Raw genomic sequence first — 144179 nt, forward strand, 5'->3', positions numbered from 1 at the left:
CTAAAGGACCAGGTCCCTGTGAGTGTTTTAATACTAGATCTAGCAGGCTAAAGGACCAGGTCCTTCTGCCAACTTGGATTTAGCCTGCTCTCTGTGAGAAAGCTAAATCCCGGTCGGCTAAAGGACCAGGTCCCTGTGAGTGTTTTAATACTAGATCTAGCAGGTTAAAGGACCATGTCCTTCTGCCAACTTGAATTTAGCCTGCTCTCTGTGAGAAAGCTAAATCCCGGTCGGCTAAAGGACCAGGTCCCTGTGAGTGTTTTAATACTAGACCTAGCAGGCTGAAGGACCAGGTCCTTCTTTCTACTTGGATTTATCCTGGTCTCTGTGAGAAAACTAAATCCCAGTTGGCTAAAGGACCAGGTCCCTGTGAGTGTTTTAATACTAGATCTAGCAGGTTAAAGGACCATGTCCTTCTGCCAACTTGAATTTAGCCTGCTCTCTGTGAGAAAGCTAAATCCCGGTCGGCTAAAGGACCAGGTCCCTGTGAGTGTTTTAATACTAGATCTAGCAGGTTAAAGGACCATGTCCTTCTGCCAACTTGAATTTAGCCTGCTCTCTGTGAGAAAGCTAAATCCCGGTCGGCTAAAGGACCAGGTCCCTGTGAGTGTTTTAATACTAGACCTAGCAGGCTGAAGGACCAGGTCCTTCTTTCAACTTGTGTTTAGCCTGCTGTCTGTGAGAAAGCTAAATCCCGGTCGGCTAAAGGACCAGGTCCCTGTGAGTGTTTTAATACTAGATCTAGCAGGCTAAAGGACCAGGTCCTTCTGCCAACTTGGATTTAGCCTGCTCTCTGTGAGAAAGCAAAATCCCGGTCGGCTAAAGGAACAGGTCCCTGTGAGTGTTTTAATACTAGATCTAGCAGGTTAAAGGACCAGGTCCTTCTGCCAACTTGAATTTAGCCTGCTCTCTGTGAGAAAGCTAAATCCCATTTGGCTAAGGCCTCTTTCACACTTCCTTTTCTTGCAATCCGTCGCAATCCGTCATTTTGGGCAAAAACGGATCCTGCAAATGTGCTCGCAGGATGCGTTTTTTTACCACACGTCGCGTCCGTCATGCTACGGATCCGTCGTGTTTTGGCGGACCGTCGTCACAAAAAAAGTTCAATGTATGTCGCGTCCGCCATTTTCGACCGCGCATGCGCGTCCAAAACTCCGCCCCCTCCTCCCCAGACTGCAGAATGGGCAGCGGATGCGTCGAAAAACTGCATCCGCTGCCCACGTCGTGCAAAACTTTCACAACGTCCGTCGGTACGTCAGCCCGACGCATTGCGAGGAAAGATGATCTACTAGATATAGCAGGCTAAAAGACCAGGTCCTTCTGCCAACTTGAATTTAGCCTGCTCACTGTGAGAAAGCTAAGTCCAAGTGGGATAAAGGACCAGGTCCCTTGAAGTGGTTTAATACCAGACTTAGGCTAGGGTCACATTGCGTTATGTTGTATTGTATATTGGGCGTGCGCTAGCGATGTGCCGTCATTTGAGTGACGGACCGCGAACACTGCTTGCAGCGTTCGCGGTCCGTTCCTCGCTAGCGCAGATCGGGGATCTGCGCTAGCGGGATCGGCTAATGCGATCCCTTTTGGGACATTGCATTAGCGCAGTCCATAGCGCTATGCGCTAAACAGACTGCCCTAACGCAATGTGACCCTAGCCTTAGTAAGCTAAAACACCAGGTCCTTCTGCCCACTTAGATTTAGCTTGCTGTATGTAACAAATTCTAGTGGGCAACGCAGTCCAACAGTGATTCACCATCTGATGCACTGTAATGATTCCACTGGTTCACTGTCGGACTTCCGTACTGTAGTGTCCCTGTGTCACGCAGGGGGCAGTCCGGCAATCCAACCTACTACAATGTTTCCGCCAGGTTATGCATATTGCCGGTCACTGTGCTCCTTGAGTTCACCTCAAGTGACAGTTGACAGCTCAGAGGGTTCTGTGATAACTGCAAACTGTAATCTCCAGTGACCTCACAGGTGGTGGCTTCCATGCCACCCTTAGGCCGGCATCACACTCGGTGTAAGACAATACGGTCCGTAATTTACGGCCGTAATACGCAGAAAAGTCCCCAAAATAGTGGTCCGTATCTCCTCCGTAGGCAGGGTGTGTCAGCGTATTTTGCGCATGGCATCCTCCGTATGTAATCCGTATGGCATCTGTACTGCGAGATTTTCTCGCAGGCTTGCAAAACCGACATATGGACATACAATGGTTCCATGTGCTCAAAAATTCGTAACAACATATATACTGTCTATCCATATATATATATATATATATATATATATATATATATATATATATTTCAATAATATAACGCTGGGAGCGTCACTCTGTCCGAAGCCTTTATAGACTGCGCAAGCGCAAGTGCCGGCGCAGTCTGGGCCTCACAGAGTGACGCTCCCGGGAGATCGCGGTATGCGTTAACACTGAACGCACATCGCGATCTCCACCGGAGAGTCAGGGACCACCAGGAGGGTGAGTATCGGCTATATTCACCAGTCCCGTTCCACCGCTGCGCGCCACCATCTTCCCGGTCCTCGGCCTGTGACCTTCAGTTCAGAGGGCATGATGACGCGCTTAATGCGCACCGGCGCTGCCCTCTGACTGAACAGTCACAGCCAGAGGACCGGGAAGATGGCGGCGCGCAGCGGTGGAACGGAGGACAGGTGAATATAGTAAGTGCTGGGGGGCCTGAGCTGGCGGCGATACCAGCACCTGACCCCCACAGCGCGCCGGTGTCCCCGCCTGCTCAGGCCCCCCAGCACTCGGCGCCGAGCGGGTCAGAGGCAGCGGGGCCGAGCGGGTCAGAGGCAGCGGGGCCGAGCGGGTCAGAGCAGAGTGTGGCAGATGTAGCAGGCAGGGTGTGGCAAACATAGCAGAGCAGAATGTGGCAGATGTAGCAGAGCTGAGTGTGGCAGATGTAGCAGAGCAGAGTGTGGCAGAAGTAGTAGAGCAGAGTGTGGCAGATGTAGCAGAGCTGAGTGTGGCAGGATGGGAGCAGCCCATGTCAGAATGGGGGCGCAGGATGGAGCAGCGCATGACAGGATGGGGACGCAGGATGGAGCAGCACATGACAGGATGGGGACGCAGGATGGGAGCAGCACATGACAGGATGGGGGCGCAGGATGGAGCAGCACATACCAGGATGGAGACCATATACCAATATAAATGCTCGCCACCCGAGCGTAGAACGGGTTCAATAGCTAGTATATATAGCGGCAGAGGGACGCCGAGGACTGCACCCGTGTGACTGACCTTCAGGTAATTTACCTATATCACAAGACATAGTGTTCATTGCTTATAACCATGTGCCACACTAGGAGATGAGCATAGCCCACCTCAGAACAGTACAGAAATTGAGCATACTCTATTAGATGTTTTTTCATCATATATAGCACACATATTGGCTATTTATGTGCATATGAGAGATACTATGTCGGAGTGTTTCTATACCAGCGTGCTGTGTCGGTCCACGTTTGGGATGTAGCCTATGGCATTTGTTTGTCCCTCATTTCTATGGTCCAGTACCCTTGTTTTCCTATTTATGTATCTTGTTTTTAAAGAATTATTTCTTAATAAACTGTTAGTTTTTATCAGTACCATGGTATAGGTCACTTTATTTTTTAATTTGTGTGATCAGAACCTTACGTGATACAGTTGTTGTTATGGTACTTAGTCCTCCATTTGGAGGGACATTAATAATAATATTGGGCACATTTTGTGAATATATATATATATATGTCAGTAGACACATATATGTATATATATATCAATATTTCATCCAGCGCGAGATAGCAAAAGCCTGCAATTGAATTACCGGCTTTAAAGCTATCTCCTTCCTAAACCCGACATGATGAGACATGGTTTACATACAGTAAACCATCTCATATCCCCATTTTTTTGCATATTCCACACTACTAATGCTAGTAGTGTTTATGTGCAAAATTTGGGCGCTCAAGCTATTAAAGGGTTAAATGGCGGAAAAAATTGGCGTGGGCTCTCGCGCAATTTTCTCCGCCAGAGTAGTGAAGCCAGTGACTGAGGGCAGATATTAATAGCCTGGAGAGGGTCCATGGTTATTGGCCCCCCTGGCTAAAAACATCCGCCCCCAGAAAAGGCACATCTGGAAGATGCGCCTATTCTGGCACTTGGCCACTCTCTTCCCATTCCCGTGTAGCAGTGGGATATGGGGTAATGAAGGGTTAATGTCACCTTGCTATTGTAAGGTGACATTAAGCCAGATTAATAATGGAGAGGCGTCAATTATGACACCTATCCATTATTAATCCAATTGTATGAAATGGTTAAAAAACACACACATTATTACAAAGTCTTTTAATGAAATACAAACACGGGTTGTTGGAATATTTTATTATCCTGGTAATCCACCTGAAGACCCTCGCTCTGTAACAAAGTAAAAATAAAAAAACAACAATATCTCATACCTTCCGATGATCTGTCACGTCCCACGATGTAAATCCATCTGAAGGGGTTAAAATATTTTACAGGCAGGAGCTCTGCTATAATGCAGCTGTGCTCCTGCCTGTAAAACCCCAGCGAATGAATGGAAAGAAGGTCAATGACCTGTAGTTACCTTCATTCGCGGTGATGCGTCCTCTGCTGGTTGTCCTCATAAGACCTCGAGGCTGGGAAAATATTCTGAAAAGTTCCCACGCTCGAGGTCATATGAGGACAACCAGCAGAAGTGTCTATCAGCCATATCCTCCTTCTTCACCTCTCGCTTCCTAAAACTCAATGTAGACAATACAGAACTCATCATCTTTCCTCCATCTCGCATATCCCCCCTACCTGATCTGTCAGTTATGGTAAGCGGCATCACGCTCTCTCCCACACCTGAAATCCGCTGCCTTGCGGATGGGAAAATATTCTGAAAAGTTCCCAGGCTCGAGTTCATATGAGGACATCCAGCAGAGGGCGCATCACCGCGACTCGAGGTAACTACAGGTCATTCCCCTACATTCCATTAATTCCCCGGGTTTTTACAGCCATTAGCACAGCTGCATTAGCAGAGCTCCTGGGTGTAAAATGATTTAACCCCTTCAGATGGATTTAAAGCGTGGGACAAAACTGAACGACGGAATATTGGAATATTGTTGTTTGTTTTGTTTAACTTTGTTTCAGGTGACAAGTGTCTTCAGGTGGATTAAGAGTATAATAAAATACTAAAACAACCTGTGTCTTTATTTCATTAAAATTCTTTGTAATAATATGTGTGTTTTATTAAACATTTCGTACTATTGGATTAATAATGGATAGGTGTCATAATTGACGCCTCTCCATTATTAATCTGGCTTAATGTCACCTTACAATAGCAAGGTGACATTAACCCTTCATTAACACATATCCCACCGCTACACGGGAGTGGGAAGAGAGAGGCTACATGCCAGAATAGGCGCATCTTCCAGATGTGCCTTTTCTGGGGTGGCTGGGGGCAGGTGTTTTTAGCTGGGGGGGGTGGGGGGCAATAACCATGGTCCCTCTCCAGGCTATTAATATCTGCCCTCAGTCACTGGCTTTCCCACTCTGGCGGAGAAAATTGCGTGGGAGCCCACGATAATGTTTTCCGCGATTTTACACTTTAATTTAATAGACAGAGCCCCCAAATTGTACACCAAGACACTTCTTACATTACTAAAGAGGAATATGTAATAAAAGAAGAGATATGAGATGGTTTACTGTATGTAACCATGTCTCATATCATGTCGGGTTGGGGAAGAAGATAGGAAAATCCGGCAATTGAATTACCGGCTTTTCTGCTATCTAGCGCTGCATGGAATATATATATATATATATATATATATATATATATATATATATGTGTTTGTGTCTCACTGACATATATATATATATATATATATCCCTATACTATGTATAGACATTTATTTTAGCTATTCTATTCTAACCTGTCAGTGTGATTTAACTGTACACCGCCCTGAATTGCCGGCCTTTCTATAGAACACCGCTGCGTATTTCTCGCAAGTCACACTGTTGGTCCGTGTGTAATCCGTATTTTTCTCGCCCCCATATACTTTCATTGGCGATTTTTTTTTTTGCGCAATACGCTGACAAACGCAGCATGCTGCGATCTTCTACGGCCGTAAAAGACCGTATAATACGGATCTATAAAATACGGCAGATAGGAGCTTGGCCATAGAGAATCATTGTACCGTGTGCAATCCGTATTTTCTACACCTCTCATACATCCGTAAAACTCGCTAGTGTGACGCCGGCCTAACTCTCGACTCTGCTCTGTCCATCAAACCGCATGTCCAAACTCTTGCCACCTCCTGTCGCCTCCAACTCAAACATATTGCCAGAATCCGTCCCTTCCTCTGCCCTCAATCTACTAAAACGCTTGTGCATGCCCTCATCATCTCTCGCCTCGACTACTGCAACACCCTCCTCTGTGGCCTCCCTGCTAACTCTCTTGCACCACTCCAGTCTGTCCTCAACTCTGCTGCCCGGCTAATCCACCTCTCTCCTCCCCTCTGCAAATCCCTCCACTGGCTCCCAATTCCCCAACGAATCCAGTTCAAACTACTAACACTGATCTACAAAGCCATCCACAACCTGTCCCCTCCCTATATGTCTGAACTATTCTCCCAATATCTTCCCTCACGTAATCTTCGATCCTCCCAAGACCTCCTACTCTCCTCCACACTTATTCATTCCTCACACAACCGCCTCCAAGATTTCTCCCCAATATCCCCCATCCTCTGGAATTCAACACCTCAACACGTCTGATTAGACACCAGTGCCACCACCCTCGGATCCTTCAGACAGAACCTGAAAACCCATCTCTTCAGGAAAGCCTACAGCCTGCAGCCACCACCAGAGCTGCTGCACCCCGACCTTCTGTCTCTTCCCCATTATCCCATAGAACATAAATCCGCAAGGACAGGGTCCTCTCCCCTCTGTACCCGTCGGTCATTGTAAATTTGTTCACTGTAAATGATATCTATAACCCTGTATGGTAACCCCTTTCTCATGTACAGCACCATGGAATTAATTATGCTATATAAATAATAATAATTCATGCCAGGCTGCCCAGAGGCAAAGACAAACTGTCCTCTGTGGGAGGTGTATGGTCTATGTCCTCCCTGCCATGCTCCAGTGATGCCCGTGAGCTACTTTGAGTGCCACCCTGTTGTGTTCACGACATGGTGAAGTGTTGTTCCACAGAGCTACTCGCCCGTGCGTGCTGCAGCTGGAACTCCAGTATTGCTTCTGCTTGCACAGCCTCTACAGCGTATTCAACTTTTGAGTTCCACCTTGTTGATATGTGGCATATGAGGCGCTGATCGAGAAGGTAGAAGTGAAGCTGCAGCGCAGACCGTCGAGCAGCTGCAGGGTGTGAACGCCATAATCGTGCACAAATGACCTCTCACATATGGGTAATTTTTAAGAAAGATTTGCACCACTAAACTTGACACATGTGCCAGGCAAGGGATGTGGTCAAACCAGCTAGGCCTAGAGCTGCTACCAGATTTCGCCCGTTATTGCACACCACCAGGTCTGGATTTAGGTCCAGCAGCACCAACCACTCATCAGTCTCGTTTATTCCTTGTCCACAGCTCTTGCGCAGTATGGAACTTGTCCCCCAAAATGATGAGTTTGAGAACAGCCTACTGTCTTTTCCCCCTGGCTGTGTTGAAGTTGCAGGTGCTAGTCTTACTGCTAGGTGATGGAGTAAGTGGAGTAGGCCACATGGGCAGAGCAATGTCAAACAATAGATGTAGGACATGCGCTAGAACGCCTTCCTCCTCTGTCCCAGCTGCCACATTTACCCAGTGTGCAGATAGGGAGATGTAACGTCCCTGCCCATACTTACTGGTCCACGTATCGGTAGTTATCTGGACCTTGCCACTGATGGCGTTGCACAGTGCACACCTGATTTTGGTTGCAACATGTGTGTGCTGGGCAGGGATGGCCAACTTGAAACATTAGCGGTGGATGAGAACCACGTACTTCGCAACAGCCACCACCATCATTTTTTTTTATGGTTTTTCTCCATCAGCTGGAATGGCAGTGTTTCAAAGGCCAGGAATTGGTAAATGCTGTTATTCAGGACCAGGGCCTGTGGGCGGGTAGTGGGGTATTTCCTCTTTATGGGGTTTGGGTGATGGAGAGATGAACACTTCCATGGGACAGGGTGGAGATGCTTGGTGACACTGCTGGTGGTGGTGCTGTCACATCCTGTCTTTGCGGGTAGGCTGTTGTTCGTGAGCTGGATGAAGAGGTCAAGACCGCAGCAGAAGAGGGAGCAGGAGGAAAGCTCACATCTGTCATGTTTTTTTAAGGTGTCTACTCTACTGCAGCTCGTACTTAGAACTCAGATGCAGGTGGTGCTCAGGTTAAGAAAATGTTAAAAAAAATCAGAAGAGACTGCTTCATGACTTTGGGCTGATACTGCTTGGCCGATTTGCAAGGGGGTGAGGTGGTAGAAAGATGCCCACGGTCCTCAGGTGAAAACTGCGCTTTCAGCAGTGGACCCATTGGAAAGAACTAGAGGTGCTCTCTCAGCCATCCAATCAAACACCGTCTGCACATGTTCTTGCCTCACTATCCATCCAGCGGTGCTCGTGCCTACGATATGGTGCACAACATCCCGTGGACTGCATGCACCAGAGGAACGTGTTTCATGTAGACACGTAATGGGCCAGATCAACTATGTCATCTCCACCACAACCTTCATTTGATGCTCTCCTCATGTCACTCCCCCAACAATAATTCCCAGTAGAGAAGAGGCTGAATTAGGGCACTCTGAACCGTGCTTCATTACTGGCAGCGTGCATCAGGTTGTTACAGCATGCTGCACAAGGGTGGTAAATAAACAGTATACGGTAATTGTCTAAATTTTTCTATTAAAAAAAAAAATTTAAATTTTAAAATTTGAGAATCATTAGTGGTTGATACCCTTTTAAAGGAGAAGTGTAACAATGATTGCAGCCAGCGTCTTGGGAGTCTCCTCCGGTCTTTATCAGGCTCAGTATAGGAGGAGGCTGACAGCAGTGGATACAGAAAGCGCTCCCACTCTCATCCAGAACGGATCCACGATTTGTTCCCACTTCTCAGTGGTGTACTAGCCCAGTTTTTATTAATCTTACAGGACCATTTCCAGTTTTCCATATTACAGAATTGTATCTTTATAAATGTTGCACTGATGGGCCGTATGGCATCCTATGTTTTCTGCTCACACCCATCTGATCTCAGTCACATTGCAGCTGAATACAGATCTGCCCGGCCTGATAGAAGAACATTGCTCCGAGGGCAGCCGACATTTACAGGATTGCCCTCATCTCATTTTTATGCTAACAAAAGCGAGATAAAATGTGAAGAGTCACATATTATACAGAACTGGCCATAAATAAGACAAGTGATGCAGAACTATCAATATGGGAGGGGGAAACAGTTGTGGCCAGAAATATTGCAGCAGTTCATAGATGAGGAGGGTGAGGTTTTATTGTCCTGTGATTTAGGTCTGATCCAGGGTTGTGAAGTCTCCAGGAGGTCTGAGGGAAACATTCCTTAATTGATAGAGCAAGACAAATACATGCGACACATTCATTCCAGCTGTGTCACAGGTCGTCAGAATTTTGTAAACCATTAGTACAAAAAAATTAAAATGTGAATATTGCCTAACATTCCAGAGATACATTATTCCTCTGGAAAATGTCACAGCCAGTCCCATCAGTGGTGGCAGCAGCAGTGAAACCCTCATAGAAAACCAGCTTATGTCTTTTAAAGAAAAAACAATTATGGACTTTAAAAAAAAAAAAAACACAACATACAGCTAGTCCGGCTGTATGGGCTACATGGAAGTGCGGGTCCGGTCTACTGGTGAGGACGTCCCTACAGATAGTTTCCCCAATAACCTGCAATGTGTGAACTCAGCCTGATACAGATCCAACTGCGTTACCCTCCACTAATATCACCCCGCGCTTAAGAATTATAGAAATGAAAACTCAACTCATAGCTGTCAAACAAGTTTATTACAAGTCAAATAGTTAGAAATAAAGAAGAGATATATAAATATATGCATACATACAAATGAATAATAAAGAGATTAAGAAATCAAAACAATAAATTAAACATTAAAGACAGATTAATAACAAAAAAGCAAAACACATTTTGTACCAAAATCCCCTGTGCTTTAGCTGCAAAAATTGTATTGTGGTGCTTAAAAGGGGCCGGGGAGGCGGAGGGACCCGACGGGGCCGGGGAGGCGGAGGGACCCGACGGGGCCGGGGAGGCGGAGGGACCCGACGGGGCCGGGGAGGCGGAGGGACCCGACGGGGCCGGGGAGGCGGAGGGACCCGACGGGGCCGGGGAGGCGGAGGGACCCGACGGGGCCGGGGAGGCGGAGGGACCCGACGGGGCCGGGGAGGCGGAGGGACCCGACGGGGCCGGGGAGGCGGAGGGACCCGACGGGGCCGGGGAGGCGGAGGGACCCGACGGGGCCGGGGAGGCGGAGGGACCCGACGGGGCCGGGGAGGCGGAGGGACCCGACGGGGCCGGGGAGGCGGAGGGACCCGACGGGGCCGGGGAGGCGGAGGGACCCGACGGGGCCGGGGAGGCGGAGGGACCCGACGGGGCCGGGGAGGCGGAGGGACCCGACGGGGCCGGGGAGGCGGAGGGACCCGACGGGGCCGGGGAGGCGGAGGGACCCGACGGGGCCGGGGAGGCGGAGGGACCCGACGGGGCCGGGGAGGCGGAGGGACCCGACGGGGCCGGGGAGGCGGAGGGACCCGACGGGGCCGGGGAGGCGGAGGGACCCGACGGGGCCGGGGAGGCGGAGGGACCCGACGGGGCCGGGGAGGCGGAGGGACCCGACGGGGCCGGGGAGGCGGAGGGACCCGACGGGGCCGGGGAGGCGGAGGGACCCGACGGGGCCGGGGAGGCGGAGGGACCCGACGGGGCCGGGGAGGCGGAGGGACCCGACGGGGCCGGGGAGGCGGAGGGACCCGACGGGGCCGGGGAGGCGGAGGGACCCGACGGGGCCGGGGAGGCGGAGGGACCCGACGGGGCCGGGGAGGCGGAGGGACCCGACGGGGCCGGGGAGGCGGAGGGACCCGACGGGGCCGGGGAGGCGGAGGGACCCGACGGGGCCGGGGAGGCGGAGGGACCCGACGGGGCCGGGGAGGCGGAGGGACCCGACGGGGCCGGGGAGGCGGAGGGACCCGACGGGGCCGGGGAGGCGGAGGGACCCGACGGGGCCGGGGAGGCGGAGGGACCCGACGGGGCCGGGGAGGCGGAGGGACCCGACGGGGCCGGGGAGGCGGAGGGACCCGACGGGGCCGGGGAGGCGGAGGGACCCGACGGGGCCGGGGAGGCGGAGGGACCCGACGGGGCCGGGGAGGCGGAGGGACCCGACGGGGCCGGGGAGGCGGAGGGACCCGACGGGGCCGGGGAGGCGGAGGGACCCGACGGGGCCGGGGAGGCGGAGGGACCCGACGGGGCCGGGGAGGCGGAGGGACCCGACGGGGCCGGGGAGGCGGAGGGACCCGACGGGGCCGGGGAGGCGGAGGGACCCGACGGGGCCGGGGAGGCGGAGGGACCCGACGGGGCCGGGGAGGCGGAGGGACCCGACGGGGCCGGGGAGGCGGAGGGACCCGACGGGGCCGGGGAGGCGGAGGGACCCGACGGGGCCGGGGAGGCGGAGGGACCCGACGGGGCCGGGGAGGCGGAGGGACCCGACGGGGCCGGGGAGGCGGAGGGACCCGACGGGGCCGGGGAGGCGGAGGGACCCGACGGGGCCGGGGAGGCGGAGGGACCCGACGGGGCCGGGGAGGCGGAGGGACCCGACGGGGCCGGGGAGGCGGAGGGACCCGACGGGGCCGGGGAGGCGGAGGGACCCGACGGGGCCGGGGAGGCGGAGGGACCCGACGGGGCCGGGGAGGCGGAGGGACCCGACGGGGCCGGGGAGGCGGAGGGACCCGACGGGGCCGGGGAGGCGGAGGGACCCGACGGGGCCGGGGAGGCGGAGGGACCCGACGGGGCCGGGGAGGCGGAGGGACCCGACGGGGCCGGGGAGGCGGAGGGACCCGACGGGGCCGGGGAGGCGGAGGGACCCGACGGGGCCGGGGAGGCGGAGGGACCCGACGGGGCCGGGGAGGCGGAGGGACCCGACGGGGCCGGGGAGGCGGAGGGACCCGACGGGGCCGGGGAGGCGGAGGGACCCGACGGGGCCGGGGAGGCGGAGGGACCCGACGGGGCCGGGGAGGCGGAGGGACCCGACGGGGCCGGGGAGGCGGAGGGACCCGACGGGGCCGGGGAGGCGGAGGGACCCGACGGGGCCGGGGAGGCGGAGGGACCCGACGGGGCCGGGGAGGCGGAGGGACCCGACGGGGCCGGGGAGGCGGAGGGACCCGACGGGGCCGGGGAGGCGGAGGGACCCGACGGGGCCGGGGAGGCGGAGGGACCCGACGGGGCCGGGGAGGCGGAGGGACCCGACGGGGCCGGGGAGGCGGAGGGACCCGACGGGGCCGGGGAGGCGGAGGGACCCGACGGGGCCGGGGAGGCGGAGGGACCCGACGGGGCCGGGGAGGCGGAGGGACCCGACGGGGCCGGGGAGGCGGAGGGACCCGACGGGGCCGGGGAGGCGGAGGGACCCGACGGGGCCGGGGAGGCGGAGGGACCCGACGGGGCCGGGGAGGCGGAGGGACCCGACGGGGCCGGGGAGGCGGAGGGACCCGACGGGGCCGGGGAGGCGGAGGGACCCGACGGGGCCGGGGAGGCGGAGGGACCCGACGGGGCCGGGGAGGCGGAGGGACCCGACGGGGCCGGGGAGGCGGAGGGACCCGACGGGGCCGGGGAGGCGGAGGGACCCGACGGGGCCGGGGAGGCGGAGGGACCCGACGGGGCCGGGGAGGCGGAGGGACCCGACGGGGCCGGGGAGGCGGAGGGACCCGACGGGGCCGGGGAGGCGGAGGGACCCGACGGGGCCGGGGAGGCGGAGGGACCCGACGGGGCCGGGGAGGCGGAGGGACCCGACGGGGCCGGGGAGGCGGAGGGACCCGACGGGGCCGGGGAGGCGGAGGGACCCGACGGGGCCGGGGAGGCGGAGGGACCCGACGGGGCCGGGGAGGCGGAGGGACCCGACGGGGCCGGGGAGGCGGAGGGACCCGACGGGGCCGGGGAGGCGGAGGGACCCGACGGGGCCGGGGAGGCGGAGGGACCCGACGGGGCCGGGGAGGCGGAGGGACCCGACGGGGCCGGGGAGGCGGAGGGACCCGACGGGGCCGGGGAGGCGGAGGGACCCGACGGGGCCGGGGAGGCGGAGGGACCCGACGGGGCCGGGGAGGCGGAGGGACCCGACGGGGCCGGGGAGGCGGAGGGACCCGACGGGGCCGGGGAGGCGGAGGGACCCGACGGGGCCGGGGAGGCGGAGGGACCCGACGGGGCCGGGGAGGCGGAGGGACCCGACGGGGCCGGGGAGGCGGAGGGACCCGACGGGGCCGGGGAGGCGGAGGGACCCGACGGGGCCGGGGAGGCGGAGGGACCCGACGGGGCCGGGGAGGCGGAGGGACCCGACGGGGCCGGGGAGGCGGAGGGACCCGACGGGGCCGGGGAGGCGGAGGGACCCGACGGGGCCGGGGAGGCGGAGGGACCCGACGGGGCCGGGGAGGCGGAGGGACCCGACGGGGCCGGGGAGGCGGAGGGACCCGACGGGGCCGGGGAGGCGGAGGGACCCGACATTATCAGACACCCACAGTGTCATCGCTTTGGGTCCTCACATGGATTGTGGGGGCACAAGCATTCCACTTGGTGAAGAGAAGTCCAGTGATGAAATGACATCTGTAGGGAGGTCACTGCTCTGAGGGACACAGGATGGGGTAAAGCCACAATACCTAGAATAAAACAGAAAAAATCATGTAGAAAACTCAAGTAGTGGCTGACACCAGTGGCCACCAGGCTAATACTGAACAGAATAGCGTGCGAGGAGAGAATAAAGCCCGGGATCTGGAGACATTATCACGCAGTTTTGCTCCCAGAGGTCATAGGTCAGTCATCAACCTGACGTCATGTGCGCCCAATAATATTAACCCCTTCCCGACCTTTGACGCATACGCTGCGTCATGAAAGTCGGTGCCATTCCGACCCATGACGCAGCATATGCGTCATGGAAAGATCGCGTCCCTGCAGGCCGGGTGAAAGGGTTAACTCCCATTTCACCCGATCTGCAGGGACAGGGGGAGTGGTAGTTTAGCCCAGGGGGGGTGGCTTCACCCCCTCGTGGCTACGATCGCTCTGATTGGCTGTTGAAAGTGAAACTGCCAATCAGAGCGATTTGTAATATTTCACCTAAAAAACTGGTGAAATATTACAATCCAGCCATGGCCGATGCTGCAATATCATCGGCCATGGCTGGAAACACTTATGTGCACCCACCCCACCCCTCCGATCGCCCCCCCAGCCCCCCGATCTGTGGTCCGCTCCCCTCCGTCCTGTGCTCCGCTCCCCCGTCCTCCTGTCCGCTTCCCCGTGCACCAATCACACCCCCTGTGCTGCAATCAAACCCCCCCGCACTCCGATCCCCCCCCCCGCACACAGCGACCCCCCCCCGTGCTCCGATCCACCCCCCCCGCACAGCGATCCCTCACCCCGTGCTCCAATCCTTCCCCGTGCTCCAATCCTCCCTCCCGTGTTCCGATCCACCCCCCCATGATCCGATCCACCCCCCCGTGCTCCGACGCCCCCCCCGTGCCCTGATCTCCCCCCCCTTATACTTACCTGGCCGCCCGAGGTCCGTCCGTCTTCTTTCCTGGGCGCCGCCATCTTCCAAAATGGCGGGCGCATGTGCAGTGCGCCCGCCGAATCTGCCGGCCGGCAGATTCGTTCCAGAGTGAATTTTGATCACTGAGATATATCCTATCTCAGTGATCAAAATAAAAAAAAATAGTAAATGACCCCCCCCTTTGTCACCCCCATAGATAGGGACAATAAAAAAAATAAAGAGTTTTTTTTTTTTCACTAAGGTTGGGGTAAGAACTAGGGTTAGGGTTAGGGGTAGGGTTAGGGGTAGGGTTAGGGTTAGGGGTAGGGTTAGGGGTAGGGTTAGGGTTAGGGTTTCGGTATGTGCACACGTATTCTGGTCCTATGCGGATTTTAAAAATCCACAGTGCTAAACCGCTGCCGATTTATCGTGGATTTACCGCGGTTTTTCTGCGCATTTCACTGCGGTTTTACAACTGCGATTTTCTATTGGAGCAGTTCTAAAACCGCTGCGGAATCCGCAGAAAGAAGTGACATGCTGCGGAATGTAAACCGCTGCGTTTCCGTGCAGTTTTTCCGCAGCATGTGTACAGCGATTTTTGGTTCCCATAGGTTCACATTGAACTGTACACTCATGGGAAACTGCTGCGGATCCGCAGCGTTTTCCGCAGCGTGTGCACATACCTTTAGAATTAGGCTATGTGCACACGGTGCGGATTGGCCGCTGCGGATTCGCAGCAGTGTTCCATCGGGTTTACAGTACCATGTAAACATATGGAAAACCAAATCCGCTGTGCCCATGGTGCAGAAAATACCGCGCGGGAACGCTGCGTTGTATTTTCCGCAGCATGCCAATTCTTTGTGCGGATTCCGCAGCGTTTTACACCTGTTCCTCAATAGGAATCCACAGGTGAAATCCGCACAAAAAACACTGGAAATCCACGGTAAATCCACAGGTAAAACGCAGTGCCTTTTACCCGCGGATTTTTCAAAAATGATGCTGAAAAATCTCATACGAATCCGCAACGTTGGCACATAGCCTTAGAGTTGGGTTGGAATTAGGGTTGTGGTTAGGGTTAGGGGTGTGTTGGGGTTAGGGTTGTGGTTAGGGGTGTGTTGGGGTTAGGGTTGTGATTAGGGTTACGGCTACAGTTGGGATAAGGGTTAGGGGTGTGTTGGAGGTAGAATTGAGGGGTTTCCACTGTTTAGGCACTTCAGGGGGTCTCCAAACGCAACATGGCGCCACCATTGATTCCAGCCAATCTTGTATTCAAAAATTCAAATGGTGCTCCCTCACTTCCGAACCCCGACGTGTGCCCAAACAGTGGTTTACCCCCACATATGGGGTACCAGCATACTCAGGACAAACTGCGCAACAATTACTGGGGTCCAATTTCTCCTGTTACCCTTGAGAAAATAAAAAATTGCTTGCTAAAACATCATTTTTGAGGAAAGAAAAATGATTTTTTATTTTCACGGCTCTGCGTTGTAAACGTCTGTGAAGCACTTGGGGGTTCAAAGTGCTCACCACATATCTAGATAAGTTCCTTGGGGGGTCTAGTTTCCAAAATGGGGTCACTTGTGGGGGGTTTCTACTGTTTAGGCACACCAGGGGCTCTGCAAACGCAACGTGACGCCCGCAGACCATTCCATCAAAGTCTGCATTTCAAAAGTCACTACTTCCCTTCTGAGCCCCCACGTGTGCCCAAACAGTGGTTTACCCCCACACATGGGGCATCAGCGTACTCAGGAGAAACTGGACAACAACTTTTGTGGTCCAATTTCTCCTGTAACCCTTGGGAAAATAAAAAATTCTGGGCTAAAAAATTATTTTTGAGGAAAGAAAACGTATTTATTATTTTCACTGCTCTGTGTTATGAACTTCTGTGAAGCACTTGGGGGTTCAAAGTGCTCACCACATATCTAGATAAGTTCCTTGGGGGGTCTAGTTTCCAAAATGGGGTCACTTGTGGGGGGTTTCTACTGTTTAGCCACATCAGGGGCTCTGCAAACGCAACGTGACGCCCGCAGAGCATTCCATCAAAGTCTGCATTTCAAAACGTCACTACTTCACTTCCGAGCCCCAGCATGTGCCTAAACAGTGGTTTACCCCCACATATGGGGTATCAGCGTACTCAGGAGAAACTGGACAACAACTTTTGGGGTCAAATTTCTCCTGTTACCCTTGGGAAAATAAAAAATTGCGGGCTAAAATTCATTTTTTGAGAAAATAATTTTTTTTTTTTTTTATTTTCATGGCTCTGCGTTATAAACTTCTGTGAAGCACTTGAGGGTTCAAAGTGCTCACTACACATCTAGATTAGTTCCTTTGGGGGTCTAGTTTCCAAAATGGGGTAATTTGTGGGGGATCTCCAATGTTTAGGCACACAGGGGCTCTCCAAACGCGACATGGTGTCCGCTAATGATTGGAGATAATTTTCCATTTAAAAAGCCAAATGGCGTGCCTTCCCTTCTGAGCCCTGCCGTGCGCCCAAACAGTGGTTTACCCCCACATATGGGGTATCTGCATACTCAGGACAAACTGGACAACAACATTTGTGGTCCAATTTCTCCTATTACCATTGGCAAAATAGGAAATTCCAGGCTAAAAAATCATTTTTGAGAAAAGAAAAATTATTTTTTATTTTCATGGCTCTGCATTATAAACTTCTGTGAAGCACCTGGGGGTTTAAAGTGCTCAGTATGCATCTAGATAAGTTCCTTGGGGGGTCTAGTTTCCAAAATGGGGTCACTTGTGGGGGAGCTCCATTGCATAGGCACACAGGGGCTCTCCAAATGCGACATGGTGTCCGCTAACAATTGGAGCTAATTTTCCATTCAAAAAGTTAAAAGGCGCGCCTTCCCTTCCGAGCCCTGCCGTGTGCCCAAACAGTGGTTTACCCCCACATATGAGGTATCGGCGTACTCGGGAGAAATTGCTCAACAAATTTTAGGATCCATTTTATCCTATTGCCCATGTGAAAATGAAAAAATTGAGGCAAAAATAAATTTTTTGTGAAAAAAAAGTACTTTTTCATTTTTACGGATCAATTTGTGAAGCACCTGAGGGTTTAAAGTGCTCACTAGGCATCTAGATAAGTTCCTTGGGGGGTCCAGTTTCCAAAATGGGGTCACTTGTGGGGGAGCTCCAATGTTTAAGCACACAGGGTCTCTCCAAACGCGACATGGTGTCCGCTATCGATGGAGATAATTTTTCATTCAAAAAGTCAAATGGCGCTCCTTCCCTTCCGAGCCTTACCATGTGCCCAAACAGTGGTTTACCCCCACATGTGAAGTATCGGTGTACTCAGGAGAAATTGCCAAACAAATTTTAGGATCCATTTTATCCTGTTGTCCATGTGAAAATGAAAAAATTGAGGCTAAAAGAATTTTTTTGTGAAAAAAAAGTACTTTTTCATTTTTACGGATCAATTTGTGAAGCACCTGGGGGTTTAAAGGGCTCACTATGCATCTAGATAAGTTCCTTGGGGCGTCTAGTTTCCAAAATGGGGTCACTTGTGGGGGAGCTCCAATTTTTAGGCACACGGGGGCTCTCCAAATGTGACATGGTGTCCGCTAAAGAGTGCAGCCAATTTTTCATTCAAAAAGTCAAATGGCGCTCCTTCCCTTCCAAGCCCTGCCGTGCGCCCAAACAGTGGTTTACCCCCACATATGAGGTATCAGCGTACTCAGGACAAATTGGACAACAACGTACGTGGTTCAGTTTCTCCTTTTACCATTGGGAAAATAAAAAAATTGTTGCTGAAAAATCATTTTTGTGACTAAAAAGTTAAATGTTCATTTTTTCCTTCCATGTTGCTTCTGCTGCTGTGAAGCACCTGAAGGGTTAATAAACTTCTTGAATGTGGTTTTGTGCACCTTGAGGGGTGCAGTTTTTAGAATGGTGTCACTTTTGGGTATTTTCAGCCATATAGACCCCTCAAACTGACTTCAAATGTGAGGTGATCCCTAAAAAAAATGGTTTTGTAAATTTCGTTGTAAAAATGAGAAATCGCTGGTCAAATTTTAACCCTTATAACTTCCTAGCAAAAAAAAATTTTGTTTCCAAAATTGTGCTGATGTAAAGTAGACGTGTGGGAAATGTTATTTATTAACTATTTTGTGTCACATAACTCTCTGGTTTAACAGAATAAAAATTCAAAATGTGAAAATTGCGAAATTTTCAAAATTTTCGCCAAATTTCCGTTTTTATCACAAATAAACACAGAATTTATTGACCTAAATTTACCACTAACATGAAGCCCAATATGTCACGAAAAAACAATCTCAGAACCGCTAGGATCCATTGAAGCGTTCCTGAGTTATTACCTCATGAAGGGACACTGGTCAGAATTGCAAAAAACGGCAAGGTCTTTAAGGTCAAAATAGGCTGGGTCATGAAGGGGTTAATAAGAAAGTTTTATGCAAAAAAAACAAAAAAACAAAACACACAACAGGACCGACTCGCCATCAGGCAGAGATTCTCATGTTAAGTAACATCAATCCCTCAGATCTCCATCATTCATCCCCTCCCCTGTTCGCCCCCTCACACTATTCTTCCCTACACACCCCCCACCGCAAGTGACATCACACATTGACCTGCACAGTAAGTGACAACAGCCCCCCACACCATGCAGACCCATGCAAATAATATCAGCCCCACTCTGCAGGTAGACCCCCCTGCACACAGATCCCCCACGCATGCAACATGACCCCCTTCCCAACAGAGACTCCAGCACACAGCCTCTCTTCCCCAGAGACCCCCAGCCCCCCTTCCCAACATACACACAGCCCCGCTCGCAAGGAACATGACCCCCTTCCAACAGAGACCCCCAGCATGCAGTCACCCTTCCCCAGGCAGGCCCCCCCAGCACACAGTCCCACGCAAGCATCACCCCCGTCCCCAGGCAGGCCCCTCCAGCGTGCAGTCCCACGCAAGCATCACCCCTTTCCCCAGGCAGACCCCCAGCACGCAGTCTCACGCAAGCATCACCCCTTTCCCCAGGCAGACCCCCAGCACGCAGTCTCACGCAAGCATCACCCCCTTCCCCAGGCAGGCCCCTCCAGCGTGCAGTCCCACGCAAGCATCACCCCTTTCCCCAGGCAGACCCCCAGCACGCAGTCTCACGCAAGCATCACCCCCCTTCCCCAGGCAGACCCCCAGCACGCAGTCCCACGCAAGCATCACCCCTTTCCCCAGGCAGACCCCCAGCACGCAGACTCACGCAAGCATCACCCCCTTCCCCAGGCAGACCCCCAGCACGCAGTCCCACGCAAGCAATGTCACCACCTTCCCTAGGTAGCGCCCCCAGCATGCAGTCCCACGCAAGCAATGTACCCCCTTCTCCAGGCAGACCATCAGCACGCAGTGCCATGCAAGCAACACCAGGTTCCACAGGCAGACCACCAGCACACAGTCCCATGCAAGCACAATCTCCCCTGGCAGACCCCCCCCCCCTTCCAGCATGCACATGCAGCCCCATGCAAACATCACCGCTTCCTCCCCAGACAGACCCCCTCCAGCATGCACATGCAGCCCCATGCAAGCCCCCTCCAGCATGCAGCCCCATGCAAGCCCCTCCAGCATGCACATGCAGCCCCATGCAAGCCCCCTCCAGCATGCACATGCAGTCCCATGCAAGCCCCCTCCAGCATGCACATGCAGCCCCATGCAAGTATCACCCCCTTCTCTCCAGGCAGACCCCCCCTCCACTATACACATGCAGCCCCATGCAAGCAACATTACCCCCTTCTCCCCAGGCAGACCCCTGTCCAGCATGCGCATGCAGTCCCACGCACATGCAGCCCCATGCAACATCACCCCTTTCTCCCCAGGCAGACCCCCCCGTCCAGCATGCACATGCAGCCCCATGCAAGCCCCCTCCAGCATGCACATGCAGCCCCATGCAAACATCACCCCCTCCTCCCCAGACAGACCCACCCAGCATGCACATGCAGCCCCATGCAAGCTCCAATCCAGCATGCACATGCAGCCCCATGCAAGCATCGCCACCCCTTCTCCCCAGGCAGACCCCCCCCTCCAGCATGCACATGCAGCCCCATGCAAACATCACCCCCTCCTCCCCAGACAGATCCCCTCCAGCATGCACATGCAGCCCCATGCAAGCTCCCCTCCAGCATGCACATGCAGCCCCATGCAAGCATCGCCACTCCTTCTCCCCTGGCAGATCCCCCCCCCCTCCAGCGTGCACATGCAGCCCCACGCAAGCATCACCCCCTTCTCTCCAGGCAGACCCGCCGTTCAGCATCCACATGCAGCCCCATGCACATGCAGCCCCATGCAAGCATCACCCCTTTCTCCCCAGGCAGACCCCCGTCCAGCATGCACATGCAGCCCCATGCAACATCACTCCTTTCTCCCCAGGCAGACTCCCACTTACCTGATCTGTGACTATGGAGAACGACCCCAAAACACTCCAAATCTTGTACAAAATCCTCGAAATCCCGCCATGACATCCACAGCTTCCTCATGTCTGCTCTGTCTGCTCTATGGAGGAAGAAGCTCCGCCCCTTCCGGTCACATGGGCACGACGTCAGCAGAGGTCCCTTAGCCGACTTGGATTTAGCCTCTACCATATATGTGGAGTGCGGCTCTGCAGGTGGAGGTATGTGGAGATTCCCCATTACTGAGCGCGGGGACATTAACCCCTTCTGCACGGAGACTCTTTATAAGAATCATAACGTTGTTGTTCTGTTTCCTGTAATAGATACATACGAGCCAACTATGGAGGACAGGAAGTGAGGGAGCGGATTGTTCTCCTAGTACAGGGCCCCATTCTTGGCCCCACACAGTGTAATGCCCCCATTATGCCCTGTAAGCAGGTTCTGCCCCACACCCAGCTGCCTCAGGCACTTTACCATGAGCTGGTACCTCAGATTCTTCCCCGCACCCCTTTCCTTTGTTGGCGCCAAATCTGTTCTGCCTTTGGGGCTCCGGCCTTTATAATATCAGTAACTGCGTCATCAAGGTCTCCTGACCAGGTGCACCCTCTAGACTCTTCCCTCCAGAAACCCTCCCTCTTCCCATTGATGTCACATGGTCCCGTCTGGACGGCAGATAGAAGTCTGTACAAATGCAGCACAGCCCTGAGGAGTCTTTTTTATGACTCTCCTTATTACACCCCTTATGTGATATATATGATGGCGCTCACACAGTATAATGTTTCCACGGAAAATACTAAAACCCTATGTGACATATTTGTCTATACTTATGCCTATGGTAGATTTTTTTAGTCATATTTGTCTGTATCTATGCCTATGTATTTGTCTATACCAATGGTAGATTTTTTACAGTGTGCGGGAAATCCGCGATTCCGCAAAATTAATGAACATGTTTTTTTTTGCGGAAAAAAATCGCAACATTTGCACAAGTTTTGCGGATTTACATTGAAATGATTGGGAACCATATGTAAGCGTTTTTTTCACGTTTTTACTGAACGTGTGCACATAGCCTTACAACTCCCTTCTCTGTGTACCTGAACTGAGAGAGGGAGGGGGATGTTTTGAATGAGATAATATTAAGGCTAGGTTCTCATTTCGTTTTCGGGTGAGCGCTAACAGACAGCGTTGCACGGCGAAATTAACGCCTTGCAACGCGTCCGTTAGCGCTCCCATTGCCAGCAATGTTAAAGCGCGTTGCTAGCGCATGCCATTTTCGGCACACGCTAGCGATGTGCTGTTCTTTTGTGGCGCGCCTCGGACGCTGCTTGCAGCTAGCGCTAGCGGGGACGTTTAATGCGACCCCTAAAAAGACATTGCATTAGCGCAATCCGCTAGCGCTTAGCGCTAAACGGATTGCCGTAACGCAATGAGAACCTATCCGCCTAATATTGTCTACCATGAGATAGTTTATAAACCCTCCTCTCACACATCCAGTACCCTAGCAACCACAGAATGCAGATAAGTGGACATGCTAGCTGGGGCATATCTGAAGTCAAGCTGCAACACCAGGCTCTCCCATCATCACTTTGGTAAGTATTACGAATAACGGTTTTGAGCTCCGTTTTTTTTTTATTGGAATATGTTCATATTAGTACAACAACGTTATCTTCCAAGTTTCATTAGGATCTTTTTAGGGATTCAGTCTTTATGCGCCATATTCTGCCATACCTATGCCTAGTGTGCTATCATGGTTGGAAACGGAATAACGGTTTTGAGCTCCGTTTTTTTTATTGGAATATGTTCATATTAGTACAACAACGTTATCTTCCAAGTTTCATTAGGATCTTTTTAGGGATTCAGTCTTTATGCGCCATATTCTGCCATACTTATGCCTAGTGTGTTATCACGGTTGGAAACGGAAAAACGGTTTTGAGCTCCGTTTTTTTTATTGGAATTAGTTCATATTAGTACAACAACGTTATCTTCCAAGTTTCATTAGGATCTTTTTAGGGATTCAGTCTTTATGCGCCATATTCCGCCATACCTATGCCTAGTGTGTTATCACGGTTGGAAACGGAATAACGGTTTTGAGCTCCGTTTTTTTATTGGAATATGTTCATATTAGTACAACAACGTTATCTTCCAAGTTTCATTAGGAAAACCAACAAAAGATGGACACAGGAGCTAAAATAAGCAATTTTATTGAAGACAAAATTCTAAAAAAGTATATAAATACATAAATACAAACAACAATAAGAACGATGCAAAGATAAAAGAAAGGCAACACTAGTGCCACGCACAAGAAAACTAAGCAGGTGAGCCGTACAACAGATACCTGTATATATAGATCTAAATATATTGATAAATGCTTTATAGGGAATCCAAGTAAGTGACCTAGTTACTCCATATACAATCAGATTATACTAGATAATAATATCAATAGTTACTAGAGCATAGAAACAGCCACACCACCAATGTGAGGCTCCAAAGCATCATATATCCATGAGGAGGTTCAAAGCCTGAGCGTACATACAAAAAGTATACCATACTATAAATACCATGAGGAACCCTATACAACTTGTACACAACCGTATATATACCGCTATTTTCGGGAAGTCCCATATATAGTGTATGAAGAATAAGGCCAGAATTATTTCTTACATGGTAGTAGAGAATAAGAATGAGAATAAGGAATAACACTAAAGGCAATGAACCAACCTGCTGCTCGTGCGTGGAGAAGGAAGGCCCCGACGCGCGTTTCGCACACGTTGCTTCCTCGGGGAGCGCCCCCCGAGGAAGCAACGTGTGCGAAACGCGCGTCGGGGCCTTCCTTCTCCACGCACGAGCAGCAGGTTGGTTCATTGCCTTTAGTGTTATTCCTTATTCTCATTCTTATTCTCTACTACCATGTAAGAAATAATTCTGGCCTTATTCTTCATACACTATATATGGGACTTCCCGAAAATAGCGGTATATATACGGTTGTGTACAAGTTGTATAGGGTTCCTCATGGTATTTATAGTATGGTATACTTTTTGTATGTACGCTCAGGCTTTGAACCTCCTCATGGATATATGATGCTTTGGAGCCTCACATTGGTGGTGTGGCTGTTTCTATGCTCTAGTAACTATTGATATTATTATCTAGTATAATCTGATTGTATATGGAGTAACTAGGTCACTTACTTGGATTCCCTATAAAGCATTTATCAATATATTTAGATCTATATATACAGGTATCTGTTGTACGGCTCACCTGCTTAGTTTTCTTGTGCGTGGCACTAGTGTTGCCTTTCTTTTATCTTTGCATCGTTCTTATTGTTGTTTGTATTTATGTATTTATATACTTTTCTTAGAATTTTGTCTTCAATAAAATTGCTTATTTTAGCTCCTGTGTCCATCGTTTGTTGGTTTTCTTATATACATATTATGGCGGAGTACTTTATATTGATTGCCCCCCTTGTAGGTTTATTGATCCAAGTTTCATTAGGATCTTTTTAGGGATTCAGTCTTTATGCGCCATATTCTTCCATACCTATGCCTAGTGTGTTATCACGGTTGGAAACGGAAAAACGGTTTTGAGCTCCGTTTTTTTTATTGGAATTAGTTCATATTAGTACAACAACGTTATCTTCCAAGTTTCATCAGGATCTTTTTAGGGATTCAGTCTTTATGCGCCATATTCCGCCATACCTATGCCTAGTGTGTTATCACGGTTGGAAACGGAAAAACGGTTTTGAGCTCCGTTTTTTTTATTGGAATAAGTTCAAATTAGTACAACAACGTTATGTTCCAAGTTTCATTAGGATCTTTTTAGGGATTCAGTCTTTATGCGCCATATTCTTCCATACCTATGCCTAGTGTGTTATCATGGTTGGAAACGGAAAAACAGTTTTGAGCTCCGTTTTTTTTATTGGAATTTGTTCATATTAGTACAACAACGTTATCTTCCAAGTTTCATTAGGATCTCTTTAGGGATTCAGTCTTTATACGCCATATTCTGCTATACCTATGCCTACAGTGTTATCATGGTTGGTAACGGAAAAACGGTTTTGAGCTCCGTTTTTTTTATTGGAATATCTTCATATTAGTACAACAACGTTATCTTCCAAGTTTCATTAAGATCTTTTTAGGGATTCAGTCTTTATGCGCCATATTCTTCCATACCTATGCCTAGTGTGTTATCATGGTTGGAAACGGAAAAACGGTTTTGAGCTCCTTTTTTTTATTGGAATTAGTTCATATTAGTACATCAACGTTATCTTCCAAGTTTCATTAGGATCTTTTTAGGGATTCAGTCTTTATGCGCCATATTCCGCCATACCTATGCCTAGTGTGTTATCACGGTTGGAAACGGAAAAACGGTTTTGAGCTCCGTTTTTTTTATTGGAATAAGTTCATATTAGTTCAACAACGTTATCTTCCAAGTTTCATTAGGATCTTTTTAGGGATTCAGTCTTTATGCGCCATATTCTGCCATACCTATGCCTAGTGTGTTATCACGGTTGGAAACGGAAAAACGGTTTTGAGCTCCGTTTTTTTATTGGAATTAGTTCATATTAGTACAACAACGTTATCTTCCAAGTTTCATCAGGATCTTTTTAGGGATTCAGTCTTTATGCGCCATATTCCGCCATACCTATGCCTAGTGTGTTATCACGGTTGGAAACGGAAAAACGGTTTTGAGCTCCGTTTTTTTATTGGAATAAGTTCATATTAGTACAACAACATTATCTTCCAAGTTTCATTAGGATCTTTTTAGGGATTCAGTCTTTATGCGCCATATTCTGCCATACCTATGCCTAGTGTGTTATCACAGTTGGAAACGGAAAAACGGTTTTGAGCTCCTTTTTTTTATTGGAATATGTTCATATTAGTACAACAACATTATCTTCCAAGTTTCATCAGGATCTTTTTAGGGATTCAGTCTTTATGCGCCATATTCTGCCATACCTATGCCTAGTGTGTTATCACAGTTGGAAACGGAAAAACGGTTTTGAGCTCCTTTTTTTTATTGGAATATGTTCATATTAGTACAACAACGTTATCTTCCAAGTTTCATTAGGATCTATTTAGGGATTCTGTCTTTATGCGCCATATTCTGCCATACCTATGCCTAGTGTGTTATCACAGTTGGAAACGGAAAAACGGTTTTGAGCTCCTTTTTTTTATTGGAATAAGTTCATATTAGTACAACAACATTATCTTCCAAGTTTCATCAGGATCTTTTTAGGGATTCAGTCTTTATGCGCCATATTCTGCCATACCTATGCCTAGTGTGTTATCACAGTTGGAAACGGAAAAACGGTTTTGAGCTCCTTTTTTTTATTGGAATATGTTCATATTAGTACAACAACGTTATCTTCCAAGTTTCATTAGGATCTATTTAGGGATTCTGTCTTTATGCGCCATATTCTTCCATACCTATGCCTAGTGTGTTATCACGGTTGGAAACGGAAAAACGGTTTTGAGCTCCGTTTTTTTATTGGAATAAGTTCATATTAGTATAACAACGTTATCTTCCAAGTTTCATTAGGATCTTTTTAGGGATTCAGTCTTTATGCGCCATATTCTTCCATACCTATGCCTAGTGTGTTATCATGGTTGGAAACGGAAAAACAGTTTTGAGCTCCGTTTTTTTTATTGGAATTAGTTCATATTAGTACAACAACGTTATCTTCCAAGTTTCATTAGGATCTTTTTAGGGATTCAGTCTTTATGCGCCATATTCCGCCATACCTATGCCTAGTGTGTTATCACGGTTGGAAACGGAAAAACGGTTTTGAGCTCCGTTTTTTTTATTGGAATAAGTTCATATTAGTTCAACAACGTTATCTTCCAAGTTTCATTAGGATCTTTTTAGGGATTCAGTCTTTATGCGCCATTTCTTCCATACCTATGCCTACAGTGTTATCACGGTTGGAAACGGAAAAACGGTTTTGAGCTCCGTTTTTTTTATTGGAATTAGTTCATATTAGTACAACAACATTATCTTCCAAGTTTCATTAGGATCTTTTTAGGGATTCAGTCTTTAGGCGCCATATTCTGCCATACCTATGCCTACAGTGTTATCACGGTTGGAAACGGAAAAACAGTTTTGAGCTCCGTTTTTTTTATTGGAATTAGTTCATATTAGTATAACAACATTATCTTTCAAGTTTCATTAAGATGTTTTTAGGGATTCAGTCTTTATGCGCCATATTCTTCCATACCTATGCCTAGTGTGTTATCATGGTTGGAAACGGAAAAACTGTTTTGAGCTCCGTTTTTTTTATTGGAATTAGTTCATATTAGTACAACAACGTTAGCTTCCAAGTTTCATCAGGATCTTTTTAGGGATTCAGTCTTTATGCGCCATATTCTGCCATACCTATGCCTAGTGTGTTATCACGGTTGGAAACGGAAAAACAGTTTTGAGCTCCGTTTTTTTTATTGGAATTAGTTCATATTAGTATAACAACATTATCTTTCAAGTTTCATTAAGATGTTTTTAGGGATTCAGTCTTTATGCGCCATATTCTTCCATACCTATGCCTAGTGTGTTATCATGGTTGGAAACGGAAAAACTGTTTTGAGCTCCGTTTTTTTTATTGGAATTAGTTCATATTAGTACAACAACGTTAGCTTCCAAGTTTCATCAGGATCTTTTTAGGGATTCAGTCTTTATGCGCCATATTCTGCCATACCTATGCCTAGTGTGTTATCACGGTTGGAAACGGAAAAACGGTTTTGAGCTCCTTTTTTTTATTGGAATAAGTTCATATTAGTATAACAACGTTATCTTCCAAGTTTCATTAGGATCTTTTTAGGGATTCAGTCTTTATGCGCCATATTCTTCCATACCTATGCCTAGTGTGTTATCATGGTTGGAAACGGAAAAACAGTTTTGAGCTCCGTTTTTTTTATTGGAATTAGTTCATATTAGTACAACAACGTTATCTTCCAAGTTTCATTAGGATCTTTTTAGGGATTCAGTCTTTATGCCCCATATTCTTCCATACCTATGCCTCCAGTGTTATCATGGTTGGAAGCGGAATAACGGTTTATAGCTCCGTTTTTTTATTGGAATAAGTTCATATTAGTACAACAACGTTATCTCCCAAGTTTCATTAGGATCTATTTAGGGATTCAGTCTTTATGCGCCATATTCTTCCATACCTATGCCTAGTGTGTTATCACGGTTGGAAACGGAAAAACGGTTTTGAGCTCCGTTTTTTTATTGGAATTAGTTCATATTAGTATAACAACGTTATCTTCCAAGTTTCATTAGGATCTTTTTAGGGATTCAGTCTTTATGCGCCATATTCTTCCATACCTATGCCTAGTGTGTTATCATGGTTGGAAACGGAAAAACAGTTTTGAGCTCCGTTTTTTTTTATTGGAATTAGTTCATATTAGTACAACAACTTTATATTCCAAGTTTCATTAGGATCTTTTTAGGGATTCAGTCTTTATGCGCCATATTCTGCCATACCTATGCATATGGTAGTTTTTTTTCTAAAGTTGAATTTTTTGAATCTATTTTTCCTTTCCACTTCACTCTATTTAAAAATAAATTAGCGGAGGTTAAACTTTAATTGCGTTTTCAACAAGGCAAACCCATACATTTCTATATATATACTGGACCCGTTGAAGCACATACCGTGCGAAACGGCCGTCGTCCACACTCCACCTCCGCACCCTTCTGCAGACCTGATGTCCTAACGGATGTTTTATATATTTTTCTCCAATAAAGAGCACGATTACACAGCTTCAAATGGGTGAGTGCCGCACTGTGTTCTTTTCTTGTTTCATTTAATTTACTGTGGATTGCTTATCAGTGCAGAGCACCGCACACTCAGAGCAGTCGTGCCACCTGTGTGTTTTTCGGATATCCTTCAAAGAGTCAAGGTCCATACTGATTTGTGCTTCTCTAGTGCCGTCCACTGTTCATTCTGTGTCTTGGTTGTAAAATTTCTATATAGTAACTTTAAATTTGAAATAAACACTGAATCCCTAAGAAGAACTTGATGCAACTCTGAAAATAAGTTTGTCATTAATATGAACTTTTTCCAGCAAGAAAAACAAAGCTTAAAAATGTAATTCTGTTTTCAACAATGTTAATTCATACATTCCTATATAATAACTTTACATTTCAAATAAACAGTGAATCCCTAAGTTTATCTTTCTCGAAAATTTTTGCCTTAGGCCGGCGTCACACTAGCGTGTTTTACGGACATATGAGCGGTGCAGAAAATACGGATTGCATACGGTACAATGATTCTCTATGGCCCAGCTCCTATCTGCCGTATTTTACTGATCCGTATTATACGGTCTTCTACGGCCGTAGAAAATCGCAGCATGCTGCGTTTGTCACCGTATTGCGCAAAAAATACGCCAATGAAAGTCTATGGGGGCCAGAAAAATACGGATTACACACGGACCAACAGTGTGACTTGCGAGAAATACGCAGCGGTGTAAGGCCAGCGTCACACTAGCGAGTTTTACGGACGTATGAGCACATAAAATACGTCCGTAAAACACGCCTAACAAACGTCCCAATTATTCTCTATGCCCCTGCTCCTATCTGCCGTATTTTACTGATCAGTATAAGGCTGCTTTCACACATCAGGTTTTTTGTTTCAGGCGAATTCCGGCTCTTCCGATAAAAAACGGAATAGAAAACCGGATCCGGCCAGCATTCCTTCCGGTCTGATGCCAGATCCGGCGTCAAGTCGATTCCGGCGTCTGGAAAAAACGTCTACTGTAACGCTTTTTGTCTCTGGCGAAAAAGCCGGAAAGGCCGGATCCGGCCTTTCCGGCATTTTACAACAATGCATGTCTATGGACGCCGGAAAGCGCCGGATCCGGAAAAAGTCGGATCCGGCGGCCGGATCCGGCTTTTTACACTGAGCATGCTCAAAAAACTTTGATCAGCCCCCTGGACTATATATAAAGCAGGGCCATGAGGCCTTCAGCCATTTCCAGCCCAAAAGCAGAAGAGCCAACACCCTGCCACGACGGAAGGAGCCAGAAACCTGCCAGAGAGCCTGCCACAGAGCCGAGAGCCTGCCACAGAGCCCAGAGCCTGCCACAGAGCCCAGAGCCTGCCACAGAGCCCAGAGCCTGCCACAGAGCCCAGAGCCTGCCACAGAGCCCAGAGCTTGCAGCCATGTCTTCGGGGAGCCCTCTTCCTCCTCGCCGTCCACGCCGTCAACGCACAGAGGTAAGTATGAACCTAAGGTGTGTGTGTGTGTGTGTGTGTGTATCATGTATTTTTTTTATCTTTCATCGTAGGAAGTTGATGAGGCTGACTCCCCAGGAGAAGAGGTGGTCCCCGAAGGTGAGGGAAGGGGTGGAGAAACACACGGAGAGGGCTCACAATTGGTATGTATCTGTGATGTATTGCGGAAACACACCCTACACTACACACAAAACATAACACTAGATTCTTACAACAAAATACATAGAAACTGATACTTTCAAACCTCACACAACACATACAAAACATATATATCACATGGCACACAACACATAGAATGGCTACCAACAAGCAGATAATTTTTTATTTTTCTCTTCTAGAGTTCTGAATCTGGTGCCCAAACAATAGGTCCGTACAGTGGCTCCCAGGGTTGTCGGCGACATTCACGTGGTGGCGGCCGCCGTCGTGTAGGTTTTTTGTTATTTTTTGGGTGGAGGTTAGCAATGTTTCAAATTTGTTGTTAATTTTTTTCCCCCTTTTCAAACAGGTTTCACAGCGTGCTCCAGATTCGGACGGTGAGGAGGTTGGCCTTGATATTGACCTCCTCATCGATCTTGTCAGAGACAGGGAGCCGTTGTGGAATATGGGTGACCGCCGCCATGCTGATCTCTCAGTGACCTGTCTACTCTGGGGGCAAATCTGCTGTGAACTGATACCGAGGTGGGAGGACCTAGATGTTCAAGCCCAGATTCAAGAACATAAGTATCCTCAGTTCAGTTTTGGTGATGCATTCTAAAATGCTGTTTCTTTTTTTAATCAGATAAATTTTTATTAAGGAAAATCAATGATAACAAATGACATCAAGCTGTTATTCACAGATAATCATATATTTTATGAACATAACTCCCCCCCTTTTCCCTCCCTTTCCCCCCCCTTCGAGACCCCTTTAATGCTTTCCCAAATTCCCATCCGATATTCCTTCCCCAATTCAAATACAATTGTATAGTATGAACATCATCTATAACATTATGCATCCTCCCCACAATTCTAATTCCATTTTATCCATGGCTGCCAAATCTTTTGAAATACATCTAGTTTATTTCTCTTAGTATAGATACTTTTTTCCAATAAAATTATATGGTCCGCCTGCGTAAGAAAGTCTCGTCTAGTCGGAGGGTCCTACCTGATCCAGAACCGAGCTATCAATTTCCTTGCTATGAATAACAGTCTAGCAATCACCAGTTTAACCATAGAGACCGCTGCTATTTCTTCCACATAACCTAATATACAGACCAAAGGGTCTCTGGGAATGACGCACCTATATATCAATTCAATCCGATTCAATACAACTGTCCAGAAGGCGGACAATCTAGGGCAGTGCCACAGCATGTGTAACATGTCTGCCCGTTCCTGCGAACATCGTGGACACGATCAGGAGTTCTGTAAGCTCTATGAATCACGTATAATTGAGACATCCACCCAGGTTCGCTCATACCGTGTTTCCCCGAAAGTAAGACAGTGTCTTACATTCTTTTACCACTCAAAAGTCCCACTATGTCTTACTTTTGGGGTATGTCTTACATTGGAGAAAAAAACGCTGCGTTTTTTTTCCAACGTCCAGTTTACTACCGTACTAGTGTTGAGAGATACCGTCCGATACTTGAAAGTATCGGTATCGGATAGTATCGGCCGATACCCGAAAAATATCGGATATCGCCGATACCGATACCAATACAAGTCAATGGGACACAAGTATCGGAAGGTATCCCTGGATGGTTCCCAGGATCTGAAGGAGAGGAAACTCTCCTTCAGGCCCTGCGATCCATATTTAAGTGTAAAATAAAGAATTAAAATAAAAAATATCGCTATACTTACCCTCTGACGCGCCCTGGTACTAACCGGGAACCTTCCTTCCTTCGAATCAGCGCTTCCAGGACCTTGCGGTGACGTCGCGGCTTGTGATTGGTCGTGCGACCGCCCATGTGACCGCTCGCGCGACCAATCACAAGCCGCGACGTCACCGCTAGGTCCTGGGAGCGCTGATTCGAAGGAAGGAAGGTTCCCGGTTAGTACCAGGGCGCGTCAGAGGGTAAGTATAGCGATATTTTTTATTTTAATTCTTTATTTTACACTTAAATATGGATCGCAGGGCCTGAAGGAGAGTTTCCTCTCTTTCAGACCCTGGGAACCATCGAGTTTCGGCCGACCCCGACACTACTCAGCACTACGGTATTTACTACGTCTTACTTTCGGGGTACGTCTTACATTAGCCGACCCCGCTAAAACCCCCACTACGTCTTACTTTCGGGGGTGTCTTACTATCGGGGAAACAGGGTAGAGATCTTAGTCACATATTCTAAAATAGATTCCCATCTATCATCATTTTTCTCTCCCAATTCAGCTTCCCATTTCACTCTAGACTTGATGGGATGTTTGGCTAGAAGGGTGAATAATAAATCTCTATACACTTCTGAAATTGCCCCCCTTGTCCCGCTGTTCTCCAAAATGGAAGCCAGCGTGATATCAATCTGGATCTCAATAAGTTTTTTCCGACATTGCGACCGATACGCATGCTGAATTCTTTTATAATGATATAAATTTAAATGTGATAACTGGAATTCTGTTTGTAACTCCACTAATGACCCATTAGCTGACCCATCCTTCTAATTCCTGCCTCTCTCCAGGGCACAAATCCTTCCATTTGCTTAAATTTTTGTAAGTTTATATTATCCCATATAGGTGAGTATTTGGTAAGGCCTGTGACACCCCTAATCTGTTTAACTTTTTACCATACCTTATGAATTAGGAGAACAGTAGGAAACCGAGAACCCAGTTTCAAAAATTGCCCCCCTTCCAAACTCTCACCCAGAGGCCATTTTCCCATCAAATAACTCAAACTACTGGGCAATTGCCCCTTTCCCATCTCCTCCCCCCATCCTCCAATATGCTGGCATTGTGCTGATAAAAATATACCCAAGGGTTAGGGAGCGCCAAGCCCCCTTCCGCCTTTGGCCTCTGCAAAGTTTCTTGTTTAAACCTTGGGTTTCCCCCCCCCCATATTAGTTCGTCAAACAGCGATTTCTAAAATGCTGTTTCTAACCAAGTTGTCTTTCTCCTTTTTTAACAGGTGAGCGGATTGTGAAAAGGTGGCGGTCGATCAGGGATCGCTTTAAGAAGGAGTTCAATAAAGAGATGCGGGCCCCCGAGTGGATCTGGAGGACGCAGTAGCACGTACAAATACGCAAGGGCCCTGTCGTTCCTCAGGTCAACGATGGTCACCCGAAGGTAAATATTACCCACCACATGCACTAATGTTTTACATGTCTAACCTCTTTTGCTCTTTCAGCCAGGGCCATGCAATGACAGTATATTAATTGTTTGTTTCTCTCTTTTTCCACAGTACCGTTGGGAGCACTCGGGAGCCTGCAGCACAATTGAACACTTCTGGGGCAATCCCTCAGGAGGCCGCCACCGAGGGACACTTTGACAGTGAGGAACCCTCTGCACCTTCCCACTCTGCACCTTCCCCCTCTGAACCTTCCCACTCTACTGATCCCTCTTTCCCATCCACGAGCGCTGGAGCATCCTGGCCGGTTCCATTGCATGTAGCTGCTGGTGAGAACATAGCGTTTCCTGTACCCCACCCCTCTGCTGCAGCCACCTCTAGTACACCTGTAGCATCGGGGCGGTTTCGCCAGAGGGGTCAGGTACATAGTTATGCTCCCGAGTTCTTGCACCTGAACGCATCGTTCCAGAACTGTCTGAAAGTTTTGTCTGAGCAAATGGCTGCAGGATTCAATTTCATAAATAATAGTACGCTCGAGATGCATACACTTCTGGTAACGATGCGTTCAGAGGCAAAACAGTCACCGAACAACACTTTTTTTCAGTCGGTGCTTGAGCAAATGGAGACGCTATCTACTTCTCAGCAGATGCAAGTAATGGAATCCTGCCAGTCTACTCTAGCGCTAATTGCCTCTAGAGCAGATAGTCTTTCCAACCATCCTCCAACTGGCCCCCCCCTTCCTCCACTGTCCACCACTACAGCCAGTACCATCCTCCTGACCCGTATCATCAAACTGACCGTGCCCCATCCCGCCCACCTCGCCATCATCCACATCGTGCCCCATCCCAACAGCCACAACACTTTCAGCGTTCCCGTGCCCCTTCCCACCAGCCACACCACCAGCCCCGTGCCCCTTCCCACCATCCACACTACCAGCCTCCCGCTCGTGCCACTTCCCACCCATATGATGATCCTGACCCATACAACTTCACATCTACTTCATCCTCGCCTCCTCTCCCTGCCCACTTCCAACAGACTCTATCACCCTCTTCCCAAACATCTTCTACACACATCACTCATTCTGCCACCCAATCCTCACAAAACATTTCCTACACCCCTCCATCCTACCAAATTTCTAACCCCAATCCCACTTTCTTGTCCACCCGCTCAATAGCTTTCTCCACTCCTTCACCCCTAACCGTTGAACATTCTCCACCACCATCACATTCCTCTCTCCACACTCCCACTGTCGAAGTGTCCCTATCAGACAGTGCCTCCGATAGTATCTCCACCCCGACGTATGAAAACATTTAGTTACCCCTTTTTTTAGCGTGTTGTTTAATTATGTTAATAAAACTTTTTGGTTGAAAACTCTCTTGTATTTATTCTTTAGGGACAAATAACACTTTTGTTAAACAAGGTTTATTGGTAACAGTAGTACTTTGGGTAAAACCCAAACAGATGCACATCTTGGTTTAAAAATAAACTCAAACAGGTACCCAACATTGATAAAAGGTAAACCCAAACAGGTACGCAACATGGGTAAAAGGTAAACCCAAACAGGTACGCAACATGAGGGTAAAAACCAAACTGGTACACAACATGGGTAAAGGTTAAATTTATTACTAGGTACATACAAAGTGTTTAAACTCTATCATCCTGCCAGTGTATTCTTCCTTGGGGTGAAATAAAATATTCTGCAAAGTGATCCCGTATTCTGGAAACTGTGGCAGAACTTCTGTATGTCTGGTTGCTATAATCCATCAAGGTGGTTTCGGCAGAGTGGTCCTCAATGGAAAGCTGTTCCTCGGATATAACATAACTGTGTAGGACAACACACGCTTTCACTACCTCATCCACAGTGTCTGTCTTTAAGTTTATGGATGTCAAGAGAACTCTCCATTTGGCGGTTAGGATCCCAAACGCACACTCCACCATTCTCCTTGCACGTGTGAGTCTGTAGTTGAAAATTCTTTTAGTATTGGTTAAACCACGGCTGGAGTAGGGTTTCAAAAGATGCTCTGAAAGCTGAAAAGCTTCATCCCCAACACATACAAATGGCATTGGTGGCACAGAGGTTTGAGGCAGTGGTCTTGGGGGGGAACGGGGGGGGGGAATTGAAAGGTTTGTCCATATAAATGCCGCCCCATAGAAGAATCATTAGAACGGCCATACGCCCCAATGTCCACCGCTACAAATTTGTAATCCGCATCGGTGATGGCCATCAGCACGATGGAAAAGTACTTCTTGTAGTTGAAATACGGAGATCCAGAACCAGCCGGTTTCACGATACGGATCTGTTTCCCGTCCACCGCACCCAAGCAATTGGGAAACTGGCACACTTCCAGGAATCTGTCAGCTACTTCCAACCATGTCTGCATTGTGGGATGTGGAATGTATTCTTCATGCAGACAGTCCCACAGTGCACGGCAAGTGTGCCTCACTGTTCCTGATATTGTGGAAATGCCCAGTCTGAATTGAAAATGTAGGGAAGACAGGGATTCACCGGTTGCTAGGAATCTATGAAGAAAAGGAAGGCAGAAATTACTACAAATTCAAAATATCAAATAAAGAGTCCACAACAAAAGTTGATTCAAAAGAATGCTTACCGAAGAGTGACCATCAGACGCTCAGCCGGGGTAATGGAGAATCGGCAATAGGTATCACTCCTTCTTATCAGATGTTGAACCCGCTCCACCAATATATCAAAGTTCTCCGCTTTCATCCGAACATAGCTGAAAATCTTTTCAGGGTCACCTCGAAGCTCCATATACAACGTTGAAAAGACTCCCCGGGGCATTCTCTGTGCCGTGATGGGGTGGATCCACAAACGGCGTCGTCGCAGACGCATGACACGCTGTCTCTCTTCCTCTTTCTCAATCACAATAGCACAATCACAATCACAATAGCTTTTAATCGATTCGCCTCTGTGATGAAGTCCACGTTGTTCTGCAGAATCTTTGCAATAATGCCATCCATCTTGCTCTGTATCTTGCTCTTCTCCAACCCGTCACAGATGTTAAGAACATTGTATATATAGTTTTCAGCCGGCCAATCACCTTTTTAGCCTTTCAGGGGGCGTTTTTTAAAGCCGGATCCGTAAAAAAACGGAAAAACCGGAGGCAACCGGATGAGCCGGATCCGTTTTTTCACCGGATCCGGACACCTGATCCGGCTAAAAAAACGGATCTGGCTCATCCGGTTGCTTCCGGTTTCTTTTAAAAAAACTGATCCGGTGATGCGGCGCGACGCCGCATCCGGCATCCAGCAAAAAACCTGATGTGTGAAAGCAGTCTTATACTGCTTTCTACGGCCGTAGAAAATTGCAGCATGCTGCGTTTGTCACCGTATTGCGCAAAAAAACGCCAATGAAAGTCTATGGAAGCCCGAAAAATACGGATTACACACGGACCAGCAGTGTGACTTGCGAGAAATACACAGCGGTGTTAGAGAGAAAAGCCGGTAATTCAGTGCGGTGTACAGTAAAATCACACTGACAGCTTACAGTAGAATAGGTAGAATAAATGTGTACACATAGAATGGGTATATATATATATACCTATTCTGTCAGTGAGACACATATATGTATATATATTATTATTTCATACAGCGCGAGATAGCAAAAGCCGGCAATTGAATTACCGGCTTTAAAGCTATCTCCTTCCTAAACCCGACATGATATGAGACATGGTTTACATACAGTAAACCATCTCATATCCCCCTTTTTTTTTGCATATTCCACACTACTAATGTTAGTAGTGTGTCTATGCAAAATTTGGGCTTTCTAGCTATTAAAGGGTTACATGGCGGAAAAAATTGGCGTGGGCTCCCGTGCAATTTTCTCCGGCAGAGTAGCCAGTGACTGAGGGCAGATATTAATAGCCTGGAGAGGGTCCATGGTTATTGGCCCCCCTCTGGCTAAAAACATCTGCCCCCAGCCACCCCAGAAATGGCACATCTGGAAGATGCGCCTATTCTGGCACTTGGCCACTCTCTTCCTATTCCTGTGTAGCGGTGGGATATGGGGTAATGAAGGGTTAATGCCACCTTGCTATTGTAAGGTGACATTAAGCCAAATTAATAATGGAGAGGCGTCAATTATGACACCTATCCATTATTAATCCAATACTAGTAAAGGGTTAAAAAAACACAAACACATTATTAAAAAGTATTTTAATGAAATAAAAACAAAGGTTGTTGTAATATTTTATTCTACGCTCAATCCTTCTGAAGGCCCTCGCTGTTTAACAAATAAAAAATAATAAACCAACAATATACATACCTTCCGAAGATCTGTAACGTCCCACGATGTAAATCCATCTGAGGGGTTAAAATATTTTACAGCCAGGAGCTCTGCTAATGCAGCGGTGCTCTTGGCTGCAAAACCCCGGGGAATGAAGGTAGAGTAGGTCAATGACCTATATTTACCTTCATTTGCGGTGAGGCACCCTCTGCTGGTTGTTCCTTGAGAGTGGGAACTTTCCTAGAAAGCTCCCAGGCTCGAGTTCATATGAGGGCGCCCTCTGCTGGTTGTCCTCATATGAACTCGAGCCTGGGAGCTTTCTAGGAAAGTTCCCACGCTCGAGGAACAACCAGCAGAGGGCACCTCACCGCAAATGAAGGTAAATATACAGTAGGTCATTGACCTACTTTACCTTCATTCCCCGGGGTTTTGCAGCCAAGAGCACCGCTGCATTAGCAGAGCTCCTGGCTGTAAAATGTTTTAGCCCCTTCAGATGGATTTACATCGTGGGACGTTACAGATCTTCGGAAGGTATGTATATTGTTGGTTTATTTTTTTTTTCTTTGTTACAGAGCGAGGGTCTTCAGATGGATTGAGTGTAGAATAAAATATTACAACAACCTTTGTTTTTATTTCATTAAAATACTTTTTAATAATGCGGGGTTTTTTTTAACCCTTTACTAATTTGTCATAATTGACGCCTCTACATTATTAATTTGGCTTAATGTCACCTTACAATAGCAAGGTGACATTAACCCTTCATTACCCCATATCCCACCGCTACATGGGAATGGGAAGAGAGTGGCCAAGTGCCAGAATAGGCGCATCTTCCAGATGTGCCTTTTCTGGGGTGGCTGGGGGCAGATGGTTTTAGCCAGGGGGGCCAATAACCATGGACCCTCTCCAGGCTATTAATATCTGCCCTCAGTCACAGGCTTTACTACTCTGGCGGAGAAAATTGTGCGTGAGCCCATGCCAATTTTTTCCGCCATTTAACCCTTTAATAGCTAGAACGCCCAAATTTTGCATATACACACTACTAACAGTAGTGTGGAATATGCAAAAAAAAATGGGGATATGAGATAGTTTCCTGTATGTCTCATATCATGTCGGGTTTGGGAAGGAGATAGCAAAAGCCGGCAATTGAATTACCGGCATTAAAGCTATCTCGCGCTGTATGAAATATTAATATATATATACATATATGTGTCTACCGACACATATATATATATATATATATATATATATATATATATATATATATATATATATATTACAGTATATATGTTTTGTTTTTTTAACACATGGATCCCTTGTATATCCTTGTATGTTGGTTTTGCAAGCCTGCGAGAAAAACACGCAGTATGGATGCCATACGGATTACATACGGAGGATGCCATGCGCAAAACACGCTGACACACCCTGCCTACGGAGGAGCTACGGACCACTATTTTGGGGACTTTTCAGCGTATTACGGCCGTAATATACGGACCGTATTATCTTAAGCTGAGTGTGACGCCGGCCTAAAGCTCTGTTTTTCTTCCTGGAAAAAGTTCATATTAATGACAAAATTTTTTTCAAAGTTTCATCAAGATCTTCTTAGGGATTCAGTGTTTATTTCAAATGTAAAGTTACTATATAGAAATGTATGGGTTTGCCTTGTTGAAAACGCAATTAAAGTTTAACCTCCGCTAATTTATTTTTAAATAGAGTGAAGTGGAAAGGAAAAATAGATTCAAAAAATTCAACTTTAGAAAAAAAAACTACCATAGATATAGGTATGGCAAAATATGGCGCATAAAGACTGAATCCCTAAAAAGATCCTAATGAAACTTGGAAGATAACGTTGTTGTACTAATATGAACATATTCCAATAAAAAAAACGGAGCTTAAAACCGTTTTTCCGTTTCCAACCATGATAACACTGTACGCATAGGTATGGCAGAATATGGCGCATAACGACTGAATCCCTAAAAAGATCCTAATGAAACTTGGAAGATAATGTCGTTGTACTAATATGAACTAATTCCAATAAAAAAAACGGAGCTCAAAACCGTTTTTCCGTTTCCAACCGTGATAACACACTAGGCATAGGTATGGCAGAAAATGGCGCATAACGACTGAATCCCTAAAAAGATCTTAATGAAACTTGGAAGATAACGTTGTTGTACTAATATGAACATATTCCAATAAAAAAAACGGAGCTCAAAACCGTTTTTCCGTTTCCAACAGTGATAACACACTAGGCATAGGTATGGCAGAAAATGGCGCATAACGACTGAATAATCACCGACTAAAGCATTACATAAACAAATAATTACAATACACAATAAAACGTACCATTTATTAATCTTACTGAGAAAAATGACAACACTCACAACCTAAAAACGTCTACTATTAGGCTGACAAAAAGATACAGGGTGCACTCAGAACCTATTAAATAACCATCTTACCCTACCTTGCCGCGGAGGTTGGGGATGTCTTGTTTTTTGTTTTTTGGTTAGGTGGTATAGTTTACCTAATTGGTGACTGTACATGCGGACTGCTTTTTGTGTATTTTTTTCGGTCTGGTTGCCAATTGGCAGTATTAGGGCGTATCAGGGCCAGACGACGAGAGCGGGGGCGCCATTTGCGCAGGATTATAGGGTGCCAACCCCCGCAGGCAGGTAGCATGTATCTAGGTACAGTCTAATCCTATATCAAGGCTATAGGCCGTACGGGGATAAGTGCAATTTTCTGCTTGATATGTGCTAATCTTTTATAGCATATGTGCACTTACTGTTTTTTGCATCTCCAATTGCATTTTTTGTTTGTTTGTCTGTTTGTATGGTCTGCTGGTTGTCTATCTTCCTCACTTGAGGATGTTCCAGGGTGAGTTAGGGCGAGTCTTCGGTGAGCGGGGGCGCCATTGCGCAGGACTTTTAGGGTGCCAACCTCCGCGGCAAGGTAGGGTAAGATGGTTATTTAATAGGTTCTGAGTGCACCCTGTATCTTTTTGTCAGCCTAATAGTAGACGTTTTTAGGTTGTGAGTGTTGTCATTTTTATCAGTAAGATTAATAAATGGTACGTTTTATTGTGTATTGTAATTATTTGTTTATGTAATGCTTTAGTCGGTGATTATACTTTAATTGGGGCATTTATATTTGTTATATTTTCTGTGATATCGCATAACGACTGAATCCCTAAAAAGATCTTAATGAAACTTGGAAGATAACGTTGTTGTACTAATATGAACATATTCCAATAAAAAAAACGGAGCTCAAAACCGGTTTTCCGTTTCCAACCATGATAACACACTAGGCATAGGTATGGCAGAAAATGGCGCATAACGACTGAATCGCTAAAAAGATCTTAATGAAACTTGGAAGATAACGTTGTTGTACTAATATGAACATATTCCAATTAAAAAAACGGAGCTCAAAACCGTTTTTCCGTTTCCAACCGTGATAACACACTAGGCATAGGTATGGCAGAAAATGGCGCATAAAGACTGAATCCCTAAAAAGATCCTAATGAAACTTGGAAGATAACGTTGTTGTACTAATATGTACATATTCCAATAAAAACGGAGCTCAAAACCGTTTTTCCGTTTCCAACCATGATAACACACTAGGCATAGCTATAGAAGAATATGGCGCATAAAGACTGAATCCCTAAAAAGATCTTAATGAAACTTGGAAGATAACGTTGTTGTACTAATATGAACATATTCCAATAAAAAAAACGGAGCTCAAAACCGTTTTTCCGTTTCCAACCGTGATAACACACTAGGCATAGGTATGGCAGAAAATGGCGCATAACGACTGAATCCCTAAAAAGATCCTAATGAAACTTGGAAGATAACGTTGTTGTACTAATATGAACATATTCCAATAAAAAAAACGGAGCTCAAAACCGTTTTTCCGTTTCCAACCGTGATAACACTGTAGGCATAGGTATGGAAGAATATGGCGCATAAAGACCGAATCCCTAAAAAGATCCTAATGAAACTTGGAAGATAACGTTGTTGTACTAATATGAACTTATTCCAATAAAAAAAACGGAGCTCAAAACCGTTTTTCCGTTTCCTACCGTGATAACACACTAGGCATAGGTATGGAAGAATATGGCGCATAAAGACTGAATCCCTAAAAAGATCCTGATGAAACTTGGAAGATAACGTTGTTGTACTAATATGAACTAATTCCAATAAAAAAAACGGAGCTCAAAACCGTTTTTCCGTTTCCAACCGTGATAACACACTAGGCATAGGTATGGCAGAATATGGCGCATAAAGACTGAATCCCTAAAAAGATCCTGATGAAACTTGGAAGATAACGTTGTTGTACTAATATGAACTAATTCCAATAAAAAAAACGGAGCTCAAAACCGTTTTTCCGTTTCCAACCGTGATAACACACTAGGCATAGGTATGGCAGAATATGGCGCATAAAGACTGAATCCCTAAAAAGATCCTGATGAAACTTGGAAGATAATGTTGTTGTACTAATATGAACATATTCCAATAAAAAAAACGGAGCTCAAAACCGTTTTTCCGTTTCCAACCGTGATAACACACTAGGCATAGGTATGGCAGAATATGGCGCATAAAGACTGAATCCCTAAAAAGATCCTAATGAAACTTGGAAGATAACGTTGTTGTACTAATATGAACTAATTCCAATAAAAAAAACGGAGCTCAAAACCGTTTTTCTGTTTCCAACCATGAGAACACACTAGGCATAGGTATGGAAGAATATGGCGCATAAAGACTGAATCCCTAAAAAGATCTTAATGAAACTTGGAAGATAACGTTGTTGTACTAATATGAACTAATTCCAATAAAAAAACGGAGCTCAAAACTGTTTTTCCGTTTCCAACCGTGATAACACACTAGGCATAGGTATGGCTGAATATGGCGCATAAAGACTGAATCCCTAAAAAGATCCTAATGAAACTTGGAAGAAAACGTTGTTGTACTAATATGAACATATTCCAATAAAAAAAACGGAGCTCAAAACCGTTTTTCCGTTTCCAACAGTGATAACACACTAGGCATAGGTATGGCAGAATATGGCGCATAAAGACTGAATCCCTAAAAAGATCCTAATGAAACTTGGAAGATAATGTTGTTGTACTAATATGAACATATTGCAATAAAAAAAACGGAGCTCAAAACCGTTTTTCCGTTTCCAACAGTGATAACACACTAGGCATAGGTATGGCAGAATATGGCGCATAAAGACTGAATCCCTAAAAAGATCCTAATGAAACTTGGAAGATAACGTTGTTGTACTAATATGAACTTATTCCAATAAAAAAAACGGAGCTCAAAACCGTTTTTCCGTTTCCAACCATGATAACACACTAGGCATAGGTATGGGAGAATATGGCGCATAAAGACTGAATCCCTAAAAAGATCCTAATGAAACTTGGAAGATAATGTTGTTGTACTAATATGAACTAATTCCAATAAAAAAAACGGAGCTCAAAACCGTTTTTCCGTTTCCAACCATGATAACACACTAGGCATAGGTATGGCAGAATATGGCGCATAAAGACTGAATCCCTAAAAAGATCCTAATGAAACTTGGAAGATAATGTTGTTGTACTAATATGAACATATTGCAATAAAAAAAACGGAGCTCAAAACCGTTTTTCCGTTTCCAACAGTGATAACACACTAGGCATAGGTATGGCAGAATATGGCGCATAAAGACTGAATCCCTAAAAAGATCTTAATGAAACTTGGAAGATAACGTTGTTGTACTAATATGAACTAATTCCAATAAAAAAAAACGGAGCTCAAAACTGTTTTTCCGTTTCCAACCGTGATAACACACTAGGCATAGGTATGGCAGAATATGGCGCATAAAGACTGAATCCCTAAAAAGATCCTAATGAAACTTGGAAGATAATGTTGTTGTACTAATATGAACTAATTCCAATAAAAAAAACGGAGCTCAAAACCGTTTTTCCGTTTCCAACCATGATAACACACTAGGCATAGGTATGGCAGAATATGGCGCATAAAGACTGAATCCCTAAAAAGATCCTAATGAAACTTGGAAGATAATGTTGTTGTACTAATATGAACATATTGCAATAAAAAAAACGGAGCTCAAAACCGTTTTTCCGTTTCCAACAGTGATAACACACTAGGCATAGGTATGGCAGAATATGGCGCATAAAGACTGAATCCCTAAAAAGATCTTAATGAAACTTGGAAGATAACGTTGTTGTACTAATATGAACTAATTCCAATAAAAAAAAACGGAGCTCAAAACTGTTTTTCCGTTTCCAACCGTGATAACACACTAGGCATAGTTATGGGAGAATATGGCGCATAAAGACTGAATCCCTAAAAAGATCCTAATGAAACTTGGAAGATAATGTTGTTGTACTAATATGAACTAATTCCAATAAAAAAAACGGAGCTCAAAACCGTTTTTCCGTTTCCAACCGTGATAACACTGTAGGCATAGGTATGGCAGAATATGGCGCATAAAGACTGAATCCCTAAAAAGATCCTAATGAAACTTGGAAGATAATGTTGTTGTACTAATATGAACATATTGCAATAAAAAAAACGGAGCTCAAAACCGTTTTTCCGTTTCCAACAGTGATAACACACTAGGCATAGGTATGGCAGAATATGGCGCATAAAGACTGAATCCCTAAAAAGATCCTAATGAAACTTGGAAGATAACGTTGTTGTACTAATATGAACTTATTCCAATAAAAAAAACGGAGCTCAAAACCGTTTTTCCGTTTCCAACCATGATAACACACTAGGCATAGGTATGGCAGAATATGGCGCATAAAGACTGAATCCCTAAAAAGATCTTAATGAAACTTGGAAGATAACGTTGTTGTACTAATATGAACTAATTCCAATAAAAAAAAACGGAGCTCAAAACTGTTTTTCCGTTTCCAACCGTGATAACACACTAGGCATAGTTATGGGAGAATATGGCGCATAAAGACTGAATCCCTAAAAAGATCCTAATGAAACTTGGAAGATAATGTTGTTGTACTAATATGAACTAATTCCAATAAAAAAAACGGAGCTCAAAACCGTTTTTCCGTTTCCAACCGTGATAACACTGTAGGCATAGGTATGGAAGAATATGGCGCATAAAGACTGAATCCCTAAAAAGATCCTAATGAAACTTGGAAGATAATGTTGTTGTACTAATATGAACTAATTCCAATAAAAAAAACGGAGCTCAAAACCGTTATTCCGTTTCCAACCGTGATAACACACTAGGCATAGGTATGGCAGAATATGGCGCATAAAGACTGAATCCCTAAAAAGATCTTAATGAAACTTGGAAGATAACGTTGTTGTACTAATATGAACTAATTCCAATAAAAAAAACGGAGCTCAAAACCGTTTTTCCATTTCCAACCATGATACCACACTAGGCATAGGTATGGAAGAATATGGCGCATAAAGACTGAATCCCTAAAAACATCTTAATGAAACTTGGAAGATAATGTTGTTGTACTAATATGAACTAATTCCAATAAAAAAAACGGAGCTCAAAACTGTTTTTCCGTTTCCAACCGTGATAACACACTAGGCATAGGTATGGAAGAATATGGCGCATAAAGACTGAATCCCTAAAAAGATCCTAATGAAACTTGGAAGATAACGTTGTTGTACTAATATGAACATATTCCAATAAAAAAAACGGAGCTCAAAACCGTTTTTCCGTTTCCAACCGTGATAACACTGTAGGCATAGGTATGGAAGAATATGGCGCATAAAGACTGAATCCCTAAAAAGATCTTAATGAAACTTGGAAGATAACGTTGTTGTACTAATATGAACTAATTCCAATAAAAAAAAACGGAGCTCAAAACCGTTTTTCCGTTTCCAACCGTGATAACACACTAGGCATAGCTATAGAAGAATATGGCGCATAAAGACTGAATCCCTAAAAAGAGCCTAATGAAACTTGGAAGATAACGTTGTTGTACTAATATGAACATATTCCAACAAAAAAAACGGAGCTCAAAACCGTTATTCCGTTTCCAACCGTGATAACACACTAGGCATAGGTATGGAAGAATATGGCGCATAAAGACTGAATCCCTAAAAAGATCCTGATGAAACTTGGAAGATAACGTTGTTGTACTAATATGAACTAATTCCAATAAAAAAACGGAGCTCAAAACCGTTTTTCCGTTTCCAACCGTGATAACACTGTAGGCATAGGTATGGCAGAATATGGCGCATAAAGACTGAATCCCTAAAAAGATCCTAATGAAACTTGGAAGATAACGTTGTTGTACTAATATGAACTAATTCCAATAAAAATACGGAGCTCAAAACCGTTTTTCCATTTCCAACCGTGATAACACACTAGGCATAGGTATGGAAGAATATGGCGCATAAAGACTGAATCCCTAAAAAGATCCTAATGAAACTTGGACGATAACGTTGTACTAATATGAACTAATTCCAATAAAAAAAACGGAGCTTAAAACAGTTTTTCCGTTTCCAACCATGATAACACACTAGGCATAGGTATGGCAGAAAATGGCGCATAACGACTGAATCCCTAAAAAGATCCTAATGAAACTTGAAAGATAACGTTGTTGTACTAATATGAACATATACCAATAAAAAAAATGGAGCTCAAAACCGTTTTTCCGTTTCCAACCGTGATAACACACTAGGCATAGGTATGGCAGAATATGGCGCATAAAGACTGAATCCCTAAAAAGATCTCAATAAAACTTGGAAGGTAACGTTGTTGTACTAATATGAACATATTTCAATAAAAAAAACGGAGCTCAAAACCGTTTTTCCGTTTCCAACCGTGATAACACACTAGGCATAGGTATGGCAGAAAATGGCGCATAACGACTGAATCCCTAAAAAGATCTTAATGAAACTTGGAAGATAACGTTGTTGTACTAATATGAACATATTCCACAAAAAAAAACGGAGCTCAAAACCGTTTTTCCGTTTCCAACCATGATAACACACTAGGCATAGGTATGGCAGAAAATGGCGCATAACGACTGAATCCCTAAAAAGATCCTAATGAAACTTGGAAGATAATGTCATTGTACTGATATGAACATATTCCAATAAAAAAAAACGGAGCTTAAAACCGTTTTTCCGTTTCCAACCATGATAACACTGTACGCATAGGTATGGCAGAATATGGCGCATAAAGACTGAATCCCTAAAAAGATCCTAATGAAACTTGGAAGATAACGTTGTTGTAGTAATATGAACATATTCCAATAAAAAAAACGGAGCTCAAAACCGTTTTTCCGTTTCCAACCGTGATAACACACTAGGCATAGGTATGGCAGAAAATGGCGCATAACGACTGAATCCCTAAAAAGATCCTGATGAAACTTGGAAGATAACGTCGTTGTACTAATATGAACTAATTCCAATAAAAAAAACGGAGCTCAAAACCGTTTTTCCGTTTCCAACCATGATAACACACTAGGCATAGGTATGGCGGAAAATGGCGTATAACGACTGAATCCCTAAAAAGATCTTAATGAAACTTGGAAGATAACGTTGTTGTACTAATATGAACATATTCCAATAAAAAAAACGGAGCTCAAAACCGTTTTTCCGTTTCCAACCGTGATAACACACTAGGCATAGGTATGGAAGAATATGGCGCATAAAGACTGAATCCCTAAAAAGATCCTAGTGAAACTTGGAAGATAACGTCGTTGTACTAATATGAACTAATTCCAATAAAAAAAACGGAGCTCAAAACCGTTTTTCCGTTTCCAACCATGATAACACACTAGGCATAGGTATGGCAGAAAATGGCGTATAACGACTGAATCCCTAAAAAGATCTTAATGAAACTTGGAAGATAACGTTGTTGTACTAATATGAACATATTCCAATAAAAAAAAACGGAGCTCAAAACCGTTTTTCCGTTTCCAACCATGATATTACACTAGGCATAGGTATGGCAGAAAATGGCGCATAACGACTGAATCCCTAAAAAGATCCTAATGAAACTTGGAAGATAACGTTGTTGTACTAATATGAACATATTCCAAAAAAAAAAACGGAGCTCAAAACCGTTATTCCGTTTCCAAAAAATTTGACCCCTACATTCATGTATTGCAACTTTATGTCAAATAAATACATATGTAAATAAATTGGTTACTCTGCTTCAAATGGAGTGAAGTGGAAAGGAAAACTAAATTAAGAAAATGAAACGGTAAAAAAAAATCTAAAATAGGCAGAGGTGTAGATGAATACGACTAAAATATCTACCATAGGCATAGGTATAGGTAAATTTGCCACATAGGGTTTTAGTATGCACCTGTTTCCACAATACTGGCATCTCTCGTAAAAAGGTATTTTCACACTACCGCCATACCCCCACACATTATAATGTTCTCATAGTACCGCCATACCCCCACACACAGTATAATGTTCTCATAGTACCGCCATACCCCCACACACAGTATAATGTTCTCATAGTACCGCCATACCCCCACACACAGTATAATGTTCTCATAGTACCGCCATACCACCACACAGTATAATGTTCTCATACTATCGCCATACCACCACACTCAGTATAATGTTCTCATAGTACCGCCATACCCCCACACACAGTATAATGTTCTCATAGTACCGCCATACCCCCCATACACAGTATAATGTTCTCATAGTACTGCCATACCCCCACACACAGTATAATGTTCTCATACTACCGCCATACCCCCACACACAGTATAATGTTCTCATAGTACCGCCATACCCCCACACACACAGTATAATGTTCTCATAGTACCGCCATACCCCCACACACAATATTATGTTCTCACAGTACCACCATACACCCACACAGGATAATGTTCTCATAGTACCGCCATACCCCCACACACAGTATAATGTTCTCATAGTACCGCCATACCCCCACACACAGTATAATGTTCTCATAGTACCGCCATACCCCCACACACAGTATAATGTTCTCATAGTACCGCCATACCCCCACACACAGTATAATGTTCTCATAGTACCTCAATATCCCCACACACAGTATAATGTTCCTACAGTACCGCCATACCCCCACACACAGTATAATGTTCTCATAGTACCGCCATACCCCCACACACAGTATAATGTTCTCATAGTACCGCCATACCCCCACACACAGTATAATGTTCTCATAGTACTGCCATACCCCCACACAGTATAATGTTCTCATAGTACCGCCATACCCCCACACACAGTATAATGTTCTCATAGTACCGCCATACCCCCACACACAGTATAATGTTCTCATAGTACCTCCATATCCCCACACACAGTATAATGTTCCTACAGTACCGCCATACCCCCACACACAGTATAATGTTCTCATAGTACCGCCATACCCCCACACACAGTATAATGTTCTCATAGTACCGCCATACCCCCACACACAGTATAATGTTCTCATAGTACTGCCATACCCCCACACAGTATAATGTTCTCATAGTACCGCCATACCCCCACACACAGTATAATGTTCTCATAGTACCGCCATACCCCCACACACAGTATAATGTTCTTATAGTACCGCCATAGCCCCACACACAGTATAATGTTCTCATAGTACCGCCATACCCCCCACACACAGTATAATATTCTCATAGTACCGCCATACCCCCACACACAGTATAATGTTCCTACAGTACCGCCATACCCCCACACACAATATAATGTTCCTACAGTGCCGCCATACCCCCCCACACAGTATGAAGTTCTCATAGTACCGCCATACCCCCACACACAGTATAATGTTCTCATAGTACCGCCATGCCCCACACACACAGTATAATGTTCTCATAGTACCGCCATAAACCCACACAGTGTAATGTTCCTACTGTACCGCCATACCCCCCACACAGTATAATGTTCTCATAGTACCGCCATGCCCCACACACAGTATAATGTTCTCATAGTACCGCCATATTCCCACACACAGTATAATGTTCTCATAGTACCGCCATACCCCCACACACAGTATAATGTTCTCACAGTACCGCCATACCTCCACACAGTATAATGTTTCCACAGTACTGGCATCTCTCGTAAAAAGGTATTTTCACACTACCGCCATACCCCCACACAGTATAATGTTCTCATAGTACCGCCATACACCCACACAGAGTATAATGTTCCCACAGTACCTCCATACCCGCACACACAGTATAATGTTCTCATAGTACCGCCATACCCCCACACACAGTATAATGTTCTCATAATACCGCCATACCCCCACACACAGTATAATGTTCTCATAGTACCGCCATACCCCCCACACACAGTATAATGTTCTCATAGTACCGCCATACCCCAACACACAGTATAATGTTCTCATAGTACCGCCATACCCCCACACACAGTATAATGTTCTCATAGTACCGCCATACCCTCACACACAGTATAATGTTCTCATAGTACCCCCATAACCCCATACACAGTATAATGTTCTCATAGTACCGACATACCCCCACACACAGTATAATGTTCTCATAGTACCGCCATACCCCCCACACACAGTATAATGGTCTCGTAGTACCGCCATACCCCCACACACAATATAATGTTCCTACAGTGCCGCCATACCCCCACACACAATATAATGTTCCTACAGTGCCGCCATACCCCCCCACACAGTATAAAGTTCTCATAGTACCGCCATACCCCCACACACAGTATAATGTTCTCATAGTACCGCCATGCCCCACACACACAGTATAATGTTCTCATAGTACCGCCATAAACCCACACAGTGTAATGTTTCTACTGTACCGCCATACCCCCCCACACAGTATAATGTTCTCATAGTACCGCCATGCCCCACACAGTATAATGTTCTCATAGTACCGCCATATTCCCACACACAGTATAATGTTCTCATAGTACCGCCATACCCCCACACACAGTATAATGTTCTCACAGTACCGCCATACCACCACACACAGTATTTTGTTCCCATAATAGTGGCCTTCCACAGACACAGGATAATGTACCGCCATACCCCCACACACAGTATAATGTTCTCATAGTACCGCCATACCCCCCACACACAATATAATGTTCCTACAGTGCCGCCATACCCCCACACACAATATAATGTTCCTACAGTGCCGCCATACCCCCCCACACAGTATAAAGTTCTCATAGTACCGCCATACCCCCACACACAGTATAATGTTCTCATAGTACCGCCATGCCCCACACACACAGTATAATGTTCTCATAGTACCGCCATAAACCCACACAGTGTAATGTTTCTACTGTACCGCCATACCCCCCCACACAGTATAATGTTCTCATAGTACCGCCATGCCCCACACAGTATAATGTTCTCATAGTACCGCTATACCCTCACACACAGTATAATGTTCTCATAGTACCGCCATATTCCCACACACAGTATAATGTTCTCATAGTACCGCCATACCCCCCACACACAGTATAATGTTCCTACAGTACCGCCATACCCCCACACACAGTATAATGTTCCTACAGTACCGCCATACCCCCCACACACAGTATAATGTTCCTACAGTACCGCCATACCCCCACACACAGTATAATGTTCTCACAGTACCGCCATACCACCACACACAGTATTTTGTTCCCATAATAGTGGCCTTCCACAGACACAGGATAATGTTTCCACAGGACTGGCATCCCCCTCACACACAGTGTGTCCCCTCAGTACTGCCATCCCCCCACTTTCTAATGTTCCCACAGTACTGCCCCCTACATGCACAATATGGTACCATCCACCTCACTGACTACCTCCGACCACCGACAATTAATAAATTCTCACTTATCCTCATTCTTGGTGCAGATACTAATGAACCCAGGATCTATGAGATATTTACCATACAATAGTTGGATAGTCAGGAGTGTATCATCCATAAAGGTCGCCCACTCGGTTGCTATGATACCTATGAAGTGACAGGGCTCGGTGGGGTGCGGTATTGGTCACCCTCTCCTTCCCATCATCACAATGTCAGCGATATCCACATTCCCATGACGGTGATACCGCTGAATAGATTAGTGAATCAGGGAGTGGAAAGCTCCTGATCCACCATTCAGCCTTCACTTCTGAGTCTGAGACTCCGTGCACTGCAGGCACAATGACGTCACTACATCACACCTCTAGTCCGGAACCTCAGTACTCACACCGCACAGACCAGAGCAGCGCTCCTCAGGAACCGGGTTGGCTGAGTAGTGTGAGGTTTTATATCAGGAATTGTGGGGGCATCATATTAAGAGAAGAGCTGTTGGGACTCTCATACTGAATGTGTGGCTGGTGGGGGCCATTATACTGGGGTTGTGGTGGACTGTAAATGTCTCCATACTAAGTGGGGGTTTTATTTTGTGTAGCAGGTTGTGGTGGCCATAATTAGAGATGAGCGAATATGTTTGGAAAACAATCGCCAAACATAAATTCGGCACGAATATGGTACATTCAGATTCATGATCGGTAACACGAGCATTTTTCTTAAGATCGGAAAAAGTCGGTAACATTAGTTAAAAGATATAATAGAAGCCGGCAATACATGTGCCACGTTTAGTAAAATCACAGCCACCAATGTGAGAGACTGGGGTTCAAATCCTGGCTCTGCCCTGTTGGACATAATATACCAGTAGTGGTCCATAACACTATGGTGCCTACCTCAATAAACATGAGAGTGTCACGAGCAAAGAGAGTCATGGCGGCTCAGACGTCGCCTGGATTAACAAGATCCACGTCAGATGTCAAGGAACCAGGACAATCTGATGATAAATGGTCTACTGGACCAAACCATACATGGACAAGGAAGAGGCAATGGTCGCCAGTGAAGAGATTTGCAGAGGGAAGAAGTGGAGGAGTAGTGAGGAGAGAGATGAATTAATCGGGCCGCAGAGTTAAGGATGGACTGGAGAGGTGCAAGGGTGTTAGCAGGGAGGCCGCAGAAAAGGATGTTGAAGTAGTCGAAGTTGGAGATCACCACACATCCTCCATCCCATAGTCCAGTGCCCATATACCAATCATACACATCCTGAATCCCACAGTCCAGTGCCCATATACCCATCATACATATCCTCCATCCCATAGTCCAGTGCCCATATACCCATCATACATATCCTCCATCCCATAGTCCAGTGCCCATATACCCATCATACATATCCTCCATCCCATAGTCCAGTGCCCATATACCCATCATACATATTCTCCATCCCATAGTCCAGTGCCCATATACCCATCATACATATCCTCCATCCCATAGTCCAGTGCCCATATACCCATCATATATATCCTCCATCCCATAGTCCAGTGCCCATATACCCATCACACATCCTCCATCCCAGTTCCAGTGCCCATATACCCATCACACATCCTCCATCCCAGTTCCAGTGCCCATATACCCATCACACATCCTCCATCCCATATGCCCTTGCCCATATACCCATCACACATCCTCCATCCCATAATCCAGTGCCCATATACCCATCACATATCCTCTATCCCAAAGTCCAGTGCCCATATATCCATCATACATATCTCCATCCCATAGTCCAGTGCCCATATACCCATCATACATATCCTCCATCCCATAGTCCAGTGCCCATATACCCATCATACATATCCTCCATCCCATAATCACATGCCCATATACACATCATACATATCATCCACCACATAGTCCAGTGCCCATATCCATAATCCGGTACCCATATACCCATCATACATCCTCCATCCCATAGGCCTGTGTCCATATACCATCACACATCTTCCAGCCCATAGTCACGTGCCCATATACCCATCATACATATAATCCATCCCATAGTCCAGTGCCCATATACAAATCATACACATCCTCCATCCCATAGTCCCATGCCCATTTACCCATCACACATCCTCCATCCCATAGCCTAGTGCCCATATACCATCACACATCCTCCATCCCATAGTCCAGTGCCCATATACCCATCATACATATCCTCCATCCCATAGTCCCGTGCCCATATACCCATCACACATCCTCCATCCCATAGTCCCGTGCCCATATAACCATCACACATCCCCATCCCATAGTTCCAGTGCCCAAATACCATCACATATCCTCCATCCCATAATCCTGTGCCCATATACCCATCACACATCCTCCATCCCATAGTCCAGTGCCCATATACCCATCACATATTCTCCATCCCATAGTCCAGTGCCCATATACCCATCATATATATCCTCCATCCCATAGCCCACTGCCCATATACCCATCACACATCCTCCATCCCATAGTCCCATGCCCATATACCCATCATACATATCATCCGTCCCATAGTCCAGTGCCCATATACCCATCACACATCCTCCATCCTATAGTCCAGTGCCCATATACCCATCACAGATCCTCCATCCCATAGTCCAGTGCCCATATACCCATCATACATCCTCCATCCCATAGTCCAGTGCCCATATACCCATGATAAATCCTCCGTCCCATAGTCCAGTGCCCATATACCCATCATACATATCCTCCATTCTATACTCCAGTGCCCATATACCCATCATACATCCATCCCATAGTCCAGTGCCCATATACCCATCATACATATCTTCCATTCCATAGCGCAGTGCCCATATACCCATCACACATCCTCCATCCAATAGTCCAGTGCCCATATACCCATCATACATATCCTCCATCCCATAGCGCAGTGCCCATATACCCATCACACATCCTCCATCCAATAGTCCAGTGCCCATATACCCATCACACATCCTCCATCCCATAGTCCAGTGCCCATATACCCATCACACATCCTCCATCCCATAGTCCAGTGCCCATATACCCATCACACATCCTCCATCCCATAGCCCAGTGCCCATATACCCATCACACATCCTCCATCCCATAGTCCCGTGCCCATATACCCATCACACATCCTCCATCCCATAGTCCCGTGCCCATATACCTATCATACACATCCTCCATCCCATAGTCCCGTGCCCATACACCTATCACACATCCTCCATCCCATAGTCCTGTGCCCATATACCCATCACACATCCTCCATCCCATAATCCCGTGCTCATATACCCCCTCACACATCCTCCATCCCATAGTCCCGTGCCCATATACCCATCACACATCCTCCATCCCATAGTCCCGTGCCCATATACCCATCACACATCCTCCATCCCATAGTCCCGTGCCCATATACCCATCACACATCCTCCATCCCATAGTCCCGTGCCCATATACCCATCATACACATCCTCCATCCCATAGTCCCGAGCTGGGTGGCGCTGAGCAGGGAGTTCCTGGAGATGTGCTGTTATGTAACCTGGCAGTGCGGCTCTGTGTGCGGCCGCCGATGATGCGGTTTTCTACGCCGGTAACAATAGAGCGCGGCAGTAATAGAGGAGGGGGATTCATTTGTCATGTGCTCTCTGCTCCTTTCTGGGGGGCAGACAATGGCTGGAGCTTATGTTCCCAGTGGTTTGTCACACGCACGCACGCACGCACACACACACACACACACACACACACGTTTATCTAATATATAAAGCTGAATGTATGTGTGTATGTATGCGTGTATGTCCGGGATTGGCATCTGAACCGTTGCAGCTACAGCCACAAAATTTTGCACAGTCACACATCTGGACCCCGAGAGCGTCAGAGGCTATGTTGTGAGGTGAAATTTTAACCCCGCGCTTTCCAATTCACCAAACAATTTTGCCCCTATCTACATAATGGGGGAAAAAGTGAAAGGAAAAGTGTTGGAGGCAAATTGACAGCTGCCAGATGTGAACAAGGGGGACTTAAAGAATGATGGCGATGGCACCAAAGAGTATATGCCGTACAGATGCTAAGGTGGGGCCCCGACATGGGATACTCGCCACACAAGGGGATATGAACACACACACAAAATGCGCCACACACTACCACGTGCTTGAACACATATACCACCCTCAGCACACATTTCACCACACATACACCAACCTCACCACGTAAAAGTCGACACACAAAAGTCGCCGCTCAAAACTCGCCACGCGCAAAACTCGCCATATGCAAAACTAGGCTCACGCAAATCTCGCCACATGTGCAAAACTCACCTCATGGAAAACTCGCCACACACAAAACTTGCACACGCGGAAAAATTGCCACATGCACAAAAGTTGCAACACATGCAAAAGTTGCCTCACACAAAACTTGCACATACTCAAAAGGCACCACACATAAAACTCGCCACGCGCAAAACTCACCATGCGCAAAACTTGTTGCACACAACTTGCTACATTAACCTGTCACATGCAACTCGACACACAAAAAGTTGCTACACGCATGTCGCCACACAACTCATCTCACAAAAATCGCTACATGCATGTCACCACACGCAACTCAACACACACAACTTGACACACGAAACTCGCCCTAAAACACACACAAGTCTGATATTATCCTTCAAAAATAAAAATCTGATTAATAAGCAGACAAACTACAAGAGCAACAAATGTACCATATAGGAAATACGACAGCTGTCAGTCACATGACCTGTATATTATGTGTATGTGTCAGCTAATATATACTGCCTGGGGGGAGGGCTTTCTGTTGGCTGGGGATTTATCAGGCTGCCAATTTAGCTTACAAATACTGAGGTAAAAATACTGAGCAAATAACGTGTGAATGAGGTCTAATACAGGAGGAGTTGACACACAGGTATATACTATATACAGGGGAGATGACACACAGGTATATACTATATACAGGAAGAGATGACACACAGATATATACTGTATACAGGAGAGATGACACACAGGTATATACTATATAGAGGAGTGGATGACGTACAGGTATATACTATAGACAGGAGGAGATGACACACAGGTATATACTATATACAGGAGCAGATGAGCTACAGGAATATACTATATACAGGAGGAGATGACATACAGGTATATGCTATATATAGGAGGAGATGACATACAGGTAAATACTATATATAGGAGGAGATGACATACATACTATATACAGGGGAGATGACATACAGGTATATACTATATACAGGAGGAGATGACATACAGGTATATACAGGAGGAGATGACATACAGGTATATACTATATCAGGAGATGACATACAGGTGTATACTGTATATAAGGGGGATGACAAACATGTACAGTGGGGCAAAAAAGTATTTAGTCAGTCAGCAATAGTGCAAGTTCCACCACTTAAAAAGATGAGAGGCGTCTGTAATTTACATCATAGGTAGACCTCAACTATGGGAGACAAACTGAGAAAAAAAAATCCAGAAAATCACATTGTCTGTTTATTTAACATTTTATTTGCATATTATGGTGGAAAATAAGTATTTGGTCAGAAACAAACAATCAAGATTTCTGGCTCTCACAGACCTGTAACTTCTTCTTTAAGAGTCTCCTCTTTCCTCCACTCATTACCTGTAGTAATGGCACCTGTTTAAACTTGTTATCAGTATAAAAAGACACCTGTACACACCCTCAAACAGTCTGACTTCAAACTCCACTATGGTGAAGACCAAAGAGCTGTCAAAGGACACCAGAAACAAAATTGTAGCCCTGCACCAGGCTGGGAAGACTGAATCTGCAATAGCCAACCAGCTTGGAGTGAAGAAATCAACAGTGGGAGCAATAATTAGAAAATGGAAGACATACAAGACCACTGATAATCTCCCTCGATCTGGGGCTCCACGAAAAATCCCACCACGTGTGGTCAGAATGATCACAAGAACGGTGAGCAAAAATCCCAGAACCACGCGAGGGGACCTAGTGAATGAACTGCAGAGAGCTGGGACCAATGTAACAAGGCCTACCATAAGTAACACACTACGCCACCATGGACTCAGATCCTGCAGTGCCAGACGTGTCCCACTGCTTAAGCCAGTACATGTCCGGGCCCGTCTGAAGTTCGCTAGAGAGCATTTGGATGATCCAGAGGAGTTTTGGGAGAATGTCCTATGGTCTGATGAAACCAAACTGGAACTGTTTGGTAGAAACACAACTTGTCGTGTTTGGAGGAAAAAGAATACTGAGTTGCATCCATCAAACACCATACCTACTGTAAAGCATGGTGGTGGAAACATCATGCTTTGGGGCTGTTTCTCTGCAAAGGGGCCAGGACGACTGATCCGGGTACATGAAAGAATGAATGGGGCCATGTATCGTGAGATTTTGAGTGCAAACCTCCATCCATCAGCAAGGGCATTGAAGATGAAATGTGGCTGGGTCTTTCAACATGACAATGATCCAAAGCACACCGCCAGGGCTACGAAGGAGTGGCTTCGTAAGAAGCATTTCAAGGTCCTGGAGTGGCCTAGCCAGTCTCCAGATCTCAACCCTATAGAAAACCTTTGGAGGGAGTTGAAAGTCCGTGTTGCCAAGCGAAAAGCCAAAAACATCACTGCTCTAGAGGAGATCTGCATGGAGGAATGGGCCAACATACCAACAACAGTGTGTGGCAACCTTGTGAAGACTTACAGAAAACGTTTGACCTCTGTCATTGCCAACAAAGGATATATTACAAAGTATTGAGATGAAATTTTGTTTCTGACCAAATACTTATTTTCCACCATAATATGCAAATAAAATGTTAAAAAAACAGACAATGTGATTTTCTGGGGTTTTTTTTCTCAGTTTGTCTCCCATAGTTGAGGTCTACCTATGATGTAAATTACAGACGCCTCTCATCTTTTTAAGTGGTGGAACTTGCACTATTGCTGACTGACTAAATACTTTTTTGCCCCACTGTATATACTGAGGTGAAAATGAGAGGTGTGAGGTGAAAATGAAAAGGTGTGAGTGCAAAATGAGAAGAGTGAGAGAAAATAGTGGAGTGATCGGAAAATGACAGATGTGAGGTAGAAATGACAAGTGTTAGGGGGGAACGAGAGGTGTGAGGGGGAAAATAAGGGGTGTGAGAGGGAAAATGAGAGGAGTGAGGGAGAAAATGAGAGGTGTGAGGGAGAAAATGAGAGGTGTGAGGGAGAAAATGAGAGGTGTGAGGGAGAAAATGAGAGGTGTGAGGGAGAAAATAAGAGAAGCGAGGTGCTATAACTAACCACAGATATTTACTATGCCCAGGCAACGCCGGGCTCTTCAGCTAGTATATATATATATATATAGATTTTTTTTCTTTACGTTGGAGGGCCCAATTCCAGCTGTTGCTGTCGGACCTGTGATTTCTATCTCCTCCACTGTGTACAGGATAATAGAGTATAATAAAGTAGTTATGGACGAGACGTAACTAACATTGTGCAGTGACTCTGCTTTCCATATAGTGATAGATATTTCTTGTTGCTAAAACTATGATGTTTTTCACTTTAACCCTTTGTTAAACCCCTCTGATCAGTGCGATCATACACCATACAAGCCTCTGATGGCTCCGGTGATGCCCTGTACTACTGTAGTGCCGTGTATCATCACTGCTGTCAGTGTAATACTAACGGCCCCATACACATGAGATAAGAGTTGGCTGAACGGTCATTTGGCAGACGGCCATCTCTCCCGACTCCCCCATACACACAAATATTCCAGCTTTCCTGGGGTCTGTATGAGAGAGTCGCCTCCAGACTCCTCTAGAGGAGGATTATCTACAGGAAGAACAAACGGATTATCCTCTGAAATTCAGGATGTCCGATCCTTCTCTGCCCTGACATCATCTGTCGGGAGGCCCCAAATACATTATACGAGGGGCGATCCAAAAGTAATGATAATCAATACTAAACACAATGCATATAGTCAAAAAATGTTTTTATTTTTCTACATAGTCTCCTAACAAGTCTATACATTTAGTCCATCTCTTTTCTATACTTAGAATTCCCTTCGAAAAAAATTATTGATCTTGACCCTCAAAAAAATCCCCAACAGCGGTTATCACGTCGCTATTGTCGTCAAATTTCTTGCCCCGGAGGTGTTCCTTGAGCCGAGGAAAGAGAAAGAAGTCACTGGGGGCTAGATCTGGCGAATAGGGGGGGTGTTCCCCCAGTTCAAAGCCTGCTTCTTGAATGGTAGCCATGGCAACTGCAGCTTTGTGAGCCAGCGCGTTATCTTGGTGAAACAGCACTCCAGTTCGCAGTTTGCCGCGCCTTTTCTCCTTGATAGCCTCCCGCAATCTTCTTATTTGTTCTGCGTAGTAGGAGCCCGTAATAGTGGCTCCTTTCTCCAAATAGTCCACCATAATAATTCCTTCAGCGTCCCAAAAAACGGATGCCATAACCTTCCATGCTGAGCTTGACACTTTGAATTTCTTCGGCGTCGGTTCGTCGGCTCGTTTCCATGTCATCGATTGTTGTTTAGTTTTGGGATCAAAGTGGTGGATCCAGGTCTCGTCCATGGTCAAAAAACGTGACAAAAAATTTTCCTTGTCTGCTTGGAACTTTTCGAGATTTGCTATTGAAATGTCAACTCGTTTCTTCTTTTGTTCGTCGGTTAACATTTTTGGCACCCAATGCATGGAGACCTTTCTCATATGCAATTCTTTTGCAAGGATTCTTTGAATACTGCCATATGAGATCCCTGTGACCTCCGCTACATGCCTGATAGTCACTCTTCGATCTGTCAATACAACTTCTTCAACTTTTTTCACGTTTTCTTCATTGAGAGACGTGGATGGGCGTCCTTCACGATGTTCATCTTCCGTCGATGTTCTTCCCAGCTTAAATTCCTTGGCCCAGCATGCAACTGTGGAATATGGAGGAGAAGAGTTCCCCAATGTTTCCACCAAGTCGCTGTGTAGGTCTTTGGTAGTCATTTTTTTCAAGCAGACGTATTTGATGACAGCAACACCGCTTTTTTTTCCATTTTGATGTTCACTCCTGGGCAGTTCATATTCAAATGAATGTAGCTCCCGGGAATCATGGTCTATTTAAGTGATTTTTTTTTCCTGGACTAGTGGGTACCTAAGAGAGAAGAAAATATTTTATTTTAATTTCTGTGTGCAATAGAAATAACCGATTATCATTACTTTTGGATCGCCCCTCGTATAGTCGCCCAAACCCCCAAAATCAGTGATTTCATGGAACTTTAGTCTAATGTTTATGGGTGCGGTAAAAGGTAACTTATTGGATGCCGCCTCTGGCCTAATAGACCTTCATACATTGCAGCCCAGACACCATTATTAGGCATGTAAGTACCGTAATAACTAGGCCGCCCATACTATCGAGTACTTGGGGGGGCGGGGGGCATTCAGCCAAACTCTGTCACCTTCTTAGACGCCATGTTTGCTTTTCACAGCAGTAAGTGGATAAACTGCCAGGGTTTTTGTTGAAGCCTCATCTGTGCCGTCCCTGCGGTGCACATCTATGTTCGTGATAGAAGATTACAGTGCGGGGAAGACGGGAAACCTTCATATAGAGGCCGGTGGTGATGGAGTCAGTGACCGACTCTGGCCAAATCTGTCTCTAGAGCCGTAGTAGAAGATGAAGATGTCGTCCTCATCATGAAGTAGTTATTTCTCATGTCGCGTGTAATGAATATCTCCTGCAGTATTGCTAATGCCGATTCCAGGGTCGGTAAATGAGACGAGAATTAGCGTTATGGAAGATGAGTCTGAGAAACGTATTCAGCTGCCGACTCCGAGGAAGAAACTGCTTGTTGTCTGTGGCCTAAATATATAGGATTTATTAGTAGATGGAAAGAAGGAAACTAAATACTGTAAAATAATAAATCTCCTCATATGTTTCCCTTATTATCTCCAGTAATTGTATTATTACACAGGATTCTTATGATGTTACATCGGCTCATCTTCTCATTCAGGTCTCTACAATATCGGATCCTCTCAGTGAAGATCTTCTACAAAAGAAAACTTTCCTGATTTACCCATCAAAGATGGATATGGACAGAGACAAGATGGCGGAGAGGATATTACACCTCACCCTAGAGATCCTCTTCCGGCTTACTGGAGAGGTGAGAGATTCTGATGACGTCACATTACATCATTCTTATCTATGGGAATAACAGATGGACAGAACTGGAGAGGTGAGGACTCTGGAAATGTATGTAGTGAGATTTATTAATGTGTCTCTCCATTACCAGGATTACACAGTGGTGAAGAAGACCTCTAGTGATCGCTGTCAGGACCCTGTGTCTGAGGGATGCGGAAGACCCCTGAGCCCAATCACGGGGCCTCCACCTCACCCCCTGATCCATGAGGACATCAATGACCAGAAGATCCTAGAACTCACCTACAAGATGATTGAGCTGCTGACTGGAGAGGTGACACTGCTGGGAATGCTGGGACATTATACAGTAACACTATGAAGGGATCGGGGGATGACAGTATCATTGTATGTGTCAGGTTCCTATAAGGTGTCAGGATGTCGCTGTCTATTTCTCCATGGAGGAGTGGGAGTATTTAGAAGGACACAGAGATCTGTACAAGAACGTCATAATGGAGGTTACCCAGCCCCTCACATCTCCAGGTAATAGGACAGGACCAAATACACTGCTCAAAAAAATAAAGGTAACACTTAAACAACAGAATATAACTCCAAGTAAATCAAACTTCTGTGAAATCAAACTGTCCACTTAGGAAGCAACACTGTTTGACAATCAATTTCACATGCTGTTGTGCAAATGGAATAGACAACAGATGGATATTATTGGCAATTATCAAGACACCCTCAATAAAGGAGTGGTTCTGAATGTGGGGACCACAGACCCCATCTGAGTACCAATGCTTTCTGGCTGATGTTTTGGTCACTTTTGAATGTTGGTTGTGCTTTCACACTCGTGGTAGCATGAGACGGACTCTACAACCCACACAAGTGTCTCAGGTAGTGCAGCTCATCCAGGATGGCACATCAATGCGAGTTGTGGCAAGAAGGTTTGCTGTGCCTGTCAGCGTAGTGTCCAGAGGCTGGAGGCGCTACCAGGAGACAGGCCAGTACACCAGGAGACGTGGAGGGGGCCGTAGGAGGACACAACCTAGCAGCAGGACCGCTACCTTAGCCTTTGTGCAACGAGGAACAAGAGGAGCACTGCCAAAGCCCTGCAAAATGACCTCCAGTGGGCCAAAAATGTGCCTGTATCTGCACAAACGTTTAGAAACCGACTCCATGAGGATGGTCTGTGTGCCCGACGTCCACAGATGGAGGTTGTGCTGACAGCCCAACACCGTGCAAGACGATTGGCAATTGCCACAGAACACCAGGATTGGCAAATTCACCACTGGCGCCCTGTGCTCTTCACAGATGAAAGCAGGTTCACATTGAGCACATGTGACAGACGTGACAGAGTCTGGAGACGCCGTGGAGAATGATCTGCTACCTGCAACATCCTTCAGCATGACCGTTTTGGCAGTGGGTCAGTAATGGTGTGGGGTGGCATTTCTTTGGAGGGCCACACAGCCCTCCATGATCTCTCCAGAAGTAGCCTGACTTCAATTAGGTACCGAGATGAAATCCTCAGACCCCTTGTGAGACCATATGCTGGTGCGGTTGGCCCTGGGTTCTTCCTAATATAGGACAATGCCAGACCTCATGTGGCTGGAGTGTGACAGCAGTTCCTGCAAGATGAAGTTATTGAAGCTATGGACTGGCCCGCCCGTTCCTTAAACCTGAATCCGATTGAACACATCTGGGACATCATGTCTCGCACCAACGTCACGTTGCACCACAGACTGTCCAGGAGTTGGCGGATGCTTTAGTCCAGGTCTGGGAGGAGATCCCCCAGGAGACCATCCGCCGCCTCATTAGCAGCATGCCCAGGCATTTTAGGGAGGTCATACAGGTACGTGGAGGCCACACACTACTGAACATAATTTCCTTCTTTTGAGGCATTTCCACTGAAGTTGGATCAGCCTGTAATTTGATTTTCCACTTTGATTTTGAGTATTATTCCAAATCCAGGCCTCTATTGGTTAATAAACTGAATTCCATTCATGATTTTTGTGTGATTTTGTTGTCATCACATTCAACTTTGTACAAAACAAAGTATTTAATGAGAATATATCATTCATTCAGATGTAGGATGTGTTATTTGAGTGTTCCCTTTATTTGTTTGAGCAGTGTACATACAGCCTATAATTATCTGTATGTAAAGAATGAATTCACTCCCTGTATGTGTTTCCTCCAGATCTATCTAGTAAGAGGACAACACCTGAGAGATGTCCCCGTCCTCTTCTTCTTCCACAAGACTGCAAGCAAGAAGATCCCAATGCTCCTCAGGATCATCAGTTAGATGGAGAGAAGGTGTCAGGAGATGTCCCCTGTGTGCCCCCATATATTAATAATGTCCCCTGTGTGCCCCCATACATTAATAATGTCCCCTGTGTGCCCCCATATATTAGTAATGTCCCCTATGTGCCCCCATATATTAGTAATGTCCCCTATGTGCCCCCATATAATAGTAATGTCCCCTATGTGCCCCCATATATTAGTACTGTCCCCTGTGTGCCTCCATATATCCCTAATGTCCCCTGTGCCCCCATATATTTGTATATTAGTAATGTCTAGTGATGAGCAAGTATACTTGGTGCTTGGGTGGTCTCCGAGTATTTATGACTGCTCGGAGATTTAGTTTTCCTAACTTCAGCTGGATGATTCACGGCTGCTAGCCAGCCTGAGTATATGTGGGAGTTGCATGGTTGCTAGGGAATCCCCACATGTAATTAAGCTGTCTAGTAGCCGCAAATCATCCAGCTGCGGCTAGGAAAACACCAAGGTTACTTACTGGTAGCCGGTTTTTCCGGAACCCATGACGGCACACCTGAGAGAGGGGATCCGCCCAGTTAGGACAGGAAACCCTACTGAAAATAAAAGGGCGGTACCTCTCTGTCGCTTTAGTTGGTTTTCAGAGCATGAGGCCCCCCTGGTTAGTATACATGGTAATCCATCACCACATCATATTAACTAAAAAAGCACCCAAAGCAATAGTGCACACCGAAAAGGTGATAAAGGGGGGAATATACGGGTGCCGTCATGGGTTCCGGAAAAACCGGCTACCAGTAAGTAACCTTGGTGTTTTCCCTTCCCCCATGACGGCACACCTGAGAGACTTTTGTAGAATGAAACCTTAGGGAGGGACCACCGCTTGTAGTACCCTTCTACCAAAGGTTAGGTCAGCAGAGGAAGAAAGATCTAGCCGGTAGTGCTTGAAAAAAGTTGAGGGTGAGGACCAGGTAGCAGCCTTGCAAATTTGATCAATTGATACCTCAGCCTTTTCTGCCCAGGAGGTAGCCACAGCTCTGGTAGAGTGAGCCTTGATGCCTTCAGGAACCGGAGTGCCACCCGCAGAGTAGGATAAACTAATGGCCTCCCTAATCCATCTAGCAATAGTATTTTTAGCTACCCCACACCCTCTTTTGCTACCATGAAACAAAGGGTGGTTATTAATGGAGCACACTCGGACTGGGTAGCGGTTAGCAGTGGGGTACCACAGGGGTCAGTATTGGGCCCTCTTCTTTTTAACATATTTATTAATGACCTTGTAGGGGGCATTCAGAGTAGAATTTCAATATTTGCAGATGACACTAAACTCTGCAGGGTGATCAATACAGAGAAGGACAATTTTATATTACAGGATGATTTATGTAAACTAGAAGCTTGGGCTGATAAATGGCAAATGAGCTTTAATGGGGATAAATGTAAGGTCATGCACTTGGGTAGAAGTAATAAGATGTATAATTATGTGCTTAATTCTAAAACTCTGGGCAAAACCGTCAATGAAAAAGACCTGGGTGTATGGGTGGATGACAAACTCGTATTCAGGGGCCAGTGTCAGGCAGCTGCTACAAAGGCAAATAAAATAATGGGATGCATTAAAAGAGGCATAGATGCTCATGAGGAGAATATAATTTTACCTCTATACAAGTCACTAGTTCGACCACACTTAGAATACTGTGCACAGTTCTGGTCTCCGGTGTTTAAGAAAGACATAGCTGAACTGGAGCGGGTGCAGAGAAGAGCGACCAAGGTTATTAGAGGACTGGGGGGTCTGCAATACCAAGATAGGTTATTACACTTGGGGCTATTTAGTTTGGAAAAACGAAGACTAAGGGGTGATCTTATTTTAATGTATAAATATATGAGGGGACAGTACAAAGACCTTTCTGATGATCTTTTTAATCATAGACCTGAAACAGGGACAAGGGGGCATCCTCTGCGTTTGGAGGAAAAAAGGTTTAAGCATAATAACAGACGCGGATTCTTTACTTTAAGAGCAGTGAGACTATGGAACTCTCTGCCGTATGATGTTGTAATGAGTGATTCATTACTTGAATTTAAGAGGGGACTGGATACCTTTCTGGAAAAGTATAATGTTACAGGGTATATACACTAGATTCCTTGATAGGGCGTTGATCCAGGGAACTAGTCTGATTGCCGTATGTGGAGTCGGGAAGGAATTTTTTTCCCCAATGTGGAGCTTACTCTTTGCCACATGGTTTTTTTTTGCCTTCCTCTGGATCAACATGTTAGGGCATGTTAGGTTAGGCTATGGGTTGAACTAGATGGACATATAGTCTTCCTTCAACCTTAATAACTATGTAACTATGAAAGGCTATGAATAGGGTTTGGTCTTTCCTCCACTAACTAGTCACAGATATGTATTGCAACATAGATCTTCTCACATCTAGCATGTGGAACTTTTGTTCCCCTGGATTTTTGGGATTACTACAGAATAATGGTAAGGTAATCTCTTGACTCCTATGCAACTTTTGAACCACCTTGGGGAGATAAGCCGGGTCCGGTCTTAGAACGATCCTGTCATCAAAAACCTGAGTATAAGGAGAGCATATTGACAGGGCCTGTAAATCACTTACCCTACGTGCCGACGTTAAGGCTACTAGTAGAACTGTTTTAAGGGTAAGTAACTTAGGTGATAACTCCTGAAAGGGCTCAAAAGGGTGTTTAGTTAGGGCTTCGAAGACCAAATTTAGATCCCAAGGAGGGATTTTTGGGATAACGACTGGCCGAGATCTACTACAAGATTTTATAAATTGTGAAACCCATCTTTTTGAGGCAAGATTACAGTTATATAGGGCCCCCAAGGCTGAAACCTGAACTTTAAGGGTGCTGGTTGCTAACCCAAGATGTAATCCTGCTTGCAGAAATTCCAGGATAGGACCCACTGGAGCCACCTCCCCCAATGGTTCACCCAGGAAGTCAAGAAATTTTTTCCATGTCCTACCATAGATTCTAGAAGTTATGGGTTTTCTGCTTTTCAACAGGGTGGAGATTAAACCTGGTGAGAATCCTTGGCGACTTAGTAACACCCTCTCAAATTCCAGGCTGCCAGATGGAAGCCCTTCTCCTGAGAGTGGGTTACTGGGCCCTGGGTTAGTATGTCCGGAATCTCTGGCAAAATCCATGGGTCTGTTACCGACATCTGCCTTAGAAGGGAGAACCATGGTCTCCTTGGCCAAAATGGAGCTATGAGGATAATTTTTGCCTGATCCTCTCTGATCTTCCGGATCACAGCTGGGATCATCACTATCGGGGGGAATGTGTAGGCCAGAGAGAACTTCCAGGGTATTAGTAGGGCATCTACTGCGAAGGGATGTTCTTTTGGATTTAAGGAGCAGAATTTTCTGACTTTTTTGTTGCGTGAGTTGGCAAACAAGTCTATTTCTGGTGTGCCCCAGGCTTGGACTATTTGCTGAAATATCTGGGGGTTTAGGGACTATTCCCCCTGTCTTAAGCCTCTGCGACTCAGGATGTCTGCTTGTGTGTTTTCTATGCCCCTGATGTGTAGTGCCGATAGAGATAACCGGTGTTGTTCTGCCAATTGAAAGAGTAGTTTTGATGCATTCATGAGGCCTTTGGACCTCGTCCCCCCCTGATGATTGACATACGCCACCACTGCTCGATTGTCCGTCAGGATTCGAGTATGGCGACCCCGGAGTAAAGGGAGAAAATGTCTTAGGTATTTCTCCACTGCCCATAGCTCTTTTTCGTTTGACCCATAGTATTTTTCTCGTATGGACCAGGTACCTTGTACAGAGTGAGATCTCAGGTGAGCTCCCCAACCTGTACCGCTTGCGTCTGTCGTGATGATGTCTTTGACCGGATTTTTCCACCGGACCCCCATTGTGAGGTGGTGTTCCACCGTCCACCAAACTAGGGAATCCCTTACGTCCAGGGAGAGACATAGATTTCCTTCTAAATGCCCTCTTAATAGTCTTTGAGCTGAGAGAACTTCCCACTGCAGTTGTCTTAGGTGGAATTGTGCCCATTCTACTGCCGGAATACACGATGTTAACGAGCTTAGAAGGGACATCGCCTTTCTCAGAGTCATTGCTGGTTGACGTATTGCTGTACTGGTCAGGTTTATTATCTTGTCCACTTTGTTTTCTGGAAGGAGGCAGAGCTGACGCTCAGAGTCCAGTATTAACCCCAGGGAGGACTGTAGTTTTACTGGCAGTAGTCGGGACTTGGGGATGTTTATTATCCAACCCAGCTCCCTTAGAGTTGATGTTACCACTGATACTTGATGAGTGCAGTGGGACTCTGACCTTCCTATTACCAGGAAATCGTCTAGATATGGGACAATTACTACATCCCGGGACCGGAGGTATGACATTACTTCCACCATCACTTTGGTGAAAACTCTGGGGGCTGTAGACAGGCCGAATGGAAGGGCTGTATATTGGTAATACTTTACCTGATTCTGAATATAGAGAGCTACTCTCAAGTATTTCCGATATTCCTGATGTATTGGTATATGGTAGTATGCATCCTTTAAGTCTATTACTGCCATGAAGCAGTAACATAGTAACAGTAACATAGTAAGGCCGAAAAAAGACATTTGTCCATCCAGTTCAGCCTATATTCCATCATAATAAATCCCCAGATCAACGTCCTTCTACAGAACCTAATTGTATGAAACAATATTGTTCTGCTCCAGGAAGACATCCAGGCCTCTCTTGAACCCCTCGACTGAGTTCGCCATCACCACCTCCTCAGGCAAGCAATTCCAGATTCTCACTGTCCTAACAGTAAAGAATCCTTTTCTATGTTGGTGGAAAAACCTTCTCTCCTCCAGACGCAAAGAATGCCCCCTTGTGCCCGTCACCTTCCTTGGTATAAACAGATCCTCAGCGAGATATTTGTATTGTCCCCTTATATACTTATACATGGTTATTAGATCGCCCCTCAGTCGTCTTTTTTCTAGACTAAATAATCCTAATTTCGCTAATCTATCTGGGTATTGTAGTTTTCCCATCCCCTTTATTAATTTTGTTGCCCTCCTTTGTACTCTCTCTAGTTCCATTATATCCTTCATGAGCACCGGTGCCCAAAACTGGACACAGTACTCCATGTGCGGTCTAACTAGGGATTTGTACAGAGGCAGTATAATGCTCTCATCATGTGTATCCAGACCTCTTTTAATGCACCCCATGATCCTGTTTGCCTTGGCAGCTGCTGCCTGGCACTGGCTGCTCCAGGTAAGTTTATCATTAACTAGGATCCCCAAGTCCTTCTCCCTGTCAGATTTACCCAGTGGTTTCCCATTCAGTGTGTAATGGTGATATTGATTCCTTCTTCCCATGTGTATAACCTTACATTTATCATTGTTAAACCTCATCTGCCACCTTTCAGCCCAAGTTTCCAACTTATCCAGATCCATCTGTAGCAGAATACTATCTTCTCTTGTATTAACTGCTTTACATAGTTTTGTATCATCTGCAAATATCGATATTTTACTGTGTAAACCTTCTACCAGATCATTAATGAATATGTTGAAGAGAACAGGTCCCAATACTGACCCCTGCAGTACCCCACTGGTCACAGCGACCCAGTTAGAGACTATACCATTTATAACTACCCTCTGCTTTCTATCACTAAGCCAGTTACTAACCCATTTACACACATTTTCCCCCAGACCAAGCATTCTCATTTTGTGTACCAACCTCTTGTGCGGCACGGTATCAAACGCTTTGGAAAAATCGAGATATACCACGTCCAATGACTCACCGTGGTCCAGCCTATAGCTTACCTCTTCATAAAAACTGATTAGATTGGTTTGACAGGAGCGATTTCTCATAAACCCATGCTGATATGGAGTTAAACAGTTATTCTCATTGAGATAATCCAGAATAACATCCCTCAGAAACCCTTCAAATATTTTACCAACAATAGAGGTTAGACTTACTGGCCTATAATTTCCAGGTTCACTTTTAGAGCCCTTTTTGAATATTGGCACCACATTTGCTATGCGCCAATCCTGCGGAACAGACCCTGTCGCTATAGAGTCCCTAAAAATAAGAAATAATGGTTTATCTATTACATTACTTAGTTCTCTTAGTACTCGTGGGTGTATGCCATCCGGACCCGGAGATTTATCTATTTTAATCTTATTTAGCCGGTTTCGCACCTCTTCTTGGGTTAGATTGGTGACCCTTAATATAGGGTTTTCATTGTTTCTTGGGATTTCACCTAGCATTTCATTTTCCACCGTGAATACCGTGGAGAAGAAGGTGTTTAATATGTTAGCTTTTTCCTCGTCATCTACAACCATTCTTTCCTCACTATTTTTTTAAGGGGCCTACATTTTCAGTTTTTATTCTTTTACTATTGATATAGTTGAAGAACAGTTTGGGATTAGTTTTACTCTCCTTAGCAATGTGCTTCTCTGTTTCCTTTTTGGCAGCTTTAATTAGTTTTTTAGATAAAGTATTTTTCTCCCTATAGTTTTTTAAAGCTTCAATGGTGCCATCCTGCTTTAGTAGTGCAAATGCTTTCTTTTTACTGTTAATTGCCTGTCTTACTTTTTTGTTTAGCCACATTGGGTTTTTCCTATTTCTAGTCCTTTTATTCCCACAAGGTATAAACCGCTTACAGTGCCTATTTAGGATGTTCTTAAACATTTCCCATTTATTATCTGTATTCTTATTTCTGAGGATATTGTCCCAGTCTACCAGATTAAGGGCATCTCTAAGCTGGTCAAACTTTGCCTTCCTAAAGTTCAGTGTTTTTGTGACTCCCTGACAAGTCCCCCTAGTGAAAGACAGGTGAAACTGTACAATATTGTGGTCGCTATTTCCTAGATGCCCGACCACCTGCAGATTTGTTATTCTGTCAGGTCTATTAGATAGTATTAGGTCTAAAAGTGCTGCTCCTCTGGTTGGATTCTGCACCAATTGTGAAAGATAATTTTTCTTGGTTATTAGCAGAAACCTGTTGCCTTTATGGGTTTCACAGGTTTCTGTTTCCCAGTTAATATCCGGGTAGTTAAAGTCCCCCATAACCAGGACCTCATTATGGGTTGCAGCTTCATCTATCTGCTTTAGAAGTAGACTTTCCATGGTTTCTGTTATATTTGGGGGTTTGTAACAGACCCCAATGAGAATTTTGCTACCATTTTTCCCTCCATGAATTTCGACCCATATGGACTCGACATCCTCATTTCCTTCGCTAATATCCTCCCTTAAAGTGGACTTTAGACAAGACTTTACATAGAGACAAACCCCTCCTCCTCTCCGATTTTTACGATCCTTTCTAAACAGACTGTAACCCTGTAAGTTAACTGCCCAGTCATAGCTTTCATCTAACCATGTCTCGGTTATTCCCACTATGTCAAAGTTACCTGTAGATATTTCTGCTTCTAGTTCTTCCATCTTGTTTGTCAGGCTTCTGGCGTTTGCGAGCATGCAGTTTAGAGGATTTTGTTTTGTTCCAATCTCCTCGCTGTGGATTGTTTTAGAAATGTTCTTACCTCCCATCTGAGTATGTTTTCCTGGGTCTGCTTTGTTCAAGTCTAATGTTTTTCTTCCCGTCCCCTCTTCTTCTAGTTTAACGCCCTCCTGATGAGTGTAGCGAGTCTTCTGGCGAATGTGTGTTTCCCAGGTTTGTTGAGGTGTAGTCCGTCTCTGGCGAGGAGTCCATCGTACAAGTAATTCACACCGTGGTCCAGGAATCCGAATCCTTGTTGTCTGCACCATCGTCTTAGCCAGTTGTTTGCATCAAGGATCCTGTTCCATCTCCTGGTGCCATGCCTGTCTACTGGAAGGATAGAAGAAAAAACTACCTGTGCATCCAGTTCCTTTACTTTCTTCCCCAACTCTTCAAAGTCCTTGCAGATTGTCGGTAGGTCCTTCCTTGCCGTGTCATTGGTGCCAACATGTATCAGAAGAAATGGGTGGACGTCCTTGGAGCTGAAGAGCTTTGGTATCCTATCGGTCACATCCTTGATCATCGTTGATCAGTGTTGGAAGAGAAGTTTTATGGTCGTATTTATAGACTCCATCTTGAAAGAGTAGTTCTCTATAGATTGGTTGAGCTTCCTTAGATTTATAATAGTTCTCCAAGAACCATCCGGTTTTTGGATCAAGAAGAGGGGGGAGTAAAACCTGTCTCCCTCCTCCTGAACCGGGACCTCCTGAAGAACCTTTTTGTGGATAAGTCCCAAGACCTCGGTTTCTAGGGCAGATTGTTCCTGCTGGGACTTTCGTCGGGGAGTTAATATGAAGTTTTGTCTGGGTGGACAGACGAATTTTATTTTTAGGCCGTTTTTGATAATGTTCATGACCCAGGTACTGAGGGAGATATTTACCCAGGCCGGAAAGAAGAGGGAGAGTCTTCCTCCCACTTCTGGCGTAATGTCATTGGGGGGATTTTTTTGCCGATGTAGGGCCCTTTAAACATATAGCACGATCCTCTCTTATCCCTAAAGTCCCAATTTTTTCTCTCCCCTGGGGGGCGACCTCAGTTATATCTTCTCCGACGAAAAAAAGTTTTTTTTAGAATCTTTAGGGATGTTGGGAAAAACTTTCTTTTTATCTCCTGCATGATCCAGGATGTCTTCAAGTTTTTTCCCAAAGAGAAGTTGGCCATCACATGGAATAGAGCACAGCTTGTGTTTAGATGGCAAATCCCCCGGACAACCTTTGAGCCAAAGGGCTCTTCTTGCCGCATTGGACAAGCCCGCTGCTCTTGCTGTTAGTCTTGCGGAATCCGGAGAACAGTCTGCCAAAAAAGCTGCTGCTCCTTGCACTAAAGATGTATTTGCAAGGATGTCAGTTATGGGTACTTTGTTTCTTAGCTGATCCTCTATTTGTTGTAGCCAGACTATTAGAGCACGGGCCGTGCATGTTCCAGCAATTGCTGGCTTTAGGCCCCCCGCAGAGGCTTCCCAGATGTGTCTCAGAAAACTATCTGCTTTTTTGTCAAGCGGGTCTTTGAGAACACCAGAGTCTTCTAACGGAAGGGATGATCTTTTTAAAGGGCCACTGTCACCCCCCTCCAGCCGTTATAAACTAAAAGAGCCACCTTGTGCAGCAGTAATGCTGCATTCTAACAAGGTGGCTCTTTTAGTTTTTGTTTCTGTTATTCCCACAATAAATGTATTTATAATTCTGCTGAAATACCTATCTTTGTCCATGGAGGCGGGTCTGAAGCCTCCTCTTCGAAGCGCCCAACTGCCGTCAGTCATCTGCAAGGCAGAAGAGCAGAGCGCAGGCGCCGGAATTCACACAATAACAGCGCTGAGGGGGCGACGAAAATCTACACAAGAGATGACTGACGGCAGTTGGGCGCTTCGAAGAGGAGGCTTCAGTCCCGCCTCCATGGACAAAGATAGGTATTTCAGCAGAATTATAAATACATTTATTGGGGCAATAACAGAAACAAAAACTAAAAGAGCCACCTTGTTAGAATGCAGCATTACTGCTGCACAAGGTGGCTCTTTTAGTTTATAACGGCTGGAGAGGGGGTGACAGTGGCTCTTTAAATATTTGGCTACTGCCCCGTCAATCTTAGGGATCTTCTCCCAGGACTCAGAGTCTTTATCCTCAAAAGGATATCTCCTTTTGGATGAAGAGGGCAAAGAACCCATTTTTTCAGGTTTTTTTCCACTCTTTCTCAATTAATGCTTTTATTTTTGCATTAACCGGAAACGTGCGTTTCCTTTTCTCTTCTAAGCCACCAAACATGACATCTTCTAGTGACCTAGGTGTCTTCTCCTCTTTAAGACCCATTGCAGATCTAACTGCTTTAACCAATTTATCTACGTCCTCAGTTGGAAAACATGGACGACCTCCTGAATCACTGTCCGAGGAGGAATCTGAAGACTGGACAGAGGCCGAGGAGGTAGAGGGAGACCGGGATGTTTTATGACTCCCCTGTCTGAGAGGCATCTGACTCTGTGGACGCCTTACGGCTTCTCCTTCTCGGTTCTTTAAGGGCCAATTTCAAGGAGTCTTTTATTTCAGCCTGTATTATGGCTTTAAGGCTAGTGGCAAAATTAGGGGTCTCTTCTTGTATAGTTTTACTAATGCAGTCAGCACAGAGATCCTTCTGCCACTGAACTGCAAGCGGGTTTTTACAAAGGACACACTCTCGGTTCTTTGTTTTACCACCAGCTTTCCTGGACCCCTACTGATCAAAACAGACAAAAATGGACCCTGTTACCATAAGGGTGACATTCACGTAGATCACTCACCACCACCGACAATCAAGGGTACCGATTTTGGAGGCTGGACAGATGCAAGTGAAGCGTCCCTCCTGGACGCCAACGAATCTTGCCGGACAGGACGACTGCTGTTCCTACCACTTGAGTGGCTGCTCCTGGTATGCTGGTGGCTCGGCAAGGCATCTGGTGAGAGCTCCCTTTGCTGCTGCTGCTGCTGCTGTGAAGGCGGCTGCTGCTGCTCCTGTTGTCCCACTTCCATGGTGAAGTTTTTGGACATGAGCGCGTCTTCTGTGGTCCAGCCCCCTTTTATGGGGGGACCACTGCACTCCCCGCCTCCTTCGGTGCCCAATAGTGACCCCTCCCTCTCTCTGCCGTGCCGCCGAAGTTCCCTTTCACCGGCCGGCGTTTCTTCATGGGTGCCGCCATCTTGGATCCGGCGCCCGCCCCCGACGTCACGCGGGCACGCCAATTCCCAGCGTGCCTTGCGCGTGACGTCAGACGAGCGACCTGGAAGCGGCCACCGCACCTGGACGCCGGCAGAGAGGAGAGGGCGGCGTGGCAGCCATGGAAGGGAACCCGGCCCTCTGACCATGCTGCCAAAACGCCCGCTCGGACGCAGAGACCCGGAGGACCCGCGGACGGTGCATCCAGGACCCGAACTCCGACGCACAGGCGCTGCCTGTTCTTCCACGCCGGGACGGGACCTGGGTAAGTGGAATCACCGCCGTGTTCAGCATAAGGGTCCCTGTCAGGACAGGAAACCCAACTGAAGCGACAGAGAGGTACCGCCCTTTTATTTTCAGTAGGGTTTCCTGTCCTGACTAGGCGGATCCCCTCTCTCAGGTGTGCCGTCATGGGGGAAGGGAAAACTAAATCTCTGAGCAGTCATAAATACTCGGAGACCACCCGAGCGTGCTTGGGAAAGCCCGAGCAACGAGCATACTCGCTCATCACTGGTAATATCCCCTGTGTGCCCCCATATATTAGTACTCTCCCCTATGTGCCCCCATATATTCCTCATGATTTTTATGATGTTACATCGACTCATCTTCTCATTCAGGTCTCTACAATATCGGATCCTCTCAGTGAAGATCTTCTACAAAAGAGGATTTTCCTGATTTACCCTTCAAAGATGAATATGGACAGAGACAAGATGGCGGAGAGGATATTACACCTCACCCTAGAGATCCTCTTCCGGCTTACTGGAGAGGTGAGAGATTCTGATGACGTCACATTACATCATTCTTATCTATGGGAATAACAGATGGACAGAACTGGAGAGGTGAGGACTCTGGAAATGTCTGTAGTGAGATTTATTAATGTGTCTCTCCATTACCAGGATTACACAGTGGTGAAGAAGACCTCTAGTGATCGCTGTCAGGACCCTGTGTCTGAGGGATGGGGAAGACCCCTGAGCCCAATCACGGGGCCTCCACCTCACCCCCTGATCCATGAGGACATCAATGACCAGAAGATCCTAGAACTCACCTACAAGATGATTGAGCTGCTGACTGGAGAGGTGACACTGCTGGGAATGCTGGGACATTATACAGTAACACTATGAAGGGATCGGGGGGATGACGGTATCATTGTATGTGTCAGGTTCCTATAAGGTGTCAGGATGTCGCTGTCTATTTCTCCATGGAGGAGTGGGAGTATTTAGAAGGACACAGAGATCTGTACCAGAACGTCATAATGGAGGTTCCCCAGCCCCTCACATCTCCAGGTAATAGACAGGACTAAATACACACGGCCTATAATTATCTGTATGTAAAGAATTAATTCACTCCCTGTATGTGTTTCCTCCAGATCTATCCAGTAAGAGGACAACACCAGAGAGATGTCCCCTTCCTCTTCTTCCACAGGACTGTAACCAAGAAGATCCCAATGCTCCTCAGGATCATCAGGTAGATGGAGAGAAGGTGTCAGGAGATCTCCCCTATGATGTGTAGACGCCGGTGAAGGTCTTGTGCTCAGTCTTGTTTTATCCACCAGTATTATATGTTTTATACTTGTGTAATGAGAACGGTGGAGATGGCAGGATTAGAGCTGATCATAGATGTGACTTCTCCATCTGTCGGTGACTTTTACAATATTTGTTTCAGGGTGAAGATCTGACCCATATTAATACTAGAGAGACATATGTGAGGGGGGATGAGCGGTGTAAAGAGGAGATTCCCACATATGGCTACCCAGGTGAGTAGTGACCACTAAATGCAGAGAAGTCACAGATTCTTCTCAGTCACCGGCTGTGGCTGCTTTATCGGTGGTGTAGTCCGGCCGTGTTACCATGATCACCATTTTGCCTCTAGACCACAACATTCTCCTCCACCCAAAACTGTTCTAATGACTTTGGTCTTTGAAAGCCCTTTTCTGTAGAACTTACAACCTGGTAGATCCACCTACCCCCTGGGTTTAGGAGACGCTGTTACCTGCCCAGATCTGTGAACTATAAAGCCAAATGACAGCGTACGTAGAATGTGCTGACAAGATAGAAAATCACTTGAAGAAAAATATTCTGATGGGCCTGAAAGAGAAAGTGGAGGGTAATGATGCTGGTGGCTTCCTAGAACCCTGAGATCTTATCGGATGAATCTCCCTTCTCTCTCTTCTGTGCTGCTGAATGTGATCATATGGTCCCTACAAGACCAGGTCCAGTCTTTCTGGCCAAACTTCCAGGAGGATTGTGATAATCTCCATAAACCCATCACACCGGTGCCATGATATATCTCTGAGCTGTTCGTGGCTGATGGCTGTAATATACATTTATTCCCGCCTGCAGGAGATGTGTTGGCTCCAGTCCTGGTTTCATGGATTCACTCCACCTCATAAATTACATTGTTTTTGATCCTAAGAAATTCAGATTACTGCACAATCTCTCCTGAAATGGGGAGCAATATTATTTCCTCTAATCTTCTGGTCAGGATTCATAGTAGCTCCAATGGTCCACCATAAATGAATGTAACTCTGGTTTACTGTTGTATAATCTGTATTTGTAGTTTTCTGTTAACGAGATTATCTTGCTCTGGGGCGGGGCTTTATGTGGTGCTCTGGGTCGTGGCCGTGGGCGGGGCTTTGTGGTGATCTGGGGCGGGGCTGTGGGCGGGGATTTGTGGTGCTCTGGGGCAGGGCTGTGGGCGGGGCTTTATGTGGTGTTCTGATTACATATTCATCTGTATTGGCTTATGACAGGTCGCTGATCCCTCACTGACCTGCCCCCATTTTTACATAATGCATATAATAGTGTTGATATTATTGTTGATAATGCCTATATTGTGGCTATTGGGAGGCTTAGAAAAAAAAATAAAATCTAGCAAAATGTCACCAGCGGCGCCTGTCCAGTAGCATCTATCTCTTAGTTACTTCTGCGCAGCAATCGCCATCACCGGTGACATTTTGCGGGATGTAATTTATTTTTTTTGTAAGCCTCCCAATAGCCACAATATTATAGGCATTATCAACAATATTTATCAAATCTATTATATGCATTATGTAAAAATGGGGGACAGGTCAGTAAGGGATCAGCGACCTGTCGTAAGCGAATACAGATGAATATGTAATCAGAGCAGCATATAAAGCCCCGCCCACAGCCACGTCCCAGAGCGCCACATAAAGCCCCACCCACAGCCACGCCCCAGAGCGCCACATAAAGCCCCCCACAGGCCACCCACAGTCCCGCCCCAGAGCACCATATAAAGCCCAGTCCACAGACCCGCCCCAGAGCACCACATAAAGCCACTGTGACTATAGACAATAACATCTATTACTATTATTATTTATTTTTATAGCGCCATTTATTCCATGGCGCTTTACATGTGAGGAGGGGTATACATAATAAAACAAGTACAATAATCTTAAACCATACAAGTCATAACTGGTACAGGAGGAGAGAGGACCCTGCCCGCGAGGGCTCACAATCTACAAGGGATGGGTGAGGATACGGTAGGTGAGGATAGAGCTGGTCATGCAGCGGTTTGGTCGATCGGTGGTTACTGCAGGTTGTAGGCTTGCCGGAAGAGGTAGGTGTTCAGGTTCTTTGTGAAGGTTTCGATGGTAGGCGAGCGTCTGATGTGTTGTGGTAGAGGGTTCCAGAGTAGGGGTGATACACGAGAGAAATCTTGTATACGATTGTGGGAAGAGGAGATAAGAGGGGAGTAGAGTAGGAGATCTTGTGAGGATCGGAGGTTGCGTGTAGGTAAGTACCGGGAGACGAGGTCACAGATGTATGGAGGAGACAGGTTGTGGATGGCTTTGTACGTCATGGTTAGGGTTTTGTACTGGAGTCTCTGGGCAATGGGGAGCCAGTGAAGGGATTGACAGAGGGGAGAGGCCGGGGAATAGCGGGGGGACAGGTGGATTAGTCGGGCAGCGGAGTTTAGAATAGATTGGAGGGGTGCGAGAGTGTTCGAGGGGAGGCTACAGAGCAGGAGGTTACAGTAGTCGAGGCGAGAGATGATGAGGGCATGGACTAGGGTTTTTGCAGATTCTTGGTTGAGGAATGTACGGATCCGTGAAATATTTTTGAGTTGAAGTCGGCAGGAAGTGGAAAGGGCTTGGATATGTGGTTTGAAGGCGAGATCAGCGTCAAGGATTACCCTGAGGCAGCGAGCTTGTGGGACTGGGGACAGTGGGCAGCCGTTTACTGTAATGGATAGGTTCGTTGGGGGGGGGGGGGTCGCGTGACATGGGGAAAGATGATGAATTCTGTCTTGTCCATGTTAAGTTTCAGAAATCTAGCGGAGAAGGATGAAATAGCGGACAGACATTGAGGGATTCTGGTTAGTAGGGAGGTGATATCTGGTCCAGAGATGTAGGTCTGTGTGTCATCAGCATAGAGATGATACTGAAAACCGTGAGATTCTATGAGCTGTCCCAGGCCAAAGGTGTAAATAGAGAAGAGCAGGGGCCCAAGGACTGAACCTTGTGGGACTCCGACAGATAGAGGGCAAGGTGAGGAGGTGGTGTGTGAGTGGGAGACTCTGAATGTCCGGTCTGTTAGGTATGATGAGATCCAGGATAGGGCCAAGTCTGTGATGCCAAGGGATGAGAGGGTCTGTAGTAATAGGGAATGGTCCACTGTGTCAAAGGCAGAGGACAGGTCGAGGAGGAGGAGGACAGAGTAGTGTCGCTTGCTCTTGGCAGTTAAGAGGTCATTGGTGACCTTAGTTAGGGCAGTTTCAGTGGAATGGTGTGACCGAAAGCCAGATTGTAAGCGATCGAAGAGGGAGCAAGAAGAGAGATGGGAGGACAGTTCAAGATGGACGTGTTGTTCCAGTAGTTTGGAGGCATAGGGGAGAAGTGATATCGGGCGATGGCTAGATACAGAGGATGGGACAAGAGAGGACTTTTTGAGGATACTGTAGGTGTGATTGAGGCATGTTTAAAGCTTGAGGGGAAAACACCAGTTGTTAGTGATAGGTAGTGTTGAGCATTCCGATACTGCAAATATTGGGTATCGGCCGATATTCGCTGTATCGGAATTCCAATACCGAGTTCTGATATTTTTGCGATATCGGAAATCGGAATCGGAAGTTCCTATAGTGAATTTATGCACCATAATGGAGTGTAGGCGTTGCGTGGGCGGAGACTGCGTGTGCTCGTTTGCAGGCGGTGTCTGTGCGTGACCGTGGGGCTCTCTGCGTGTGTGCCGGGGCTCTATGCGGTGTGCGAGTGTCTCTGTGCAGCATGTCTCTGTGCGGCGGGTCTCTGTGCGGCGGGTTTCTGTGCGGCGGGTCTCTGTGCGGCGGGTCTCTGTGCGGCGTGTCTCTGTTCGACGTGCGGGGGGTCTCTGTGCAGCGTCTCTGTGGCGTGCGGGGGGTCTGCAGCATGCGGGGTCTCTGTGTGGGGTGTCTCAGTGCGGGCATCGTCCGATGGGACTACAAGTCCCATCGGACGATGCCCGCTACACTGACAGTGATTGACACATTAGCCAATGATGGGACAGTAGTAGTCCCATCATCCGGCTAATGTGTTGAATGAAAAAAAAAAACTCCATACATACATGCTACATACATGCTACATACATACATGCTACATACATACATGCTACATACATACATGCTACATACATACATGCTACATACATACATGCTACATACATACATGCTACATACATGCTACATACATACATGTTGACACAAAAGAGAATAGTAAAACCAAAAACACTCAGTTTGAAAAAAAATTTTTTTTGCAGTAATCCGCAAGTGCTAGTAAAAGATGTAAATTACAGGGTATTTGGTTGATACGTTTTTTGCAAAAAATGTATACTAAGCTGCTCTACCAATCTTCACGGTATACCCATATCAGAGCAGTCCTAACTAATGTATGCAATCCCTATCTGATGTATTTAAAAACCTGATCATCTGTATATTACCTGTGTGAACAGGGTTCAGAGAGGAAAAATCCATGTGTGCATACAGGGTAGAACAGCTTTTGTGCAGATAAAAGCTGTTCTACCCTGTATGCACACATGGATTTTTCCTCTCTGAACCCTGTTCACACAGGTAATATACAGATGATCAGGTTTTTAAATACATCAGATAGGGATTGCATACATTAGTTAGGACTGCTCTGATAAGGGTATACCGTGAAGATTGTTAGAGCAGCTTAGTATACATTTTTTGCAAAAAACGTATCAACCAAATACCCTGTTATTTACATCTTTTACTAGCACTTGCGGATTACTGCAAAAAAATTTTTTCAAACTGAGTGTTTTTGGTTTTACTATTCTCTTTTGTGTCTTCAGGTTTCTTGGTGGTGTGTGAACATGTTCTTACAGACTTGTTCACTGTGCAAGTAGCCCATGTGTTCCTGTTTCCATACATACATGTTACATACATACATGCTACATACATACATGCTACATACATACATGCTACATACATACATGCTACATACATACATGCTACATACATGTTACATACATGTTACGTGCATACATGCTATGTGCATACATGCTACGTGCATACTTGCTACGTACATGCTACATACATGCATACATGTTACATGCATACATGCTACATACATGCATACATGCTACATACATGCTACATACATCCTACATACATGCATACATACTACATACATGCTACATGCATACATACTACATACATGCTACATGCATACATGCTACACACATGCTACATGCATACATGCTACATACATGCTACATACCTACATGCTACATGCATGCTACATACATGCATACATGTTACATGCATACATGCTACATACATGCTACATGCATACATACTACATACATGCTACATGCATACATACTGCATACATGCTACATACCTACATGCATACATGCTACATACATGCTACATACATGCTACATACATACTACATACATACTACATACATTCATACTGCATACATACATATATACATACATGCTACATACAGTACATTCATACATTACATACAATACATAGATATAGTAGAAGAAAAAGTACCGCACACTCGAAACTGGTATAATGCAAAAAGGTATATGCCAGATTTATTCACGAAAACAAGTCAACAATTGCCACTGTGATAATTCGTAGATAGAAACCCGACGTTTCGACCCTCCCGGGTCTTATTCATTAGGTTACTAGGAAAGCAAATAAACAGTATAAGTAGCTGTATGTGACATAACATTATACGTAAAAGAAAACAAATAAGAACAAAAAAGACAAAATAATAAACATTAGACCAAAATATAAAATATAATATGTACAATATATACAAGGCAACCAGAGGCGATGAAGGGAATACTGTCCGGAGCAGCCAAAAGTAAGCCTGTAGCTAAGAGGTAATTCTAGTACATCAGTTACCCACTGTTTAGGGGAAATATAAAGTTTACCTTCACTCTTTTGATACACAGACATAGAAGTGGCAGTGATAGAAGGCAAGACAATGGTCCTTTTAAGGCATAACCTGTCATTATAACAAAATATCAACATTACAAAGTGTATCTGCATTCAGACAGCCTAAGTATGAGTATGGGGATGGGAGGGAAGAGAGTGTGCGGCATATACCTTTTTGCATCATACCAGTTTCGAGTGTGCGGTATTTTTTCTTCTACTATTGACTTGACCACACGGTCTGTTTTACCAGCACCTCCGTGTCCTTGACCAGAGTGCACACCATTATCCTTGTTCAATACATATATATAGACATACAGTACATTAAATAGAAACTCAAGGCAAGGGATACATTTTTTATATAAATGCCTAATGCTATTGTAAAAATGAATATCAAGGTAGAGTGTACAATGCACAATAAGAATTGGCATATATAATTATATGTATCCCATAATGGACATAATAAAGGACAAATCGGAAAAATATACCCCCTGACGAAGGCTGACGCCGAAACGCGCGTCGGGGAGTGGCACATCCAGGAGACGGCAGCATTCCAGGTAACACCTGCTCCAGGCTCACTAACATAGAATACTTGTTATTTATGATTTATTATTTGTGAAATTATGACATATGCCCGGATTTAGGTAGCAGGCACCTGCATTCATATTCCTCCTACCAGTGTAATTATTATTTTTTTTTTTTTGGTCGCACACTTGCACCTTATTCATTTGTACCTTGGCTTTACGTTTTTGCACTGGTTGCACTTTATATTAGTGCATCCATATATACACATAGTTCATGGCATTTGGTATATTCCTAGGTTCACTTTAGCCTATTAAGTACCTTTGGCTTTTTTAAGTGTACCGCCATATATTGCACTTTCCCCATTTTTTGTGCATTTATTTAATTTTACATATTTCTGTGTGTATTTATAGTTTTTTAGTTCTGTGGTGTCACATATGTGTGTATATATATAGGTACATATATTTATTTATCCAACTTGTACCACTTTAGTATTATTTTTTCAACAGCAGGATTATTTATTGCTCCGTCTTCCTGGTATTGTGCCTCTTTTTGGTTTTCTCTCCCCCCTATCATTAGTGTATTTACTTATAAATAAAATTATTTGCATTACAGTTTGGGCATTAGTTCGGTTTGTGTTCTTTTTTCCTTTATACAGTACATTAAACATACATTACATACATGACATACATATAGACATACAGTACATTAAACATACATTACATACTCACCATTACTTGTCAAAATATGAAAAAAAAAAAACAACCAATATACTCCCTGTCCGCAGAAAGCCACGAGTGTCCCACGACGATCTCCCGTGGAGAATGGCAGCAACAGCTGTTGCAACCGCTCTCCGAGGAACCCAGGAACACAATGACGGTGGGAAGGTATCCTTCCGCACTGTATTCCTCCGCTGCTATAAAAAAAAGTCCCTAGTCTCACTTTATGCATCCCACCGCTACACGGGAGTGGGAAGAGAGGGGCTAAGTGCCGGAATTGGCGCATCATACAGATGCGCCATTTCCGGGGCGGCTGTGGACTGGTATTTGTAGCCAATATCCATGGCCCCTCTCTAGGCTATGAATATCAGCCCGCAGCTATCTGCGTAGCCTTTCTGGCTATAAAATATAGGGGGACCCCACGTCATTTTTTCGGGGGGTCCCCCTATTTTAATAGCCAGTAAAGGCTATGCAGACAGCTGCGGGCTGTTATTCATAGCAGGCTACAAATGTTGGCCCCCGGCCGTCGGCTTTCCCCCTCTGGCGCAGAAAATTGCGCGGGAGCCCACGCTGTTTTTTTCCATTTTTTTGTGGTTTTTAATTCAACGCTCCTAAAGGCCTCTTTCACACTTGCGTCGGGCCGACATACCGACGCACGTTGTGAAATTTGTGCCCGACGTGGGCAGCGGATGCAGTTTTTCAACACATCCGCTGCCCATTCTGAAGTGCGGGAAGGAGGGGGCGGAGTTTCTGCTGCGCATGCGCGGTAGAAAATGGCGGACGCGACGGACAAAAAAAAAGTTCACTTGAAGGTTTTTTCGTGCTGACGGTTCGCCAAAACATGACATGATGCTGGTTTTTGGTGCAGTTTTAATGCGGTTTTAGATGCTGTTTTAGATGCTGTTTTTGATGCGGTTTTTGATGCAGTTTTCGTAACGTTTTTTTGATCAGTTTTGATGCATTTTTTGGAAATTATAAACAGAAAATGTTCATAATTTGAATGGAAACATACATGAAAAAACGGATTCGGAGGCCGGATTCATCATTTCACATCTGTTTCATCCGTTTTTTGCTGGATCCGTCGCTGTGCCAGACAGAAAAACCGTTCCTCGGTATGTGTTTTCCGTCCGGCGGAAACAGCTTTTTTGACGGATCCTGCAAAAAACGGATGAAACGTGTGGCCATCAGGCGCAATCTGGCGCTAATACAACTCTATGAGAAGAAAACGGATCTGGCGGAAAAAAACGGATCCGGTAGAAAAAACGGATCTGGCAGGGAAAAAAACGGATCCTGCAAATGTGCTCGCAGCATGCGTCTTTTTCCCATAGACTTTTTTTAGTATTAGCGGCGGATCGCGACGGATGGCCACACGTCGCGTCCGTCGTGCAATGGATTCGTCGTGTTTTGGCGGACCGTCGGCACGTAAAAACGTTCAAGTGAACATTTTTTTGTCCATCGCGTCTGCCATTTTCTACCGCGCATGCGCAGCCGAAACTCCGCCCCCTCCTCCCCCTACTTCAGAATGGGCAGCGGATGCGTTGAAAAACTGCATCCGCTGCCCATGTCGTGCACAAATTTCACAACGTGCGTCGGTACGTCGGCGCATAGCGACGGACCCGTACCGACGCAAGTGTGAAACAGGCCTTTATGAGTGTTGAATTTGAAAAAAAAAAAAACGGCGTGGGCTCCTCCGCATATTTCTGCGCCAGAGGGGGAAAGCCGACAGCCAGGGGCCAATATTTGTAGCCTGCGAAGAATATCAGCCCGCAGGCTACGTGGGGACGTGGGGTCCCCCTATATTTTATAGCCAGAAAGGCTACGCAGACAGCTGCGGGCTGATATTCATAGCCTAGAGAGGGGCCATGGATATTGCCCCCCCCCCCCCCCCCCCCGGCTACAAATACAAGTCCGCAGCTGCCCCGGAAATGGCGCATCTGTACGATGCGCCAATTCCGGCACTTAGTCCCTCTCTTCCCACTCTCGTGTAGCGGTGGGATATGGGGTAATAAGGGGTTAATGTCACCTTGCTATTGTAAGGTGACAATAAGCCAGGTTAATAACGGAGAGGCGTCAATAAGACGCCTATCCATTATTAATCCAATAGTAAGAAAGGGTTAATAAAACACACAAACATTAGAAAAAAGTATTTTAATATTCTTCATTTCACCATACTTACCATACTTCAGCGCCTGCAAAAAAACGTAAAATAATAAACCATATACTACCTGTCCGCCATGGTCCAATTAATAACGAGTGTCCCACGACGTTCTCCCCTATAGAACAGTGACATCGGGTGATGTCACCGCTCTATAGGTCCCTCAGTGACTTGTAGTCCCATCGGACGATGCCCGCACTGAGACACCCCGCATGCCACACAGACACCCTGCACGCCGCACAGACACCCCGCACGCCGCAGACACCCCGCACAGAGACCCCGCACGCCTCACAGACACCCCCCCGCACGCCACAGACCCCCCACACAGAGACACGCTGCACAGAGCCCTCCCCCCCCCCCACGCCGCATAGAGCCCGGGCAGTCCCGGCACGCCGCATACAGCCCCGGAAGGCACGTACAGATCCCTGGCAGGCCCGCACAGACCCCGCCCACAGACACTCAGTGTCCGCCCACGCACCGCCCACACTCTTCCCCCTCCAGCACAGCATATAGAAGGACAGAAAGGGCTTATTTATGTTCCGATAATTGTGTCCCATTGACTAGCATTGGTAACGGGTATCGGTATCGGCGATATCCAATATTTTTTTGGGGATATCGGCTGATCCAATCCGATACCGATACTTTTGAATATCGGAAGGTATCGCTCAACACTAGTGATAGGTTGAAGAGATGGGTTAGGGTTGGGATGAAGACTGTGGCGAGGTTTGGGATGAAGTGGGATGGGATCGGGTCAAGTGCACAGGTGGTGAGATGCGATCTTGAGAGTAGAGTGGAGAGTCGATCGTCTGTAATGGTGGAGAAGTTGGTTTTGGAGGTGGAGGGCTGGGACGTCGGGAGGAAGGGCTCTGGTTGTTGTTGGCCAGAACTGTCTCTGATGTTATCAATCTTCTGCTTGAAAAATGAGGCAAAGTCTTCAGCTGAGATGAGTGGGGAGGGAGGATGTGTTGGGGGACGGAAGAGAGAATTGAAGGTGTTGAATAACTGTTTAGGGTTGTGAGACAGGGAGGATATGAGAGATGAGAAGTCGGTTTGTTTAGCTGTGGCGAGTGTGGTCTTGAAAGTAGTGAGGGACTGTTTGAATGCGATGAAGTGTTCGTTGGAGCGGGAACTTTTCCATCTCCGCTCAGCAGCCCTGGAAGCTCGCCTCAGTTCATTGGTCAGGCTGGTGTGCCAGGGCTGTCTGTCGATTTTGCGAGCTTTGGTATGTGTAAGTGGGGCAGCAGATTCCAATGCTATAGCTATTGTGATGTTCTATAGAGTGGCAGCGTCATCTGCATTGTGTAGAGAACTTATGTCTGTGAGAGGGAGGAGGGATTCAGAGAATGAATGTAGGTCAAGGTGTTTAAGATTTCTGCGAGGGTGTGAAAGTTTGTGGGGTGGGGATTGTAGACATGGAGTGGAGAGGGAAGAGAATGTGAGAAGGTTGTGGTCAGAAAGAGGAAGAGGTGAGTTAGAGAGGTTAGATAGGGAGTAGAGGCGGGGGAAGATGAGGTCCAGTGTGTGACCGTCTTTGTGGGTGGCTGCAGAAGACCATTGAGTGAGGCCGAAGGAGGACGTCAGAGATAGAAGTTTAGTGGCAGCTGAGAGGGAAGTGTCAATGGGGATGTTGAAGTTGCCCATGATGATAGTGGGGATGTCCGTGGAAAGGAAATGAAGTAGCCAGGTGATTAAGTGGTCAAAGAAGGTGGTGGCTGGCCTTGGGGGTGGTAAATGACAGCCAGTTGGAGGGGGAGTAGATGCGCACAGAGTGCACCTCAGAGGAAGGGAGGGTAACAGAGGGTGGCAGTGGCATTGGGGTGAAGGAGCAGTTATCTGACAGGAGAAAACCAACTCCTCGCCCATGTTTGCTGCTGGGGCGGGGTGTGTGAGAAAGGTGGAAGCCACCATATGAAAGTGCAGCAGGGGAGGCTGTGTCAAAAGGAGTGAGCCAGGTTTCGGTGATGGCGAGGAAGGAAAGTTTGGTAGCAACAAAAGATCATGGATGTAGGAAAGCTTGTTGCAGACAGCAAGCGTTCCACAGAGCTCCTGTTAGTGGGACTGGGGAAGCGGGGGCTGGGTGAATGGGTATAAGGTTAGAGAGGTTACGGAACTTTGTGATATAGCGTGGATAGGGGCTAGAAATGACTGTGGGAATATGGTGAGGAGGACCAGGATTTGGAGAGATATCACCAGCAGTGAGAAGGAGCAGAGAAAGTGTTAGCAGGTGAGAGCAGGAGAGGGCATGAGGGGGCTGTCTGTGTTTGGAGACAGAGGATTGTATGTTGAGGAACAGTTCTGAGGAGGAGGTGAGATGGATGGGGGAGGATTGAGGAAGAGATGAACAGTTCCTTACTTGGTGTAGGGATTAGGGGAGTTAGCAGAAAGGAATCACACTGCAGACTGAAGTCTTTGCAGACTTGAGCTATGCAATATATCTGCCACAAACTGCATTCAGGTGTGAAGCAGAGAGGAGTGGTCTCTGTTCATCTTGGTCAGAGAATTAAGAGTGGACCAGATGCATATAATCAAACCAAAGTAAATAGCACGGGTGGAGGGGGGGGGGGGTGAAGCTGGGGTTGGTTAAGAAACATACCAAGTGGAAGATAGGAGTAGAGGCAAGTCTGTGTGGAAAGATGGATTACACTACATGCACTTCATAGACAGACAGAGCAGGAGAGCTGGGTGGATCAACATACCATGTGAATGCTAGGTGCAGGGGCGACTCTGTGTGCAAAGCTGGGTGATGTAGTATATGCACTTCATAGACAGACAGAGCAGGAGCAGGAGAGCTGGGTGGATCAACATACCTGTAGGAAGAACATACATGCTTGTTATCTATGTATAGATCTATCTATCCATCTCATTCCTTCTATCTATTATTTATCTACCTATATTTATATCTATCTATTATCTATCATCTATCTATCCATCTCATTCCTTCTATCTATTATTTATCTACCTATATTTATATCTACAGTGGGGCAAAAAAGCATTTAGTCAGTCAGCAATAGTGCAAGTTCCACCACTTAAAAAGATGAGAGGCGTCTGTAATTTACATCATAGGTAGACCTCAACTATGGGAGACAAACTGAGAAAAAAAAATCCAGAAAATCACATTGTCTGTTTTTTTAACATTTTATTTGCATATTATGGTGGAAAATAAGTATTTGGTCAGAAACAAAATTTCATCTCAATACTTTGTAATCTATCCTTTGTTGGCAATGACAGAGGTCAAACGTTTTCTGTAAGTCTTCACAAGGTTGCCACACACTGTTGTTGGTATGTTGGCCCATTCCTCCATGCAGATCTCCTCTAGAACAGTGATGTTTTTGGCTTTTCGCTTGGCAACACGGACTTTCAACTGCCTCCAAAGGTTTTCTATAGGGTTGAGTTCTGGAGACTGGCTAGGCCACTCCAGGAGCTTGAAATGCTTCTTACGAAGCCACTCCTTCGTTGCCCTGGCGGTGTGCTTTGGATCATTGTCATGTTGAAAAACCCAGCCACGTTTCATCTTCAATGCACTTGCTGATAGAAGGAGGTTTGCACTCAAAATTTCACGATACATGGCCCCATTCATTCTTTCATGTACCCGGATCAGTCGTCCTGGCCCCTTTGCAGAGAAACAGCCCCAAAGCATGATGTTTCCACCACCATGCTTTACAGTAGGTATGGTGTTTGATGGATGCAACTCAGTATTCTTTTTCCTCCAAACACGACAAGTTGTGTTTCTACCAAACAGTTCCAGTTTGGTTTCATCAGACCATAGGACATTCTCCCAAAACTCCTCTGGATCATCCAAATGCTCTCTAGCAAACTTCAGACGGGCCCGGACATGTACTGGCTTAAGCAGTGGGACACGTCTGGCACTGCAGGATCTGAGTCCATGGTGGCGTAGTGTGTTACTTATGGTAGGCCTTGTTACATTGGTCCCAGCTCTCTGCAGTTCATTCACTAGGTCCCCCCGCGTGGTTCTGGGATTTTTGCTCACCGTTCTTGTGATCATTCTGACCCCAGGGGGTGGGATTTTGCGTGGAGCCCCAGATCGAGGGAGATTATCAGTGGTCTTGTATGTCTTCCATTTTCTAATTATTGCTCCCACTGTTGATTTCTTCACTCCAAGCTGGTTGGCTATTGCAGATTCAGTCTTCCCAGCCTGGTGCAGGGCTACAATTTTGTTTCTGGTGTCCTTTGACAGCTCTTTGGTCTTCACCATAGTGGAGTTTGGAGTGTGACTGTTTGAGGGTGTGCACAGGTGTCTTTTTATACTGATAACAAGTTTAAACAGGTGCCATTACTACAGGTAATGAGTGGAGGAAAGAGGAGACTCTTAAAGAAGAAGTTACAGGTCTGTGAGAGCCAGAAATCTTGATTGTTTGTTTCTGACCAAATACTTATTTTCCACCATAATATGCAAATAAAATGATAAAAAAAACAGACAATGTGATTTTCTGGATTTTTTTTCTCAGTTTGTCTCCCATAGTTGAGGTCTACCTATGATGTAAATTACAGACCCTCTCATCTTTTTAAGTGGTGGAACTTGCACTATTGCTGACTGACTAAATACTTTTTTGCCCCACTGTATCTATTATCTATCATCTATCTATCCATCTCATTCCTTCTATCTATTATTTATCTACCTATATTTATATCTATCTATTATCTATCATCTATCTATCCATCTCATTCCTTCTATCTATTATTTATCTATCTATATTTATGTCTATTATCTATCATTTATCTATCTATCTATCTATCTATCTATCTATCTATCTATCTATCTGTGTGTATAATGGAGTGTGGGTTGGACAAATGTAAAAGAGGAGGTTGGACAAGAAATGACATAACAAATCTTTTTTTTTTGTTCAATAATACATCTTTATTTAGCTTTCAAAAACGAATTAAAAACGCATCAAAAACGCACCTGCGTTTTCTGCCAAGAGATGCAGATTCAGTGCAGAAAAATCTGCAGGCAAATCTGCAACGTCTGCACATACCCTAACGGTAACCCCTACTTTAGCCTAACAGTAACCCTAAGACCTCTTTCACATTTCCGTCGGAATGTGAACGTTGCTATGCGTCGTTCTGTGCAAAAAACACATCCTGCAAAGTTGTCCGCAGGATGCGTTTTTGCACATAGACTTGTACTACTGACGCACCGCGACCTATGGACACACGTTCCATACGTCGTGCACTGGATGCGTCGGTATATGGCGCACCATCGTTGCAAAAAAAGTTCAACGGAACGTTTTTACGCACGTCGGGTCCTGCATTTCTGACCGCGCATGTGCGGCCGGAACTCCGCCCCTCCTCCCCGGGACTTTACAGTGGGCAGCGGACGCGTTGAAACCAGGGATTCAAGCTTCAGGAGGCTAATTTGCATATTCCAGGTGCCTTCTGGGAGAAGCGAAGTCTCCCTAAGCTAGAAGATCGTTGGGTACAGCCGGGACCAGCTGCTTCGAAAGCATCACCAAACCAGGGATTCAAGCTTCAGGAGGCTAATTTGCATATTCCAGGTGCCTTCTGGGAGAAGCGAAGTCTCCCTAAGCTAGAAGATCGTTGGGTACAGCCGGGACCAGCTGCTTCGAAAGCATCACCAAACCAGGGATTCAAGCTTCAGGAGGCTAATTTGCATATTCCAGGTGCCTTCTGGGAGAAGCGAAGTCTCCCTAAGCTAGAAGATCGTTGGGTACAGCCGGGACCAGCTGCTTCGAAAGCATCACCAAACCAGGGATTCAAGCTTCAGGAGGCTAATTTGCATATTCCAGGTGCCTTCTGGGAGAAGCGAAGTCTCCCTAAGCTAGAAGATCGTTGGGTACAGCCGGGACCAGCTGCTTCGAAAGCATCACCAAACCAGGGATTCAAGCTTCAGGAGGCTAATTTGCATATTCCAGGTGCCTTCTGGGAGAAGCGAAGTCTCCCTAAGCTAGAAGATCGTTGGGTACAGCCGGGACCAGCTGCTTCGAAAGCATCACCAAACCAGGGATTCAAGCTTCAGGAGGCTAATTTGCATATTCCAGGTGCCTTCTGGGAGAAGCGAAGTCTCCCTAAGCTAGAAGATCGTTGGGTACAGCCGGGACCAGCTGCTTCGAAAGCATCACCAAACCAGGGATTCAAGCTTCAGGAGGCTAATTTGCATATTCCAGGTGCCTTCTGGGAGAAGCGAAGTCTCCCTAAGCTAGAAGATCGTTGGGTACAGCCGGGACCAGCTGCTTCGAAAGCATCACCAAACCAGGGATTCAAGCTTCAGGAGGCTAATTTGCATATTCCAGGTGCCTTCTGGGAGAAGCGAAGTCTCCCTAAGCTAGAAGATCGTTGGGTACAGCCGGGACCAGCTGCTTCGAAAGCATCACCAAACCAGGGATTCAAGCTTCAGGAGGCTAATTTGCATATTCCAGGTGCCTTCTGGGAGAAGCGAAGTCTCCCTAAGCTAGAAGATCGTTGGGTACAGCCGGGACCAGCTGCTTCGAAAGCATCACCAAACCAGGGATTCAAGCTTCAGGAGGCTAATTTGCATATTCCAGGTGCCTTCTGGGAGAAGCGAAGTCTCCCTAAGCTAGAAGATCGTTGGGTACAGCCGGGACCAGCTGCTTCGAAAGCATCACCAAACCAGGGATTCAAGCTTCAGGAGGCTAATTTGCATATTCCAGGTGCCTTCTGGGAGAAGCGAAGTCTCCCTAAGCTAGAAGATCGTTGGGTACAGCCGGGACCAGCTGCTTCGAAAGCATCACCAAACCAGGGATTCAAGCTTCAGGAGGCTAATTTGCATATTCCAGGTGCCTTCTGGGAGAAGCGAAGTCTCCCTAAGCTAGAAGATCGTTGGGTACAGCCGGGACCAGCTGCTTCGAAAGCATCACCAAACCAGGGATTCAAGCTTCAGGAGGCTAATTTGCATATTCCAGGTGCCTTCTGGGAGAAGCGAAGTCTCCCTAAGCTAGAAGATCGTTGGGTACAGCCGGGACCAGCTGCTTCGAAAGCATCACCAAACCAGGGATTCAAGCTTCAGGAGGCTAATTTGCATATTCCAGGTGCCTTCTGGGAGAAGCGAAGTCTCCCTAAGCTAGAAGATCGTTGGGTACAGCCGGGACCAGCTGCTTCGAAAGCATCACCAAACCAGGGATTCAAGCTTCAGGAGGCTAATTTGCATATTCCAGGTGCCTTCTGGGAGAAGCGAAGTCTCCCTAAGCTAGAAGATCGTTGGGTACAGCCGGGACCAGCTGCTTCGAAAGCATCACCAAACCAGGGATTCAAGCTTCAGGAGGCTAATTTGCATATTCCAGGTGCCTTCTGGGAGAAGCGAAGTCTCCCTAAGCTAGAAGATCGTTGGGTACAGCCGGGACCAGCTGCTTCGAAAGCATCACCAAACCAGGGATTCAAGCTTCAGGAGGCTAATTTGCATATTCCAGGTGCCTTCTGGGAGAAGCGAAGTCTCCCTAAGCTAGAAGATCGTTGGGTACAGCCGGGACCAGCTGCTTCGAAAGCATCACCAAACCAGGGATTCAAGCTTCAGGAGGCTAATTTGCATATTCCAGGTGCCTTCTGGGAGAAGCGAAGTCTCCCTAAGCTAGAAGATCGTTGGGTACAGCCGGGACCAGCTGCTTCGAAAGCATCACCAAACCAGGGATTCAAGCTTCAGGAGGCTAATTTGCATATTCCAGGTGCCTTCTGGGAGAAGCGAAGTCTCCCTAAGCTAGAAGATCGTTGGGTACAGCCGGGACCAGCTGCTTCGAAAGCATCACCAAACCAGGGATTCAAGCTTCAGGAGGCTAATTTGCATATTCCAGGTGCCTTCTGGGAGAAGCGAAGTCTCCCTAAGCTAGAAGATCGTTGGGTACAGCCGGGACCAGCTGCTTCGAAAGCATCACCAAACCAGGGATTCAAGCTTCAGGAGGCTAATTTGCATATTCCAGGTGCCTTCTGGGAGAAGCGAAGTCTCCCTAAGCTAGAAGATCGTTGGGTACAGCCGGGACCAGCTGCTTCGAAAGCATCACCAAACCAGGGATTCAAGCTTCAGGAGGCTAATTTGCATATTCCAGGTGCCTTCTGGGAGAAGCGAAGTCTCCCTAAGCTAGAAGATCGTTGGGTACAGCCGGGACCAGCTGCTTCGAAAGCATCACCAAACCAGGGATTCAAGCTTCAGGAGGCTAATTTGCATATTCCAGGTGCCTTCTGGGAGAAGCGAAGTCTCCCTAAGCTAGAAGATCGTTGGGTACAGCCGGGACCAGCTGCTTCGAAAGCATCACCAAACCAGGGATTCAAGCTTCAGGAGGCTAATTTGCATATTCCAGGTGCCTTCTGGGAGAAGCGAAGTCTCCCTAAGCTAGAAGATCGTTGGGTACAGCCGGGACCAGCTGCTTCGAAAGCATCACCAAACCAGGGATTCAAGCTTCAGGAGGCTAATTTGCATATTCCAGGTGCCTTCTGGGAGAAGCGAAGTCTCCCTAAGCTAGAAGATCGTTGGGTACAGCCGGGACCAGCTGCTTCGAAAGCATCACCAAACCAGGGATTCAAGCTTCAGGAGGCTAATTTGCATATTCCAGGTGCCTTCTGGGAGAAGCGAAGTCTCCCTAAGCTAGAAGATCGTTGGGTACAGCCGGGACCAGCTGCTTCGAAAGCATCACCAAACCAGGGATTCAAGCTTCAGGAGGCTAATTTGCATATTCCAGGTGCCTTCTGGGAGAAGCGAAGTCTCCCTAAGCTAGAAGATCGTTGGGTACAGCCGGGACCAGCTGCTTCGAAAGCATCACCAAACCAGGGATTCAAGCTTCAGGAGGCTAATTTGCATATTCCAGGTGCCTTCTGGGAGAAGCGAAGTCTCCCTAAGCTAGAAGATCGTTGGGTACAGCCGGGACCAGCTGCTTCGAAAGCATCACCAAACCGCGCGCCGTAAGGCGCGCGAATTTTTGCCTGTAGGACATTATTGCAAGAGAGCTTGGCTGAGTAGATTACACAAGAAGGAAAACACACAGCAAGTCAGCAGGATCTAGGAGCAACATGGCAGATGTGACAACCTACATGGTGAGCTGCAGCATGTGCTACATGTTCACAGATCGACCAGAAGAAGAATCCAATTTCACCTGTCAGAAGTGTAGACTAGTGGCCCTTTTAGAAGAAAAGGTGCGGGGTCTGGAAGAAAGAATAGCAACTTTGAAACTCATCAAAGAGAATGAAGACTTTCTAGACAGAACAGAAGCATCTCTACTGGTCACAGAAGGTGCAAAAAGTGTCAGAGAACCTCCAAAAGCAGATGAGTGGAAGCATGTGACCAAAAGAAGCAAGAAGACCATGGAGAAATCACCAACCACACAACTGAAGAACCGATATCAAATCTTTGTAGAGGATGAAGATGGCACACCCAAGAATGAAGCAATACCAGCAAGCAAAAAAGAAAAGGGCACACAGCAACAAGTGACAGCAAAAAGTACAGCCAAGAAGCAACGAAGAGTGGTGGTGGTGGGAGACTCACTACTGAGAGGCACAGAAGCAGCCATCTGCAGACCGGACATAACTGCAAGAGAAGTATGCTGCCTTCCAGGTGCGATGATCAAGGATGTGACCGATAGGATACCAAAGCTCTTCAGCTCCAAGGACGTCCACCCATTTCTTCTGATACATGTTGGCACCAATGACACGGCAAGGAAGGACCTACCGACAATCTGCAAGGACTTTGAAGAGTTGGGGAAGAAAGTAAAGGAACTGGATGCACAGGTAGTTTTTTCTTCTATCCTTCCAGTAGACGGGCATGGCACCAGGAGATGGAACAGGATCCTTGATGCAAACAACTGGCTAAGACGATGGTGCAGACAACAAGGATTCGGATTCCTGGACCACGGTGTGAATTACTTGTACGATGGACTCCTCGCCAGAGACGGACTACACCTCAACAAACCTGGGAAACACACATTCGCCAGAAGACTCGCTACACTCATCAGGAGGGCGTTAAACTAGAAGAAGAGGGGACGGGAAGAAAAACATTAGACTCGAACAAAGACGACCCAGGAAAACATACTCAGAAGGGAGGTAAGAACATTTCTAAAACAATCCACAGTGAGGAGATTGGAACAAAACAAAATCCTCTGAACTGCATGCTCGCAAACGCCAGAAGCCTGACAAACAAGATGGAAGAACTAGAAGCAGAAATATCTACAGGTAACTTTGACATAGTGGGAATAACCGAGACATGGTTAGATGAAAGCTATGACTGGGCAGTTAACTTACAGGGTTACAGTCTGTTTAGAAAGGATCGTAAAAATCGGAGAGGAGGAGGGGTTTGTCTCTATGTAAAGTCTTGTCTAAAGTCCACTTTAAGGGAGGATATTAGCGAAGGGAATGAGGATGTCGAGTCCATATGGGTTGAAATTCATGGAGGGAAAAATGGTAACAAAATTCTCATTGGGGTCTGTTACAAACCCCCAAATATAACAGAAACCATGGAAAGTCTACTTCTAAAGCAGATAGATGAAGCTGCAACCCATAATGAGGTCCTGGTTATGGGGGACTTTAACTACCCGGATATTAACTGGGAAACAGAAACCTGTGAAACCCATAAAGGCAACAGGTTTCTGCTAATAACCAAGAAAAATTATCTTTCACAATTGGTGCAGAATCCAACCAGAGGAGCAGCACTTTTAGACCTAATACTATCTAATAGACCTGACAGAATAACAAATCTGCAGGTGGTTGGGCATTTAGGAAATAGCGACCACAATATTGTGCAGTTTCACCTGTCTTTCACTAGGGGGACTTGTCAGGGAGTCACAAAAACATTGAACTTTAGGAAGGCAAAGTTTGAACAGCTTAGAGATGCCCTTAATCTGGTAGAATGGGACAATATCCTCAGAAATGAGAATACAGATAATAAATGGGAAATGTTTAAGAACATCCTAAATAGGCAGTGTAAGCGGTTTATACCTTGTGGGAATAAAAGGACTAGAAATAGGAAAAACCCAATGTGGCTAAACAAAGAAGTAAGACAGGCAATTAACAGTAAAAAGAAAGCATTTGCACTACTAAAGCAGGATGGCACCATTGAAGCTCTAAAAAACTATAGGGAGAAAAATACTTTATCTAAAAACTAATTAAAGCTGCCAAAAAGGAAACAGAGAAGCACATTGCTAAGGAGAGTAAAACTAATCCCAAACTGTTCTTCAACTATATCAATAGTAAAAGAATAAAAACTGAAAATGTAGGCCCCTTAAAAAATAGTGAGGAAAGAATGGTTGTAGATGACGAGGAAAAAGCTAACATATTAAACACCTTCTTCTCCACGGTATTCACGGTGGAAAATGAAATGCTAGGTGAAATCCCAAGAAACAATGAAAACCCTATATTAAGGGTCACCAATCTAACCCAAGAAGAGGTGCGAAACCGGCTAAATAAGATTAAAATAGATAAATCTCCGGGTCCGGATGGCATACACCCACGAGTACTAAGAGAACTAAGTAATGTAATAGATAAACCATTATTTCTTATTTTTAGGGACTCTATAGCGACAGGGTCTGTTCCGCAGGACTGGCGCATAGCAAATGTGGTGCCAATATTCAAAAAGGGCTCTAAAAGTGAACCTGGAAATTATAGGCCAGTAAGTCTAACCTCTATTGTTGGTAAAATATTTGAAGGGTTTCTGAGGGATGTTATTCTGGATTATCTCAATGAGAATAACTGTTTAACTCCATATCAGCATGGGTTTATGAGAAATCGCTCCTGTCAAACCAATCTAATCAGTTTTTATGAAGAGGTAAGCTATAGGCTGGACCACGGTGAGTCATTGGACGTGGTATATCTCGATTTTTCCAAAGCGTTTGATACCGTGCCGCACAAGAGGTTGGTACACAAAATGAGAATGCTTGGTCTGGGGGAAAATGTGTGTAAATGGGTTAGTAACTGGCTTAGTGATAGAAAGCAGAGGGTGGTTATAAATGGTATAGTCTCTAACTGGGTCGCTGTGACCAGTGGGGTACCGCAGGGGTCAGTATTGGGACCTGTTCTCTTCAACATATTCATTAATGATCTGGTAGAAGGTTTACACAGTAAAATATCGATATTTGCAGATGATACAAAACTATGTAAAGCAGTTAATACAAGAGAAGATAGTATTCTGCTACAGATGGATCTGGATAAGTTGGAAACTTGGGCTGAAAGGTGGCAGATGAGGTTTAACAATGATAAATGTAAGGTTATACACATGGGAAGAGGGAATCAATATCACCATTACACACTGAACGGGAAACCACTGGGTAAATCTGACAGGGAGAAGGACTTGGGGATCCTAGTTAATGATAAACTTACCTGGAGCAGCCAGTGCCAGGCAGCAGCTGCCAAGGCAAACAGGATCATGGGGTGCATTAAAAGAGGTCTGGATACACATGATGAGAGCATTATACTGCCTCTGTACAAATCCCTAGTTAGACCGCACATGGAGTACTGTGTCCAGTTTTGGGCACCGGTGCTCAGGAAGGATATAATGGAACTAGAGAGAGTACAAAGGAGGGCAACAAAATTAATAAAGGGGATGGGAGAACTACAATACCCAGATAGATTAGCGAAATTAGGATTATTTAGTCTAGAAAAAAGACGACTGAGGGGCGATCTAATAACCATGTATAAGTATATAAGGGGACAATACAAATATCTCGCTGAGGATCTGTTTATACCAAGGAAGGTGACGGGCACAAGGGGGCATTCTTTGCGTCTGGAGGAGAGAAGGTTTTTCCACCAACATAGAAGAGGATTCTTTACTGTTAGGGCAGTGAGAATCTGGAATTGCTTGCCTGAGGAGGTGGTGATGGCGAACTCAGTCGAGGGGTTCAAGAGAGGCCTGGATGTCTTCCTGGAGCAGAACAATATTGTATCATACAATTATTAGGTTCTGTAGAAGGACGTAGATCTGGGTATTTATTATAATGGAATATAGGCTGAACTGGATGGACAAATGTCTTTTTTCGGCCTTACTAACTATGTTACTATGTTACTATGTTATGTTACTGTGTCCGCTGCCCACGTTGTGGCGAATTTGCACGTCATCGGTACGTCGGGACGACGCTTAGCTACGGCCCTGTACAGACGGAAGTGTGAAAGAGGCTTAACTTTAGCCCCAACACTAACCCTAACTATAGCACTAACCCTAACCTGCCTTATCTGTTTTTTTTTTACTTTTTAACAAGATGGCTGACTGACACAGCTGTTGCCAGCAGCACTTCTAACACTGTTTCTGCTCTAATCTCTCACTGACATCTGAGGAGAAACAGCGTTTTTATGAGGCAGATCGCCCGGGAAAGTTCATTGCTACAACACACTTTCTTAGTGATTTGTCTCATTGGCTGGCGTGATGCTGATGTCATCAGGACCTGAACCAACCAGGTCTCGATAAGGTCGGGGGTCACAGCAAGGGTTGTGCGCCGGAATCCCATCGTTATAGCTAGCGCCGATGTTTATCGTTGGCGGTCACGAAGCGGTTAAGTTAAGGGTACCATCATTTCTGTCCAGGCCTATTTCATGAGTTTTTTTTTTTTTAAATTCTGTGGAAGCATGGTTAAAAGGCAATGTCTGACTTTAATTTGTTCATTCTCATAGATTTTTGATTTGTTATTATTTTTGTCAGATTCAAGTTATTTCTGTGAGCATTCTGGGTTTTCTGTCATTAAACGAGGGATACCAACAATTTTGACCACGTGTGTAGGAGGAATTAATATTTTGACTCCACAGCCACTTTCTGGAAATCAGCACGCAGTGGATGTTGGAGAGTGAAAATTACAATTTTCCATTTTATTACCCAGCACATAATGCTCCAGGAGACACACACTGCAAATTAAGTGGATTCTTCTCACTATAATATTACTAAATACAGGGATCCTAAATGTTGTTTGAGCACACTGCAAGACTCAGAAGTGAGAGCGGATTTTGCTGGATTGGTTTATAGAAACTGTTACTTTTCAACAGCCTTTGAGCCACTAGTAGTGTGGGAACCTCTGTTTTTCCATTGACAGATGATGGACCTGAGTGGGGACTTGGCTTTTTGTGAGATGAGAATAAGTATTATTTTCGCCTACATAACATTGATTGGCTTCTTTTTATTTGATAGTTGGGAGGCTGAATGAACAAACAGTTGAACACCACGCACTACTGGCTCATCCAACAAGGTGGACTGTCATTGTCTTGATGAATAATTAAAGGGAACCTGTCACCCCCAAAATGGAAGGTGAGCTAAGTCCACTGTCATCAGGAGCTTATCTACAGCATTCTGTAATGCTGTAGATAAGCCCCCGATGTTACCTGAAAGATAATAAAAAGAGGTTAGATTATACTCACCCAGTGGCGGTCCCGCTGCGGTGGGCTTCACTGGTCTGGTCCGGCGCCTCCTATCTTCATTCCATGACGTCCTCTTCTGGTCTTCATGCCGCGGCTCTGGCGCAGGCATACTTTCTCTGCCCTGTTAAGGGCAGAGCAAAGTACTGCAGTGTGCAGGCGCCGGGAAAGGTCAGAGAGGCCCAGCGCCTGCGCACTGCAGTACTTTGCTCTGCCCTAAACAGGGCAGACAAAGTACGCCTGCGCCAGAGCCACTCCGTGAAGACCAGAAGAGGATGTCATGGAATGAAGATAGGAGGCGCCGGACAGGACCAGCGACGCCCTTCGGCCGGACAGCTGCGGGACCGCCCCTGGGTGAGTATAATCTAACCTCTTTTGATCATCTTTCAGGTAACATTGGGAGCTTATCTACAGCATTACAGAATGCTGTAGATAATCCCCTGATGACTGGGCTTGGCTCACCTTCCATTTTGGGGGTGACAGGTTCCCTTTAAAGTTTTTTACATAGCTTGCCATTTTTATCGACAGTTTATGTAGAAATGTTCAAAAATCTAAAACTCAAGGATATTTTATTAAAAAAAAAAGTTTTTTGTCTTGGCAGATGACTGTACCAGGAGATCAGAGGGACAGCTGACATCTTCAATTTTTAAATCTGATAATCTTGAGATCCTACAAGATACAACTAAAGTGATTGCTGTTACTCCAGATATATCGACATCCATTCACAGCAAAGATCTGTCATCCGATCCTATGAAACAGGTCCCATCTTCTGATTCATTACTGACTACTAAGGAAAATCAAAGTCACAAAAGAGGCATTAAAAAACAAACTGCTCCTAAAGCAAAAAAGTCATTTTCATGTTCAGAATGTGGGAAATGTTTTAGGAAATCAGATTTGGTTATTCACTGTAGAATTCACACAGGGGATAAGCCTTTTTCCTGTTCAGAATGTGGCAAATGTTTTAACAGCAAATCAGATTTGGTTATTCACTGTAGAATTCACACAGGGGAGAAGCCTTTTTCCTGTTCAGAATGTGGGAAATGTTTTAACCAGAAAGGGAGTCTAGTTACTCACCAGAGAACTCATACAGGGGAGAAGCCCTTTTCCTGTTCAGAATGTGGGAAATGTTTTAACCAGAAATCAGATTTGGTTAATCACCATAGAATTCACACAGGGGAGAAGCCTTTTTCCTGTTCAGAATGTGGGAAATGTTTTAACTGGAAAGGGAGTCTAATTAGTCACAAGAGAACTCATACAGGGGAGAAGCCTTTTTCCTGTTCAAATTGTAGGAAATGTTTTAACCAGAAAGGGAGTCTAATTAGTCACCAGAGAACTCATACAGGGGAGAAGCCCTTTTCCTGTTCAGAATGTGGGAAATGTTTTAGCCAGAAATCATATTTGGTTAGTCACCAGAGAACTCACACAGGGGAGAAGCCTTTTTCCTGTTCAGAATGTGGGAAATGTTTTAAATGGAAACAGCTTCTTGTTAGTCACCAGAGAGCTCACACAGATGAGAAGCCTTTTTCCTGTTCAGAATGTGGGAAATGGTTTATCCAGAAAAAAGATTTGGTTATTCACTGTAGAATTCACACAGGGGAGAAGCCTTTTTCCTGTTCAAAATGTGGGAAATGTTTTAACCATAAAGGGAGTCTAGTTAATCACCAGAGAACTCATACAGGGGAGAAGCCCTTTTCCTGTTCAGAATGTGGGAAATGTTTTAGCCAGAAATTATATTTGGTTAGTCACCAGAGAACTCACACAGGGGAGAAGCCTTTTTCCTGTTCAGAATGTGGGAAATGTTTTAAATGGAAACAGCTTCTTGTTACTCACCAGAGAGCTCACACAGATGAGAAGCCTTTTTCCTGTTCAGAATGTGGGAAATGTTTTATCCAGAAAAAAGATTTGGTTATTCACTGTAGAATTCACACAGGGGAGAAGCCTTTTTCCTGTTCAAAATGTGGGAAATGTTTTAACCAAAAAGGGAGTCTAGTTAGTCACCAGAGAACTCATACAGGGGAGAAGCCCTTTTCCTGTTCAGAATGTGGGAAATGTTTTAGGCAGAAATCAAATTTGGTTAGCCACCAGAGAACTCACAGAGGGGAGAAGTCTTTTTCCTGTTCAGAATGTGGGAAATGTTTTAAATGGAAACAGCTTCTTGTTAGACATCACTGCAGTCACACAGAGGAGAACCCTTTTTCGTTTTCTTAATGTGGAAAATATTTTACTTGGAAATCAACTGTTGATAAACATCAGAGATTTCACATAGGGGAGAAGCCTTTTTTATGTTCATAATGTTGGAATAGTTTTAACCAAAACATAATCGTCTTAAAGGGGTTGTCTCTTGTCATTCCTCATGTTTGCTGACAAAAGGTTAAAATTAAACTTTATTAATTCCAAATGTAAAACTATACCGATAATTCACCCCCTGAAGGTTAGTCAGTAGGTGACTAATAGAAAAAACATGTACCCCACAGTTCAGTATATAGGGTGAGGTGATGTATATACACTCACTCTCCAAGCCTCTCATTTCTACGGACATCGTCCTCACCAAAGGCGACTCATCAGGAGACTATTTAATAGTGACCTATATTGAAGCGAGACTAGACAAAAAAAAAACAAAATCAGGTATCATGTTATCCGAAACAGTCAGAAAACTAGCCACATATTGGCAGATCCCAGACCTCAAACTATATATTTCGTAAGTTTATAAGCCACTCCAGTGTCAGGAATAGATAGTATGTGACAATACATTATAATTCTTGTGTTTTTCTCCTATAGGGACTGCCCTAGTTTGGTATTGTAACAGCTGTTAATTAGTAGTGCAGACAAATTGTCCTAGACTAAACTCCGTTTTCAGATGGCCCAATATATACCACTCAGGGAAAACTTACCTGCTCCAAAGATCAATAGCAGCTTCTAACTAATGGCCATGCTGCGGCCTGTCAAGGAATGAGTGCAATATCGTTATAAAGACTAGGGATGTGTGCAATCATAATGTCTGGAAGATCTGTGCCATTATTTAGTATGAATATGGAGATTATCTCTGAAAGTTAAGTGTTCCCTGAGCGGTATATACTGTATTGTCACATACTATCTATTCCTGACACTGCAGTGGCTTATAAGCTTACGAAGTACCGTATTTTTCGCTTTGTAAGACGCTCCGGATTATAAGACGCACCCCAAATTTTGAGGAGAAAAATAGGAAAAAACTATTTTTTAATAAATTGGTGGGGCGTCTTATAATCCATGTGTCTTATTACTTACCAGGGGTTGTGGTTGTGGTGGATCAGGGTCCCAGGCTCGTTGCCGGAGGCAGGAGTGGAGCATTGCTGCAGGCTGGGATGAGGGGGTCTGCAGGGGGCTCCTGTGCTGCAGGGGGGCTCCTGTGCTGCAGCCTGGGATGAGGGGTCTGCAGGGGGCTCCTTTGCTGCAGGCTGGGATGAGGGGTCTGCAGGGGGCTCCTTTGCTGCAGGCTGGGATGAGGGGTCTGCAGGGGGCTCCTGTGCTGTAGGGCTGTCTCCGCTGCTGCGGGGGGCTTTGGCGACATTTTGTGAAAGACCAGAGCCCCCCGGCAGTTCTTCCATGCGTTCCAGTATGACTAATTCCGGGAAAATGGCCGCCGGAATCTCGAGAGATGAGATCTCAGCGCTGAAATCTCATCTCCCGAGATTCCGGCGGCCATTTTCCCGGAGTCAGTCATACTGGAACTAACTCCGGGAAAATGGCCGCCGGAATCTCGAGAGATGAGATCTCAGCGCTGAAATCTCATCTCCCGAGATTCCGGCGGCCATTTTCCCGGAATTAGTCATACTGGAACGCATGGAAGAACTGCCGGGGGGCTCTGGTCTTTCACAATATGTCGCCAGAGCCCCCCGCAGCACTGGAGCCTTCAGCATCACCCGGGGCAGCAGCGGACAACCCCGGCAGTGGCGGCGGACGACAGCGGCGGCAGGCGGTAGCGGCGGCGGACACCCCCTCCTCCCAGCCTGTAATGGTAAGCAGTATATCCGCTTTGTTAGACGCACCCACATTTCCCCCCCAAATTTGGGGGAAATAAAGTGCGTCTTACAAAGCGGAAAATACGGTATATAGTTTGAGGTCTGGGATCTGCCAATATGTGGCTGGTTTTCTGACTGTTTCTGATAACATGATTTTAGTTTTTTTTTTGTCTAGATGAAACGCATAGAAATGAGAGGCTTGGAGAGTGAGTGTGTATACGTCACCTCACCCTATATACTGAACTGTGGGGTACATGTTTTTTCTATTAGTCACCTACTGACTAACCTTCAGGGGGTGAATTATGGGTATAGTTTTACATTTGGAATTAATAAAGTTTAGTTTTATCCTTTTGTCAGTGAATCTTCTAATCCATTGATCATTTTATATATAATTATATCTTATTAGAATGTTTTTTCTCAGTGAACTCATTCCTCATGTTTGGCCTCATTAAAATAAAAACACTCATACTCCGCTGGCGGCCGGCTCCACTTCAGCGGTGTCGAGACTCACTGTCCCGGGGCTTATGTGAGGTTGTTACATCACACGAGCCCTGCACCCGATCAGCGGCAGCTTCACTGTTCCTTCCTTCGGATATATTGACCATGAACTGGAAGCCAGGGCCGCGGCTGCTCTCTGCCTCATGATGGTTGATTTGTTCGAAGGTGGGGACAGTGACGTCAGCGCTGATTGGGCACAGGGATCACATGACGTAACAACCTCAAAAGAGCCTGAAGAACACAAGCGCCAACTCCAGTGAAACGGCGCCACCACGGGAGGTTTGTATGAGGATTTTTATTTTAACAGGACCAAACATGAGGAATGAGAAGGGCTTGTCCAACTAGTTGTCAACCTTTATAAACAGCAAAAATCCCACACAGGGAAAAGCCATTATTATACCTAGAGGGTGAGAAATGAATTACAGGAAAATCGTATTTTGTTAACCTTCAAAAATAACTCAGACGGGGAGAACCTATATATATTATTGACAAATTGTACAAAACATGATGCGCGCGGCGTGCGTTCAAGGTGAGAATATTGTATGGGAGTTTTATAGGATAAACCAAATACCAACAGAAAATAAATGACCCAAAACAAACATTTATCAGTAAAAATAACTCCTCTTTATTAGGTAAAGTATGAAAGAACATGCAATTAAAAACAGTTTAACCCCTTAAATTTGCATTTTTATTTTTTGATCACCTTCCTCCCAGACCCATATCTTTTTTTAATTATCATTATTATTTTCCCGTCTCCCATGGCAGCACACCTGAGAGAGGGATCCGCCCAGTCGGGACAGGAAACCTACCGAAACAAAAGGGTGGTACCTCTCCCTCGCTTCAGTTGGGTTTCCTGTCCTGACGGGAACCCTTGTGCTGAATCACGGCGGTACTTTTTTGTTTTTATTTTTTAGTTGATAGAAGATCCACTTACCCACTCCCGTCCCGGCACTTGAAGAGCAGGCAGGACGCCTGTATGTCGGCCTTCGGGACGCTGGTAGCGCTGTCCGCAGATCCTTCGGGCTCTTGCGCACGTGCGGGCGTCGGTCCAGCGCAGTCCGGATCTCTGGAGCCATTCTGCGGCTGCCACGCCGCTCTCTCCCCCTCTGCTGGAGCGACTTCCGGGTGCGCGGCTGGCATTCAGTGCAGAGCACGCTGGGTATGGGCGTGCCTGCGTGACGTCAGAGAGGCGCGCCGGATCCAAGATGGCGGCGCCCATGGATTGAAACGCCGGTAATTATGTGAGCTCTCCGGTGGTGTTCTGGAGGGGGAGAGGAGCAAGAATTGTTACCGAAAGAGGCGGAGAGCGCTGTGGAACGACCCCTTATTAAGGGGGTGGCTGCAATAGATCGCTGCTCATTCCCATACAGTTTCCAGAGATGGAGGGTATGGAGCAGCAGCAGCTATTACAGCAGCAGCAGCAGCAAGAGCCCTTATCAGGCGATACATCTGCTCGTCATCATCCTAAGAAGAATAGCCGCTCAAGTGGAAGGAGCAGCAATCATCCTAGTCGGACGTCTCAGGACTCTTCGACATCCAGGAGGAATGTTCCCCGTGCTCCCAGTCCGCCTCGGAATCCGGTACCCTTTATGGTCAGCGGGTGGTGAGTGATCTACGTGAATGTCACCCTGGTGGTAATGGGCTACATTTTCTGTTTACTTGGCAGGCACCGAGGAAGGCTAGTTCCAAGACAAAGAATAAAGAATGTGCCCTCTGTAATGTCCCATTGGCAGTTCAGTGGCAGAAAAGTCTTTGTATAGATTGTATTCAAAAGACTATCCAGGAAGAGACCCCTGACTTTGCCTCTAGTCTTAGAGCAATAATCAGAGCCGAAGTACAAGACTCTGTTAAAGCAGCCCTTAAGAAAAAGGGTGGTAAGCACCCTGAACCAGTTTCGGGTTCTGAGGTATCTCCTTCTGATGAGGAAGGTCAGGAGGAACCGTTATCTCCCTGCTCCTCTTCTCCTAAGTCCTCTGGCTCCTCTTCTGATAGTGATGTTGGGGGCCGTCCGTGCTTTCTTACTGAGAACACGGACAAGCTAGTAAAAGCCGTTAGAGCTTCAATGGGCCTTAAAGATGAGAAAGCGGCCAAATCCCTGGAGGACATAATGTTTGGGGGTTTAGAGGAAAAGAGAAAACGCACCTTCCCAGTCAATTCCAGAATAAAAGCCCTTATAGAAAAAGAGTGGAGGAAACCAGAAAAATTGGGTAATCTTCCCTCGGCTTCTAAAAGACGTTACCCCTTTGAGGATAAAGATTCTGAGACTTGGGATAAGGTTCCGAAAATCGATGGTGCGGTGGCTAGATCGTCTAAAAAATTATCCCTTCCCTTAGAAGATTCTGGCGTATTAAGGGATCCTTTAGATAAAAAAGCGGATGGGTTCCTAAGACACACCTGGGAAGCAACCGCAGGGGGCTTGAAACCAGCAATCGCAGGAACCTGTGTCTCTCGCTCCCTTATTGTCTGGCTGCAGCAGATAGAGGAGCAACTGAAGTCTAAAGCCCCGAGAGATGAAATTCTACCCAATGTAACTTTGACTAAAGGTGCAGCTGCCTTCGTAGCGGATTCCTCTGCAGACTCTGTAAGACTGGCAGCTAGGGCTGCAAGTTTATCCAATGCAGCTAGACGTGCTCTCTGGTTGAAGGGATGCCCGGGGGATCTACCTTCAAAAAATAGACTTTGTTCTATACCATGTGACGGCCATTTCCTCTTCGGTCAAAAATTGGAAGACATTTTAGAGAAAGCAGGAAATAGGAAAAAGGGATTCCCTCGTTTTCCTGTGGACTTTAGAAGGCCTTATTTTCGGAGGGGCAAATTTAGTAGAGGCCGCCCCCCGGGAGATAGAAGGAATTGGGACTCCAGAGACAGAAGGGGATCTGGATACATGTTTAAAGGTCCCTCAACATCGGCAAAAAAGCCCTCCCAATGACGCCAGGCCAGAGGTGGGGGGAAGGCTTTCATCTTTTCTCCCAGCCTGGGTAGACATCTCCCCCAGTCATTGGACTCTAAAGGTCATCGAACACGGCCTAAGAATAGATTTTGTTTTTCCACCGCGACAAACTTTTGTTTTAACGCCCCAAAGAAAGACTCCAGAGGAGCAGCTAGCCTTGGAGGCAGAGGTACTGGAGCTCGTATCAAAACGGGTTCTTGTGGAGGTCCCGGGGGAAGAGCAGGGAAAAGGTTTTTACTCTCCTCTTTTTCTCATACGAAAGCCAGACGGGTCCCTGAGAACTATTATCAATTTAAAAAATCTAAATCGGTCAATAGTAAACTGCTCCTTCAAAATGGAGTCAGTAAATACGGCCATAAAACTCTTATTCCCAGGTTGCTTCATGGCAGCCATAGACCTGAAGGACGCCTATTACCACGTCCCAATTCATCAAGACCACCAAAAATACCTAAGGGTGGCGGTTTATGTACAGGGCTGTCTCAGACACTATCAGTATGCTGCCCTACCATTCGGCCTATCAATAGCACCGAGAATTTTTACAAAATTAATGTCAGAGGTCATGTCCTTCCTCCGCTCTCAGAATGTAGTTATAGTTCCGTATCTGGACGACTTCCTCATAATAGGGAACTCATCAACACATTGCCAAACACAAATAGAACAAGTCATATCAACGCTACAGCGGTTGGGGTGGAAAATAAATCTTGCCAAGTCAAGGTTGACGCCGGAGCTAGTGCAATCTTTTCTGGGTTTAGTCCTGGATTCCAGGCGTCAGCTTTGTCTTTTGCCAGAAAACAAACTGGTCAAAATTCAAAATCTTGTAGAGTCAGCGATTCATCACCCCGTAATGACATTGAGAAGGGCAATGTCCCTGTTGGGTTCTCTGACTTCATGTATACCGGCAGTAAGATGGGCACAGTTCCATTTAAGACAATTACAATGGGAGGTCCTGTCAGCGCAGAGGTGGTTAAAAGGGCATTTAGAGGGGAAACTACGCCTTTCATTAGAGGTAACAGATTCCCTAAAATGGTGGGCGGTAAGAGACCATTTGATATCAGGGGTCCAGTGGATAACTCCGATAGATCAAATCATAACCACAGATGGAAGCGGTTCAGGATGGGGAGCTCATTTGGGGACTCTCTCAGTTCAGGGATCTTGGTCCCAATCAGAATCACAACAAGCGTCAAACCTGAGAGAGTTATGGGCAGTAGAAAAAGCTGTGAAACATTTCCTACCCATCCTCCAGGGTCATCACACCAGGGTCATGTCAGACAATCGCGCTGTAGTCGCATATATCAACCACCAAGGGGGGACGAGATCCCCTTCCCTGATGAAGTCAGCATCTGTCCTCCTACAACTAGCGGAGCGCCACCTACTCTCCCTCTCGGCTCTCCATATAAAGGGAGTCGAGAATATGAAAGCAGACTTCCTAAGTCGCAAAACACTGAAACAAGGAGAGTGGTCTTTGAATCCCCGAGTGTTTCAACAGATAGTGCAGGCTTGGGGCCTACCTGTGATAGATTTGTTTGCCACCCTAAACAACAGGAAGGTAGAGAACTTCTGTTCACTAGACCCAAGAGAAAAACCCTTTGCAGTAGATGCCCTCCACATACAATGGAATTTCAGTCTCGCATATGTGTTTCCACCAATAGCGATGATTCCGACGGTAGTGAGAAAAATCAGAATGGAGCAGGCGAGAGTAATTTTGATTGCTCCATTCTGGCCAAAAAGACCTTGGTTCTCCCTCCTGAGACAAATGTCAGTGACCGATCCATGGATCCTGCCAGAAATTCCGGACCTGCTTACTCAGGGTCCAATATGCCACTCTCAAGTGAAGGGCTTCCATCTTGCAGCCTGGAATTTGAGAGGGCATTACTGAGTAGGCAGGGGTTTTCACCAGGGCTTGTCTCCACCTTGTTGAAAAGTAGAAAACCAGTTACATCAAGGATATATGGCAGGACATGGAAAAAGTTTCTCGATTTTTCAGGGCAACCTTTGGGGGACAAAGCTCCTGTGGGTACTATTTTAGAATTTTTACAGGCGGGGTTGCAGTTGGGATTAGCAACTAATACGCTCAAGGTACAAGTGTCGGCATTAGGAGCCTTGTATAACTGTAATCTGGCCTCCAATAGATGGGTGTCCCACTTTATTAAATCGTGTAGTAGGTCTAGACCAGTGGTAATTCAGAGGGTTCCTCCATGGGATTTAAATCTGGTGTTAGAAGCTCTGACTAGTGTTCCGTTTGAACCCTTGCAGGAGTCATCAATAAACATACTTACACTTAAGACAGTACTTCTGGTAGCGTTGACATCAGCCCGTAGGGTGAGTGACTTGCAAGCCCTGTCCATGTCCCCTCTTTACACACAGATATTTGATGACAGAGTAGTGCTCAGACCGGATCCGGCATATCTGCCGAAAGTAGTTCTTAAATTCCATAGGAGTCAAGAAATTGTGTTGCCCTCTTTCTGTAATAATCCTAAGAACCCAGGGGAAGAGAAATTGCATACGCTTGACGTAAGAAGAGCTATTTTACAGTATATATCTCTGACTAGTCAGTGGAGGAAGGATCAGTCCTTATTTATAGCTTTCCAGGGTAGCAGGAAGGGTTAAGGGGTATCCAAGGGTACTATTGCTAGGTGGATTAGGGAGGCCATTTCCTTATCCTATGCTTCTCATGGTGCCCCGATCCCTGAAGGCATCAAGGCTCACTCCACCAGAGCCGTGGCTACTTCCTGGGCAGAAAAAGCAGAGGTATCGATTGATCAAATCTGTAAGGCCGCTACCTGGTCCTCACCGTCTACCTTCTTTAGACACTACCGGCTAGATCTATCCTCCTCAACTGACCTTACCTTTGGTAGAAGGGTGCTGCAAGCGGTGGTCCCTCCCTAAGGTGTTCCTTTCTCCAAAAATCTCTCAGGTGTGCTGTCATGGGAGACGGGAAAACACCAAGGTTACTTACTGGTAGCCAGTTTTTCCGGAGCCCATGACAGCACCTGTATATTCCCTCCCTTCTTTTGTCACCCTTTGGTGCGCACTTTTAGTTGGGTGTTTTTTGTTATTATTATAATGTGGTGATGGATTACCATGTGTACTAACCAAGGAGGCCTCTCATGCTCTGAAAACCAACTGAAGCGAGGGAGAGGTACCGCCCTTTTGTTTCGGTAGGTTTCCTGTCCCGACTGGGCGGATCCCTCTCTCAGGTGTGCTGTCATGGGCTCCGGAAAAACCGGCTACCAGTAAGTAACCTTGGTGTTTTTTAGTCAAAATGGCCGTGTGAGGGCTTGTTTTTTGAGGCACGAGTTGTACTTTTGAACAACACCATTGGTTTTAACATAACATGTACTGGAAAACGAGAAAAAAAAATTAAGTTTGGTGAAATTGCAGATAAAAGTGCAATCCCACAGTTGTGTTTTTTTTTTACCATGTTCACTAAATGCTAAAACTGAGCTGCCGCTGATTCTCCAGGTCATTATGAGTTCATAGACACCAAACATGTTTAGGTTCTTTTTTATTGAGGCGATGGAAAAAAATTCCAAGGTTGTTGGAAATTTTTTGTGTTGGGTGAGGGCTTATTTTTTGTGTGCCGAGCTGATGTTTTTAATGATACCATTTGGTGCAGATACAAGCTTTTGATCGCCCGTTATTGCATTTTAATGCAATGTTGTGGCTACCAAAAAAAGTAATTCCGGCGTTTTCACTTTTTTTCATTACGCTGTTTAGCGATGAGGTTAATTCTTTTTTCATATTGATAGATTGGGCGATTCTGAACGCGGCGATACCTAATATGTGTATGTTTGATTTTTTTATTGTTTCATTTTGAATTGAGGCGAAAGGGGGGGGGGTGATTTGAACTTTTTTTTTTTTTATTATTATTTTTTGTTGTGTTACTTTTGGTATTGTGAAGACAATAATCATTGTATCTTAATTAAGCAGAAGACTATTTTTAGCAAACGAAGAATAATAGAATGGTATCTGTATGTTGGCTTTCAAATTTAACTGTTGATTTCTGGTTGGTCACGAAAACAGACTTTTGTTTGTGTAAGCCAGTAATATTGACTATTATTGTGCTCTTATCCTTGATCACTAGTGATGTTTGCTGATATGCTAATTATGCATTGTGCTTTCTAAAGCAGAGAGGGAAAAACTGTGCAAATAGTTTAAATAATAAGTAATGCTTCTTGATCTTATCTCCATTCTTACCCTTTATGTAAATACTGAATGAGGGACACTTGTTAAAGGGAACCTGTCACCCCGTTTTTTTCAGTAGGAGATAAAAATACCGTGAAATAGGGCCTGAGCTGTGCATTACAATAGGGTATTTTTTGTCCCCCCATTCCCTACCTATGCTGCCGAAATACCTTACAAAAGTGGCCTTTTTCGCCTGTCAATCAGGCTGGTCAGGTCGGATGGGCGTGGTCACAGCGCTGTTTCTTCCCCCACATCTTGCTTATGTTCCCGTTGGTGGCGTAGTGCTTCTCGCATGCGCAAGTGCCAAATGCACTGCGCAGCTGTACAAAAAGCGCGCTCGCCGCTATTCAGCGGTTTCTCGGTGGGCGCGGCCATCTTCCTGAGGCCGCGCGTGCGCAGATGGAGTCTCCTACTTCCCGGGGCTTCAGGAAAATGGCCGCGGGGTGCCGCGCGTGCGCAGATGGACATCACGACGGCCATTTTCCTGAAGCCGAGTTCGAACATGACCCCAAAGCAGCGGGCATGTTGATTGGGAGTTATGGTGGAACCGCATACGGAGATGGCAATGTCAGGCAAAGGTAGATCAGTAGAGGGAGAAAACACGAGGAGTTCATTTTTGACAGGTTCAGTTTCAGAGATCCCGCCCAGCAGTGTGTTCTGATTTATTCACACTGCGGGGCGGGATCTCTGGCCTCGGCTACACGCAGGCGCGAGATGAATACATCAGGTGATGTGAATTGAGGGCAGCGCAAACGGTGCATACCCGAAAAAGGAAAGCACAGGCGCCGGGTAAGTGAATGAAGACAGGAGGCGGCGCCCGGTGCACTGAGGGGCTTGACTGATGGCTGGGAGGCGGTTGTGTCCGGGGGAAAAGGCATGCCCCCCAGACAGACTAAAGGTATGGCGTGAAAATTATAAAATTTAATATTGCAGCGTTAGAAGGGGGCACAAAAAGAAGAGCCGCCTTTACAGAATACAGCCTTAATGCTACACTTTTACTTAAAAATGCCAGGGGGGTGACAAGTTCCCTTTAAGTGCACCATACAGTTGTTCTCAGAATTGTTGCTTTCTTGGTTTTTTTTTCAAAGAATACGATAGACAATACCAAACCTTTTTCTTCACTCAGTTAGTGGTTGGGTGAAGCCATTTATTGTCAAACTATTGTGCGTTCTCTTTTTAACCCCTTCAAGACCCTACCTTTTTAGTTTTTGTGTTTCAGTTTTTGCTTCCCTTCTCCCAGAGCCATAACTTTTATATTTTTCAATCAATATGGCCACTTGAAGGCTTGTTTTTTGTGGTACAAGTTGTACTTTTGAATGACATCATTGGTTTTACCATTTTGTGTTCTAGAAAACAATGAAAACATTCCAAGTGTGGTGAAATTGCAAAAAAAGTGCAATTCCATAACGTTTTTTTTATTTGTTTTTTACCGTGTTCACCGAATGCTAAAACTGACCTGCCATTATGATTCTCCTGGTCATTACTTTTTCATAGACACCAAACATGTCTAGGTTCTTTTTTATTTAAGTAGTGAAAGAAAACTTTCTAAAAAAAATAAAAATACTGGTAGCGTCTCCATTTTTCATGATCTCGGGTTTGGTGCAGATACGATGTTTTGATTGCTCATTATTGCATTTCAATGCAATGTCGCGGCGACCAAAAAACGTAATTCTGACATTTTGACTTTTTTCTTGCTGCCCTGTTTAGCGATCAGGTTAATCTTTTTTTCATTGATCGAGCGATTCTGAACGCAGCGATACCAAATATGTGTATGTTTGATTTTATTTTATTTTTTTTAATGAGGCGAAAAGGGGGTGATTTAAACTTATATTTTTTAAAACATTATTTTTTTATAGTCTCCATGGGAGACGAGAAGCTGCCATAGCCCGATCAGCTCTGTTACATATAGAGTCGATGATCAGATCGCCTCTATGTAGTAGAATTACTTGCTATGATGCTATGGAATTTCTTGCTGTCGATCACTATTCCACTCGCGGCTATTCCGGGCACATGTCAGCTGTTCAAAACAGCTGACATGTCCCAAGGAAAGATGTGGGCTCAGCGCCGGAGCCCACATCAATGGGAGGGAAGCGACCTCTGCAGTACAAATGACCCTGATGAAAAGATCACATACTACATTTCTTAATATCGTGTATTGACCCCTCTGGCATCAATGACAGCTAGAAGTCTTTTGTGGTCGTTGTGGATGAGGTTCTTTATTTTCTCAGATGGTAAAGCTGCCCACTCTTCTTGAAAAAAGGCCTCCAGTTCTTGTAAATTTATTCCTGGGCTGTCTAGCATGAACTGCGCTTGAGATCTTCCCAGAGTGGCTCAATGATATTGAGGACAAGAAACTGAGATGGCCACTCCAGAACCTTCACTTTGTTCTACTGTAGCCAATGACAGGTCCACTTGGTCTCGTGTTTTGGATCGTTGTCATGTTGGAACATCCAAGTACGTCCCATGCGCAACTTCCGTGCTGATGATTTGCCTCCAGTATTTGCTGATAACATGCTGCATTCATCTTTCTTTCAACTTTGACCAAGTTTATGTGCCTTTGTAGCTCACACATCCCCAAAACAGCGATCCACCTCCGTGCCTTGCAGTAGGAATGATGTTCTTTTCATCATAGGCCTTGTTGACCTCTCTCCAAATGTAACGTTTTTGGTTGTCGTCTCATCACTCCAAATTGCCTTGTTCCAGAAATTTTGAGGCTTGTCTCTGTGCTGTTTTGTGTATTGTAGGTGAGGTACTTTCGCAGTAATAGGTTTCTTGTGGCGACTCGACCATGCAGCCCATTTTTCTTCAAGTGCCTCCTTATTATGCATCTTGAAACAGCTACACCACTAGTTTTCAGAGACCAATATTTCAGCTGATGTTATTTGTGGGTTTTTCTTTGCATCCCGAACCATTTTCCTGGCATTTGTGGATGACATTTTTGTTGGTCTACGTGACCGTGGTTTTGTTTTTACAGAGCCCCTGATTTTCAATTTGTTAATCAGTTTGAATGCTGCTTACTGGCATTACAATTCCTTGGATATCTTTTTGTATCCCTTTCCTGTTTTATACAATTCAACTACCTTTTCCGTAGATCATTTGACAATTCTTTTGCTTTCCCCATGATTCACAATCCAGAAAAGTCAGTGGCTGGATGAAAGATGCAAGAGTCTGTCTGGATCCCTGAAACACACTCAGCTTTTATGAACACACACTGATTCACATGTGGAAAAACGAGAATCCAGCTCCAAGAGATTAAATCACTTAACTTTAATAGTATTCATTTAAAATAAAAATAGGCTATACGACATACAAAAACTGGATATACCGGAAGGAGAGGGCCTGTGTACATTGTTCGCCATTCGAACACACAAGTGCTCTTAGTCTGTTAGCTCTGGCCACGCATAGCATCATTTTATACAAAGACATAACAGGTGTGGAAAGAAAAAAAAACACACATCACCACCTTCAACAAATATATAAGAGAATTCATTAAATGTTAAAACTGGAATTGTCAAGTTAATGAAATAAAAAAAGAACAGTCAGTAATGCAACATGATTTATTTTTTAAGATTTAACCCTGATGGAACACGTGTATTTAATAAATGTATTGAAAATGCTTCTTTATCACATAATTTCATCTCTCTGTCCCCGCCCAATGGATCTGCATTGATATGTTCTATTGTAAAAACTTAAAGGAACGCTGTTTGTCTATTGTGAACGGTAACAAAATGATTTGATAAATTAGAAATATTCCGTGTAGCTGGTTGTGAAATGTCATAAATGTTCCCTTATTTTAATTTTTAATTTGCGAAGAGTGGAACCAACATATTGGAGTTTGCATGCTGAGCACTCAATAATATAGACCACATGGTCAGAACTGCAATTAAAAAATGTTTTAATTTTTTGGATTTTTTTCATTTTTATTATCTGAAAAAGTGAAAGTTTTTTTAGAATGTGAATATGTTTTACATGGAAATTGTCCACACTTGTAAAAACCTGTCGTGGTCAACCAATGAGATGGGTGGAATTCCTGTTTGGATTGTGGAAGCTTGGAGACAAATAACCATCTAACGTCGGTGCATGTCTAGCCAATATTTTAATGCCATTTTTAAAAATACTGTCCATAGCATCATCATTTCTTAGAATATTCACATTGTGATGTATAATACTGTATTTGTCAGTGCCAAACAGGTTGCTCTGATGAAGGGATTGCAATGGTATTACGACCACTGTTCACACTAGGATCAGGATTGATCTAGAATCCACAATTTGAAAGGCTCCATTAATAGTCCGGCTGGGATATTTCCTTTTAATAAGACGGCTTTTTATATTGTTCTTTTCAGTTTGAATAAAAGAACCATCACTACAATTGCGCTTTGCCCTTATTGTTTCACCTAGTGGAATTGATGTAATGGTATGGAAAGGCTGGAGACCGCGGGTCTGCAGTATGGCGTTCCTTGCAGTTGGTTTGTGATGTGTGCAGCTGGTGACGATAAACAAAGATCAAGAAAATGTATTGACTTTTTATTGAAAAAAAATGTACATTTTACATTGAATGGATTATTATTGATGTAATCGAAAAATATAGAAATTTTAGAAACATTATCATTCCAAACTAGCAAAAAGTCATCAATATATCTAGAATACCATTGTATGAACTCAAAAAATGGATTATCAGTACTAAAAATGTATAAATCTTCCCACCAAGCCATCACCAAATTAGCCACCGAGGGGGAGAATTTAGCACCCATGGAAACTCCACTGTTTGGAAGAAAAAAACCTTTTGTCAAATAAAAAAAATGATGAGTTAGTAAAAAGGACAAAACCATAATGATATAATTTTTTAATTCATCGGTGTAAGTACTATATCTGTTGTGGTAGAATTGTACTGCAGTGATGGCTATTATGTGTGGAATACACGAATATAACGAAATGGCATCACATGTTAACCAAGTCCAGCAAGGATTCCAATCAACATTTTGAAACATAGCAAGAATGTCTCGAGTCTTTCAGAAAGTCATTGTTTATTTTAACACAACAACTGAGCCCCAGCAACAAATGCGGTGGAGGAGTTGGCTTGCTCCTGTCTGACACTTGCTCCTTTACTCCAATCCCACTGCAACCCTCCGCTACTCTTCCCTCGTTCGAGGTGCACTCCGTCCGCATCTATTCCCCCTCCAACCTCCAGCTGGCTGTCATCTACCGCCCCCAGAACTAGCCATCTCCACCTTTCTCGACCACTTCACCACCTGGCTACTTCTTATCCTCTGTTAGAGATGGGATTTCTAACCTACTCAGGTGTTCTGTCTTATAGGTACCTAAGCAATGAAGCAATAATCAGAGAGACACACGCTCGTTGTCTGTCCAAGTAGTCTCTGGTCTTTATTTTCAGGGCTGGGCTTTTAAAGCCCCAAGATCAAAAGGAAATATAGAGTTACATAATAAATTGGCAAGGATATATATTATACAATGGGTTGTCAGACACATCCTGGTATACACGTTAGATTACATAAGAAAATGTCAGCGTGCCCTGGTTCTGAGATTTTGGCTGAACATTCAGGATTTTTGGGTGGATGAAGACAAAAACAGACATATATCGTTAGTCTAGAAATAAACTACATGTTCTTGACCAATTCTGAGAAATTCTGACCACTACTATGTGGAATGTCTGGGAAATTGTCCACAAGGAGACCCAGATGATAACATCTTGCACAATACTTGTTTTTTCTGTAATTCTGTCATTTTTCTGTTATTTAAAAAGTGAAGATTAACCATTTCTTTAACAATTCTCTTTTTATCATCTGATCTACCGTGCCCTAGCTGATCCCTTCCTATCCTTAGGCCTGCAAGATAACCCTACTTCACGAAATACATGGCTTATCCGGTGTATATCATGGGATACCGACATGCTGTGTATCCATTCAAATTATACTTGTGGGTCAGACCTTCTGTTCCTTCTAACCCTATTTCTATCAAGGGATTATTATAAGGGATGATATAGATACATTTTTATGACAGAGAAATATAGACATTTATGTGAAAAATATTAAAATATGTGTTAAAAAATAGAATATAGGTTTTGTTGTTAGTATAATTCATACAGTCCATATTGTCAATGAGTCTTTAGGTACCTTCACACATAACGATATCGTAAACGATATTGTTGCTTTTTGTGACGTAGCAACGATATCGTTAAGGAAATCGTTATGTGTGACAGCGACCAACGATCAGGCCCCTGCTGGGAGATCGTTGGTCGCTGAACAAAGTCCAGAACTTTATTTCGTTGCTGGATCTCCCGTGGACATCGCTGGATCGGCGTGTGTGACACCAATCCAGCGATGTCTTCACTGGTAACCAGGGTAAACATCGGGTAACTAAGCGCAGGGCCGCGCTTAGTAACCCGATGTTTACCCTGGTTACCAGCGTAAAAGTAAAAAAAAAAAACACTACATACTTACCTACCGCTGTCTGTCCTCGGCGCTGTGCTCTGCACTCCTCCTGCACTGGCTGTGAGCGTCGGTCAGCCGGAAAGCACAGCGGTGACGTCACCGCTCTGCTTTCCGGCCGCTGTGCTCACAGCCAGTGCAGGAGGAGTGCAGAGAAGCAGAGCGCCGAGGACAGACAGCGGTAGGTAAGTATGTAGTGTTTTTTTTACTTTTACGCTGGTAACCAGGGTAAACATCGGGTTACTAAGCGCGGCCCTGCGCTTAGTAACCCGATGTTTACCCTGGTTACCGGGGACTTCGGGATCGTTGGTCGCTGGAGAGCTGTCTGTGTGACAGCTCTCCAGCGACCAAACAGCGACGCTGCAGCGATCCGGATCGTTGTCGGTATCGCTGCAGCGTCGCTTAATGTGAAGGGGCCTTTTGTAAGTTCTCTGTGGTCTCTTTGTCTTTTATCAGACCTTTGGTCTTCTGAAATACAATCCGCCAAGTCTACTGAAGTTTGCTTGTTGCATTCAGGTTGGAGTGCAGTTATTGAGGTAGTCATCACTTGGGTTTGCTTTATTATCAAGGTAGTCATCACTTGAGTTTGCCTTATATCAGAGTCAGTATCGATTTTAGCTTTACGCTTACCTGTAAAACATTTACAATTAGAACTGAGAATTTTCTTTATTGCATAACAAATAACTTTATCATCACTGCAATGATTAGTATCACTAAAGCTGCATGAATTAGGACATGAATTACACTCGATATCCATCCACTTATTCCTTTGAACAGGTTCACTGGGTTTAACCATAAGAAGAGCCACACAGGGAAGGGTAAATTATCCAGTGAATTAGCTTTTTTTACCCCTTCCCTTTATCATTTCAAGTTATTCTATATCAGGAGTAACTCTCATTGTTAAATATTAATAATTGAATTATTCTTATTTTCAATTCTGTTCTGAGCACATTGCTTCTTGCTGACATTACCAAGGGTGGGGTTTTTTTGTCACGTGGGAGCTGCCACCTCCTGCCTTCATCATCATTCACCATGGACGTCAGACAAGTCACAGAAGGAAGGACAGCTGATAGCCATGATTCTACTCCATGAAAGTAAGATGACTTCTCCATCTCAGAAACGATGAGGAACAAGCGCTGATATTTACACCTGGACAATCTGTTCGTAACTATTTCATCTATTTTTATGTTTTGCTGCAATGTGGTTTTTCTGTGGACAATTCAATAAACCACTACATGTTTTATGATAATATCATGACATTTTTCTTTAAGAGTAATGCACCTGGTGAATAGTCTTGATTAAATAAATGTGCGAAATAAGCATATTTAACATTGGCCAAGCCAATGGGGGAAGAGAGAAAAGCTTCGCTAGATATTGTGCAAGTTTTCAGGAATTCCACTTCAAAACTTCAAGTCACAAAGCTCTCAGAGAACCTATGAGTAAGAAAATTTTACACAGATACTAACAGGTGCCAGTTGGATTGACAAGTAGTAGAAGTACTGTACTACAAGTGCCAGATGTGCTGAAGACAGACGTGCTGAAAACAGACGTGCTGATGACCAGAGCCCAGCGTTTTACAGCAAAGGAACTACAAGCTGAGATATTTTAATGTAAAAAAATGGATTTAATTAATACGTATTCTAAGTCAAGTTTGCTGGAATTTTTAAGTCTAGGTGAGAAGTCAACAAACTTAGAAATATTTTGGCTTAGCTTATTTGCAGAATGCAAGATAGCAAATCTAAAGTTAGATTCTAAGCTAGTATCTAGGAAAAAAGAAAAAGAGCAACTGAAAAATATTTTACATATGATTGATGTATTTCACACGCACGTTACAGAGAAGTCCAAAAAAGACTGTGTAGAAAGAATTTCTAAGGAAACTAATGATGTTCCCAAGATTGACTGTAATGTAAAGAGTGAGGAAGATGTGACACACGTTTCTGTGATGGCCACTGAAGGTGACTTTGTGTCTCATGATGAAAAACAAGATGGAGGAAACGTAGGAGACATGACAACTGACAAAGATGATGTACGAGGGACAGATGTGCCATTGCCACTAAAAATAGAAGACTCAGAAGCCCAACTTCAAACTAAATCTCGAAAAATCTTGCTAAAGTTATGCAAAATCATTCCTGCATATGATGACAAAATCCATGTGTGCAGAAATTCAGCGATATGTGAGAGTTTTGCTGATAAGTTTGATTTGACTAATAAGGAGAAAAATCAGTTGTTTAAAATGTGGCTTCCAGTAACTTTTTTCCAGAAGGTTCTCATTAAAAATGCAGAATGAGGAGTTCCATGACAAAATTACTGATTTAGAAAGATTAAAAATTTTGATATTCTGTGGATTAAAAGAAAATTATCCAGATGTTGATATTCTTCTAAAATTGAGGATTGGCCGGAAAGAATGTACTTTTACATTCATGTCCATTTTTGAAAGGGTGTACAGAACGGTCAGTACGAATTTCAATAAACAATCAATGATAAATTGTTTTGTAAACAAATTTAGATTCCTAAATCCTGCATCTCGTGTTATTGCGTCACAAAAAGATTCCGTATTTGGATGTGCACAATCCTTTTATTTTTCTAGAAAACATGAGAATCTTGAAAGGAAAACAAATCACCCTAAGTTTTTTAAAACAGGCAGAATTAGATCTTATGAGAAATCAAAATCTCTAAAACGGACCCAAAATCAAATCTATGAAGTACGAAGAAAATTACATATTTGCTACAAACCCTATGAGTCCATTAAAGAAGTTGCTCTGAATGGGTTAAAAGCTGAAGGGCCAGATCTGTCTGTAAAGATGGCGGAAATTGATAGACGGAAACAGGTGAGTATAGGGGGTGAACTGAACACTCCGTTATCACAGCTCGATCTAAAAATGACCTTATTAAATAGCGCTTTTCAACAAATTATTGACAGAGAGTTGAGATTTGGTTTAGGAATTGGCTAAAAATGTAATTATATTATATGATGAGGTATACAATGTATTATTTATTAATGTAATTATTTTATACAATATAATTCTGCAGTTACATATATTAATATAGTATACAGTAAATACTGTAGCATATTTGTATAAGTAGAGATTATATTAACTGTATTTTTATATGTATAGTGAAAAATAATTAAAAATTACTCCAGTAATAATATTTAGAATTACATTAATTGCATTTATTAAATATATACATATGTATAACATATTTTGTTATTATTTTGTTTCTGAATAAATATGAAATTAATCTTATCTTTTATTTTTCCATAGAATTTTTATCTCAAGCAGGAATTGAACAAAAAAAAAACCTCTTATATGAATTTGTCTTTATTTACACAGGAAGTTATAATAACTGCATGATTTTTATATATTTAACACTTAAGAAAAAATTATATATAACTAACAATCTAAAATTTGTGTACTGTAATTTTTTTCCATTCATGGTAATATAATATTTTTTTTTCTCCACTGCATGGCATGACATGTCACACCCCCGTTTCAATTTAGAGTTGTAAGAAGAAGCTTTAGAATGGATTCAGTTGCAGGCCTTGTACCAGATATAGCTGAAGAACAAATGCTCAAATTTGTTATGGATGAGTCCTATCTATAGATTAGAACATAGTGTTAAGTTAGATAGTGTTAGTATTTGGGGAATATGCAAAGAAATATTAAATTTAATAGTGTACAATGTGCATTGATAATTAGGATACAATATTTTGGGTTAATATAGATGTATTCTTATTCTTTGTATGTGAAATATGTAGTTTCAACGTCTATGTGTGTGTCACAGTCTGGGTGACAGATGACAGATGAGTGTATGAGCAGCTGCTGAGAGTGACTATAACGTGGAATGTGAAATGTATGCAAGTATGACAGAGGCCTCATGATTTATGGTATGTTCAACAAAAAAAAACAACAACTTGTGTTTATGAGAAAATAAGATTCAGTTAAATTATTAGAATATTAAGATATATTTAAATATTATCTACTCAACATATATTTCTATATTTCTTTAGTAATTATCATTTCTTGATTTAGTTAATAGTGAATAAGTGCAATCACACATCAATATGGTTTATCAAAAAAATCTGCATTTAGAATAACATTTTTCCAAATGATAATTTTATGATAATTTTATGATATTTAGTGTTTTTTTAAATAGTTACATAGATGGGTACACATCTTCAAACAAATATATGGTATAAGCTGATATGACAGTTATTAAATTAATTATTTTTAATTTGGTTTTTACAAATTAATTTTTTCATAAACTATATATATATTTTTGGTAATAAGGGGGAAATGTGTTTTTGATCTTGATTACATCATCGCATTTCATCAATACCTCTTCTTTACACATTTTAATAAAGAAGAAATATTATTAAGGTACCGTATATACTCAAGTCACGGTTGGTGGTGGGGTTGGCGGGTGAGGGGGAGCGAGGTCTGAGGCATGCTTACCTGCTTCCGGGGCTCCTGGCGCTCCCACTGCCCGTCCCACGGTCTCCGGGTGCCGCAGCTCTTCCCCTGTTCAGCGGTCACGTGGGACCGCTTATTAAAGTTATGAATATGGACTTCACTCCCATAGGGGTGGAGACGCATATTCATTTCTCTAATGAGCGGTGCCAGTGACCGCTGACAGATGAAGAAGCTGCGGCACCCGGAGACCAGCTGTCCGGGGGAAGGAGCCAGGGATGCCGGGAGCAGGTAAGTATGTCATATTTACCTGTCCCCATTCCACATGCCGGGCGCCGCTCTGTCTTCGCGTCATCTTGCAGTGACTGTTCAGGTCAGAGGGCGCGATGACGTACTAATGTGCGCGCCACCCTCTGCCTGAACAGTCAGTGCGGAGAGACGCTGAGACGGGATGCTGAGGAGCTGCGGGCAGAAAGAGAGGTGAGTATGGCATTTTTTTTTATTGCAGCAGCAGCAGCATTATATATGGCACAAATTTATATGGCACATCTATGGGGCAATAATCAACGGTGCAGAGCATTCTATATGGCAGAGCTTTATATGGCACATCTATAGGGCAATAATGAACGGTGCAGAGCACTATATGGCACAGCTTTCTATGGCACATCTATGGGGCAATAATGATCGGTGCAGAGCACTATATGGCACAGCTTTATATGGCACATCTATAGGGCAATAATGAACGGTGCAGAGCACTATATGGCACTGCTTTATGTGGAGCATCTATGGGGCAATAATGAACGGTGCAGAACATTATATGTGGCACAGCTTTATATGGAGCATCTATGGGGCAATAATGAACGTTATAGAGCATTATATGTGGCACAGCTTTATATGGAGCATCTATGGGGCCATAATGAACGGTGCAGAGCATTATATGTGGCACAGCTTTATATGGAGCATCTATGGGGCCATAATGAACGGTGCAGAGCATTATATGTGGCACAGCTTTATATGGAGCATCTATGGGGCCATAATGAACGGTGCAGAGCATTATATGTATCACAGCTTTATATGGAGCATCTATGGGGCCATAATGAACAGCATGGAGCATTATATGTGGCACAGCTTTATACAGAGCATCTATGGGGCCATAATGAACAGCATGGAGCATTATATGTGGCACAGCTTTATACAGAGCATCTATGGGGCCATAATAAACAGCATGGAGCATTATATATGGCACAGCTTTATATGGAGCATCTATGGGGCAATAATGAATGGTATGGAGCATCTATTTTTTTTTTTTAAATTCACCGGTAGCTGCTGCATTTTCCACCCTAGGCTTATACTCGAGTCAATAAGTTTTCCCAGTTTTTTGTGGCAAAATTAGGGGGGTCGGCTTATACTCGGGTCGGCTTATACTCGAGTATATACGGTATTATTGGGTATTATAACATTAAGTATTATAAAAGTAATTTTTTCTCTAATGAAGGATATTATATGCAAAGTTACATAATTTCAATATTTTGGTAATCCAAGGTTATGACAACATTTAGATGATGAAAATATTAAGGAAATGTGTTACTGAGACATAACCTCAGCATCTGTCATCAACATATAAAGGCCTTATTCTTATTTTTATTCTCATTTTCATTTTTCACTTTCTTCAATTTTTATTCTTAATTTTTATTTTTTATCTCAAGAAAAAAATGTATATTTAATAAAGTAATGTCTATACAAGAATATTGCTTTATCAAATATAATGATCATATGGTTTCATTATATAAGAAATGTTTCAATTCTTTCACTCATTCATTCATTTATTCATATATATTCTTATTTTGGTTCATGGCTATACATACTTACATATTATTGGTCTAATAAATATAAATTATTAATAAAGTTTCAGTAAAAGACACACTGACATCTAATAGGTTCAAAAAGAAATTACACCTATAACATAAAAATGTCCTATCACATGAAGAATATGGTTAATAATATATTATCATTTATTATTATTTTATTTTTTCAAACAAGAAGCCATATTAATATTTTGATAAAATAATTATATGGATAGTATTGATTGCTATGGTAAGCTATGATATTACAAATTAGGAAAATTACCAGATTTGGTATAGAATAGGGAATGAAGACTTCAATCAAAATACTGAAGTTACGTTAATAAAGACTTTTCATATTTCTAAATTCAATTGATTCTTAAAAGTTGCAAAAAGAAAAGCAGTTTTCCAATAGTTCCACAAGGTAACAAAGCTATGATTTCTGAGTAATGATAGACCTATAAGACTTCCATGAAAGCTGGTGAACAATCAGGTAATTGTCAGGACGCTATAACCCTGACATGTGTCCTGTGCACTAAGGACTGGTTATGGTGCTATGTTTAGCAAGGAAGAGTCAATGTAAGGGTATGTGTACACGTCCGGATTTTTAGCAATTTTTTTGCGGAATTTCGCAGTAAAAACGCTATAAAATCGCTAAAAAATGCAAACATTATGCATCCTATCATTTAGAATGCATTCCGCATTTTTTGTGCATATGTTTGCGTTTTTTTCCGCAAAAAAAAAAGCATACCGCAAAAAAAACGGACATGTTCATTATTTTTGCGGATTTCCCATCAAATTGTAGTGTCCGGAAAAAAACACAAAAAATCCACGCAAAAAAAAAAACGGGTCAAAAACGTGCAAATTCCGCGCAAAATCTGCGCTAAAAAAGCATGCGGATTTCTGGCAGAATTCTCAGGATTTTGTCAGGAAAAAATCCTGTTGTGTGCACATAGCCTAACCCTTGCTGTGCTGACCAAAGACGTCACACCTGTTGCAAGACCAATGCGGATGATATGGAAGGATTCCAGATGATTTCCAAGGCGAGCCAATGTAAATCCAGGTCTCTAAAGGCGACACTGCACAGATATTAAAGCTACATTTCATCTATGAACTTTGTTTTCTTATCAACATTTGAATTTATGGACTTTGATTGACACATGACACACAGTCTCTACATATCTACATGCTATCATCTATTTCAAAAGAATTATAATAAAGATTGTTTTAAAAGAACCAAGAAGAAGACATCAAGATGAAGACCAGATGACATCAGATGGTGATCAGACCTGAGATGCTTCAAGTAGATATAGGGAAGTATAATATATATTATATGTATATTAGTCACGGCTTACCATAACATGAATTTACATATCATTATATTATTGAGTACATATAACAATATTATTATTATTGATATTATTTATTAAATTATTTTGCCAAAGAAGAAAAAAAAGAGGAAAGATCTTATTAATATGTTTAATTTGAGGGTTCCAATCAATGTGTCACCCTCAAAAGGGGGAATTGTTAAATATTAATTATTAATTGAATTATTCTTATTCTGTACTAAGCACATTGTTTCTTGCTGACATTACCAAAAGCTATTTCTGTATATGTATCTCAGAGTATAAGTCAATGCCATATAAAGGAGAACACATGGTCTGTGGGATATATAAATAACGTCTCTTAGGGCAGTCCCACACATCCAGATAATTCCGGTACCGGAAGAATCGGTACCGGAATTATCCGTGTCCATGTGCCGGTGCGTTTCTGTGGTACATCAGTGTGGCACACGTGTGCCGCCCGTGTGCCCACTGGGTACCACACGCACCGTGCCGGAGACAGCGCTAAAGTTTAGCGCTGTCCCCGGCATCGTGCTGAAGCCGCGATTCATATGTTCCCTGCAGCAGCGTTTGCTGCAGGGAAGATATGAATAATAGTGTTTAAACGGAGACACGGTCCGCAAAATATCAATGACATCTGAACAGATGCATTGATTTTTATGTGTCTACGTGTGTCAGTGGCTCCGGTACGTGAGGAAACTGTCACCTCACGTACCGGAGCCACTGACTTTTGAAACCGGCCTTAGGAGGATTGGTGGCTCTTTGTCACGTGGGAGCTGCCACCTCCGGCCTTCATCATCATTCACCATGGACGTCAGACAAGTCACAGAAGGAAGGACAGCTGATAGCCATGATTCTACTCCATGAAAGTAAGATGACTTCTCCATCTCAGAAACGATGAGTAGCAAGCGCTGATATTTACACATGGACAATCTGTTCGTAACTATTTCATTTTCTTTTATGTTTTGCTGCAATGTGGTTTTTCTGTGGACAATTCAATAAACCACTATATTTTTCATGAGAATACCATGACATTTTTCTTTAAGAGTAATGCACCTGGTGAATAGCCTTTATTAAATAAATGTGCGAAATAAGCATATTTAACAATCTGCAATCTGATGTCTTATTCCAGAGAAATCCAAGCCTTTCCTAATATGTAAATGATCTGCTAAGATCTATGGGGATCGGACACAGATCTCACTGAGAATCTGACCCCAGAGCTTACTTTTAATGAAAGAGGCATTACCAGAGTGAGACATGTAATGAGTGACAGTTATAATCTAACTCAGCCAAACTGATCCTTGTCTCATTACAAACAAATCTTGTTGTGCATGTAACTTACTATAAGGCCGGGATCTGTTGTGAATTCTGTGGCAGAGTTCACTCCTGTGGTCACAAGTGGTACTTCGGCTGATTCTCTCTGGGAGCTTCCGTTTGTGGAGGAAAGTGGTACTGCGGCTTTTAAGTTTCCTCCCTCAGGTGATCTGGTGAGGTCGTTAGGTGCTTCTCTACTTAACTCCACCTAATGCTTTGATCCATGCTTCCTGTCAATGTTCCAGTGTTGGACTTGTTTTTCCCTGGATCATTCCTGTGGCCTGCTGCTCTGCATAGCTAAGTTCTTCTTTGCTATTTGTTTGCTTTTTTTTCTGTCCAGCTTGTCTATTTGTTTTGCTGGAAGCTCTGGGACGCAAAGGGTGTACCTCCGTGCCGTTAGTTCAGTACGGAGGGTCTTTTTGCCCCCTTTGCGTGGTTTTCTTTAGGGTTTTGTGTAGACCGCAAAGTTATCTTTCCTATCCTCGCTCTGTTAAGAAAGTCGGGCCTCACTTTGCTGAATCTATTTCATCCCTACGTTTGTCTTTTCATCTTAACTCACAGTCATTATATGTGGGGGGCTGCCTTTTCCTTTGGGGTATTTCTCTGAGGCAAGGTAGGCTTATTTTTCTATCTTTAGGCTAGTTAGTTTCTCAGGCTGTGCCGAGTTGCATAGGCAGAGTTAGGCGCAATCCACGGCTGCCTCTAGTGTTGTTTGGAGAGGATTAGGGATTGCGGTCTGCAGAGTTCCCACGTCTCAGAGCTCGTTCTATTATTTTGGGTTATTGTCAGATCACTGTATGTGCTCTGACCGCTATGTCCATTGTGATACTGATTTGCCTATCATAACAGGGATCACACACAGATACGGCCGAGTCTCGCAGGTTAAAACCAAGCTCTGGCACCGGCACTCCGGAGCGTGCGGTCGCATAACAATACATGGAGCTGCACGCTCCACTCCCAAGTGCTGGTGCCAGAGCTTGGTTTTAACCTGCGAGACTCGGCCGTATCTCGCTGTAGTGTGACTCCGGCCTTACACCGGTAGCGGGAATAATGAAGCCTACAACTCAGATGAGCCGCACCCTGCTGGTTCCTGTACAGATTAGTCAGTCTCCAGACCAAATCGGACTTAGCTCCCAATAAGGCTGCCGTCACACTCGCAGTAATTGGTCAATATTTTACCTCAGTATTTGTAGCCAAAACCAGGAGTGGAACAAATAGAGGAAAAGTATAATAGAAACATCTGCACCACTTCTGTATTTATCACCCACTCCTGGTTTTGGCTTGCAAATACTGATGTAAAATACTGACCGAATACTGCTAGTGTGACGGCAGCCTAAGGCTGTTGAGGGGTTTCTCCTACCTCCTGGGGAACCAGAGGAGAGGCCGCTGTGCGCATCATGAGCATGAAGAGGAAATAAGGAGAATAATAAATGAAGCAAGAATAATCTCCCAAGAAACTAACTGACAAGAAAGGTGCTGGGAAGGCAGACAAACAAACACACAGCAGAAATACAACGGTGTTTGACTAGCAGGGAAAATCCCTTCGCTAAGGCTGTGTGCACACGTTGCTGATTTTTCACATTTTTTAGCTATAAAAACGCTATAAAACCGCAAAAAAACCAGCATACATTATACATCCCATCATTTAGAATGAATTCCGCAATTTTTGTGCACATGATGCGTTTTTTTCCCACGAAAAAACGCATTGCAGTAAAAAACTCAGCATGTTCATTAATTTTGTGGGGGTTTTTTTGCGGATTTCCCACAATATAATGTATTGGGAAATGTCCGGAAAAAACGGCAAAAAAACCCGCACCAAAAACGTGCAAAAAACGCATGCAGATTTCTTGCAAAAAAATTCAGGTTTTTCTCAGGAAATTTCTGCAAGAAATCCTGAACGTGTGCACATAGCCTATAACTGAGCATGCAGCAGGAAGTCACCAGATTTAATTTCTAAACCTAGCCATGACAGTACCCCCCTTCTACAAAGGACCTCCTGTTATGAAAGGTAATTCAGTACCACAATGGACATAGAGGTCAGCGCACATACAGTGACCTGGCAATAACCCAAAAAACAAGAACGAGCTCTGAGACGTGGGAACTCTGTTGACCGCAATCCCTAATCCTCTCCAACCACACTAAAGGCAGCCGTGGATTGCGCCTAACGCTGCCTATGCAACTCGGCACGGCCTGAGAAACTAGCTAGCCTGAAGATAGAAAATAAGCCTACCTTGCCTCAGAGAAATACCCCAAAGGAAAAGGCAGCCCCCACATATAATGACTGTGAGTTAAGATGAAAAGACAAACGTAGAGATGAAATAGATTTAGCAAAGTGAGGCCCAACTTTCTGAACAGAGCGAGGATAGGAAAGGTAACTTTGCGGTCAACACAAAACCCTACAAAAACCACGCAAAGGGGGCAAAAAGACCCTCCGTGCCGTTAGTACACCCTCTGCATCCCAGAGCTTCCAGCAAGCAGAAAAAAACAAATTGACAAGCTGGACAGAAAAAAACAGCAAACAAATACACCCGGAGAGTCGGGCACAAAACTCCTAGACAGAGCATCCGCCTTCACATTTTTAGAGCCCGGAAGGTATGAAATCACAAAGTCAAAACGGGCAAAAAACAACGACCAACGAGCTTGTCTAGGATTCAACCGCTTGGCGGACTCGAGATAAGTCAAGTTCTTATGATCAGTCAAGACCACCACGCGATGCTTAGCTCCTTCAAGCCAAAGACGCCACTCCTCGAATGCCCACTTCATGGCCAGCAACTCTCGATTGCCCACATCATAATTACGCTCAGCAGGCGAAAACTTCCTGGAAAAGAAGGCGCATGGTTTCATCACCGAGCAATCAGAACTTCTCTGCGACAAAACAGCCCCTGCTCCAATCTCAGAAGCATCAACCTCGACCTGGAACGGAAGCGAAACATCTGGTTGACACAACACAGGGGCAGAAGAAAAACGACGCTTCAACTCTTGAAAAGCTTCCACCGCAGCAGAAGACCAATTGACCAAATCAGCACCTTTCTTGGTCAAATCGGTCATTGGTTTAGCAATACTAGAAAAATTGCAGATGAAGCGACGATAAAAATTAGCAAAGCCCAGGAACTTTTGCAGACTTTTCAGAGATGTCGGCTGAGTCCAATTATGGATGGCTTGGACCTTAACAGGATCCATCTCGATAGTAGAAGGGGAAAAGATGAACCCCAAAAATGAAACCTTCTGAACACCAAAGAGACACTTTGATCCCTTCACAAACAAAGAATTAGCACGCAGGACCTGAAACACCGTTCTGACCTGCTTCACATGAGACTCCCAATCATCCGAGAAGATCAAAATATCATCCAAGTACACAATCAGGAATTTATCCAGGTACTCTCGGAAGATGTCATGCATAAAGGACTGAAACACTGATGGAGCATTGGCAAGTCCGAATGGCATTACTAGATACTCAAAATGGCCCTCGGGCGTATTAAATGCAGTTTTCCACTCATCGCCTCGCTTAATACGCACAAGATTATACGCACCACGAAGATCTATCTTGGTGAACCAACTAGCCCCCTTAATCCGAGCAAACAAATCAGATAATGGCAAGGGGTACTGAAATTTAACCGTGATCTTATTTAGAAGGCGGTAATCTATACAAGGTCTCAGTGAACCATCCTTCTTGGCTACAAAAAAGAACCCTGCTCCCAATGGCGACGATGACGGGCGAATATGCCCCTTCTCCAAAGACTCCTTCACATAACTCCGCATAGCGGCGTGCTCAGGCACAGATAAATTAAACAGTCGACCTTTTGGGAATTTACTACCAGGAATCAAATCGATAGCACAATCACAATCCCTATGCGGAGGTAGGGTATCGGACTTGGGCTCATCAAATAAATCCCGGTAATCAGACAAGAACTCAGGAACCTCAGAAGGGGTGGATGACGAAATAGTCAGAAATGGGACATCACCATGTACCCCCTGACAACCCCAGCTGGACACAGACATGGATTTCCAATCTAAAACTGGATTATGGACTTGTAGCCATGGCAACCCCAACACGACCACATCATGCAGATTATGCAACACCAGAAAGCGAATAACCTCCTGATGTGCAGGAGCCATGCACATGGTCAGCTGGGTCCAGTACTGAGGCTTATTCTTGGCCAAAGGCGTAGCATCAATTCCTCTCAATGGAATAGGACACTGCAAGGGCTCCAAGAAAAACCCACAACGCCTAGCATACTCCAAGTCCATCAAATTCAGAGCAGCGCCTGAGTCCACAAATGCCATGACAGAATACGATGACAAAGAGCAGATCAAGGTAACAGACAGAAGAAATTTTGACTGTACCATACCAATGGTGGCAGACCTAGCGAACCGCTTAGTGCGCTTAGGACAATCAGAGATAGCATGAGTGGAATCACCACAGTAGAAACACAGCCCATTCAGATGTCTGTGTTCTTGCCGTTCAACTCTAGTCAAAGTCCTATCGCACTGCATAGGCTCAGGTTTAAGCTCAGGTAATACTGCCAAATGGTGCACAGATTTACGCTCGCGCAAGCGTCGACCGATCTGAATGGTCAAAGACATAGACTCATTCAGACCAGCAGGCATAGGAAATCCCACCATGACATCCTTAAGGGCTTCAGAGAGACCTTTTCTGAAAATAGCTGCGAGCGCACCTTCATTCCACTGAGTGAGTACGGACCACTTTCTAAATTTCTGACAATATACCTCTATTTCATCCTGACCCTGACACAGAGCCAGCAAATTCTTCTCTGCCTGATCCACAGAATTAGGCTCATCGTACAGCAATCCGAGCGCCAGGAAAAATGCATCGATATTACTTAATGCAGGATCCCCTGGCGCAAGGGAAAATGCCCAGTCCTGAGGATCGCCACGCAAAAAAGAAATAACGATCCTAACTTGTTGAACTGGGTCACCAGAGGAGCGAGGTTTCAAAGCCAGAAATAGTTTACAATTATTTTTGAAACTCAGAAATTTAGTTCTATCTCCAAAAAACAAATCAGGAATAGGGATTCTCGGTTCTAACATAGAATTCTGAACCACAAAGTCTTGAATACTTTGTACTCTTGCCATGAGCTCATCCACACATGAAGACAGACCTTTAATGTCCATTGCTACACCTGTGTCCTGAACCACCCAAATGTCTAGGGGAAAAAAAGGCAAAACACAGTGCAAAGAAAAAAAAATGGTCTCAGAACTTCTTTTTTTCCCTCTATTGAGAATCATTAGTACTTTGGGCCTCCAGTACTGTTATGAAAGGTAATTCAGTACCACAATGGACATAGAGGTCAGCGCACATACAGTGACCTGGCAATAACCCAAAAAACAAGAACGAGCTCTGAGACGTGGGAACTCTGTTGACCGCAATCCCTAATCCTCTCCAACCACACTAAAGGCAGCCGTGGATTGCGCCTAACGCTGCCTATGCAACTCGGCACGGCCTGAGAAACTAGCTAGCCTGAAGATAGAAAATAAGCCTACCTTGCCTCAGAGAAATACCCCAAAGGAAAAGGCAGCCCCCACATATAATGACTGTGAGTTAAGATGAAAAGACAAACGTAGAGATGAAATAGATTTAGCAAAGTGAGGCCCAACTTTCTGAACAGAGCGAGGATAGGAAAGGTAACTTTGCGGTCAACACAAAACCCTACAAAAACCACGCAAAGGGGGCAAAAAGACCCTCCGTACCGAACTAACGGCACGGAGGTACACCCTCTGCGTCCCAGAGCTTCCATCAAGCAGAAAAAAACAAATTGACAAGCTGGACAGAAAAAAACAGCAAACAAATAGCAAAGAGTAACTTAGCTATGCAGAGCAGCAGGCCACAGGAACGATCCAGGAGGAAACAGGTCCAATACTAGAACATTGACTGGAGGCCAGGATCAAAGCACTAGGTGGAGTTAAATAGAGAAGCACCTAACAACTTCACCACATCACCTGAGGAAGGAAACTCAAGCCGCAGTACCACTTTCCTACACCAACGGAAGCTCACAGAGAGAACCAGCCGAAGTACCACTTGTGACCACAGGAGGGAGCTCTGCCACAGAATTCACAACAACCTCCATACCCTCAGAAGCCCTCACTGTCTAATGTCGCTGATGGAACTCCCTCACCAAGAGATCCGCATGAAGATCCAAGAAATCAACCTAGGCGAGATCTTCAGGATCATAATCTTTGCACTTAATGTAGACGGTGCCTGACCCGTCTAACCCCAAGAACTCGTTCAGCATTATTCTCCTGATCCTCTTCCAAATCCACCTCAATTATGTCTTGAGACATGGAGTCCCCTCAAATTTTTTCAGTGGGGATGATTGGAAGGAAATATTGATCCTCCAAGCAATATGAAGTAACAACTTATCTGTCACAGGATTCAAAATGTTAAAGGGAATCTGTCACCACTTTTTTGGCATATCATGTAAAAATATCATTCAATTTAGTGTTAACTCTGCGTTTTACAAGTACTTTTTATACCCCTTGACTCCCCACCAATTATACATAAATACTGTTTTTAGTCCTCCCGCAGTGTATATAAGTGTATATAAATATGCTCGGTCCAGTCCATTGGGCGGGGCTTATTGTCCATCTCTCCCCCCTCCTTTCGGGTAATTACCACGCGTGTGCATTCAAATGGTCCCTCAAGCATGCAACTGTGGACAAAGCCGAAAAACAGTATTGTGCATGCGCCGGCATATGAGATTGCGTTCTATGGCCAGGAAGTATACTTGTCCAGGCCATAGAAAGCCATGGCTTATGCCGGCGCATGCGCAATACTGATTATATGCTTTGGCCACAGTTGGGCAAAGCATACTGCGCACGCGCGAGAGGCCATTTGAATGTGCACGCGCGGTAACTGTACACTATCTGTGATATTCACAGAAATGAATACGCACAGCAAGATGAGGAGAGGGGTGGAGACGGACAATAAGCCCCGCCCATCGGACTGGACCGAGCATATTTACATACATCGCGGGAGGAATAAAAACGATATTTATGTATCATTTGTGGGGAGTCAAGAGGTATAAAAAGTACTTGTATAACGCAGAGCTGACACTAAATTGAACGATATTTTTACATGATATGCCAAAAAAGTGGTGACAGATTCCCTTTAATCATTTTATAAGAACCTATGACTTTAGGAGCAAGCATCCTAGATGTGACCTTTAAGAGTAGATTTTTTTAAGACAACCACCCAAAACACAGGGCCTTCCTATGTTTGTGGTTAGCACATCTCTTGGCCCAATCAACAGCTACCAAAAGACCCCGTTTGACCTTCTGCCAGACCTTAATTAATCCGTAAGATAATCCCTCTTCCTCTGGCATGGAGGATTTCACCCCAGAAAAGTTCCCAAACAGTGGATGAAAAACCCTGCAGCAAAAAAAAGGCGAGGTCCCAGTAGCTGTAAAGGAACGATTACTAAGGACAAACTCTGCAAGGTGCAGAAATTCCACCCAATCTTCCTATTTAGAAGAAACCAAACCTCTCAAACGCTGCTTTACCTCCTGGTTCATCCTTTCTGTTTCTAAATTAATCTCTGGATGATAGCTTGAGGAAAAACACAGCTTGATACTCAATCTGGAGCAAAAACCAAGCCAAACGCTAAGAAACTGGACCCCTTTATCAGAAATAATGTTTTTGGGAACACATTGCTAAGGTTATATGCCCCTCTCAAGTCAAGTTTGGAAAACCATTTAGCTTCAGATAATTGGTTAAACAGGTCATGTATAAAGGGTAAAGGACAGGGATTGTGATTGTGAACCATGATTTTATTAATCTCTCGTATGTACGCAACTCTCCAATCTTTTTTTTAAGAAAAAAAACCCACGGTTACTGGAGAGGTGCATGGCCGTATATGACCCTTAGCCGGACACTGGAAGGGGTAAATAAGCGAGATTTCGGCATTTTAGCTCCTGGTGTGGAGGCGATAGCACAATCATATGCCGCCATATACTAGATGTCCGGTAACCGGTAATAATTCCCTCATGTGTGGGGTCTATTTGTCTCCAGAGAAATCACACATTACATTCCACACAGAAGATTGTGTAGAAAAGGCGGCGCGAGGTAATTGTGCCAGTAGTGAGGGCGAATAATGGCGGAAATGTCACTGACTGAGGAGAAGTCTCCATGTAGCGTCTTCACTACGGATCACGTGACCCCTGACTCCTCCCTCCTGTGACCTCATCACAGGTCCTGTGCGCACAGAGCAGCCATATATGTGGAGTGCGGCTCTGCAGGTGGAGGTATGTGGAGATTCCCCATTACTGAGCGCGGGGACATTAACCCCTTCTGCACGGAGACTCTTTTGGGGTCTCTGTGTGGGGTGAACAGTGACATAACAGCTGTGGACAGAATGCGGCTTAGCTGGTTCCGAGTCCACATTAGAGCCATTCAGACCACTGCAGGGTGAGAGGACAGAAGGCCGGAGAAGTTCTCACACAATGCGATGATTTCTCTCCTAGTTCCAGCACAATAATGTAGACACTAGTGATGAGCGCGCTCGGCACTTGATCGAGTATCGTGTGCTTTGGTGCCATGCTCAGGAACCTGCCCCACATGTTTCATGGCTGTTAGCCAATAAACATAGTTACATGGGTTATTATCATTATTTATTATTATAGCGCCATTTATTCCATGGTGCTGTACATGTGAGGAGGGGTATACATAATAAAAATAGGTACAATAATCTTTCACAATACAAGTCACAACTGGTACAGGAGGAGAGAGGGCCCTGCCCACGAGGGCTCACAATCTACAAGGTTGAGTAAAGACCTAGGTCCATCAAGTTCAACCTTTCTCCACCAATTGTTCATTTTGTCACTAATTATATATAACCCACAGTGTTACTTGTACTGAGGAAATTATCCAGCCAATTGTTAAAAGCTGTTACAGTGGGGGGCGTGGCCAGCAGCCTAAGGAGCAGGACGTGTTCTCCATGAGCTCCCCTGCTGGTTTTCCCAATCCAACCTAATCCCTGCCTTAGACGACCCATCTACTATCCCGAGGGTCGTGGACTATCAGCACATCATCCAGGGAGCGCTCCTTGTCCGTTTGGAGCGTGGAATACAGTGCTGAGCCGCAGTAACCAACGGAGCCACACAGGCGGTCTGGGGACCTGCTGGGAGATCGCTCCCCCCCTGATGGCTGGCTGAAGACTGGATCGAGGAGGGCAAGAGCGGCGAACTCCCCCCATACCGCAGAACACAGGGGACCGGCTGAAGCGTGCACCAGTGCCTGAGGAGCGGATCTCTCCTGTGCCCCGGCGGCTGTGAGAAGCGAGAGGAGTGAGGAGGCGCCATCTTGGATTCGCCGCGCGGTGAGGGGAGCCGCTGAAAGGAGGCGCCATCACAGAGAGACATCCCTGCTCCCACCGCACGGAGGTTAGTGGTGCCGGCACCCTAAGCCTGAGGTGTGCGCCCTGGTGCCCGACCTCTGCAGCTATACCCACCGCTGTTCCCTGTGGCCTCCCCCATCACTCACCTGGGTGCTCCTGCATCGGTGGACCCGGAGTCCTGGTCGGCCCTCGGTCACCTGAGGAGAAGGTTGGTGATCTGCCTGCTGGGGTGCGTGCTGCCTTCTTGGTCCCGGCTTTGGGCTCTGGTGAGAGTGATCTGCAGAGACGCAGGGGTGTCTTCTTCTCCCTCCCAGCCCTCCTTTCCCGCCATACGCCGCCATCTTGGGCCCTCTCTCTGACGGCCTGTGACCCCTTGGTGGAAGAGACTGTTCGGCCTGGTCGGGGTGCTTATCGCCTGCTGCTCAGGTCAGGCTGGCCTCCTCTCTGTGGCTTGCCCCTGGGTCTCATTCCCTGCTGTCCCATACCCTCAGGATCAGTTTAACCCTCACATAATATCAATCTAGCTGGGAGCAGTATTGAGGGGACATTGCGCTCTGGATCTGGCTATACTGACACTCAAGCCACACTCCTGCAACATAATTAAGAGACCTGGCTGGCTCCTTTGGTTCCGCAGGCATCACCTTTTATGTAATATCTTGGCATTTTAGTGACTGTTGAAACGCTGAATCTAAGACACTGAAATAAATCACTAAAGGTCTCTGCTGCCATCTTGTGGCAAAATCTGGAATAACACCAGACTCCTATTACTTCCATTACCCTTGGATTCTGAGATCCAACTCACGGGGCTTGGCCTACGGCCCCCTTGAAAATTGGGAACTCGGCCCGGGGCGGGCTTGCTGATGGGGTGCTAGGTTCTATGGAGTGACCGCTCCACCCCCCATATCCCACCACTACCTTGGACACACTGTACTTACCATAGACATCTATGGGAAAAACCAGAAAGATCCCTGAACAGAAAACAAAATTGATCGGGGAAATTACTTCTGAAGACATGAAACGTTATCTAAATTCAACTCCCCAGACTAGAAATACAAGGTCTGCAATGACTCCCACTACAAACCGTGATAACTCCTTGTCCAGGGACTCAGTGGGCGCACGTAGCTCGTCTGCTGACGGCTTCGAGGAGGACACCGCGGATTCAGAGGAAATGAACATCGCAGAATTGAGCAAGTACATCAAAGCCCTACCTACTAAAAAAGACCTTGAAGGTTTCGCTTGCAGGCTTGAAAATACATATAAGCAAGAAATCCACAACTTGCAGAAAGAATTTACCACACGAATAGAGGACGTTGAAAAAACACACGAGAATATTTTTCGAGAACTGCAGGCCCATAGGGAACTGTTAATAGATCATACTCTCAAACTAGAAGATATCTCATCTGGAATGGAGGACCTCGAAAACCGTAATAGACGGAATAACATTCGCATACGAGGCCTCCCAGAATCGGTCGGTTTTTCTGATCTGGACCGTACAGTACAAAATATCTTCTTAGACCTGCTGGACGACAAAGATGGTGGCTCTATCGAGTTCGATAGGATTCATCGCGCTTTGGGTCCCAAACCTACTTCCGATTCCTGACCACGTGATGTTATATGCAGAATCCACTACTACAGAATCAAAGAAGCCATTATGGCGGCTGCCAGGAGGAAAGAAGTCATCAGATTTGAGGATCATCCAATCTTAATTCTTTCTGATCTATCTAGACGTACTTTATTACTGCACAGAGCTCTAAAACCATTACTGGCCGAACTCAAGAGAAGAGACATTCCATATAGATGGGGGTTCCCATTCCAATTAACGGCCTCTAAGGGAGGCAAGTCGGCTTCTTTTCGAAGGCTTTGTGACTTAACTACTTTCCTGAGCACCTTCGAACTTCCTATGGTAAATCTTCCCGAGTGGCCCGTGAGCCCAACACTCCCTGAAGCTCCACCAAAATGGCTCAAGGTTCAACAAACCAAGAAACGAGACAACAAGCGGGTTCCATCGGATCCGCCTTGAGAACTTAGCATCCTGGTTTGGTGGTACAGAAGGGCGAGCTCGGCCTACTGATGGAGTGGGTTTTGTTTGAAGGCTTTTATAGTCTGGTTTTTCTCTTTTTTGTATTTTTGTTAAGTCGTTTATGATAGTCTGGCATTTACTGCTTAGTTTTATTATGTTTGCACTTTATTCTCATGTTCTCAGTGTTTTAAGTGCAAGTGTTGAAGATTGCGAGAAGTCATAGGCCCGTTGCAGGAGCTCTCCCTCCAGACCCACCCCTTCCTCCTCTCCTAGACATCCCTTTCCCTCCCCTTCTTCCACCTCTCCTCTCTCCCCCTTTCCTTACCACCCTTTTTCCCTACCTCTCCCACCCTCTCTTCCTATCCCTCCCCTCTTTCTCCTTCCTACTGGGAGGATTCGCCTGCACAAATGGGCCTGCGCTTACATTTTTCACGATTTATATTTAGACTTGACTTCACACTTGGGTTCATGTACTGACAATCAATTGTCTTGTTACTTATATGACATATTTAACTTGATGTTTTGACATGTGTCCTACAGATATTTCTTATATTTTCTTGGGTGGGGGGGTGGGGGGTCATGGTTCCTCCTTGGGCTTCCTTCCCTTTGGTTGGGTTCTCAGGTAGTATACTACCAAAACTTGCCTTACTGTAGTTAGAGCTACAAAGCTCTGGCTTTAGAGCAATTATAGATATGTTTTCTTTTTTCTTTGCTTCTTTTCTCCTTTTTTTCTCCACTCCCGTTCCTTTTCTTCCCCTTTCTAAGTACTTCCTCTCCATGCGGGTACTCCTTCCGGGCAGATCAATAAAAATTTGCCGCACAGCGACGCATTCAGATAATGGGTAAATTAAAGTTTTGCTCCTTTAATGTAAAGGGGCTAAATATCCCTGAAAAAAGGAGACAGGTCCTATACACAAGTCATAAACAGCAGGTTTCGGTCCTGATGCTCCAGGAGACGCATTTTAAAACTGGGGCTATCCCCCCCTGCGTTTCAAAATATTACCCCAAATGGTACCACAGTTCCAATCCGCATGCCAAATCTAAGGGGGTCTCGATAGCTTTTCATAAAAACTTTGTGCCTGAAGTGCTGAGTTCCTCTATAGACCCAGATGGTAGATATGTGTTTTTAAAAATTTCCTGTGATACACATCAACTGGTCTTAGCTAATGTCTATTTTCCAAATCAAGGTCAGCAGAGCTTCAGTGCGGAGTGTGGGAGGCGACTCGGGGAATTTGCTGGCTCCTCTCCTGTGATACTGGGGGGCGATTTCAACATTCCCATGAATCCGGTGGTAGACGTCTCTTCGGGTAAGACTTCATACTCGCTTTCTTCAATTGCTCGAATTAGGAAACAAATGCGTGACATGAGATTAGTTGACATATGGAGGGTACTTCACCCGGGTACAAAGGATTACAGTTTTTTCTCACAAGTGCATAACACCTACAGCAGAATTGACTACTTTTTTATCTCACACAAACTGCTGGATCTCCCAGTGGAAGCAGAGATGGGTTCGATTTTGTGGTCGGACCATGCCCCGATATTCTTATCAATTCTGTTCCATTCTAATACAAAATCGGGCTTTTCGTGGCGCCTGAATGAGAACTTACTCCAGGACGCACAATGCAAAGCCGATGTAGAAAGGACGATATCCAATTTCGTAGCAGACCACGGGGGGGACACCACATCTTCTCCCATGAAGTGGGAGGCCCTGAAAAGCGTGATACAGGGAGTTCTTATTTCACACGGTGCACGTTTGAAGAGGGAGAGGGTCGCAGAAATAATTAAACTCTCAGACCAAATTCATAAATTAGAAACACAACACAAAAAAGATCTTAACGAGGTTACATTCGCACACTTGTCCACAACCAGACAAAAGTTGCTCGCCTTACTGGACCAAAAATCACGCTACCTCAGAGAAAGGCTCCGAAATCGCTTTTACCAATTTGGAAACAAAAGTGGCAAGATCTTGGCTAGATACATCAACCCACGGGGCCCAAATACATTTATCCCCTTCATTAAAAATGGGAAAGGGGAAAAGTTACATAGTACCAGGCAGAGACATCATCTCAAGCTTCAGTGACTACTACAAAGACTTATACAACATAGATGGCCACTACAAAGATCTGTCCATATCCGCTCTCCACAACAAAATCAATACATATTTACATCAAAACAATATACCCCTTCTACCGGAGGACAGGATTCAGGGCCTAGAGGGGGAGTTCACGCTGCAGGAGGTCTTGGAAACTATTAAAGGTCTGAAACAAGGGAAAAGTCCGGGTCCAGACGGGAACTCAGCTGGTTTTTATAAATCATTCTCCTCATTATTGAGCCCGATTTTTCTTGAAGTGTGTAATTCGGTCTCCTCGGGTGGTTCCTTTCCCCCTCAGGCTTTGGCCGCTCATATCACGGTCATACCAAAACCAGATAAAGACCCCTCGTTATGTAATAATTACCGTCCGATATCTCTTATAAATTTAGACATTAAAATCTATGCGAAGATGATTGCAAATAGATTGAGCCCTCTCCTTCCACACGTGATAAACCAAGACCAGGTGGGTTTTGTCCCGGGTAGAGAGGCACGCGACAATACCATTAGGACCATCTCTTTAATAGACAGGGTGGGACGGGAGGGGGGCGACCCCATGTGTATCCTGTCGATCGATGCTGAGAAGGCCTTCGACAGGGTGCACTGGGAGTTTTAGTTCCGGGCCCTGGCGGGGATTGGTCTGGGAGAAAATATGATGCACAGAATAAAGGCCTTGTATACCTCCCCCAGCGCCCAGGTGAAGGTGAATGGCTCCCTTTCGGACGCGTTCGAGATACGAAATGGTACGAGGCAGGGGTGCCCGCTTTCCCCTCTCCTGTATATCCTGACAATGGAATATCTGGCCACCGCCATACGCAATAACCCCTCCATAAGAGGAGTTAAATTAAGTTCGGAGTTGGCGCTTTTTGCCGATGATATCCTCTTATATGTTACCTTCCCCATAACTAGCTTACCCAATATTATACTAGAATTATCGAAATTCGGTCACCTAAGCAATTTTAAAATTAATTCCCATAAATCCATGGCATTAAATATATCCCTACCACCATCTGAGGTGAGTAGGCTGCGAGCCTCTTTCCCGTTCGGTTGGCGCTTTGATTCACTTCCATATCTGGGGATCAGAATAACAGCCAAAACATCTGGTTTGTACGATGCAAATTTTAAAAAGGCGTTGCAAAAAGCGGAGCTGGACTTAGAGAAGTGGCATAAATTACAATTGTCCTGGTTTGGTAGAGTTAATGTAATTAAAATGGACTTGTTGCCTCGCCTTTTATATTATTTCCAGACAATCCCATTATATCTTCCCGCGTCCTTTTTCTCACGACTCAAGAAAGCGGTCATCCGACTGGTCTGGTCCCATGCTAGATCAAGAATATCTTACTTTGTATTAAGCAGGTCCAAGAGGAGGGGGGGAATTGGCCTACCAGACTTCCTAGTATATAGTCGTGCCTCATTAGGTTCTTGCATATTAGACCTATATCATAGCAGCAACAACAAGAAATGGGTGGGCTTGGAGGGCGATCTCGTTGACGGGGATCCTTAGACGATATTGTGGAACACGGGAGGGGGCGAGGTCGAACCTTCCATTCATGACTAGAAACATGCTTCTACTTATTCGACAGAGTGGCAGAAATACTATAACCTCTACAGCCCCGGGTCCACTAACCCCAATCTACGACAATCCTCACTTCCCTGCAGGTCTCCGTAGGGAAAATTTCCTGAGTAAAAACAGAGCTTCAAAACCCATTATATTTGACTTCATAAACCAGACAGGTATTAAGTCCCTGCGGGAGATATACCAGGGGGGGAACCTCCTGAGGGCTCTTGGTTCTTTTACGAAAAACTAAAGCGCTTCATAGGCACATTATTTAAACTCAACAAGTCCATGGGGGTGTCGACCCCTTTCGAGAAAATTTGTCTCACGGAGGAGCCCCCGTCTCATAAGGTGTCCCTCTTATATAATCTTTTCCAGGAGAGTCAGACTCCAACACATGACTTCCCAACATTTTTCTCAAAATGGGAGAGTGACTTGGGGATTTCATTATCCCAGGAGGAAAGGGATAAGATTTCACTGTTCACCTTTAGGACTTCGCTGTCGGCCGTATCACAGGAGAGGAGTTACAAGGTTCTGTCGAGGTGGTATAGATGCCCCTGCCAGGTTCACACCATGTTCCCGGTGATACCGGATATCTGTTGGAGATGCTCATCAGAAAAAGGGACTTATGTCCATATCTGGTGGGAATGCCCACCCATAAAGAAATTCTGGATGCTGGTTTTCGATCTTCATAACAAATTAGCCTTTCGCAAAATACAACCCACAGTGGAACTAGCTCTCTTGTCTCTGTGTGACATATCGATATCTGGTTTTAAGAGGAGTCTTCTCAGACATTTTCTGACGGCTGCCAGGAATTTGATTCCTAGATACTGGAAGCAAGATCGTTACCCCTCAGGCTCCGACTTTGTTGCGGAGCTTAACAACATTTACAGAATGGAACGGTTGATGAGTGAATCCATGGGGGACTCGATGAAATTTTTTAACACTTGGGCTTCATGGATTGTATTCAGGGAGACCCCGGAACTGGATGCATGGTTGTCCAGGTCCTAATTCATATTTGGAGCCGATCTGGGAGCGCTCGTGTAACGGCAGTGACCCATATCCTCTGACTTGCTGTTGTGGCCTGGAGCCAATGTTGATGACTCAATGTTCTTCTCTCCTCTACGTGGGGCTTGGGATCGGCCCGGGAGGGGTGTTGCACTCCTCACGCATAGTGCACCCTCTTACCTTCACCCGCTTTCCTTTCCCCTCCTCTCCCCCCCCCTTTTTTTTTTCTTTCTCTTTCTTTCCTCCTCTTTCCGTTTCTTTAATTCTTTCTACTTTTGCTTACTTTTTATATCTAGTGATATTATACACTAATACAAAGGATTAATATAGCTAGTAATGCTTGATTGCCTTTGATGCTGCTTATTAGTTTCAACTGTAAGAATATAATTACTAATTTGAAAGTGAGTGTTATCGTTGGCAGTGGCCAACTACATTTAATACCTGCTGAGACTCTCTCTTTTTATATGATCTACGGACTGTAACCCGCTGAGTTTAACAATTGTTTCAGCATTGTACTATTGTTTGTATTGTTTATTTGCTTCAATAAACCTGATTTATACAAAAAAGCTGTTACAGTATCTGCCATGCTAGGTGCATTACTCTACATTTATCAATATTAAATCTCATTTGCCAAGTGTTTGCCCATTCGGTCATCTCATCCAGATCATTTTTAATATTGTAATTTCAGGGTCAGATTTTAATATCCTACATAGTTTGGTGTCGTCAGCAAAGACTGACACTTTACTCTCAATCCCATCCACAAGGTCATTAATGAAGAGGTTACAAATAATTGGTCCTAGCACAGATCCCTGCAGTCCCCACTAATGACTACATCCCATTTAGAGAGCGTACTATTTATGATAACTCTTTGTTTCCGGTCATTTAGCCAATTCCTTACCCATCTCCATATAGTTCCTCCAGTCCTTGCTTCTATAGCTTCAGCATAAGGCTGCTATGTGGTACTGGATCAAATGTCTTTGCAAAGTCCAGATAAATCACATCATTATCAACATCAAGATTTGCACTCACCTCCTCATACTGTAGAAATACAACATATTAGTTAGACACGACTTATCCTTCATGAATCCATGCTGGTCGTCAGTTATTATATTGTTCTTTGCAATATATCTCTGCAGGTCATCTCTTATGATGCCCTAAAAAACTTTGCACACTATGTCAGACTTACCAGATGGTATTTACCTGGATCCACCTTCTTACCTTTCTTAAATATCGGTACCACATCAGCCATCCTCCAATGTTTTTTGCTCTGACACTTCTGAGTACTTCTTTGTGTTTAGCTAGTATTTCAGATGGTGAACTTGGATTTTTGCCTTGTTGAATGATAACTGAAACAGACGGTTCATTGGGGAACATGGATGAAAAGTGCCTGTTTAATATTTCAGCC

At 45.0% G+C, this 144179-nt stretch overlaps 2 protein-coding genes and 2 long non-coding RNA genes across 4 annotated transcripts in view; all 4 read left to right on the top strand.

Annotated features, from left to right (window-relative positions):
• Nucleotides 1-21203: 21203 nt before the first annotated feature.
• LOC138662946 (zinc finger protein 182-like) lies at nucleotides 21204-102374 on the top strand. The gene is made up of 11 exons (XM_069748959.1): nucleotides 21204-21360; nucleotides 61631-61780; nucleotides 61910-62089; nucleotides 62172-62295; nucleotides 63950-64065; nucleotides 75285-75434; nucleotides 75564-75743; nucleotides 75827-75950; nucleotides 76034-76131; nucleotides 76330-76420; nucleotides 100370-102374. Exons 1-11 carry the CDS (start codon nucleotides 21334-21336, stop codon nucleotides 101974-101976), a joined length of 2847 nt encoding a protein of 948 aa, XP_069605060.1. The 5' UTR covers nucleotides 21204-21333; the 3' UTR covers nucleotides 101977-102374.
• LOC138662944 (uncharacterized) lies at nucleotides 28633-32135 on the top strand. Its single transcript, XR_011318098.1, has 3 exons — nucleotides 28633-30501; nucleotides 30697-30783; nucleotides 30864-32135. It is a non-coding gene; the product is annotated as an uncharacterized lncRNA (long non-coding RNA).
• On the top strand, nucleotides 32466-34973 carry LOC138662945 (uncharacterized). Its single transcript, XM_069748958.1, has 2 exons — nucleotides 32466-33601; nucleotides 33717-34973. The coding sequence occupies exons 1-2, from the start codon at nucleotides 33588-33590 to the stop codon at nucleotides 34774-34776; spliced, it is 1074 nt and encodes a 357-aa protein (XP_069605059.1). The 5' UTR covers nucleotides 32466-33587; the 3' UTR covers nucleotides 34777-34973.
• A 32598-nt stretch (nucleotides 102375-134972) lies between the features above and the next one.
• Nucleotides 134973-144179, top strand: part of LOC138667362 (uncharacterized) — an 18112-nt gene continuing 8905 nt past the window's right edge. Inside the window, exons 1-2 of the long non-coding RNA XR_011318726.1 lie at nucleotides 134973-135011; nucleotides 139310-139429. This is a non-coding gene — a long non-coding RNA (uncharacterized lncRNA). The remainder of the gene's footprint in view (nucleotides 135012-139309; nucleotides 139430-144179) is intronic.

This window comes from Ranitomeya imitator, chromosome 2 (genome assembly GCF_032444005.1).
Source record: "Ranitomeya imitator isolate aRanImi1 chromosome 2, aRanImi1.pri, whole genome shotgun sequence".
NCBI classification, from domain to species: Eukaryota; Metazoa; Chordata; class Amphibia; order Anura; family Dendrobatidae; genus Ranitomeya; species Ranitomeya imitator.

Bases quoted from the DNA above. Each gene is read 5' to 3' on its own strand.
- LOC138662946 (XM_069748959.1), top strand. From the start codon at position 21,334: ATGTGGAGTGCGGCTCTGCAGGTGGAG. The intron at 64,066-75,284 runs GTGTCAGGAGAT...CTTCTCATTCAG, and splicing joins ATCAGTTAGATGGAGAGAAG to GTCTCTACAATATCGGATCC. The intron at 75,951-76,033 runs GTAATAGACAGG...TGTTTCCTCCAG, and splicing joins CCAGCCCCTCACATCTCCAG to ATCTATCCAGTAAGAGGACA.